The sequence below is a fragment of the Sylvia atricapilla genome, chromosome 1, assembly GCF_009819655.1.
Source record: "Sylvia atricapilla isolate bSylAtr1 chromosome 1, bSylAtr1.pri, whole genome shotgun sequence".
Lineage (NCBI taxonomy): Eukaryota > Metazoa > Chordata > Aves > Passeriformes > Sylviidae > Sylvia > Sylvia atricapilla.
The window spans coordinates 14147233-14291411 of record NC_089140.1 but is presented as its reverse complement, the minus strand read 5'-3'; the positions used below and the strand labels follow the sequence as shown (position 1 = coordinate 14291411).

The following is a 144179-nucleotide window of genomic DNA, read 5'->3' as shown; positions in this document are numbered from 1 at the left end:
TCTGTGTAGTGAGACATATGGGGGACATTGGAAGCATTATCTGGACATGCTGTTGCGATATTTTATTAAAATACATTTTCTAGACTCTATGTTATGCACCTGGAGCCTAATGTATTCATAGTTAATAAATTCTAATGGATATATAAATGTGCAAAGAAAGTAAGGTCAGTGAGAAGGTAGATGTGTCCCATAAATAGCACACTCCAGAATTTTTTATCTGCATGATGACAAATCTCACCCTCCTTTTATTTTCACCCTCCTCACACTAAAATACCCCTCCTGGGAAAAGTAGAAGAGGGATCCAATGAATGTTACTCATGGAAACATCAAGGAGAAATGGAAAGAATAATCTAGTTTTTCACATTGCCATGTGACTTGTCACAGAGAACACTGTCTCACAGAAAAGAAGGAGGTTTTTCAAGCATGGCAAAGGTGGTAGACAGGGACAGACATGTCTCACCAGAACAGCTGAGAAGGTGCTGGCCTTACTGGAAAAATGCTGCCTTTTAATGTTCTGTCACAATTTTATTGCAGATCTCTGTTTTAATCTGTGTCTTACGAAAGGAAATGGTCCTTATCTTTCTTCCCCATCTTGCAGGGTTAGAACTGAGCTGCTGTTACCAGGCAGACACTGGATACTGTGGTTGCAGTCACTGGAGCTATGGGATTTCTCCTGGAGCACCACAGACTGTATGGTTACAAGTCCCTGCAGAGTTCTGTTAGGGAGTATCCATTTGTCTGCAAATGCATGCTGTAAACTGGTAAGTTTGGCTTTAATTAAGAGGAGGAGAGTTTTCCAGAGGCTCGATCTGGGCATCACTTCATTTGGCTTGTGATGCTTCAGAGGGGATGGGATCCTCATCTGCTCTGCTGGCTTTCTCAGCAGCCAAGATTTAGGGTGACTTTGGGTGGCAGAGATGGCTTGTGAGGTAGATAGGGTCTTATGTTTGCAAAGAGGAAGCTACTTTGCCACTTTTCCCCATAATCATAAGAAAGCGAGAAGAAAGATTGGAAGTATGAACTTTGCTGACCCTTAGGTGTGACCAAATCACTTTATGGCCCTGAAAAAATACTTGCCTCCTCTGTGTGTTATGTCATTGCACTGGAGCTGGAACTTTTGCTTTTGGCTCTGGTTGAGTTAATATGATTCTGTCTGGGCTTGCCATCCTTCTAGCTTCTCTTGAGTTTCTAAAAGAACCTCTGTGCTGAGGTGTTTCTCACTGGGCACATACTCCTGAACCCCAGCATGAAACAGGCAGCAGTTAGTGACAGCAGCTACAAACAAAATCTGTGCCAATTCCAATTTTGAAAGTTAAAATATAGTTTTTTTACTACCATTTCTGAGACTCTGCCCCTTTTGTGATCTTTCTAGGGCTACATGAAATGTGGTTAATTAACCTGCCATCACCTTCTTTTCCATGAATCTACAGTCACATTATCTGCGTGGTATGCTGAAGCTTTTCAGTGATGTATGTTCTTCCCTGTGCAGACCTTTTATTTAACCTCTTGGTAAACTACTAAGTTAATTCAGTTTTGCATGAGTTGTTTTGGCTTTTTTAATTTTTTTTTTCCTTGTGTGCTGGTAGTCCTAGTCTTAGTGGTCTTACTATTAGTTTTGAAGCAGAAAAGCCACATTACTGTGAAGTGCCTTGGATGGTCACTCTTTGAGTTTGATTCTTAGCCCTGGTCTGGACTTGTCTATGCTTTTGTGGAAGGAAAGGCTTCTGTGTCTTTGCAGAACATACCTTACAATACCTCACTAATCAACATTTTTTTCTTAGATCTTAGGGATTTTTTTGTCTGTTTTTTTTTACTTTTCAGTGAAAAGGGAAACTACAATAAGAGGAAATTTGCATTTAATAAAGAGGCTATGAAAAATTGAAGCTTGAAAATGTCCTCCTGCTTGAGGGAACCTTAGAATAGTGAAATAAATAGGTAAATTTTAGATAAAATGGAGAAAGATAGCTACTGCTGCAATGCAGTGAAATGGAATTAAGGAGTCTGAGTGATTCTTTCTTGTAAAGGTCAACATCATTGACTGAATTTTTGTGAACCTAATAAATTCTAAGATATGCTATAAATAGGAGCATCTCAAGGGCAATGCTTAAGTCATTCAATTGAAAAATGGGACAAAATAAATAGTAAAATGATAATGAGAAATGGCAAATCAAGTTAAAATGGTACGTTTAGACCTGGCTTTCTTGATAATACAATTTTAAAATGTTACCAAATCAATTCTTATTTAGAATGCATTTTGGAAAGAGATTAATTGACTTTGGATACAAACCAGGTTTCTATACCGGTTTTCAATGAGGCCAACATTATGTGTATTTGATTATGTCTAAAGGCTGTCCAAACAGTGAAAATCTCTATTTACATATGTGCAATTTGCTATGAATTTTAACCTGTAAATTCAACATTTTATAAGAAAACGAAATAATGTATTACCACACTACATTCACTGTAGAATGACAATATTTTATTTTAATTTTCACTGATAAAAGTACAGTTTATTAGAAAGGAGGATAATTAGTAAAAGGCTTGTAATAAATATTGTCAAACTATATTTTTAAATCAAGAATTCAGGAAATTCATATAGTTAATACCTTGTAGGAGATCAAAACAAATTATCATGGTGGTCTGTTCCAGTTTTAAACCATATTCATAGCTTTATAGAAAACGGTCGCCAATTTTATATTCGTGTATAATGTTTATTTTTATTCTGTGAATCAGATTTGAGGCTTGTCTTTTTTCAGGAAGAAGAGTGTCAATTCTCAGCATCCAGAAATGTTCTGTTCCCAGCTCCTGTAAAAGCTCCTGTTGTGAGTTTCATCCTGACTGTAAAAATTTCATTGTCCCAAGATAACGTCATGATTCAGAGATCAAGTTTGTCTTTGATGAAGTCAGGGCTTGATCAAGTAATTATATTATCAGGAGATGAACAGGAGCTGGAGAAGGGATTTAAGCTGGTGGCTGCTCTCTGCCTCAATGCAGATGATGGCAGCTGCCTCCCAGCCTGGCTGGCTCCTTGCTGTGTTCTGCCTCCACTGATGATGCTCCAGCTTCACCAGCCAGCCAGGAACACCCTGCCCTCAGCAGAACACAGGCTTTAACAGGCATCCGTCAGAGGGAGAGTGAAAATTCAAACAAACAGGGGGAGCCTTAGGTCTGTAGGTGTACAAAGCTGCCTCTGATAATAGTTTATATAATATTTAGCCACCTTCCTGAGCTAGTGTTCACCGGTCAGAGTGGTGGAGGACAGCATCCAGATCATTGCTGTAAAAGCTGAACCTACATGTTAAACTGCATCAGAAGAAAAATGGGAAGCTGTGGACATGCTTTCTATTATGTAATCCACTTCCTTGGTTTTGAGATCTTTTTCATTCCCCTGTCCCTCAGACAGATATGTTTTACTTCCAAATTAATGCATTTAGACAACAGCTTCAGCCTTTTTCCACTTGTTTGTCTGCTGGGAGCACACGCTGCAGATCAAGGTAAAGCAATAACAGGAAAGCATCTAAGCTTAGAAGCACAATAACCAGAGGCACTCTCACAGAGCAAGTGGTAAGGTCATGGAGAAGTCACAAGGAGGGCAGGACCTAAAAGAAAAAAAGGACTGAAACAGGATATGTACACAGAAATAATGCTGATAACATCTTTGTCTTGTGTTCAAAGCACTCTGGCCCCTAACAAACAAGAGCAGTGTGACTCGATGGGTAGGAAATAAAGGATGGAAGAGTAGCAGGTGGCTCTGGCCATCTGTAATTCTTGTCTAGCAGAAGTCAGAATGGTGAAGGAGACTTGCTTACTGAGGTAAAAAGGATTCAGGATGCCAGCAGATGTTCAAGGGGCAGCAAAATGCCTGAGAGCACTGGAGGAAACAGCTGAAGCAGCTGTTGGTGTTGCAGGAGCAGAGGACCAGGATGAGCATCTGGCAAGCATCAAGCCAGGAGAGGAGCCATCTCTGCAACAAATTATACCAGTTAAACTGGCTCTTGTTCCCCACACTGAAACCTTTAGTCAAGCAAATATCTTTCATCTAACTTTGTGAGTGAGTTTTACTTTATTTCTGTGTACTGGAGGTCTTATGAGGTCAACTAATAATAATTTGGATTCTTAACCTCTGTAACATGATGTCAAGACAGACTAGGACAGAAAAAAATGTGGAATAAGTTGTTTTAGGTTAACCTTGGTAGATAGCTCAGCCTCACACAGGCCCTGGCTCACTCCTCCACAGCAGCTGGGAGAGGGCAACAGAAGGGCAGCAGTGAGAAAACTCAGACACTGCTACCTCAGCACAACAGAGCCCAGATATATCCAGACTCCAGTGGAGTTTACCTGTTATATACATCTTGTACAGCCCTATCACTAAAAATGTTTTTTTTGCTTTTGAAAACCATTAGGAAAACTTGTGGAATTTTTTTACCTTTAGGGCAATTACAATGAGGTACTCCAAAAGAGAAAATAAATACTCAAACTACTACTTTTCAACTTGTTTTGAAGAACCTAACAGCCAGGCAGAGCTGCGCTCTATAATTATGGTATCCAAGATAGATGAACCTAAATAGTTTTTGTATAGATTTCTGAGAGATCAATATTGCTGCTTCTTTTTTAAGCCTCTCCTGTGACATAGATAGATACATAGGTGGAAAAGTTGTATATTTGGCTGCTGCAGATGTGGGAGAATTTCTGACAGGTTCCCTAAATATACTGAAAGAAACAATTAGAGCTTTCATTACATTCTCTGACATGGAAAAGTTTAAGATGTTACCTATAAATGTAATATACTGGTTTCTTCTATAAAAGTGGACCAGCCTTTGGAGGAAAGAAGGTTCTCTAAGTGTATAGTATTTGGACAACTAAGCTTGTAACTAGTAATTTGAAGGGGTGTTGGTAATGATGGGTGATTTCTTTTCTCTCTCACAAACCCCAGAGACAACAGAAGTGAAGGTCATCATGGCTACTACCAAGACCTGCTTTTGTTTCCCAGTCCTGTTATATATTTTCTTGGGATCTGAATTTCAACAACAAACTAAAATGCAGTTTGAATCCCACTGTTCTTTTTCCTTCATAGGGGGAATACAGAGGACCAGAAAACAATGTCAGGAAACCCTTGCATTTATTTTTAGTGCTGTTCGTTAACGGTTTTCCCTCCTCCGCTCCAGACAAACTCCTGCTGAAGCCGATGACTAAGGATTGCAAAACCTGCCCGTTTCTTGTCCTGTGTTCTGCTCTTGGCTGATCTGAAGGCCTGGCCAAGTTCAACAGTTCAGTGAGGCAAACAGCAACCCCCTCCCCACAAGGGTAATGCACTGCCCACATGAAACTGTGATCGTGATTAAAACAGAAAAGTGGTAGCTGGGAAGAATCTAAATGCACATTTCCTCCTGTCACTGTGTGGTTTTTGCACTTACCAGATGGCAGTTTCGTACTTGCTGTGAATCCTCCTGTGTGCCCTGTGGGCAAAAAAGGCAGTCCTGCCTTTCTCCCTCTCTCTTCATCTCCTTGCTGGCTCCCCTGGGCAGAAAATTTAGCTCCCCAAAAAAGCACAAAGAACTGAAAGAGCAGCTGAGGTCTGGTTGACTGTATGGCTGCACAAGTGGCAATGCCAGTGCCAGCAGCAGGGTGGGAACGTGCACCCAGGGATCCTGGGATGGTAGGACAACCCTTGGCTGGTGGCCATCCAGTCCTCAGGTGCCTTAAACAGTTTGGGATCTATAGTCAGGTAGTTGGTAATGTTTATTACTGGGAGGTCTGTAGGCCCACAGGAATTCAGCGGTAGATGCCAATTAAAGGATCAAAGAGCAAAGATCCAAATGCCAAAATTAGGTGGTGATGTTTGCAACAGAGAATGATTAGAATCATGAGGTGCTGATTTATGCAGCTGGAAGAGAACTTTAGAGAACTAACAGGTATGGGTGAAATAAAAATAATTAAAGTTATATTTAATGAGAGAAGTAGGAAAGCAGGTTAGCACTGTTTGCTCTCTGAGGAAATGAGAAGGAAGATAAATGAAAGTGAATAGAGAAGATAAATAAGAAAAAAAGTCGTTAATGGAGGAAAAATGAAAATCACTAATTTTTTTCCTTTGTCTAATGGTATTATAGGAAAGAAATAAGAAAAAATATAATTGTGACATTAGGGGAATTTCGTATTCCTTGATGATGAACCCATCTCAGCTCCAACAGTATTTGATCATCTGGATAGACATCAGTAGGTAAATCCTCTGTCAAAATTAATCAGTTTTAAGGAAGAAAGATTAAAAAAGCAGTCCTGTAGACATTCATCTGTACTTAAGGTAAAGTTTGTTTTTTCTGGCTGTATAGCACCATATTTCTGCCAGTATGTTGTGGAAAAGCATCTGGCTTATTCTTGCTCACAGAAAAGGACATAACAGTACATTGTATTGTATGGTGAAACTACTGACTTGAGCATCTGTTGCAATTAGGGAGGAATTTATTGATATATTGATATCAATGCCATATGGCTGATAGAGAGTTTCTTGCTCTTAAAGGTCCTGCTATTTGTATATGGCTGGTCAAATATAACCAGCAAGTTCCTCCAATTATGGAATCATTGCAGTCTTCTGTGGACACTGGGAGAGTGAGAGCCCTGAGACAAGGCTGATGGCATGGAGGGAGGCAGTGCCAGAACTGGGGACAGAAAAAAAAAGCTCTTGATTTCCTGACTACAGCATTAACCTAATATATTTCCAGGGGGAAAAAATGACACAAAGAAAACTGTAAGGTTAAAATAGCAAAATCAGTGTACTCTGCTAAATTAAAATTTATTAGCATGAGAAGCCAGTGGGAAAAACGTCAGCAAGGTCCAAGTGCTCAGCTGTTTGCATGTTGTTTCTTGAAGGGGGAGAAAATCCTTCTTTGCAGAGCCACAAAGGTGCCCCAGTAGCTACAGGCACCCTTCTGTAGCTCAACCCTGTGTTCCCAATAACTCCTCATGCCCTGAATCCTTGTCTCAGAGACCATCTGAAGAAGGTATCTTGTTCATCAGAGGAGACCATGAGTTTCAGGCAGTGTCTGGCAATTGCTTGGCCACAGCTATTGATGTGTGCATGTGATTGCTCAGTACGAACTCTTATATCCTGCACCCTGTTTTTTCTGGCGGGCTCAGTACCTGTATTTATCTCTTGGGCACCAGAAGACTCTGCAGCTCAGACTTCTAGCATCACAGGCTGCCAGTTCTGCCTGCCAGCCTGTACAAGGACTTTTTGCTGGTTTATTCCTCAAGTCTCTTTGGAGGTGGCCTCCTCTCACTCTGGTGGCAGAAGTCCTGGGTGCAGACGCCTCTCTCAGCCTGTGTCTGATGTCTCCAGACTTTGGTGCTGCTGGGCAAACAACTTGTGTGTACCTGAAATGTGCTCAGCCACACTGGTCTCTTTGTCCATTAAGGAGCAGTGTGTGTGTGAGGGCAGAGGGTAAATAACATGAACCCATAAAACACTTCCCTTGAGCTCTGAGTATGTATTTACCTGGTGGTTTCCAGTCAGTGAGTTCTCTTGTATCTCTTAGGGAGGACACAGACCACCGCAACATCCTCCTAGCCCTCTTAGCTTCAAAAGAATTTATACTTTGCATGTTCTAAAACACAATTAAAGGTACAATTTGATCTGTCTATGGTCTGTCTAGAATTGCTGCCTGCCACAGAGTATTCTTATTAATGTATAATTAATATTAATTAACATGGATTGCAAAGAACCAGAAAGACTTTAGTGGTGTTTAGGGAATTCTGGAGACACAGAATGCTTGCAAAGAGAAATTTATTATTGTCTTTCCTGATAAAGTGATTTTTCAGGTGTGAACACACATTGTCACACAGAAATATAACTTAATAACAAATATTTTGTTGTGGTTTAACCCCAGCCGGCAACTAAGCACCACACAGTCACTCACACACCTCTGCCCCTGGGTAGGGAGAATTGGAAAAAAAATAAAACTTGTGGGTTGAGACACTAACAGTTTCATAATTGAAACAAAGCAAAACATAATGCTACTAATGATACAAATGAAAACAACAATAATTGTAATGGAAAAGAGGGAGAGAGAGAAATAAAACTTAAATACAACACATAATGCACTGTGTAATTCCTCACCACCCACTGACAAATGTCCAGCCCATCCCTGAGCAGCAACCTGTGGTTCCTGGACAACTCCCTCAAGTTTGTATTCTGAACATGATGTTCTATGGCATGAAACATCTTTGTGGCCAGTTTGTATCAGGTGTCCTGGCTGTGCTCTTTTCCAGGCTTTTTGGACACTTGCTTGCTGGCATTCCATGAAAAACTGAAAAGTCCTGGATTTAGAGTGAGCACCACAAGCAACAACTAAACCATCAATGTGTTATTGACATTATTCTCTACTAAATTCAAAACACAGCACTGTGCCAACTACTAAGAAGAAAACTGACTTCATGCCAACCCTAATGAGGTATGAATATGTACAGATAGGTGTGAACCTTATCAGACATCTTAGTAGAGAACTCTACAGTGTAATTTCCTGTTTAGAAGAGAACTGAGAGGTTTTCAGTCATATATATGAACACAAATACTTTGAATTAAAAGAAATAAATCATTATCATACTAGAATAAAATATTTGTTAATTTCAGACAAAATTTGAAGGAAATATTAAACCATATTAGTACTGTGAGTTGGGATGTGTACAATTACATTATGATAGCACATTGATGGATTTCTATAGTTTTAGCTGAGATCTTAAATTTATATCTCCTCAATTTTAACCATACAGGAGTATTTATTTTTTCTTATAGGTCACAGATGAATTTACATTTCTAGGTTAAATAACCTAACATTTACTGTGTTCAGAAAATAGAGAGAGCTGACAGCTTGTGGATAAGGTGGTTGTCTCTGGGTATAGTTCTACAGCTGCTAAAGGTCCATGATGCTGTTAGTGATAAAGCAAAGACTTCTTGATTTTTAACATACATGAGTTGTAACTACTATGCTGTTATGCATATGGGGCATTTGGTACAAAGCTGAGCCAGTTTGCCTTCAGTAATCAATCATTTGCTGTGAGAGGTTTTATTTCTTGTTTGAAGCTGCTGGTGTAAGTGTTTCTCTGAGACAGGATGCTAGACTCGATAGAAACACAGAAACTGCCAGGTCAGTTCAGCCTGCAAACTTTGCAAAATACAGTAGGGCTATATTTAACCAAGCCTCAACACAGCTCCCATGACTGCATCTACGATACTGTGTGGCAAAATTATGCTTGATTGCAGGTTTTTTTTTGTCATGGTTTAGTTTTTCATCTGCAATAGTAACTTTTTTCCCAGCGTGAGTGATGAACATAGAATAATGTTCACTTCTAAATAGGTTTGTTCAAGTGAGAGAGACAGAGAGAGAGAAAGGTTGTGCTTCATTTGGCTCAACTGAAGTCATCCCATGAGCCCTCAGCAGTTCTCTGCCTTTCTTATGTCTTTTTTCATGTTCCCTCTGGTTCCCATAGAAAGGCAGCAGAAACCAAACCATCTTTTTACTGAGTCTCTGGCTTCCATGCATAGCTCATTCATGATCCTGCTGATGTATTTATTGGCCTTTGGAGATTAAATGAGGCACAGATAGCACATATAGCTTTTGGAGTTGAATTCCTTTATTCTGGCTATGTCTGGACCAGAGTTTAAGTAGTTGAGCTTGCACTAGTTCAACTTATTAATACTGGTATTAAAATCAAAACCTCTAATGTCATTGTGCAGCTTGATTGTTTTGAAGCTCAAGAGGCTTGCTTTTAACTAACATTTTTATTGGTGCTTTTCTGAGCCAGTAGGTGCAAAAGCTTTGACTTTCATTTGGTTTCTTCTCAGCAAAAAGAGCTGAAAGCGTCCCTGTGCAGTGTCCTGAGGCCAGCAGGAGAGCTCCTGGGAGTAATGCCAAATATATGAGGCATGGAAAAAATCATGAATTGAAAATAGTACTAACTAGGCCAATCTAATTAATACCTTCTAAACCCAGGAGTTTACAAAATTAAGGATGTAATTAGGAATAATGCGAGTCCTTTGAAATCCTGGCCTTGAGACACATGGATGTTATGTGGTGTAACTAGAAAACAGGATTGGGATCATTAATAATATTCCTAAAAGAAAAAGCAAGGCAGTGAATGGAAAAGACCACGCTCAGGAGTCTGATTGTTGGCCGTGGAAGTGCTTAATGATCAGGACTCCTGAACTCCTGTTTCTGTGCTCAGTGAGTTGTGCAAATTGAGTGTGGCAGACAGTATGAGACAGTATGAGTCTTGGGCCCCTCTTTTACTGTTTAAGCTATGAACATTCAGCCTAAAAATAATACGTGCCCCGGTTCACAAGGAATCTGTGGGCTTTGTGTTTTTCACCTGGAAGGTGAAATAGGTATTGCTGGTAGGAAGCTGTGGCATTGTTTATAGCTTCACTGTGATTTAATGGAGACAGATTCCTTCTTGAGCTGCAGAGGCTGCTATGAGTGCTTGAATGGCAGTGAATTGAGATTTTCCTTTTGAGGGAGAAAGCCTGTTGGTAAGATAATTCAGAGTGGAAATCACTGATGCAATATTTTCTTTTTGATGTAGCCCGTGCTTGGGTTCAGTTTCCTTGAACTTGCACAGTAATAACCCATGAACAGAAAAGCCCTGTCTTTGACTATCTCTGCTGCAGCATCCTCTGTTTCTAGGATGCGTGGAAAATACAAGAAGATCCAAACAACCATGAGCTTTTTCTCCTCTGTTAAGCATTGTCTTTTCCATATCGGATCGACTCAGTTCAAAGGCCTCCTACCTGCCTGGTCCAAAGGAGAGCTTTGCCATTAACCTTCCTTGTGCAGTTGCTTGGCAACACAAGGTAAAGATCTAAACAAAAGGACAAAGAATAATTATTTAATTCCCAAGACAGCCTGAACAGCTTTGGAGGTAGTTACTGGTAGTAGTCTTTCTGTTGTTTGGCTTATGCTACAAAATTTCGCTCACAAAGCAGTGTGCCACCCTCAGTTATCACTGCTACACTGAAAAAAATTCCTTGTTGCAGACGCACATATGGCTGCAGGAGAGTGTCTCCTGGCTGGGCTCTTGCTGTCGGGGGAGGAGGTGTAAATAGAACAACAGAAAACTGCAGCTTGGTGGCATATGTTCCCCCTCACCTGGGAGCCCAGACGGCAGAGTCCCCCGCTCCTCTGGGCAGAGCAGTACCCCGAGCATGTGTCTGCTGTGACCCTCGTGTCCCCGCTCCTCTCATCTTTAGCCAGGAGGAGACACCGGGGGCCGATTCATGCCCGTCTCCTTGCTGTCCCCAGCGCCGGGTGACATGGCTCATTATGTACCGCGGTGGCAATTGGCACTTCCACTCAGTGCTGGAATGAGATGAGTCCTCGCAAGGCGTGTAATGTATGCGCTATCCGTGCCAAAGTGGAGCCTATCTCTTGTAAAATGGCTTTGATACGTCGATAAATGGAGCTAGCTGACAAAAATTCCTTAACAATGAAGTATCATTTCAAAGCCAATATTTTTTTAGAGTGCTGAAGGTACAAGGAGCCCTAATGACTAACAGAGGATCGTTATGTATGCAGGTGAAAAAGAAAGATGACAAGGATTTTAAATCAATCTATCACATTATGCAGTTACCTGCCAGCAGTGAGTTTTTCACCCCCTTCATTTTCCGCTGCCAAATACCACATATTCAGGCTGGTAAGCAGAACATTTGGGGGCAGAATTTACATTAAAAATGAACCTTTTACATAAATTATGACCTCTTTTGTTTCCCTCCTGACTGATGCACTTTAGCTGTCACATGCCCATTGTAGAGGGACTATTCTTTCCCTGATGCGTGCATGTAATTCTCATTAACATCAAGGCGACTTACAAGTACTCATTTGGGAAAGACAGAACCCAAAGTGCCTCTAAATGCTTATGACAGGGTTGCCCAGATTGCCAGGTCCTGCAAGCAACAATCCAACATGTTCATCTGGCTGAGAGCCTTTCCTCCCCAGTGACTCCCTCAGCCATCCTTCGAAGTCCCGCTGCCCCAACACACATTTCCCCCCAGACACTGACACAATCCCCCTCTGCTTGCCTCAAAACACCCCAACATCTTGAATCCTTCACTGCCTCCTCCAAACCCCCACATCTCCAAACAGCCTGGGCCATCACACCTGGCTGCTGCTGGCCCACCATCTCTGCTGTGTGTCCCTGCTGGTCGCAGCTTGGGGACACTCGGCAGGCAGCCCCAGCAGCAGCAGGCACAGGCAGCAGCAGCACCCCCAGCACCTGCAGTGTGTCACAAGCTGCTCCAGGCGTGTTCTGCAATCTGCTCCTTGCACTTCATGGAGCTTCCTGAGCTGGAGAGAGACAAGCACGTGTGAATCATCCCTCCTGCCTCCAGCAGGCCTCCATGAACAAAGTGGCCTTCTTACCTGCCACACACATCTCCCGTCCTCTAGTTTGACCTGCTGCTCTCCCCAGGTCTGGCACATCTGGTGTAAGAAAATGAGAGCATGGCAGAGGTAATGGTAATCCAAACTGAGTGTGGATCACACACTCTGCATTGTGGGAGGTTACCTCTGAAGCTATTGACACTTGTGGGAGCTATTTACACTTGGAGAAATGCTTTCAGCTTCATGCCCAGCTGACGTGATCCCCATGTTAGGCACCGGCAAGGAATATGGCTGCCTGCAGTTTCTCTTGTTCCCAGATCCTCTTGCAGCCTTAGTACTGCCACAGAAGGTGTAAGACCAAAACCGAGTCTCCTTCAGACTGGTGGGATTGGTAGATGGGGGAGAGGAAAAACTGCACAATTATTCCAAGGGGAAGGGGAAGATGGCTGATGAAAGTTTGATAGGACTTGTGCTTATTGCCTGTTACTTGTCCTAGTTGGTAAAAGAACACTGAGACCTAGGTTCTCATTTGAATAGGGCTGTCATTTCCTCCTCTGTAATACTTCCTTCCATGAGTGTAAAATAAAAACCAGCCCAATTGATAGCTTAAGTGATGCAGGGTAGCTTAGAGAATAAAAACATTTCTATAAAACAAAATGATAAAATAAATAAAAACACTTCTAAAACACTGATTTCTAAGGGCAGTCAGCCCCTATTCCACCTTAGAAGAAGCTAAAGATTAATCACAACAATAAAGTAACTCACAGAATAACAAGGTATCTACATCAGACAGAGAGGAGAGAACAGCCTCATGGAGGAAAATTCCCTGCCAATGGCATTGGCATCATCTTAAAAGTAGAAGTCATGAAAGAGAGAAGTGTGGCAAAACTACAGATATGAATCATGCTTTCATCTTTGGGAAGAAGTTGCTCTGTGCAGAGGAGAGGAGAGTGAGCTGCTCCCTGTTTGAGTGCTGAGGCTGGGGAGATTCTTTCAATCATGGGGATATTGGGCACTTGAGGTTTAGATGAGTTTAGAAAGCACTTTTTAATCTTCAGAATTTGCTCAGTATGAAGTCTTCTGGATCTATCCTAAATTAAAACAACAAAACAAAACATGCCTCTGCTTATCTTATAGTTCTCTATAAAGATGAATCTGGGGATATGTAACTTTGAGTTAGACATTTGCCTCCTGCCAGGTAAGTGAATGAATGTAGTTTCATAATATGTTGCAGTCAAGTTCAACAGGCTTAATAATGCACGTTGTGATATTTAATTATGCAGTCGTTTTCAGTAAGAAATGTAGCTCTCTTTCTCCTCCTCCCCCTTAATATCTCCTTCTTTATCACTAATGTTATTTGGCAAAAATAATTTTTTTAAGCACAGAATGGATGGGCAAACTGAGAGTGGCAAAGTTTCAGAGAGTGAAACTGGCAGGTTCTTGACAGATCATAATTGTATTATGTGGCACAGCTTTCAAGCTGGTAAACATGTGCAATTCTCAGTATTTGCTTTCATGTGGGGAGGGGGTGTAGTCTCACTATTTCACATATGTCACCTCAGGGGAAACAGAGCCATCATACTGGTACAGACCAGGTGTACTGGTGTCTGTGCTGAGACCAGTCTGTTTTTCAGTAGTTCTAAAATTTAACGAATCTCATTGACTCTAAAAGTTCAAGTATCTTTCAAGAATTGCTTCCTATGTCTGAAGGAGGGGCTAAAAGGATGAGCTATAGAAGTTAGATGTGAGAGAGGATCAAGGCTGTATTTTGAGGAGCAATGCGTATTTTGACATTTCAACTCTCGATGAACCACGAAGTCTTGATTCAGGGGTGGATGCAGCCACGTGGCTGCTGCAACACGAGGGGCTAGTCTTTAACCCAGACACGAGAGAACTGTGAGCTCAACTGCCATGTGGAATTGCCCATCTCTACTCACAGAAGGAAATTAGATGGCTGGTTTAGACCTCACTTTGAATGACTAGAGAGGATGAAGATGAATCCAGCTGCTTCAACTCCACACTTGATCTCTATCTTTGGTGTTTTGCACCTGAGTTGAAAGGTTACAATATCAGGTTTTAAAATTTGTTATGTGAAGTGGAAAAAAATGAGACCTCAATTTTGTGTTGCTTTGTTTTCTTTGTTTTCTGACTGATAGCCTGGTGACTGTATTTACCTACAGGATACAGAGCCCTTTCTGCCCCAAGGTAACTGAACTGTGACCTTGGGTTGTAGTGGGTTCCTCTCCACTTCCAGGAAATCTACCTCCTATGGACAATTAGCATGAGAGTTTTAATAGCAGAAGTTTTGCAACTTCCTTGTTACAACCCTGCCTCCAAGAAATCTACTCCTCTGAAAGCCTTTGTATTTAACTAGTTAGGATTTTCAAAGATGAGTAAAATGAAGCTGCAAAATACTGCCCTCTGTCAATCCCATATTTGGGATTTTTGCTTCACCCACTCTCTGACTCTGGGTGGGAAATCTCTGTCCCCTTTTTTTGTGACATTATGAAGTCACTGCACCTTCTATAAACTTGTTCAGTATGATTTTGAAATGATATCTTGGGTTTTGCTGGCAGGACAGATGATGCCTTTTTGAACAAATTTTGGTTTTCTGTGCTGAGCTCCATGTTGTGGAGCTCAGTAACTCAGTAAGAGGTCAGAGTGTGGACACAACTGCCTTCCTCAGACAATTGAGCCTGTAAACAGTGTAATGCTTTAGTTTTAAATAGCTTTGTTACATTCCTTTTATGCAGGAGACTCTTTGTATTCTACGACTGCCTTTATGTGTGCTCAGATGCACAGGGAGAATCACTGCAGCAGTTCAATGGGAGCAGGCAATGGTAATGTCTGGAGCAAGAAGGAAAGAACTATATCCAATTGAATCCAGACAAGTGGACTTGTGCCAAGCTAGAACTCAATTAAAACACTGGGATTAAATCCACTTTTCTAGTAGCACCCTCTTTAATTAAGTGCTGAAGGCGGTAATATGACTAAGCTGTGTATCTTCTTGTTAGAATTTCAGTGGAAAATCTTCATAAAAGAGACAGATGAACCTGTGAGTTGAATAGTTAGAAAAACTGGACAATTTGCCACAGCCAAATGCTCTGTTTTCTGAAAATGCAAAGTGTTGTTGACAGCTGGTTCTATTTCACAAGCTAAAGAAAACAATAGAAACCATTGTCTGTACAGAGATGAAGACATATGTTAGGAAACTGCAGTTACACTCATTGCTTAATGAACTATTTCCTTCACTTATATTTAATTATTCTATCCACGAAGAATCTAGGGTCACACATAAAATATTTAGTATTTTAACTACTCCTCAATAACTCTTTCAATATACTCGAGCTTGTGTTCAAGCAGGTTTCAAAGCAAGCTTTAAAAATATTCTCACAGTGCCAAATCCCTGTTTCAGGGGATCATTTCATCTTGATTGGCTGACAAGGTATGTTTTTATTCACTCCATGGGGGTAGTTTGTTTTAAAGGTCTAAAAATATCCATGATCTTTGGAATATTAATTCTCAGAGCTGAACCTGTGTTGCTCTTCATGGGTTTGGAAAAGAGTGAAGTCTTGGCAGTCAAATGATAATGATTTATTGGAAGGTGGAACTTAAGCTTCTAAGATCTGAACTATGGTGCAAATAGAGTTCAATTACTCTAGAGATGAGATGGAATTTTAAAAGACCAAAGCTGTCACTACCAATGGCCATCAAATAGATTTTACAGTCATATGGTGTTGTTGTGTGTGGAATATTGAAATGATGCCAAACCTTACAGATGTATTTTAAAGTATTCTTGCTGATGCACACGATGGCCACCAGATTCTTAGGTCAAAAATCTTGGATAGATCCTATGTCCATGTTAATCAGCCTCCTCTGTTTTTATCCTTTCCAGTGAAATAAAGAGCAGAAGAGTTTAGAAAACCTGAAAAACTGCTGAATGATTGTGATGTGCTTGCCAATAGCAAAGAGGCCAGCAAGTTCTTGAGACTTTGGCTTGCACTGAATAGTAATTTACAGCAGGAGTTGTGCACTGGAACTGTTTCGGGGAGAGGAGAAGATGAGACTTGTCTTCTAAAGTTTCTTTTCTGTTGAGAGAAATGAGCTCTCACAAACTGTAATTCAGAACTGCTAAATTGGATGTTTAATGAGTTCTGTGAGTTACGTGCCTGAAGAGAACCCATATCTTCTGCAGTTGTGCACCAAACAGCGTGCCTCGGGAGCAGAAATTATTTCAACTGCTTGAGGAATGAGGAGCTACCAACCTTAGAGAATGATGTAAAAAGTGGCTTTGTATATTTGTTAGCATCGGGAGTTGTTTGAAATTTGCTGTCTGGGGGCTTCTTAAATTCTGAATGTATATTACAAACTTACAGATCGTGGTTTTCATACAGTAAAGAAATATACTGCATTGAATGTAAAAATAGATTCAGTGCTAGGAACTATAGCAAAGCTGTTTTGATAAAAGACTGAATTTGTGGTCTGTGCAAACAGTTATAATGATTATTTCATATTTGAAAGCCTGTGTGAGTTGCTGATGACCAGTCTTCTCTGCTTGTCCAATTGGTTAACATTAATTTTGCATTTTCAATTTCTTCTAGAGCCCTTTTTACTATGGCATTTACTACTTCTCTGATAGTAGTTCTCTAAGACACTGACATTGTTTTTCAGCTGGCAGGAGTGAACAGTAGCCCAGAACATTTCTCCAGAAAAGCTCTATCTGACTTTCTGTGCTGTTTTACTTGAGTAAGACCCATCAGACTGGGTCTGGCAGCACCATTGATGTGATATTTTGATTGCTCTGTACTTTCTACAGCTTCAACATTACTCAGCAGATTTGGGGATGTCTGATTACTCTGATTTAAAGGGCTTGGAAATGACTAGACATTTTCCATTTCTCTATCATCTGTGCTTTTTTTTTTTTTTTGCACAGTATCTTCCAGAAATTTGTTAGCATATGCATCTAAGAGATCACAAATGTCTCCTGTACACACTCATATTTGTTTTAGAACATGCACCAACCTGAGACAATAATCATTAAAGAAAACAGTGGTTTTTCGAATGATTGAAGAGAGACTCAGAAAACCTTTATCTTTATTCTGCACAGTGAGATGGAGAAACAGAAACTGTGCTTGGAATTGACTATAGTATGAACCATAGAGATTTTCAAGCATATTAAAAAGTAACATGAAAATAATATGAATGCCTCTGTTTCTTGAATGTAGCAAGCACCAAAACCTCAGAATAAGCTTCTTCAATATTGTGATTTATATGGCATCTACTGGGACTTGTCCAGTTTGCCCACATAAATGCAAAAAGAAAGAAGACATGTCATGGCCCGTTTGTTGGAATGTATATTCAGATAAGAAATATGATTTTTCTTAGTAAGAAATAATCAGAAAAGAATTCAAGCAAACTCAAGGTTTGCTGCAAGCACAATGGTGTCAATAATAATAACAACTGTAATAATTTTTAATAACACTTCTGATGATAGTTTCTGCCACCTCATTTCAGGATTCTGTCAGTTTCATTAATACACTCACTAAGCCTTCTTCTGTATTAAAAGCAGAGTATGATTTTGGGTCATCCTTCATGCTGCCTGTCATGGACATAAGTATGCTTGTTGCTGAGAAAAATACTTAACAAACCATCTAAAGTAATGGTTAGAAATGTGTGTGAAGTTATAAAATAAAGGTGTAAGTTTCAGAAGTTTGAGACTTCCTGGAGAGAATTAAGAGCTGCACTTCTGAAATAGATGCTTTTTATTCACAGAGCCACAAGAGAATAAAACTGTAGGTAGAGCAAATCTCTAAGAAGAAAACCCTCAGCTTTATATGAAGTTAGGTACATAGATCAGAACAAAACCAAAACACAAAAAGAAGTGAGAAAAATGAATAGATGATTGCGGGTAGGTGACTAAAGGTGTGAACTGCAGCACTGTAGGAAACACTATAATTACCTTGTAGAGCCAGAAGCAAATTTAGCAGGCCTATAAAAAACCGGGTTGAATTCTTACTTCTAGGCTCTGAAGTGAAGACATGATTAGACCCAAGGCTACCTAAGTATGAGGGTAGGACAAAGCTTCTTTAAGGCATATCATAAATCTGGAGACAGCAGTGGCTGACACAGTGATGAAGGATCCAGTGTTCTACCTACCTTCAAACTACATTTTTGCATCCACGTGAGCCAGTGAGTTTTGAGACTCCTACTGTAGCCTAAGTGGTGAAATTTTGCTTCTGTTTGCTGACTGGCAGGTGGAAAATGCTTCCAGAGGTCAAAACAAACTGTGGTAAAAATCAGTCAAAGCAGTTAAGATTCTTGTCACTGGTAAAAGCAAAGCAAGCCACACACAACTAATTTGCACATAATTGGAAATGATTAGGAGGGAGTATTTTTCATTTCATTTTATCCATCTAAAATATAGCCCCCTAAATCCAAACTATTTATTTAAACTACTGTACAGACAAGAGAAACTAGGGCTGTAAAAGGAAAATTCAGCCCATCAGGTAGGTGTTTGAAACAGTGAATGTAACTCACACTTTGGAGGTGATTCCCAACATAGCCAGTGATAGACAAGCTGGATGCTACTCCTGAAGACTAACTGGCCACATTTTTCTTAGCATCCCATGCTTTTGATACATTGATCCTAAAATCCAGCAACTGCTCTGGAAAATACAAGAGACAGGACTGGCAATAAAGGTACTTGTCAAAGACTATGGGTTCAGAACCACCTGTGGGCACAGCAGCCACATTACAGCTCCTGTCTGTGAGGTTGGATAGTACATTTTCTGTATCTTTTAATGTTGCTTAGCTTTACAGGACCATGAATTGTAATCCTGTAGGGACTATCACAATATAAATATTAAAACCGAATTATTTATCCCAAAGAATTGTATGCACATAAAATAGTAGAGCAAAATATTTGCCAGACATTAAAGACTTTCTCAAATCTGAGTTAGGAAGTGAACTAAAAGAGCAGAGAGAACAGCCTGAAAATACTTCTGCTTATAGAGAAGCCCTTTGCCTTTCTAAATGCATTACACCATGAGAATCCACTAGCTTGACTAAAACCTTCAGATATTTAATAGCTACACACACCTTTACTCTTAGGCAAACACTCCATTCTAGTGCTCCTAGTGCTCCTTCACTTTCTGATGTAGAACCATGGCTGCATCTCAGCGGATATCTACATACATAGTGTGCTTTCTATATTTAATACAAGAACAATGTGGCACTGGTTAAAATATATATATTCTTAATCAGCAGCAGCTCTGAAGAAAGTTGGTAAACAAGGTTGAAAGCTCTATTACCACTGATGTCTATTACCACTGAAGTGCCTTTAGCAAGTATGTGCCCATATGAAGCCGCAAAGGTTGGGCTTGTGTTGAGCTGTACACTGTATTTGAAAACCCAGAAGAAACAGCAATCTCTATTAAAATTCACAGCCTGTGTGAAATGAGACTTGATTAAAATTATACAAGTTGTTAGCTCTGAATTGGTTCTTCATGTGAAAAGAACAAAACTCACCACACATAACTGTTCAGTACAAAAAAGCAGTGAAATCTTCTCATGCATTTAAAGCAGTGCTTAGCATTGTAATAAAACGCATGGCTCAGTTATAATGTGGGGTCAGTAATGCAAGGAGCAAGAAGTATAGCGTTAAATTAAAGAAAATGAGAGATCTGACTGACTATCAGTGTAGCACTATTACTCATGATGAGAAGTAAAATGAAGTTCATGACCCCATCTACTCTGCCTCTACTCTTTGCTCCTTCGTGTCCTTCATCAGGAGGCACTTCCTCAAGGAGATTCATAAATCCATAGTTTTCTCCAATGAATTGGCAGACACACATTCTAACTCTTCTAACCACCATACTTCTGTAAACAGAGAAAGAAAAGCTGCTACTCTGTGGCAAGTTACTACATCTTCTAGTTGTGAGATGTTTGGTATTTTTCTCTTAAACCATATGGTGACATCCTCAGCATTTTTCAGTCTGTCTATCTAGTGCTGCATGCATTTGCATACAGTGCACAGCACAGAAGAAGCAAATAGTCCTCATATTAAGTTATAATGATTATTATAATGCATATTACCTATTTATTACCCATAGTAATAAGCTGGTAATGGTTTATTTCACTTGGAGAGCAAGCTGATCTTTTCCAGAATGCAGCTACCATTCAAGTTTTCATAAGCAGGACTGCTAACAGGATCTTTGGTAAGACACTTACCCTATCGAGAAATCCATCTTTTGCAATAATGGCTATTAAGAGCCATAAACTAATTGTAGATAATGGCCTCCCATTCAGCAGCAGTAATTCAGCTACTTTATCAAGATATATGGCTTTAAGTTGACCACTTTAAAGCCTCAGTACGCATGAAGAAAAGGGTATAGATTGTGAAAAGACTTGTTAAAAGTAGCAAAGATGATCCTTAGTCACCTGGAGACTACGGCAGTGAAATAAGAGTCCAGATTTCAGCTGAACTTTCAGTGACCTCTTGCAAACAGGATAGTGATGCAAAACAACCATCAAGCCAGGACAGACTCGGTCAGTGGAGCAGCATTAGCTTGAGAGAATGGGAGATCTGGTCCCACATGGGGCTTCCCAAGCTGGTAAATGGGAGCTGGGGTGCTCTGTACCATACAAGAGAGAGCCTGCGGAAATGTGGCCTAATTGGCAACCCTCATCTTTAGAAAAAGAAAGGCTAAAGAAATGCAAAAAGAAGACAATGTGGTGTAGGCCATGAAAAATGCATTTGAAATGCAGGTTATGAGTACAAAGGGGTATCACTTCCTGTGTATAACTGTTTGGAAAACAGGCAAAGGGCTTGGTGAGAAGGCCAGTGATCTTTCTCATGAGGAGTAATGGTACCAACTTCTCCTTGCCTCAGTCTCAGAGCTGTCTGGCTGTGAGGTGAGGGTCTGAAGTGATGCAGGGTCCCCAGGCAGGTTCAAGGGAGTGTTGCTTTATTCCAAAACCCTGGCCTTTTCCAGCAATTACCCAGTTATCAGATACATGGTTTTTGATCATAACAAACATAATTCAGCCAACCACATACACCACGATGTGAACATGGAATGGTTACACAGCTTGTTTTTCTACCTCTAATTCAGCTGAGTCGCTTTCCCATAGCCCTTTTCTGCTTAGCCAAAGTAGCAGGCCTGAGCCATGAATTTACAAGGCCTTCCCTTTGTAAGGTTTTACCTATATCCAACACATGGCAACTGTAGAACACGGGTTAGTCCATGTGAGCTGTAGATGGGACTGAGTTGTAGTTCAGTCAGTTCCTTGTTTTGCCTCCCATCTTCTGAAGACTGATTAAAAGAGAAACTAATAGAACCAAGAACAAGAAGATCCTTTCTGATTTACTCTTAACACTAAGTGTTTGCCTGCTTCCATTTTGTCAGCCATGCTTGGGGTAAAACAAACACTTGCTTACTTTGATATTCCTCTGTTCTCATCACTTTGCAGACTTGTTAGCCCTTTCCAGATGTTACAGGTTAATTTTCAGAAGGTTACAGTGGCTGTCTCCTTACTGCTCCACAGACATCTCAAATACTACCTTCAACCAGTCTGCTGACTTTCCTCTTCACTCCACAAAAACGCATTTTAAAATAAAAAGAAATTTGTATTTATTTACATATTCAATGGATTTTTTCAGTCATGTAAATAGAAGTTGGATAGAGCTGGCTTTCTTTTATGGTGTTTGTTTCGTTTTTCTTGATGACAGATCTATGAGAAACAAAGATTAGCAGGTTAAAAGTAAAGAAAGATGAAACACTGTAGTCTACTTAATAGTAGCAAAAGGCAAAATGAGAGTGACCCACTGACCCACTCTGGTATGCTCACTAGTTATAAAGCTAGTAAGGAAATGTTTAATAAGAATATTGGTATCAATATTTAATTAACACAAAGATGTCAGGCATGATGTTGAAAGCATTGAGGCTCCCTGAAAGGTAGATTATTTATTAAAGATGTAGTGTCTGGGTCTCTGACAGGGAACACACATCCCTGGCAGGGATGGGGAAGACGTGTGAGACATAGTGGGCTCTCCTGTCTTCTGACACATGGCATGTGTGGCATTGGGTGGCTTATTTCATACTATTAATTCCTTAGTAATGCATAGGGAAATGTTACAAAAGCATTTGAGCAGTGAAGGAAGCATACATTGCACTACAGAAAAATATATTAATAGTAGAAAACCACACGAGCCAGTAGTTCAGCCCAGGCAATTTAGTTTGAAACAAGTGGCATAAACCAACATGTTGCAGAGGAAAGGGAATAAAGGTGAAAAGATTTCAAGATGAAAATGATGCATGAAGAATGCCTATCTTACACCCCTGAGATGCTGCCTGGATCTTCAAAGCTACATCCACACCTGTTGCCTCTCTGAGTTTAGTAATCCACCATTTAGGTTCAGCTAACAGATGGGTTGGCACCCCCACTCCCTTCTTCCATGCCTGTGGATTTAAAAAGTGCCTGGTAGATGCCAGAGACATTTTAATATTGAAGATGTATTTTTTTTTTTTTTTAGCATTGTGAGGTTGGGTTTTTTATTCTGTCAGGGAAAAATGAAATAATTGAAATGAAGGGAGTTTCCTGGTAATTCTCTTAGCAGCTCCTGTCACCAGAAGTACTAGTTTCCTCAGGCAAGCCCTTTGTGCTCCAGACTCTCAACATCAAATCCCTCAGTCTTTGTCATGGCAGCACCTGCCAAACCTTCCTTACCTTCTACCTTTGAGAGAAACACCTGACCTCTCTCTCTGCTACCAACAGTGCTCCAGTAAGCCTGCAATTCCTTTTTCAATTAAGACGCACCTCACCCATTATGGAAACACAACTATCTGTAATAAAATATAGTGCATGGTGCACAGTGATGCAGTATGATGACAGGGACATGAATCAAATGTCTGAGAGACGAGTAAAAACAACGTAAATTTAAATAGGAGAATATGATTATTGAAGATGGAATTAGGTTTGGACACATGATAAGACTCCATCCATCTGTGAAAAATGCCAGAAGATTTTTTAATGAGATTTTCGGTTGTAAACTTTGAGACACCATCAGTCCTGAAGTGATAAGATTAGAGCTTGATTGTGTGTAGCTATGAGAATGGAAATGTATATAGAGAACTGACCTACTGTGGAAAAGCAATTAGGGACTACAAGGGGACTAATCAGCAAATAAAACAGCTATACAACATATCCCATGGAAAAAAGAAAATCAGACATACTCTGTTATAATTTAACAGACACTTGTAGATAAAATTGTGGTTATGGGTGACTTGAGGCATAAAATGATATAAAATAGGAAATTAAAGCTTTAATAAATTAATGTTGCTTGAACCAATATACTGTTAGGCATAACGTATAGCAAAGGACAGGACAATTAAGGAATGGGAAGGGAATTACTTCTGGGATGTAATGTCCAGATGCTACAATCTGAAAATCCAACCCAGCTTTGACATTTGACTCTGGTGAAGCAGCTTAGAAGAACTGACTTGGGAATGGACTAATTGTACACATGAAAAGACTTACAAGGGTCAAAATTATGGCTGTATTAGCTTGCACCTGTCAGATCTTCAAATGCCTCATAAAAGGTAGGTTCTGAGGCTGGAGGAGCTTCATCTCCACTGGGAGTGGCAGCTTTGCTGCAGAGGGCAGGTTGGCACAGGTGGGCACTGCTGTCATTTCCATGCTGCTCATGGGCCTCACCCAATGTTACACCAGCAGTGCTGCCCCCACCCTCCGTCTGCATCTGCCTTTTGCTGTGCAATTGTACTTTATGTCCTGCTAAAAGGAAAGGAAATGGGACTGGCTACGTGGCTGCTGGATCTGGGATGGTGCATTTGATTGGAGAAATAATTAAAGGGTTTGCCTTCACTACCTGCCAAAGACCTCTCTTAGACCATGATCCTCATAGCTGTGCACTTCTGGCACTATTTGTCTGTAGCTGACCCATCTGTTATTTCCATCTGCTCTTCTTTTTCTTCAAGTTTACAAGTTATGTTCTGAAAAGTAATTCAGATCCCATTGCACCATTTTTGTTCTTGCTTTATGCAGCCTATTTAGTGTGTAAAATTGAAGGTTTAGTGCTAAGCACTTGTTAGCTTCTAGGCAAATTAATTTTCCCTGAATGAAAGAAAGAGATTTGTCTTAACTTTAAATAATATTCTCTTTCCTGAACTCCATCCTCAACAGATTCACTTTATAGATTTCCCTTTTTTCACTGATCAATTCCATTGCCATTTATTTTCCCTTGAAGAGCCCTGTGGCTGGTTATCACAGAAGCAAACAGAGTGCAGTGAAGTACACCTCTAAGGAATCTGGGTATAGTGGTTCTATGGACAGCAACTTTCACAACCACCTTTTGGGAGCAATCCCTACTCTGAGCAGGGATTTTGGAGTTCCATCTTACATTTTAACCAGGTACACATAGTGCTGCTCTCTTGAGGGGACAACATTCAATACATTCTTTTCAAGTGTTAACAGTGATCAAGTATATGGTAATAAGTACAGTATTTTTCCCATAAGTAGTAAAGTAGCTGAAGTAAAATGTTTATACTCCACCTAATGACATACTGACAGTCTGTGCTTTGTTCATGTGTGCAATGTAAAGAAAAGACTTAATGTGCAGAGTGCTGAGTATTAAAAGGTTAGTATTGCATGAAACAGGAAATGTTAAATCTAAAGCTTCTGATCTGGATGCAAGCATCATCAAGGTCTCTCTGCATATGACCATGTGTTCCACAGGTGAGTTTGGCACCCAGCTGATGCCAAACCACGCCCAAGAGGCTACCCTGGCTGCATTTGCTCCCATCATCAGCATGTGCTCTGCCTTGGGAAATTTGTCCATGGCTAAGTAAGTCCTGGTGACTCCCCTGGAAATTTGCAGGGAGCTTATTGATGCAAACCTTACCACCAGGGAACAGAGACTTAGTGGAGTAACATGTCAAAAATGGGCAGTGTTGGCAGTAAATCTCACCCCAGCCCAAGGGGGGTGTAACACCTGCACAGAGTGTTACCTTGGGCAGGCCATGGCAAGGGGCAGTGGTGGCAAATTTGTCCTCTTAAATCCCAGCTGTTTGGCTAAAAAGCAGCTTGTGGGAGTGTATTCCAGCAAGGAGAGAGAATGGGTGAGGCAAAGGTGAATGTCTCTATCCTAAACAATGAACAAGCCCACCAAGGTGTCTGATGGAGCTGCCTACTAACAAATATAATTGTGACTGAAACACTGTGCTTGTTGCAAGACGCTAAATAAACCCATCCATTTAATAATACCAATCCATTTTTAGTATAATAAAATACATCAGCTATGGGATATTTTATGAAAATGTTTAATTCAACTGTTTCTTTGGAATGTAGTAGTCATAGTTTGGAAATTTAAGTTACAGTTCAGTTCTATGTGGTTTTTTTATGCTACTCAGTGTCTGAGAATACAAATGTCATTTAAAGTTAAGGCTTCGCTGTTCATTTTGAAACAACAATTTACAAGTGTCATATTGTCATAGAAAATAAAAATTTCTGTAAAAAAAATTTGCACAAAGTTTTATGATGGTACAAAACATGAAGCAATAATATACCAGTAAAATGAAATCATTTTACTACAGAAGATTTTTATAGTTTTTCAATAAAGAAAAAAATATGTTATTTTACACTTTAAAAATTATGAAACAATCTAAAACAATATAAACTGAACATTTTGTAACACTGCCTTTACAAATTAATAACTTTATAAACATATAATTTTTTTAAATATATTTATCAGTGCAAGATACTTTTCAATGTAAAGTTGCAGTATCATTTTTCCTTTATTGAAGGGCAACTTTAATTCTATTACCTTCAGAGAAATCAAATCTTCAGTGCCAGATCCTCATTATCATAGTAATGTCTGAAGACCACAAAGGAGATAAATTCTTTTTTGTGTTCACTATTCTCAGTATGTTAAAAGAAGGAAAAAACCCACCAACTACCAGCTTTTCTGTTGAAATAGATAAAGACCCAGAGCTGGTCCAGAATCTATTGAAATCAGTGGGAATATTTCAAAAGGTTTTGGGCTTGGGCTCCCCAATGGGATTTTCTCTTCAAGGCGATATAAGCATGTAACTCTTAGTCAAGTTAGTGGACTAGAAGTTTTTCAGCTAAGGAGAATAGACCCTTAATTCCTGACTCACACAGTGGTGGTGTGCTGAAAATAGTTTTGAAAAATTCTTTTCTTCTTTGGGTTAATTAACTAGCTGGTGCAATGCCATTATGGTCAAATTACAGTGTTAGGAACCAATGAAAATTCTACCTCTGACAAAGTGAGTCTGTCGCTTTGGACATCTCATGGACTAAATTTTAGGCAAAACTTTCAGGCCTTAGGTGCACTGTCTCATCTTTTGGAGGACCCAAGGTTGAGAGGCTGGGGAGGTAGCTCTTCCATCAATCTAAGGTTTGATGACCTGAAGTGGGTGTTTGGGTTTTCCTGATAGTCATTGCCTTTAGGACCCCTCTGAAGTGGCAACTGTCCATGCCTTTTTTTTTTCTATCGGGTCTTCCTTTAAAACATTTTCAACTTCAAACCTCATTTTCACCCACTGTCTCCCTCCTTTTTCTTCAATTTCTAGTTTATTAGTGGATTTTCTACATATTTTTCTATTTTATAGCTCATAAGGGTGAAATTATACACTTCAAGACATTTGGTGTATAAATAGGGGTGGACTCTGTTGCTCCAAGTAATTCAAGGCTGAATTAGCCCTTCTTTAATCCTAATCCTGTACAGGATATTTCATTGCTCTTCTATGAAAGCAATTTTGGAAAAGACTAACTCAGAAAGTCCCAATCGCTTCCCTGACTCTACTCAGGAAATTCAACAGGGGAAAAGATGAACCCAGCACTTGGTAGGATGTTCCTTTCCCCATGTTTGCACTGGTTTTCTCTGCTGGTTGGTGGACACCCAGGGGAAGGTTGAAGCTGCCCCCCAGTTATGGCTGTGCTGTGTGCAGGTCACTGCAGAAACCCAGGGGCTCCCCTTGCACCTGCAGGAGGGGAGTGATCCCTCTTCTCCCTCACTGCCTTGTATGGACCCCTGTGGGAAACATGCTGTCGTTTCTTTTTACCCTGTTGGACCAGCTGCATAAGCTGTTGAATATTATTTGACCAATAGTATTTGCCCTAAAATATTAAAAAAAAAATAATTGCCACATCATTGTCAAGCACATTTTTTTGACAGCTTAGAGTACTCAGTTTACTGCATTGGTCACTGCCCGCTCTTGTGGTCAAATAGAAACCTCCTGGTATGAAATTCCAATTGGATATAACATGATGGTAAGAACATACCCTACATATATTGTGGGATTTTGTTCTGCCCTCAGTACCCACTTGTAAGCCCAATTAGCATTGATTAGCATGAAAATACATGGTTACTGAGAGAACAGAACTCTGAGTTCAGGTAGGGGCAAAAGGAGGAAAGTTTCTCATTTTAAAGGCAATCTTTCCTGTAAGGGAAGCATTTTCCCCAGTGTAATTAACAGGCAAGCTGTTCAAGATAAAAGACATGTTTCATGACATCAGGAAAAAAGATACTGTCACTTTATGCTGTTAAGAAGAAACCCAAAGTTCGACTTTGGAGGATAAAGTTAAGAATTTTCCCTTATTTTTTAACACAAACTCTAATAAAATCCTTTGCCATTACCAGCAAGTTAAAGCTGAAGTTTTCTTTCCTTGGCAATGGCAAATGCTTATGCAACCTACTCAGAGAGACAAAGAGAGAGAGAAAGAGAAGAGAAAGGGAGAGAGATTTTACATTTGAAAATACATTCTATATGAAAGAACAATAAAAGGGGATATTGCAGCTTTATACAAAAGAGTCAAGAGACATGAAGTTGAAATACAGAAAGCAGAATAATCAAGCCAGGTTGTCAAATCTGATTAGCCCTTGCCTTGGCTGAGGCTGTTTTCTTACACTAAAATATACTTTTCTTTTAGTCAGTGAGCCATCAGAATATGATTAAAGACAAGGGCGTAACTGCAGAGAAGCTGTAGTTAATGTTAACACAATGAGAAGCAGTACAAACAAAAAGGCACTTGAGAGGACATACACTAGCCAGTGCCAAGGACTTTTTTGTTTAGTTTTTAGGCAGTACACTTGGTTACCAGTTGTGTCTGATGATGGCACATACTCTTTTATGGAGTTCACAAGCACAAAATTTAGTACAACACTGAAAAACATCAATAAAATTTGACTGTATTGCTTCGTAAACAGAGCTGACACGCTATACCGGTACTGATGCAGCAGTACTTTCAAAAACATCCTAACCCTTCTTTGCCTATGCACAACACGAGCAATTATACACAAATACAGGTGCAGAAGTCCACTAAATTGCTGTTACTCCAATATTTTCTGGGCACTGAGCTACAGACAGCATGTCCATCCAAAGGACCCCACTGAATACATTTTGTGACAGCATCTTGGATTTTGCACAGTAAAAACAAAATTATCCATTAACAGAAAACAAAAAGAGAGGGAGAGAAAGAAAGACAAAATGAACTATAAGTCAATCATACTTGGTCTCAACACCAGCATTCGATTATTTCAAATAAAACCAACAGAAAAAGCAGACTGTACATGATTCAGGTTGTTAACACAGATTGTTGTCCATGTTCATCGGTTACACACTCATTGAAGCTCCTGAGAAAAGCTTGGCTCAGTGTCATCAATGCACTTTTCAGCCTGTACAGTAAAAGATCAACAGTTCCCCAGCACGACCGAGCTATGTCCTTCCATCCCGATTCTCTGACTTCTCCAGTTGCTTTACACCTTCATGCTTCCGAGTATGAATTCTGTGTGTTTAGTTTATCTTTTTTCAGTTTTACACCATCGACCAGTTCAAAGTTATAATTCTCCAGTGCAGACAAGTTCCTCTCCGACATCCCGTTGTGCCAACAAGCACAGTACAGAACAACTCCACAGATGGCTCCTAAAAGCACCCCGAGTGCACTCATGGCTATGATGGTAATGAGGATTGGGTCTAGGGTCTTCAGGACATTGCCTGGCTTCCTGGAGATGTTGTCATCATAGTCGTCACCTCTACGGTATGGAGGTGTAAACCCTGAAATTGAATAAAGAATGGCAATATTTTCAGAACTGATCCCAGTTAGAACTTTGTTTGATGAATTGGAAATTTTGAGAAGACCATCAGTTTTTTTAACAGAAGTTTTTTACATGATTTTAAAACTTAGCTTCTTCAAGGTGGTCATAAATAGCTGAAACTGTAATGTGGCCCAAACAGCTGTGGATTTTTTTCCAGACTCTTCTCCAATCTTTAAATCTGCTGTCTGTTAGTAGAGCTCTGGTTCTGCCTTGGATTATGAGTGGATAATGAGGCCTTTTGATTGTATTTTGCCATGTTGCAGTATATAGCTCAAAAATGTTAATCAAATCCTACTCAGCTCAGTGTAAGAGGTTAGAGCCTTAGACATTGGTTGGGAATATACAGCCATTTTATTTCTACTTCAACGGCTTTAGGATTGGATCTTTAAGTGCAAATAGTGACAGAATTGACACAGAAGGCACTCTTCCCTCTTGTGTAAAATATTCACTGGGTATCATAATCTTTTCCCTCAACTTTTTTAGTTTATGAAAATGATCCAAAGGCAGCAAACCCTGTAATTGTTGCTGGAAAAGCCAAAAAGTCTTTTTGGACAAACTCACTCTCTTTCACTGAAATCAATTATAGCAATCCTGTTGACTGTAACAGAAAAAAATTAAGCTCATTGTCTGAAGAATGCAAGTATATTTTATTATTGGAACAATATGATTATTATGATCCATTTAATGATCCATTTACTGTTATCATCATTGGAAATGATAATGCTTTGCTAGACTGGTCATAGAATGGCATTTTCAGCCAGGTCTGTAATACATTTAACCTGAAGAGTTTTGAGCCTAATTACTGAGGCACAGTGCGAGTCATAAACTGTAAGATACAATGATAGTGCTTTCTTCAGCAGTGGACAAGCCTTCTAGATAACAAAATATTGAGGGGCTATAATGGGCTTGCATATATACGAATATAATGTAACAAATTTGGTATATGAAATTTGAGATAGGTACAAATAATAAAAAGTACATAAGCCCATATGACATGGAAGAATAAAACTACTACAATCTTCAAATAAATGTGAGTCTTCTTATCATCTCATCCAGAAAATCAAAACACCTTAATACAATACGCAGTTAGAGGACAAAGCTATAAATAAATAAATAGAATGCAAAAATTCACATTAAAATACACATTAAAATTCATTCCCTTTTAAAAAATTACACAATTTTTACCTGTTTGATTACTTTCTGGGTCTTCTTCTTCATCTATTTCATTCTCCACATCAGTTGATTCTAATGAAGCAAAAGAATTGACATTGATTATTAGGGTTACAAACACTGATTGACTATCATGCTGGCAATAATGGTATAGCAGATTTTCCTGTGTCAGAGCATCATTATGGCGGCTTGACAGAGCTGTTCATTATAATGGGCTTTGAAAATTAATGGAGAAAAAAAAGAAACATTAAAAAACTCCTCTCCGCCCAGTCTTGGCACAGTTTTAGTTATCAGCAGGGGTTTTCCATACCTGGGAAAAAGAAATCAGTGTGATGAATTAGCATCTCATTCACGGTATTTAAAATTTTGGAGCCCAATTCCATAACACTTCATCAGCATACGCATAGTTAATCACTAGAATAGTTTCATTGACTGCACCGAGACCACTTGTGTTTGGATTTCAGACTGAGCTTTTGGGTTTAGCTCCCTCAGGCAGAATCTTCGTTCAACACTTGGTTTGAACAACCAAAACATGGAGTTAGGAAAGAAGTTGTTTTCCTTTCTCATGCTGGAGGCAATTAAATACAGTCACTGTGGTCTCAGCACCTCTCTTGGCACTGGGAACACTGCAGGAGAACTAAGTAACGCGTCCTGCCTCCCTTCCCTGCCAACTGCCACTCCGGTGGCATTTGATGAACCCCAGGGGCAGGACCATGTGGTAAAAAGAGATTGTACAGTTTCCTCATCCTGCAGGGAAATTACCATGTAGCTGAAGACTGTCATGTTACCCTCAAAAGGATGTTAGCTACAAAAGGTGAGGAACACCCTCTATTATGGCCCTTAGTTGTATTGTTAACTTGCACAGAATAAATTTATCTTCTTAATGCTAAGAGTTCTCATTTCTATTCTCTCTTTTATATAAAAGTAATTGCTTCATCTCTGCTATGAAGGACAGTGTTCTGTTGCTTCTGTTTATCTGGGGCTGCTGCTGCCAAATTACGTGCAGTATGCAATGTGCATGTGATCAGCAGTGACTGGAATAACTCGAGACCAGCCAGGAATAAAAGGGCTCAAAGAGCATCTCAGGAATAGCCTGGCTCAGATATGGGAAAGGCCATGTCCTAACATTGCTTTGTGTCCCACATGACTGGGAGCTGATGACTACAGCAAATGAACCACAGCAAACTCAGAAGGACAGGACAGCAGAGGACAGAGCAGGGGCCTTTTCACCTTATCTGCTTATCCTCTAAGGGCTTGGTACGGCCCTTTAAAAATTTAAGAAGTCTTCGTAGAAAGCGATCTAAAAAGGGCAAAGAAATAAAATTGGATTTTGTGCATTAGTTAAAACAGGATCCTGCAAGAGGAAAAGCAGAGAAATTTAAAGATGGCAGCAATATAAAATACAGGGAGAGATGTGAGAATGTGAGTATGCTGTAACCCATGTCAGTAGGATGCCAATTCTGATCCAAACTGCTGCCATACCAGGGTGACACCAGTGGCACTTACTATGAATAAAGCTATGGGCTGAATCAGGATATTTTCAGTGGAAACATAGCTAATAATTATCCATCCCTTTCTTACAGTTAAAACAAGCAATCAAAACAAAATAAACCATGTTTTAGATGAGAATTCTCTATGTTCTTGCTTGTCACACTTACTTCGGCAATCCTCTTGTGCTATGTGATTGTCAATTTTAATATCATCCACAGCGATTCCTCCAGTTCCTTTTCCAATTTCTCCCTCAATAACCACCTGGAAAAACAAGATAGTGTTCACATTGTTTTCACGTTAGCACACAACTGCAGCAGTCAGGCTTTCTTAATTAGTTGGTAACACACATCTTCACTTGCCATGATGTCACATTTGTGCTTCAATTGTGGCTTGAAAATCTGCATTGCCTGCCTTTATGAACTTGTGCAGGCAAATGTAAATTATGTACTGTCACGACTTTATGAAAGACTTTTACATCAGCAAAACTGTGGCCAAGAGGCGGTTTTGTGACTGATGATAAATAATTTATAAAGCATTTATTTGGCCTCTGATAAGAAAGTGCTAGTATCACAGTAATTTGAGATACCATGAAATATTTCACTATTATTAGTCACAGCAAGTGTACCTCATCTGTAGGTGTAATATTGTCTACATAAATCCCTCAGTGACATCTTTTGCTGTGGTGTAAAAAGCACGGCCAGCAGAGTGTTGCTGGCTTTGGCTGTGGCAGTTCAGTGAGCAGCAGCCAAGCTCACCTGGTAGTGTTTCACAGACTTGTGAAGAAGAACACGTCCTTCCTTCCAGTAGTTTGCCTGGTGCCCACTCAGGGTCCACAGCACCTGGTCGTACTCATCCGGCTTTTGGTAGCGCAGTTTGATCTTCAGGGTGCCGACGTGGGCGCCGGCCATGTGGTACCAGAAGGTCATGCAGTGGGCAGAGTTCTGTGAGTAAATCACGGGGCTCAGCAGCCGTGCCACTTTGCCTTTCTGGGTTTCGTCAGCTTGTGAGTAAATGAAGTTGCCATCTCCTACTGTGACAGAAGGACTGCGTTAGGAATAGCCACCAGCTTTAATTTTCTTTGTTAACATAAAAATTCCTGACCACTCCCTGATCTTTTGCTTTCTTTCCATGCTGATGGGTGAAGCATCACAAACAAGAGAGTCAGAGGGCATTGTTTTGGGAGCTCTAGGAAAGCTGAAATGTTTTAAGAAGCTGATCAGAGGGCTGGAGTACTTCTCCTGTGAGGACAGCCTGAGAGTTGGGGTTATTCAGCCTGGAGAAGAGAAGGCACTGGGGAAACCTTATTGCAGCCTTTCAGCCACTGAAGGGGACTTCTAACAAAGAAGAGGACAAACTTTTTTAATAGGACCCATAGTGACAGCCTAAAGAGTAACTGTTTTAAATCAAAAGAGAGTAGATTCAGACTAGATATAAGGAAGAAATTTGGTGGGTCATGAATCGTTGACACAAGTTGTCCAGAATCGTTGACACCCCATCTCCAGAAACATTCAAGGTCAGGTTTGAAGATGATTTTGGTCACTGCAGAGAGGTTGGACTAGATGATTTTTAAAGGTCCTGTCCAGCTCAAACAATTCTCTTATTCTTCACTGTCTTCTGGCCATCTTCTGCTGTTCACTGTGATGTTTTGTGCCAAGACTGAAGCCTAACCACACAGAACACACAAGGCGCTTGCTTTTGCTAAAGGAAGGAGGCACAAGCATATTTGGTGAAACAGCACTATGTCAGTGTGCACCTCCTGAAAACAGCCAGCCCTGGTTTAGCAGGCTAAGGAGAAATCCCTGGGGCCTACTCCATTTTAATTGTGCAAAGAGGTATTAAAAAAATATCTCTGTTTGAAGTAATCTGTGCTCAAGGGGCAAGATTAGAATGAGAAGAATGCTGAAGGGTGAAATGGCTTTGAACAGCCATGATCAGAGATCAGGAACTGAGATTTAAAGAATGTTCCCAAATAGAGGCTGAGTATCATCACAGATGGGTGTCAGAGTTATGCCCTTGATTTTTGTAACAACATATTAAGCTCTATATATTTGTGAACCCCTTCCTGAAAGAGTAAGATTATAGCAGGTACTTTCCCAAGGGCATAATGGATTTATACATATTGAAGTCTGAACACCTAATACCCTTGACTTGGAAACTTCCTTTCTTAATCATGCTAGGAGAGAAGCATGTGGAAGTGTGATTAGTTTGGTAGCAGAAAATTGCTAAATAAGATACTGACTATAGAGAAGTGCTTCTGAATTACATCAGCCACACATCCATTCCAGTTAGCTTTTGAACAGTGTCTTTGCAGAGTCCTGGTGGGAAAACACAAAGTTCATCCCGGTGTGTGTAAGAATAGATCGCATGTGCAATGCACTCACACAAAAGGATGTAATCAGCATTTATTGACATCATCCTATTGAAAGTGGGAAGGATAAAAGTAATAGTAAGAAATATTACTTCTCAAGTATTGCTGCAATAAGTATACATATCACTGTTTATACCAACACTTAAAAAATAAAGAGAGGCAAAAGAAAATGTTTTGGAAGGGTGGTGTTTTACCAGCACTGGTCTTCGTCCATACATAACATCCTTGAATTTCGTGTGAAATAGGGTATAATTGAGATTTGCTGGATTGCAGTGGTAAAGTCCTGCACCAGTGAAGACAAGAAGATGAGCATTGCTACTCTGGTTATCATAAGAAGGACAGAGTAGTAAGATGGGAACCAGGAATGAAGAGGAGTGGGTTAAACCCAGTGGCTGGACCTAATAAATAAGAAACTAATTTATTTCTTCTAACATGAGACAAGGGTGTTTTCTTTTGTTTGGACCTTTCTGTGAGCAGTAGAGGTGTCCTGCCCAATATGCATGTTGAAGAATTTTATAGGAAAAGACGATGTTAAACTAAAAAAAAATTAGGCTTTTTTTTTTTTTTCTGTCTTTCTGCAGTAATATCTTGTCCAGCTTCTTAAGCAGGAGTTCTTATGTCTATATGTTCTTTCCAACTTTGCTTCTGTGCAGAGCAGCATGACATGTGCAAATCTCATCAAAGAAGGGTAACAGAGAAATCCAGAGGGAGGAAAAAAGGAAAATAATCACAGCATTAGGATGGCTGTCTGGGTTGGAAGACCTCACACAGGTCAGATTTCATCACAAGATATATAATTTGAAGTGACATCCAGTGTATCCTGACATCTTCAAGCAATTGCTGTTGAAGATTACTTCTGTGTATTTTTTTCAGCTTTACACATGCATCTGAGAGAAAGACATGCCTGGGAGCTGCTCACTGGTTCTCCCAGTTCATAGGGTGGCCTCGTTGTGCAGCTGAGGGTTTGTTTGGGACATCAGTGTCATTCAGACTGCTCATGTTCTGTGTTCACAACCACCCCACTCACTCTGTGCCTGCTGACAGGCAAATTGCGAACCTGGCAGGTGAAGGTGCTCTTAGAGTTCAAGGAAAATTTTGGAAAATGTTGAAAGTGCAGTAGAAGAAAAAGGGAAAAGGGGCTGCTTGTAAGATTTACTAAAGCTCCAGATCATGGAACAAATAAGTTTTCTGTACTAGCAGGGCCCAGTGGAAACAACAAAATCTCATTTGAAGAATATAATTTCTTCATCTCCTCATTGAAGACAGGTTTTCTCTCTATAATCCTTGATGGGAAAGTGCAGATAGCTCTCATTTTCAGAATATTATTGCAGTGCCAGGTCAGGAACTCTGTCTTCATTGTCTTAATTAGAGCTTTACTTATGCATGCCTTTTAGATTTTGTCAGTCTCTGGCTAACATAGCTTTTAACCTCCTTTCAATGTCAGATCCTACTGAGCCATTTCACTTTACTCTACATCAATTTTTCCACCATTACAGCCTTCACTTCAGCTAACTGCATTTAGTTAATTTGATGCCATTTATTTGTACAATGCCATTTACAGTCAAAGTATTACAAGTTTTTTTTCCCCTGAAACTACTGTACTTGTCTTAAGATTCAATTGAAAGTGTCTCAGAATTTAAAAAGTCCAATTTTGTCTAATTTCCTTGTCATTCTCATTAAGCAAAGGGTAGCAGAAGTGGGAAGGGGGATTCATCTCAACCCATTTGATTAATCTGCACGTATGCAAGCAAGAACACTAAAGTGAGAGGCTGTGCAGGTCACACACTGTCCTCCCTTCTCCACTAGCCTGCAGCAAATTTATTGCCTAATTATGCTGAGCTATGAGTTAGTTACTACACAACAAACCAATCAATTCCCCAGGGTGATATTTCTTGAAAAACTGTTTGTGAGTAGAGGATGGCTATAATCTCCAACTCCTGCTGGAAAGGAGAGGGGTGTGATAACGCACCCATCTGGGAAATTTCACTTACACACAATACTTTTCTGTGGTGGGTAGTCCCTGTAACTACAAACAGGAATAATGTAAGGTCATTAACTGACTGACTGTATTAGTTGGTCAGTGATAGTGGCAAAATATTTGGTCATTCAGATATTTTTCTACCCCAGGTGCTGATTACCCAGAGGCAGGTCAGGGGAAGGGAATATCTTCAGTTCCTGACAAGAAGCAATCTTTATTCCCCAAAAAGATAGACAATTACAGTCACTTGTGATTATCTATAATGGATTAGGTTTACTAGAGAACCATCTTTGTGACTTTATGTATTTTAGGTATAATTCACTCTCCTGTGATTTTTGGAAGACACTGGTATTAAACAAAACAATCTCATCCTGTGCAAAACAGCTACATCATGAACTCATGATTACCTGTGTGGTCTTGAATGGGCCCAGTTTTGCTGGTCAGGATTGCCCACCTTAAATCCACCTGGTTATCATGCTCCCAGTCACACAAAGTCTTTTGGGATCCCCAGCCAAAGCCACAGTTGTATATTGGCTGCTCTGCAAGGGAAGATGGAAAAGGGGGGATGAAATGTGACTATTAATTGCATAATTCAGATTTTGTACTTCAAAACAAATGCACACATTTGACCATTAACAGAACCATTCCTTCCTGAAACTCTGAGAAGCCACAGCAAGAAATGCCCGCCTGGGAAACAGATAAAAAATCATTATTTTTTGTAAAAGATGTCGTTGCTTCTTGTCTTTTTGTGACCCATATGATGGGATTTTTTTTTCCTGTGGTTAGATTAATTCTTCTGATTTGCCCACATTATCTGATAACCACATTGCAGCATATAAGACTCATAAAGAAAGCTCTGGCTTACTTATCAGATGTATTTTCTGGTTGTCAGTATCTCTTTGCACCGTAATGGTGCCACAATTTGCGACTCATAACGAGATTTGGACAAAAGTAAGAACAACCAGAAACATTAATGGAATGTCCTTGGCAGGACATTCTGGTGAAGCCTATAGTTCTTGGCTTCAATAAGGAACTTTTTTCGGCATCTTCCAGACAGTTAAGTGGGCCCACAAGATGGCAGCATTGAAATGGACAAATTGAGAGGGAAAAGGGACAAATGTGGCTGATTGCCAAATAAACTCAAAATAAGCTTCAAAACAAGCTCTGCATAAAATAAGGGAAGTCTGGTATTATGGTCAGGATGAGATCATATCTTGTTTTCAGCTTCTTTTCAATTCTGCCCAAAGGTTTAATACATAGTAGCTTATTTTCTTCAATAGAACTTGGAATGTCAATGGAAAGATTATAGAAAGATAGCATAAAAAATCCTTTGCATTTCTTATTTTCAGAAGCAGTTTGAAATCTTTTGAGCATTTGGTTCCTACCCCATTGGCATGAACTTTTATCTCACCTTGGGCAGTGACAACTCCCAGTAGAGTAATACCCTACCAACAGCAATGTGACCAAATCTTGGAGTATTTTCTCAGGCACGACTCATGCCTTATTAAAGGAATAACTTCGGTTTACTTTAATGAGATGCTTTGTGCAAGTATGAACTAAGAACAAAGGACTCTATGCCTCCATCAATATCGGCTCTGGGGGAAGAATTGTGTTTCTTGCCCATTATTAATAAAAAAAGCCAGGAAAGATAATGCAACCCTTAGAATGTGCTTGTTTATTGTGGGAAAATAATGAGAAATATGGGAAGTGTGTTGAGACCTGCAGTTGGCCAGACTTTTCAGGTGGAGCTCTTCCAGTCTGAAGAGGCAAAGACCTCCTCCACGTACTGAGCTGCCAGGGAAGACTGGTAAGGCTTTTGAACTCACAAGCCAAATTTTAATGGAAAGTAAACTATAATAATAATTTTAACACAAAACCTCAGGTGAGTAGGTTGAGACAGAGCGGATATAAAAAGGGTTCATCTATCATTCTCTCCTTGCCTGCTGTGTCCTTGTTTGGCAGGACCTTGCTCCCAGACACAGTTTTTTTCTCAACTCACTGGATTCCTGCATCATGGCCACTGTGCCCTCTCCCCTCTGGCCCCCAGAAAATTTCACTCTGTCAGCAGAGACATCTGAGCCTACGGCAGCTCCTGCCCCTCTGCTCCGCCTGTCAGTGCCTCTGCTGTGCCGTGGTGTCTCTCTGCACTGAGCCCTCATTCTTCACTCCTTTCTTTCATCCTCCCCACCCCGTCTGCCTCCCCCCTCTCTCCTGCTGGCCTCCAGAGGGGTCTACTCCACATTGTCACGAATGCAGCATCCTAGTTGGGAACAAATGAATTCAACAGATAATGTCTGGCACAGGAATTCAATGTGGAGGAAAGATGTTTCCTGGAGCACCCTAGCCCTTTCTAGGAAAAAAGCAGATTGTGGTGAATAATCTCTCTTTGGGCTCAAAATGTTGAAGAAGCAGAACTCAATCTATGCACATGCAAGTGCAGAAAGGCAATCCATTATGTCTCTTTCTTCAGTATACGAGGTATTTTTTTCTAGACAATGGGGCCATGATCAAAGACATCTTGCCCAAAAGGGGACATCTGAAAATCAAGGGGGTTTTTAAAAGAAACAGAGTGACATTGCAATGAATTAAAGAGTTTTAAGATTGTGAAAAATAGCCTTTCATTGTCGAGGAGGCCTAGGGAGAGCTATATTGCATAGCTTTGACATCAGAGCCATGAGACAGAACTTTAGAAAAGGTTTTAGAAAACGTAGAACAAAATTAATCTTATTAATCCTGAAGAAGGATTATATCATGCAAAGTAGTGATAGCCTGTGTAGTATTCAAACCACAATAAAGGAGAACAGTGGTAGATAGATCACATCCATCTGAAGATACCCCACGGCATAAATGAGCACGTAGCACAAAGACATTGACAGGACTGATATTGTCCAACTCTGAATAAAAATAAATAGCAGAATACATAGGAGAAGTATGTAAATGAGTATGAATCCAGAGACTCAGAACAGAACAATATTCTGGTTTCTCCATTTCACAGCCTAAGTAATGTTAGATATCCATTGAAGCCCAATGTGGATCAAAGGAAAAAAATTCTCATATGATGTGAGTGATTCTACTTGCCTCCTAGAATGCTGCAAAGATCGAACACAATTCAAAGAGAACTGAACACTGACATGGATAAGGAAAACATCCAGAATTTAATTGTTAATTCTAAAGTGCAGGAAGTGACAAAAGCCTTTTACTTCATGCTCTGATGACAGTTCTGAACACTGGGATCAGACGGAGAGTTTCAAAACAGAGCTGAATTTCACAGCTCCATCTAATAAATACTTTCTTACACTTTCATTTGAAATATATAGTCCAGGAAATTGGCAAAGAGCCTAAGTCTGATATGCTTTGGCCATGCCTGTGTTCCTTGGCTTCAGACTCAGAGACAGCATGGTATAGCATAAAAATGAACTTGTTGTCCATGCAGAAGTAGAATCCACTGAAACTGAGGAGAATTTGACCAGTAACCTGCACACAGTTAGTTGTTTCTTGCTAGGTTCCTATTGTTTTCTCAAAAGTTATTGTTTTACTATATTCCTTAGACAACCACAGCAATGGGACTGAAGGTCAAAGGCAAGGCATTTCAGAGTGCTCTTATTTTATGGGCTTCTTAAACATGCCATCTCTTATTGCCTATTCTTATGTCTCTTCCAGTGCTTCTCCCAGGGATCCATAAAAAAGGAAAAATAGGCCTGCTAGCCAATTAATAATGGACACTTGTAGCATCAGGATAGGCTTATTGTGGTTCAGTATGGACAATGGATCTGCCCCAGAAAAGACAGACTAGTTCAGCCCTTCTATTAAAGGTCCCAGGGGGCTGATACAGTAGCTCACAGCAAGCTACAGGCAATGTGTCCTCTTCTTTGTCCTTGAACTATTGCTTGGCAGCTCTGGTGGAAGGAAGGAAACAAGGGACGAGTAGCAATTGTTGGGCTCCCTCTGCAGTGCTGGCGCATTCCCATGCTAGGATAATTCTCCTGCCAACAGGTGATTGATCCCTGAGTTTGTGTGTATTGAGAGCACAACCCCCCCCCCCAGCTATTACGTAATCAAATAGCAGCAGCTCAGATGAGAATCTGAGAGGGAGGTGTGACGAAATCCCATATGCCTTTTTCAAAATGTAGGGTACGTGATACTGAATTAAAACAGATCTATCTTCTCAAAGAATAACCAACAGCTGTACTTTTTGACCACATCTTGCTCACAGCTGGGGCCATTACTGCACATGAAGAAAGTAATTTGAAAATCTAGTTGAGTGAGTTTCTTTGCAAGTCCATTAATCTTTCGTGGCCCACAGACTGACATATTTTTATAACTCCTCCAACAAGAGGCAAGAAGAAGCATGATGGCATTAAAGATGATATGAAAGTGCTCTCTAAGATGCTCTTGCCAGAGGGTAGATCAACATTAAAATAGGAAATTACAGACAGAATTTGAACCACTTCAAAGTAGTATATTTGGTCTGATTTGTGTTTGCATTTCGCCTTTTTACACCATTTATGCTGGCAGCACAGAATTACCTGAAATGATAGTGAAGGATAATTTAACAGCCTTAATATCCCTTTTCTGATACAAAGTTGCTCCAAAAGCATAAATGAGAATCAGACCTATTCTACCTTTAAATAATTTCTTAGCAGAGATTTTAACTTCAGGATTTTTTTGGTTATATTTTTCTGAAATAGCTATTACATGTGTGAAAAACAAGGTACTTCTCCGAACAGTCTGCTCTACAAAGGACTCAGATTACACACTGAGAGCACGCAATGTAAATGAACAGCTTGCTCTGTATGTAAATAGCTAAGAGACAAGCATTTCAAATAGTCCTTTAGAATTGAAAAAGATGTGTTCAAAAAGACTAGATGTTAGAAAGTCTTAGGGCTGAGGACTGAGGTATTTATCTTGACAGACAGATTTGTAAAAGCCATCTTTTTAAGTTTGAGGAGGAAAGCAGATCCTCTCTTTAAAAAAAAAAAAAGAAAAACCCCAAACCTTTAAACACTTCTAGCAGTTTGAAATCAGGATTGTTTTTTATTTTCTTTCAATTCGGTCCCCTTGAAATGAACTGTAAAAGGCTCCTTGATGGAACAGCCTGTTTATACACGCAGGCTTTCCAGCTATTTGCTCTTAACTGTTTCCATAGTGTATGAAAGCTGGTTGGAATAGGATAATCTCAGGCTTTGACACACACAAGCATGTTAGTCTGGGATAACAAGATTAAGGATATTTGCGGGCTGGAATGCAGGCAGTGGGACGGCAGTACGTGGTGCTGGCACCGACTGCAGAGTGCCTGTGCCATGGCAGGCGCTGCTGGGAGGGCTGGTCCAGCTCTGCCCACAGTCACCGTGGCACAAGCTGCTGGGGCACCACTGGCACCATGCAGCTCATGCAGGATCGCCCTCTGGATCTGCAAAACTGCAACTCATCTGGAGTAGCTCCTCGGCTTGGAGCTCATCATTTACCTCATGGCACATTAACACCTTAAGGTAAACCAGGCCTTGAAGGCAATTAAGGCCAAAGCTGAAGGCTCAGGCCTCGATGTGTTAAATTCCTGCCTTGTTCAGCTTGAGGAGAGCTGAAAGAGTGCACTTATGCTCAGCGGGCAGGGCCCCCGGCAGCCCTGGAACCTCAAGGGCACTTTAACCCGCGTTATTTGCGGCTGAGGGAGCGGACTCGCTCCCGGCTGCACGGCCCTGCTCCCTGTGCCTCGCTGGGTCCCCTCAGCAGAGGAAAACGTCTCTACCACCCCCATGCCAGGAGGGCTTTCCCCGTGCTGAGGGAAATGTCTGTCTGCCCCTTTTTGGGAGTTTTTTTGGCTGGTTTTCAGTGAGGGATTATGAGGCAGCTGGAAACCTTTAAGTCTTAAACTGGAAATTCTGGAAACCTTATTCTTATTTATTAGCGTCTGGCTGATCTCTATCTATGATCTTTGTAATGTGCTGCCATGTGGGAGCCTGGAGTTTGGGATGTGAACTCGTCCCTTATTCCCCGGAAGGAAATGGTTCCTACCAGCACAATGCAGGGAAGTAACATTGGCATGCTCTGAACAGAGCCTCAGAAACTCTTTTAATAGAGAAAAAAACTTGGCACATCACGGAGTAAGCAAAGGTGGTGCAGGAGGGAAGTAAGGAGAGAAAATGAGGATATCTTAATCTCCGGTAGTAACAGTCAATCTGTTACTGGGGAGTCCCGCCCAAGCCAAGGGGATTAAACACAACCTGCCAAGCAGCTGGCACTGCTCAGGAGGGAGTGAAACTGCACCTCACAGAGGCACTTCCTAAATATGCAATTTATTTAAATGCAAGAAGATAGTTTAAAAAACTGCAACAAATCCCTAATCTCATCAAAACAGAAGCCTAACAGATCATTTCAGACATAAAGATTAAAATGCTTTGCTCTAAAATCCACTGCACAGAATAATTTCTTCCTCTGCATCCCCAGCCCCTTTGCAAACTGTGAGATCAGCAGCAGCCTCCCAGCCCTTCAGCAGCGCTGCCTGAAGAGGAGGGTGGGGAGGTGTCCCGAGAGGAGGGACTGGCTCGCTGCTGCATTTCCCATCGCACTGGTGCTCCATGATCCGCCTCTGCTCATAAAGCAGAGCAGAGGTAAAAATAGTGTTATGCTGACTTAGCCAGTTGGGTGACCCTGGAGACAAATTTTGAGGAGAGTAAAAGCATTGGCCTCTGCAATATCTGAATGCAGGGGCTGAGAGTGGGAACAACGTCTGAGCTAAGTCAGCTCTATCTCTTAATCAGATCAACACCATCAGTGTCCTTTAGGAAATTTTTTGCATTATTAGTCCCTTTCTTTCACTTGAAGCAAGAGTGGATTGTGTCACATGGTTGAGGAAACAATGATAAACACTTACCCACCCTGTTAATAAATCACTTGCAAGACTGAGCCTGACTGTGCTTTAATGGAGGAAAAGGGAGTAACTGAAAACTGACCTCTTCACTGCTCCACAATTATTGATGCAAAGGATTTTTTACCAGTGCTTATGGTTCTTGGAGTTTGGGTTTTCTGCCCAAATCCATCCTCTCCCCCACTCCCAGTAAATTGTACAGGATATTAAAGAATGGTATGAAAGCTGAGGAAGCAGAAAACTGAGGAATTTAAAAGCTGCTAGCCATTGTATTAAGTAACAAGGACCTGCTGCCAGTGACAACTTGGTTTTCCCTGTTCAAGCTCATGGTAGCAGTTTATGTAACCCCATTTCAAGAAAACTTGCTAGAAAACAATATTGTAAAATTGCCAGCTCCCTGGTGGAGAAAACTGGCCAACTTTACTTGTCTTAGTTTTGTAAAACCATGGATATAAATAGTGAGTAGGCCTGTGTGGCTGTTTTTGTTTTCCTGGAGTTTGCAAACACACTTTGTGTCACTGACATGCCACATTGAAACAGTGCACTGTGTGATTAAGTTAGTTTAATTTTGTCAGCACTTGGCATTTGCTGATGCAGAAGGAAATCTTGTTCTCTGCTGTATCTACATGTGGATGAAAGGAATAAAATATTTACTGTACAGAGCTAAGAGACCAGATGCTTCTTTACTTCAGAGAGTTTAAGGAATGGTAAGTCAGGAAGTACTGCAATTCATTATTTTGTCTCTGGCATGAAATTTGGGTATGGAATTTATTGTGGTTTTAATAAGAATTTTTTTTTTACCTGGTTGTAATGTATTGTCAATTACTGTTGGCTTTTCTGTGTTCAGCACTGTGGTCCCACCTGGAAAAGAAATTATGCGTATCATGATACATGTGACACAACAAAGGACACAGCAGTCATTAGGAATAACCTATATATAAACCTGAAATATTACTGCCTTTATTAGACATGTAGGTAACTGAGTATGCAATCTTAAGCGTGAAAATACAACATATTAAAGTCTGGTTTCCTTTATCAAAAAAGAGCGCAAGAACTCTTCATTAAATAAAGCTGTATATCTTTGCAGTCCTTGAAAACACCAACTAAATCACCCTCAACATGTCCCTGTGACCGTCCTTGGATTATAGACACTGATAAGCTCACACAGGAAAAGAGCAACTGGTCTTTATGGCACCTCCTAAGTCACTATTTTGTTCATTTACCCATGACCTGTTGTTTCTCATATTAGGGATGTGAGGTAAAACTGAGGCTTCCCTGTATATTGTTTCATAGCTGTGCTATGAGACTGGCTCACAGGAGAGGGGCATGGAAATTGCCAGACTTTAGGATATAGTCTAAGGTAGATTTCACTACTGTCTCAAGATGAAGGAAGAATTAAGGACTTCCCCTCTGTCCTTTTCTTCATGCAGATAAACAAGAGGTGAGTGGGGTCACGGCACTCTCCTAGGCTTACTAATTGATATTTTTAAAATACTTGACTTTTTAAAGCAAGCCTAATATTCATAAGGAAACAAAAAGGAAATTAGTACAATTATAAATGCACGGTGGGGTGCTGATTACCAGTCAATGGCTCCTCTTTTCTTTTCTCCAGCAAGCAAGTGCTTAAAGCATTATAGAAAGGATGACTATGATGACTTCCAATGAGAATGAATGCCCACGCTGTACCAGCTTTATGTTTGTGAGAATGATCTGATGGGAAATGCTATAAACCACACAAATAGAGTAGCTCTGTATGGGGTCCAAATAGAGCAGGAAGGAATTTGGCCTACAGCACAATTACAGTTAATTGCAAGGGAGGCTTCACTGTGGCACTCACATATGTGCAAGTGCTGGTAGGGAAGCGACTCCACAGTCGCACGCGGTGCGTGCACTGGGAACGGGTAAGAGAGGGTAAGGCACTCATGAAATCCCCTCTGCACTGCCCTCCTATCCTTAATGGGCCACAATACTTACACACTTGCCTTCTATGCATTTTGGAGGAGGAAAAGGATGTTTACAATTAATTCATTGGTAAAATCAGTTCTGTGCCTTTTACTGCTGTAAGTAACACCATCTGTACAATGCAGCATTTCTCCAATGTCCAGAACAACTGTGCATGCACTGCCTAGGGTTTCTAGGTGTTGTAATAATAAATTATACTTAAGTGTCTGTTGTAGGAGGGCAATGCAGTAATTTTCAATATTAATACTGAAAAACATTCAGTTCCCTAGAAGAGATGGTGCTCAGGAAGGCTGGTGGCTGTTGCCTTGTCTTGGAGATTATAAATTGCCCCCTAAGCACAACCTGCAGAAACTGCCAGAAGGTTTTTCTTCTGCTCAATAAACGTTCCCTAAGGGACATGTGGGATGAAGGTCTGAGCTCCTTGAAGTGTGGAGGCTATGAACATGGAAGGTGCTTGCAAAGATCTGTCTGCTTTCCCTGACAGAGCCTTTTCTCTGTGTAATATGTCTCTACCTACTGGGTTTTGCAAGACAATGTAGGGCTCTGCAGGAAGCCCTAGTGTTTCCTGACCTGCCTCTTTCTTTTCTGAATAATGAATAAATAAATGACATTGTTTAGCAACACTGAAAGCTTTCTGAGCTACCTTAACACGATACAGACTATTTTATCAGACTCCCTTCACGGCTGTTTTCAAAAAGAATAAGGTTCATCTGGGACACTGATTTGAAAAGCAGTGACAGTGACCATGCACTGTCTTTTCCGCTCAAGAATTACGGGAAACATTGGCAAAGCTCAGAAAGGGTTTGATATTGAAATTCCACTTTCATTTGTATCTGCTGCCTGATGTTCTACTTGGCTCATTCCAACAAGCCAATATCTTACCTAAGCTCACCCAATGTCCTCTTGGACAGCTATTGCCAGATTTTAGTGCTATTTTATGTCATGGATATAAGAAGCAATAAACATTTATTAGACAAGCACATCAGGGAGCAGTGATGAAATAACTTGTGTCGCTGCATCTAAAAACAAGCTCAATTACTGCAGATGTATAGATCTAATCAAACAGACACGGAGATCTGTGGAACAAGTGACCTCCAAGAAGAGATCAAAAACATAGAGGTGCAGTGTCAGCTGTCTTAGAAGGACTAATGATTCTGTGCAGAAGTGTGAGGATCTGAAACCTAGCAAGCTTCCCCTGTTTCAGATGCAGTCTATGTTGCATCTCCCACTCCTATTTTTCTGTTGGTGATGGCAGCCTGGAGAACATCAGCCCCTCTGTGGTTGTAATGGAGTATAGGCAGGGAAGCTCATGGAAATATTTCTGACAGTTTGAGTATGTGGCAGTATGCTCTGATGAAACAAATCTGTTTTGTTTTTATCTGGGAGAGGTTTGGAGAGATTTGAGTCCTATGCTAAGTTTTAGGAAGCCTGTATGTAAACCAAGCAATATTTCAAATTCTTCAATCTCAGACAATAAATCTCAAGAGTATTGTCCAGCTTTTTTTCTTAGTAAGTGAAAGTTTGATTAGAAGATTTGATTAGACAGAATTGCTGCTCAAAAAATTGCCCTCTCTTCCATCTAGTCACTATTATTTTCTTCAAAAATTACATAGCTGAAGAAACAATCAAAAGTATTGTCATATGTAAAAGGCAGATGCCCATGTTTTGACAGCACTGACGATACAAACTGCATACTAATGTCCATTAATACCGAGTGGTTAAATTATCACAAACATTAAGCTGGTGATGGATATGAGCTACAGTGAAGCTGCAATGGAATGAGGATGGTTTCTGCACCTGTCAGTTGGTAGTCATCACCTGTGCCACTGTGACAATTTGCCTGGTCATCATCACACTCATCCACAGGCTTGCCTTCAGCAACGGTAGGGACAGCAGTCGGAGCTGAAACAAAATCCAGTTGTTCAGTTAAAACATGTGCTGGAGAACCAGAATGCAGTTGGAAGTAACATCCTGATGAGCACCATGTGCTGTGTCTCAGGATTGAAGCAACTCTACTTTTCAGGTTGTTTAGTACTTCTCTGGAATGGGGAGCATCTGTTCTGCCTCCTGCACTGAGCTCAAGGGCTGAGCAGAGCTGGGCAGCAAAGCCCCAGACTGTCTATTCACTGGCTGATAAGTGCTTGTTTTTCCTATCAAGGAATAGTGAGAGCCTGGCAAGACAGAATGAGAGTCCTGGAGGGTTGTGTGTGGGGTAGACCCATAATATTATTGCTCTCTGAAGTCCCAGTAAGTGAGCCTGTGCAGAGGAGCAGGAGGGGTGCACGATCAAGGCGGTAATTCTTTAGCATCCAATGCATTGTTGAAGAAACCTCTCTGCAGAGCACATGTAAGAGAGGAAATGTCTGAGGATGGTTCTGGTAACAGCAGCAGGAAGGCAGCGTGATGTGGAATCACTTTGTGCTCAGTGAGGACACATGGAAGGTGTTTTTTTGTCTTTTTTTTTTGTTGTTGTTGAAGTTATAAATAAATAAGACAGCAGTGATATCAGTCATCCCTCCTGGCCACCTGCCTGCTTCTCATTGGTGATGACTTTCTGGTAGCTGCTTCCTAACCAGTAAAAGTCTGAACTTTGTTACTACATTAAAAAGCTTTAGATTTGTGTAAGATGCCAGAAAACACATAGGCAAGTATCTGCAAAGCACACTACATCTGGAAAACTAAAACACAGAGACTTGGTGCTACGTTTATGTTTCATGCCGCACGTATAGTTCCTTGGCTTAAGATAAGCACTCCTGGAATGTGATCCAGGCTTTCGTCTCTTCTCACTTACTGTTATTTTCATTAGCGAACTTTTTCACTCATTATAGGCCATGTGATAATGTATGTCTTTTGCAGATTCTTCTTTTCCCTTCTACTGCCCTCAGTGTCCACTGGCCACAGGAGATGACAAACACCGGCTGCTTGGCTTGACAATGTCAGGAGAGGTGGTAGTTTTTGAAGCAGCTATATTATGGGATAAAACATGCCTCTTTAGGACCCTGACCTATGCTTTACAGCTTCAATCTATCCCTAGTTAAAGAAACAGTTCTGTACCTATTATGAATTATGCAGAACATTTGTTACCCACATTGCTACAAAAACCCCTCTGGGGGATCCCGCTAGCTTTCTACATCCAGTTAAGTTTCTTATCTTGATCTTTGTGTCCCTGTATAGCCTTAAGCTTGCCTACATCTCTGCCATCATTTCATATATGCCCCCCTGGGATGCTTCAAGCACACAAAACTTGCCCTTGATCATTACTGCTGGAGAGCTGATTTCCACTCCTTTCTGTGCCAGCCTCCATGCTTCTTTTCTCATCTCAACTCTTTTCTTGCTCAGTAAATCTCAAGTGACTTCATTCAACTCCCTCCTTAAGATGCAATTATACAACATTAAGCATTATTGTGCTTCTCCCACAGGCAAATGGGAATTGACCTCACCTGTACATGGGTGACCTACAGGAGAGGATACACCAGAAGTATACCATAGCAGAAAGAAAAATGTGAAAAATGCGTCCCAGCGGAAAAAAGAATTGTACTTGCTGTTTCAGTTTGCCTAAAAGCAAAGACTCCTCCATCTCACTGGACAATATATTCTTGTGAGGTGGTCCACAGACTCATTCTGGATGTCTGGATGGCTACAGGGGCCCTGTGACTGAAGGGCTTTGCCCACAGGTTGTGAGTTTACATAAGGCAGGTGCTGGGTTTTCTTTTTTTCTGAGCAAGTAGCACAATAGTCTGCAGGAACTAAGTATTCCCACAGGAAATGAGGACTTCCTGCAGGAACTAAGAAGTATTTCCAACCTCCCCACTTTCCGGGCCAAGTAAAATCATACTTATTCAATCACTAAACTAAAAAAAAACAACACAGAACTCATCAGTTCTCACAGCAAATGCCTCCCACACTTCCCTCTTGGGAGAGAAATGGTGAGAAAGAAATGGAGGTAGAGCAGTTGTTTCCATTCATCTTGGGAGCCTGTTCAGCTGCTTCTAGAAGAGGTGTCATATGAAACCCCAAATAATATGGTTTGTTATTCTGTGTATTTTTAAGCTGTGTGGTGTATAAGCCTCACCACTGTACCAGCATGCACCAGACAAATTTGTTAAATCCACATAGTGTTATCTTTAGTTATCTATGAACTTAAATAATTATGTTTATATAACAAAAATCAAAGTGGACTTCATGTCACAGTCCAAGGACAAATGTCTAAACTTTGCTTTTCCTGGTCTTTCATCTCCTACATACTCTTGCAAAATTAAAGCTTAGTAAAGAACAAAGAGGCCCCCTTTACTCCCCAAAAGTAGCACCACAGACACTGTCCAGTCAAGTGATCTTTGCCCACCATAGTTTGTGGTGTGAGTTTCAGGTCCTTTGAAGGATAGGGGGACATAATTACTATATTTAGTGCAAAGCTCCCTCTGCATTCTCGGAAAACATCTCCTCCAGGGTTGTATCATGGTAACATAAAATTTAAGTTCCTGTCTTTATTCTCTCCTAATAGCTCTATGATTCTCCAAAGTATAATCATAAGGCTGCTTAAGGGAATGGAAAACCATGTGGAGAATATCACTGTGATTCAACAAAGGAACGGGAAAAAGAATAATAATTGTGCCTTGGGCACATTCAAATGTTGCAGAGAGGAACTGAATAGGCCAAGAATCAGCACTAATGGCAGTCATGGAAGCGAGAGTCCAATGCGCTGCCTGTGCAGACACAGCAGTCTCCAGCAGCAGACCAAGTAGAGAATGTATTTATGAAAATAATAAAGTGCATTCATTTCTAGCAGAGCAATTACCTTCAAGTTCACAGCCCAGCAGCTCCATTCTCAGCCCCAGTCCCCCGTGTGTGGCTCTCTCAGGGTAGACGCGTATGAATCGTGTCGATACCGGTTCAAAAGTCCGCAGCTCAGGCGTGTCATAGTTGGTATTGCCTTCAAAAGTCTGCAAAGCATGACAAATGCTACTTGTTAAAAAAAAAAGAAAAGAAAAGAAAAGTCTACTTTCCACACTCATCTTTTTTTCTTCATTCTCCTGCTTTTGAATTAGGTGAGCAGTAGGCCATAGTCTAACGGCTTAATAAGTGTCAGGCATTCCTATCCTAAATGAGAATGGAAAATACATTGTTAAAGCTTCTCAGAAAAGTAATGCATTTCATTTTTCATAAACTCGGTATCAACCAATCCATCAGGGTCATAACAAGAGCTGAGTGTTTAATGAGACATGTTTTTAAATGACGCTCTGATCTGAGGTTTAACTGGGTGACATTTCCAACACTTCTCAGGGAAAAAAAATGGCTGAGGTGAAGATCCTGTCACCTTTTAAGTGGTTACAATAATAATCCAACTGTTCAAGAGAAAATTTCAATCTGATTTCCCCCAGTGACAGAGCTTCACAAGTTGTAGCTATTTCAAAAGGCATAAATTAAACTTCAGGAGCAGTAGCTGCAAGAGTTCTTCCACTGAGCCTGCTATTGAAGAAGAATTAGAAGAAAGAGAAGAAAGCTGATTCCTGGCAAAACTGCAATATAATCCAACAGGCAAGGCAGGTCAGCAAATGTACATTTCATACAAAAAAAATCTCTTCTTTGAATTGCACTTTGGGTTCTTCAGACATAATACAATTCTCAATGGCATTTGTTTGATACCTTCAGTTTCTCCTTTTCAGTAATCTTTCGCATATAGAACACAGTATAATTTGTACTTTTAGCCACACCTCAAGTGCTTCCATGTAGATGATCAATTCTTAGAAGGAATCAACTGAACAAAGAAACAGTCCTTGGCATGAAAGCATTTTAGCCCAAAATAGGCAAACCCAGTTTTTTTTACCCTATTTTATAGCAAAAAATGTCCTCAGAATATCATGTACAGAAGTCTCTAAAGTACAAAATATGAAAATTTATGTAACAATGAAGTAAAAGTTTTTTCACATTTTCCATGAATTAGTGCAATTGCAAGACTCTAAGAATCCTCTTGGAACTGCAGTTCAAATTAAAGATTAGAATTGCTATCATAAGACACTTTTAAGATATAGCTGTGAAACCAGAAGCATTCTTCAGGAAGAAAGTACCAGATACCCCTCACTTTGGATGAGAACAAAACCCAACCTGCAATGAACTCTATTCATCTGGGGCAGAGAAAACAGAGGCTATGGGAAAAGCTGGCTGAATTCCTAAGGCAGAAAACCAGCACAGCTAAACCAAATTGCTTCTTGTATTTTCAGTGCAGTTCTAAAACCCTTCTTTTTTTTTTTTTTACTGTACACTTCTCCATTCTGATCACAATCCTTCTGGCCAATGGCTACAGAGTGCCAGTAGTAAAAGCCAGCTGTGATGGGAGACTGTGAATAACTAAACTGAAAAAATAATGTCAACATCAATGCTGCTTCTCCTACTTCCTACGGAAATTGCACCTCCAAGGTGGCTTCAAGGGGCACTGGTTGACCCAGTGTACTGCCAAGTGCTTGGAAGACAGTTGTCACAAATTCATGTGTAGAAGGCCTGTCAGATCTAATTGACATGGAATTACATATTATTATATTTGAATAACAATATAGTGCAAATGATCAGAAAAGCTACCTACTATAAGAAAAAGAATGAATGCCATTTTATGTATAAAAGTAGACAGACACATGTATCTGAGGAATCCTTGCTCCCTTTTTTAATAGTAGTCTTAATAGCAACATATAATAATGAAAACTGATTTATAAAAGACATCACTATGGAGTACTGACACATAGACATTAGGATTCAATAGGCATCTAGAATTACATTGAATCATTGTCCTTTGTAGAGCAGAGCTGCCTGTGATTCAATTTTGACTGTTCATTTAAAACACATACTGATACTCTTTGTGGGAGAGGAGAGAGGAGTGTACAGCAAAACTTCACTTTGTGAGTGTCCTTTATACAAGCTATGTCACAAATTGCTTTACTCCAGTACAAAGATAAAGATATAATAAATAATAGTTAAACAAAAGAGGAGCTAAGATGGTGAGCAGAAAGAAATCTGCCTAACATATTTTAAAATCAAAATAAACATTGCTGAAAAATTTTAAAAGGAAGTTGCAAATGGAAGGATGTTCTGAAGTTTCTTGCACCAGAAATTATGAGAGGAACTGCAAAAACAACAGCAAAAAACTCCTGCAAAACAACTCATCCCATCCCATAAAAAGTGGAAGGAGGAAAGAAGTATGAAAGAGAAAGATGACTTTATGGAGTAAGCTTGGGTAAGCAGCCCATGGACAAGAAATACAAATTGGATCTTGAAATGGAGTTCTGCATGGTTATTTGATGATTTGTGATTTTCACTCCTTTGAGTTCTTGAGCTAAATTACAGGAGGAAACATTTTGCACACTCAAAAATAGCTGAAATTGGGTCAGCCAAAGAGGAAAGAGTTATGGTAGTCCTTGTGAAAGCAGCTGCAGGCATGAATGACAAGATCATGTTAAGAAACAAGGTGATGTTTCACCCTTTGGACATATTCTGTTGTTATGTTTAGCCTGTCATTGCTCTTTCTTCTCTGAAATGCAGTTGTTTGTTTATTGAAAGTCCTGACTTTAACCAAGTGAAACGATGTGTTTCATTTCATATAGCAGGGCTGTTTCTAATCCACGTTCCTGCTGTGACTCATTATAGCATCCTGTCCCATCCAGCTTGACTTACAGTTAAAAACACTACATTCCAGTATTAACATTTTAAATTCCTCAGGCTCCAAAATCATAGGATTTATCCTATTCTCTTTAAAGAAGACTTGTGCTTTGGAATAAAGTTTATTAAACATATTGAATTTTAAGGAAGGACTATAATTATGCCACAAGAGACTTGAATTCCAGCCCTCTCTGTTCCATTAATCTTGAAAGTTAATTTCTGGTGGTGATGAAAGCTGAGGATGGGCTCAGTGCATTAGTTAGCACACTAGTTTTCTTGTCAAACTGCTAACTTCTGACAATGATGGCAAGTGCCTGTATTAGAAAACAGAAAGCCATGCAGCAGACGGCGCGCTGCTTCGAAAGCATATGGCATTATTTTTTTCCCTCGTTGAGCCACAGTGTAGAAGTACATGTCAAAACAACATCTATTTTAGAAAGAAAACGGTAAGATCCCATTGTTGATTTACACTCCCTTCACACTTTATGATGAAGTCAAAACTCATGGTAACAAGAGAAAGGAGATGACTGCAAAGGCTGAATCCGTTTAGTTTTAATCCCCCAAACAAATGATGAAAAGTGAGAAAATGCAGACATATTCAGTGAGATTAAAACAGGAGAGAATGAAGTCCAATATTTACCAAATGTGCCTGGAAAAGCTACATCCATGGGCCCACTCAGCATTTCCTTTAAGGAAACACAGGTTCCTCCAATGGATGAGTCTATACAGCAAAACAGCTTTTACATCTAATTCTCAAACTAACACAGATGAGATATGGAGCAACTCCCATCTGCCAAGCACCACAATGATTTGCCTTTTGAGGGCACATTTTGATATATGATTCCCTGGTCATCTCAGTACTACAGCACCAATTTGTGAGCAGGGCTGCATGCCTACTCATTTCCTCAAGGAACAGGGTAAGAGGACTAAGAAAGAGTAGTCCCTTTCGAGGCAAAAATGAACTTTGTGAGCAGTGATAGCAAAATGGGATGGAGAACTTCATCGGGATTTGGTGTAAATAAGCAAAATCCCCAGTGCAATTTAGGTCTTGAAATGCATACATCCAAAGACAAATCAAAACAGATACATTCCCAGAAACTCTTCTGGGACTCAATCATTTTCTTTTCCTTGGAATCTTACCCAGCAATTAATTAGGCCCTCCTCTGGAAATGTTTTCCCAGGCAACTTCCAAGATGCTCCCTTGTGACAGTACAACAGTACTTCTCACTTGGGATGGAATAACATGACAAAAACTTCATCACTTCCTTTTGGAGGGACTTGGATCAGATCATTACATAGAGTCTGTGAAACTCTCAAAGCAATCTACAGGCAGTTGAGAAATACAACAGGTACCCCACTGAGCTGAGTAACACCATTCTCATTCTATAGCTCTGACAGAGAAGAAGCAAAAGAAAAGTAATTCAAATAAATTTGTCTCAAATAAATTTGTTCAGTCGGGTTTAGAGTCTGGATTTTTAGAGTATACTTTTAAATCCCATTGCATGGGAATTTGCAGTAAATTTTGGGCCACAGAGGACCAAGGTTGGCAGGAGTCAAGCCTGAACTAGCTGTTGAATAAGCAAAACTTGCTGCCAGAGAGGCAAATGTCCTAAGGCCAGCTCACACCCTCAGGCATGGGACAGCTCCCACAGCATTCCTTCAGGGCTGCTGCCCTTGGAGCCCTCCTACTTGGCTTCACCCCAGCGGTGTGCCTTTTCTAAGGTCAGATAGAGACGTGTAGAAATGTAATGCCAACTTCTTTTTTTTTTTTTAACTCTTCTTTAGTGCACAGTTTTTGCCCTTACCTTTATCTTTTTCTTGCTGGAATCCATGATCATTTTCCAATCTGATCCATTGTTGCTATAGCCAATTTTGAATTTTTTCATGAACACTTTGTTCTCCCGGTGCTTGCCTCCTTGGACAATTATGCCCCTGACTATTTTTTCCTCACCGAGGTCTATTTGAAGCCATTCATTTGTGTATGGATGAGTGGTTGGTGGCAGTGCCCAGCCTGAACGGCTCGTTATCAGGCGAGCGTTTTCTGGGATCCAGTTTCGATCCACTTGAGTAGATGCAGTAATCTGAGAGTCAGGAATAAGGCCAGACACCATACCCAGCATCCCAGAACAAGGATAATCTACAGAGAAAAAAACCCCAAATAAATTAAATAGTTATTCTGAACAAGTGCCAAACCAGAAACAGGACATGTCAGTCAATTCAACTATCATAACTAATTACTTATTTATTTCTCATATTCAAAATAATCTATTTGGTTTGTATATAATTTTCATTTGCTCAAACCTCCACATCCTAGTTTTAGCAGGAAGTACCAAAATACCACAAGTATTTTTGGCTTGGTGGGAACCAAAGAGATCAGAAAATTCTATTCTATTCTTGTTTTCTATTCTCCTTGCTAAGGCAAAGAGTACAGGGCCATCTGAATTTGTGAATATTTCCTCAGAGAAAACTCCTCAAACCAGCCAAAACCTGGTTGCAAATTTTGGTGACATTGGAAATGGAAATCTTCATATATTAAAATATAATTTATTGTTGAGATTTTCCTAATGCATTTCTTTCATCTCTCAGACTTTTTTAGGTGACACAAAAGCTAAATAGTTTCTTCTTTCATGATCCAAGAGAAAAATAAATTAAAAGTACCTGCTTACAATGAATGAAGAATTGTAATGCAGAATGTAACAGTAGTTCTGATTATTTACATCTAATCTGAAAAGATTTCATATGAATGACTTGGAATTCTCTAATAAAGTAATCAGTAATCTTATTTTCCTGCTGTATGGAAACCAGTTATAAGAAACATTTTCAAGACTAGAGAAACACCTTAAGAGAAAAAAAAAATCCCTAGAACTATGAAAAATTAGTGGCTTTGAACTGTATTAAGTGCTAAAAAATGTGCTAGAAAAATTAGCTTTCTAAAGTCGAATAAATCATTAACATTTTCTTTCAACTGTAAGTTGTATTTTTACTTTACAGATAAAGGCACTTCCACTGTATAGAAATGATAGAAAACCTAAAACAGTAAAAAAGTTATTTCTGAAAAATTTTTGACAGGTAACTCTGTGATGCAAAGGAATTACAATACTGATCATGACTGGGAACTTGAGTACAAACACCATTACTTGCACTGGCTTCAGATCTAAGTGTTTGTACCTTGCAATCCTTTTAAACCTAGTCATGTATGTTTGTTCCTTGAGAAATTTGCTGAGAACTACTTATGAATAGCAGAAATAAGAGAGAGGGACTGGAGAGTTAGGAAGGAAAAATAAGATGAGAATTTGCAAAATATCTGTGTATCTCAGCAATTTTGCATGAAGCTGTAAAGTGACTGCAATAAAAGTAATTAAAACTGAAATATAGTGTGAGAAAAATATTCAGATAACACTGAATGTTTGGGTTGTGGTGTTTTATTGTCTTTTTTGTAACATTTCTACATTCAGATTGTGGTGAAAATCATGATCATGAATTTTACTCGTAAAAATAAGTCCCACAGCATAGGCACAATGCATTCCCCTGATATTATAATCTTTTCCAAGACCTACCTGTTATCTTGCAGCCATACACTTCAAATCTCAGTGAAACTCCATTCTCCCAAGACATAGGTCTAATTCGCACAAACCGCGTTAAAACTGGTTTGGCAAAAGGTCTGTAAACAACATCAGTGGGATTGCTATTCCCTTGAAACACCTTTGTGTGGAAAGAAAAAGTATATATTTGTTAGGCTTTCTCTTAAATGGTGTTTACAGTTCTGTGTTTTACAGATAGTTATGATATGAGGTCTAACCAGGGTTAGTTGTGGGGGCTGAGACAAAAGACTTGCGTGGGAAACCATTTCATTTATCTCCTAACACAATTTTTGCAGACAGGTTTGCTTTCCTTGGGGAGGAAAACTGAAAATGTAAGGTGTTCAATGATACTTAAAAAGTTGTTCCTAATGCCCAGATCTATATGAAGGAATGACAAACACTGGACTTTGTCACCCAACAACTTCTGTGTCCTGGAAGAATCCCCCAATGCCCCACTAGAGCAGTTTTATTTCTTGTACACTCTTATAATGATGCAGAAAGCTACAGAATCTCAGGCTCAGTTTAAAGATTTAGATTTCAATTAGACCATGTGAAAATCCTATATGGAGTTATGATAAAAACATATATTACTTTCTGACCTTGAGCTCATGATTTTTTAAGATTTATTGTGCAAACCTTGCTTTGTTAACCTCCTGTTTTCAAATCCTTTTCAACTAGTTCTCAGGATTTCTTTCTCCTTGCATATTGAGATTGAAGTCTATTTAAAATCTGTATAGCAGGTTCCAAGATTTTCCCTGCATCTCCCAAGGCTGGCAGTCAAATTAGATGAACAATGAGACTTCCACCAGAAGCTCATGATTGTGCTGTGCTTTCATGTTGAGGATCCTGCAGGCACACTCCTTCCTAGCCCAGCCGAAACCTTGCTATGTTCCAGTCCAAAGAAGGTGATTCAGCTTCCTGCTTCTTCCTCACATAGAGGGGACCAATTTCCTGTTGTTTTCCATGGATGCAGACCCTTCTCCTTTTATGGGAGATTCTCCCATTTCTTACACACACTGTCCTACTTTCCTGTTTGTTCCTTACAGTAGCTGCATTAATTTGGAGTGGAGGGCAACGGCACACAGCTGTCAACTCATAAGGCTCAGTTACATCTCAAGTAATTTAGGATAAGAGTTTCATATCTAGTAAGAGATTTTTAATGGAACTGCATTTCTTTCCAGCAATTTTTTTTTTCCTGTGAAGACCTGCTGTAGTTTTCTCAAAGGTTGCATCTGACAGGAAGGGGAGTCTTTTCTCAAAAGTACACAGATTCTTATGTAGTTAGTTCAACACTGGTGTATGACTGACTTGAGACTTGCAGCTGCAAACTTTTGATTTGAACTAAAATATCTGGGAGGGAGACTGGGAGACTTTGTCTTGATCAACAAAAAAATACTGCCATTTTAGAAAACTGATTTTTTAAATTAACCCTTTATACAAGTGATACAGGTTTAGGAAATATTCTCACTAGTTAAAGACTGCATGTGCAAGAGAATCTCATGTAAAACACACTCTTGGAGAGTTTACAAATTGAAGCTGGTAATGAAAATCAGGCATGGTCTGATTTTGAAAGAAGCATTTGTTCAGATTACAGAATCCAGAGCCAGAAAACCCTGTGTCTCATTCCAGCCACTGTGCTGTCCCCTCTTATGACTTTGGGCAAGTCAATTATTGTATCTTTATATACATCACTGTACAGTGTCCACATTGTGTCATTTGGCTTTCAGAACTTCCAGTAAAACCAGGATAATACCTGTCAGAGAGAAGTTTTAAGTATTCCTTTTTAATTGTTTTCCAAAGTACTTCCAAAAAGCAAGATGCATTTGTTAAACACTGGTACCATGTTGATTAGATAAATGTAGTGGACTTGGCAGAGCACTTACAGATGAGTCAGGGACAAACCAGTAACCAAATATTTAGAGCTAGATAGCGTTACACTGATAGAGTTTGATATTGCACAGCTCTTCTATGCCTTTACAGAAGGGTCACAAAAAAGCTATTTTGAAGGGAGGTACCACAAAACTTTTCCAATTGCATCAGTCCCTGGCAGCCTCTGGGGATGCTGCTCGCAGGCACATCCTGAGCGAGGTGGGAAGGGAGGCACAGCCTCACTGGGGCTATTCATGTGAGAGCTCGAGCAGAACTGACTTCTCAGTAATGAGCTTTATGCTCACGGTAGCAGATAATGACAATTTTTCTTATGAGTATCTAAAGCTGTTTCATTGGGAGGTCACAGAGAGCAAATCTGCTGATAAATGGAAAGGTGATAAAAATCTATAAGGATGGAAAGATGTGCCTAATCATCTGTCTGTATGACCCTCATCACTGAGATACTTGGAAGTCTAACAAACCACTAATCACTTGCTAGCCTTGCACAGGGAGCTGAGGCACTGACACATTACATATCCAGAGCTTCACCGCAGAAATGGACAGACACATCTTTTGAAAAGTTCTGCACAATATTTTTCTCAAGGTCACATAGAAAATCTCTGAGAAACAGCAAAACAGCAGAACAGTCCAGGAAAAAGACACAAAATTACTCAAATTATGGTGAGCTCAATAGATAGGGCATCACCGTACACCATTTTCAGCTGCTCTAGGTTTTGCATAGACAATTTCTGTGGCCCATTACTACTGAGACTTAAGCTGGCTCGTAGATTTGGGAAATATTTAGTGCTGATCAACCTGACTAAACCTTATTTTTAAACCCTTTTTTAAAGCAGATGACAGCAACTAAACAGTTCAACAGAGCATTATATCAGCTGAAGAGAGACAAAAAAGGAGAAAAAAATACTTACAACAGGCTTGTTTCCCTCTTTCAATGTAATCCAGTCCTCTCCGTTTGAGCTGACATCTACACGGTATGTTTTCAGATAATATTCTTTCTTTGTTTCTTTTGAGATGGCTCCTTGGGTCCCAATTCCAGAAACAAAGCGGAGAAGGCCCAGGTCTACCTGTGGTAGAGAATAATTTGGAATGTGAGGACAACCAGTTTAGAGCATAACAACATCGCAGCAATTGCACCTTCTCTACCTCACCCCGTTTTACAAAAATAATAAGGATTTTATATAAAGCAATCTGCAAAATATTGTTGACAATAACATAGACATGTATGTACTCCTCTTTTGTAAACAGAGTCATCACAGAAGATGGGAAAATTCACGTGATTAGCCAGGAATGTTATTCACACGCCAGAGAATTCTCTTTCTTCTGTGAGGGACGAACCAGAGACACCATCAGGGCAAGTGGGAACCACCAGACTGCAGAGGAGTTACTACAGCAATTCTTCAAGGAGCAGTCTGCTGAACAACCTTACTTAATACTTTCATTAAGCACTTTGCATAGATGCTAATGAAATTCCCTAAGGACACTAAGCTGCAAGGTGTTGCCAACACAGAGGAGACTCATGCAGTGAGAACTGAGTGACCCTGAGGACTGCGGCAGTAGAAACGGGATGAAATTTACTAGGATAATGTCAAAGTTGTGCACTTAGGGTATGATAACAAGAATTCTGCTAAAACCCAGAAGATCATCACTTGCAAATAGAAAAGAAGAAAAGAATCCCAATGTATATTAGTTAGTCACAAGATAATTACAAATCACTTTCTGATTTTGTTGGGAAAAAGCAAACTATTTGCTAGTACTGTATGATGTATTTGAGGAAAACAGAAAGAAGAAAGTGCAGAAATTCCGTTACAACTGTCAAATGCCATGAACTTCTACCATTACAAAACAATGTCATTTTGAACTCACTGGAGAAATGTACATGAATGTGTGTTAGAGGTCATCTCTCTTCTTCACTCTTCTCTCTCTCCTTCTCTCATGGAAGTACATTGTCCATTACAAATGGACAAGTGATTTACATTCATCTTGCTCTCCCCCATTATTTATTTTTCATCCAGGTCTTTTCCTTATCTAGGTCATCATGTGGCGTCAAAAAAGTATCAGCGTATTTGGGAGAATGACGTGGAGTGCAAGAATACAGCTACTCAAGTAGCTGGATACTCAGTTCTGCTGGCAAAAGAAACCCTTATCCCAGTACACAAGTCCAGCTGCCAAAGAGCTGATGCTCAAATGCACAAAACTTCCCCACAGTCAGGTTGGTGACTACAGTTTTGAAACCTCTACCATTTCCTGCCAGCCTCTTTTTAGCCATAACAACAAACCAATTTAAATCAAGTTCTTCACCTTCTTTCTCTGCAGCTAGAACCTTCTCTTTGTTTCCTAAAGCAGGTAATTTAATTTCAGTATAAAATGACACTATTCACAAAATAATAATCAGTATAATTTATTCCTCTAACTTCAGTTGTCCAGAGTTTAGTAGGATAATAACAGGTTGAATTAACCCTTCTCAAGTGAATGGCCCTATGAATGTCCCAGGCTTTTTCACTATTTCTGAAGTATGTAGGATGCAAAATGTATGTGTCCTGTGTCCTACAGGCATCTTTTTTTCCTGGATGTATGTCATATATCCAAAGGCACTGGAGCAGTTAAATCAACATGCTCTGCATTCTCTCTCAAAAGGCTGAAGGAAGTACTATTGAGGACAGAGTGTCTGCTCTCAGTGCCCATGTCATATGCAAGGCATTTTGGAGTCCTCCAGCACAAGAATAGCTGCCTTGTGTGTGACAGAACTGTCTTTCAGGGCAAAGCCTCTGCCCTAGTTTGTAAGGTTCAAGTCTATATGTAACATTTTAGCCCTTGTCTTTAGGGGTGAAATACTGTAACATTTTGGTTTTGTGTGATTAAAAAAAAAAAAAAAAAAAAAAGATTCGGTCTTTAAAAAAAAAATAAAATCCCAGCACCACCTCACAAAAACAATCAAGTGATTTAAAGTAACTGGAGAGTCTCAGATGTTAGATTGTTGCAATCTGAAAGTTAATGGGGGAATCTGGGCATCATTGCTCTGAGCAATCTCAGCTTAACTTCAAATGCTCTCCAAGCTGTACTCCGCTGATTGTAAAGTGTGCTGCACTGAGTTATGTCCAATACCACATTCACTTCCAGGCTGAAGTGCACTTGAAAATCTGGAAGTCTGAGGGAGCGCAGAGCTAAGTTATTTAAATGATCTGCTTCTCTTACAATTTGAAACAGCTCTTCAGTTTTGAAATGATTAGGGTCCCAAGCCTGTACCATTCCAACTGATTTGAAATTATTCTAGTAGAGGCTTTTTAATATACAGTAAGTACTTCATTGTGAATAAAGTCAAGCAATGGCCTACTACAAGAGTTCTAGGTATTTGAAGCCAAGTTAAAATTTAACATTGGTAGCTTAGGAGATTTGATTATTTGATAACTGACTTAACAATTGCTTCCAATCACTGACCATTCAGGCCTCAGGCTTGTCTTGTCAGAAAACTTCAGCCCCCCAAATTTTGCTCTATCCCAAATTCTAGGATTCAATACACCTTAATGCCAGGGTACTGAATATCCTACAGCATCCATCTTACTGCCCAGGATTAAGTCCCAAACACACAGCAGATACAGACATGTACTTTCATGCCTAAAACCTGGAAGAACTCTCTCACTGGGAGAGAGGGAGACTCTGAGAGGGCTTCTGATTTCTTGCCTATAAGTAAGGAAGGAAAGGCCACCTCATTAGCACTTCTGGATCCAGTAACTGAGAAGGACATTACTGGTGATAGGAGAGCCCTTTGTTAGGGAGCACATCTCTTCACATAGATCTGCTCTCTCTCCAGGTCAGCAAATGCTTATGTGCTCTTGAAAACTGGAACTATGTCAACAGTAGCCCTCTCCTGGAGTGCCTGGAGTCTGACAGCTCGAGTGTTCAGCACAGTTTTAAACCCCTGTGACCCCAGACCTGCGGCATGCCAGGGGCTGTTTGCTCACAAGCTGATAGAGGAAAGAAGAATAACATTTCTCCATGGGTGTTTTGTGAGAAAGAAGCAGTGCAAACAAGAAAGGTGAGATCAAACAACAGAGACACAGAATGGTCTCTTGGAATTTTTAGTTCTGTCTCAGGGAAAAGGACCAGGAGAGAGGTAGGCATTTACTTCCCTTTGACAGTTCTTTGCAGTGGTGTCCGGAGGGGAACTGCTCCTCTCCAGGTGCATGCAAACAGAATTGCAACACTGTGCACCCCTCTGTGGTGCCTAAGTATGTTTGCAAATTAAGCTCTAAATGTAGCAATCTTCTCTAAGTAAGGTGATAGAAATGAATTATGTAGAAGAATACCTTGGAAACTACACGACACAATTTAATGGGCCGTTAAGCTCCCCCGAATTAATCTCTTTGTGATGCATTTTGGTTTTGTTCCAATGTTTTTCGAAACTTTGCTTTCTATAAAATGCAAAAAGTTGTCCATAAAACAAAGATTCTAAATGTCACTGGGACTGTTCAACTTCATACCAGTTGCTGGTAACAACTGGAACCTGAAGGTAACAAAGTGTAGCTGTGATAAGACACAGCTCTTCTCTAGTTTTCCCAGAGTGATCAGGGCACAGGGTAATAGCTCTGGAACAGCTGTGTCACCACATAGGAATTCTTTTGCATCTTGAAGGCTTATGTTTATAGAGTGTACCTCTCTGCATAAGTTCCAGTCAACACAGTATATGTCCTCTCCAAAGAAGTCTCCAAGTGTTAACGTGACCAGAGGTAACCCATTTCTCTCACATGCAGGCTACTCCAGCTATGATTGTAATATAAGTCTTTAATAACTAGCTGTTTGTTTTGGCCTTCTTGGTCCTTTTCGTTTCAAGAACTTGTGTTTCATGTTAGAGTGACTGTGAAGAGATGTGGTGTTGAAATACGGTACTTTTGAAGATGAACATCAAATGCATTTCCCTGCAATTATTTGACATTTAACGTTCTGCACATATGATAAACAAACATCTGGTATTTATTTTAGAAAATGCAAGCGATTTATTGCAAGCCTTATGGCTGTGATCTGAGATAGGCAGCTGTCTCCAAACCTGAAATCTTCACATTTTATTTCCATGACCAAAGTTTTAGCTTTGACTAATGGCAGCATGTTTCAAGTTCTTTTTCTTGTTCAAATTTTTACTTTCATTCAGATTAAGAAGCATATCTCTCTTGGAAAATGATGCCTAAGGGCCTTATCCAAAAACACAGCCTTTGATAGTTGACTGTGCTGCAATGTGAAGATCTTTATTTGAAAGTGCAAGTCTGGGAGCAAACTTGTCTATAGGAATGTGTCCCTAACTTACAAAAAATGAGGAGCATCTCAAGTCTGTATTTTTTTTCCAAGAGCGAAATGTTAATTTTTTTTTTTTTTCAAAAAAGCCTTACTTGTTCCTATTTCTAAAATGAATTCATTTCCTACAGAAGCATATTGCAAGCACTAGCTGTTTCTACATATGAATTACTTCCTCTCTATTTATTCTGCAATATCTCCTAGCATCCAGGAGAAATATTCTTATAGCTGTATTACTGTCTCCAAAAAATGCAGGTGGGTGACACATTTTTAAGACAAAGATATGCAACGGGTGGCACATGTATTTTATTTGAGACCAGTTAAGGAGAAGGAAAAAAAATAACATTTAGCTCTGCACCATGCATCACGTAGCAAATCTGAGAAAACTGCTGGATAAAGAACGACACGGCTTGAAATTAATATTGCTGCTTCCTGTCGTCATACATAACTAGGCTGCAGTATGGAAGACCTTATCTTCAGAATGAAAATCTGCCTTGTTAAATAAAATACAGCCATTGAGGGAGCTGTAGCAAGGGAGCAGTTTTGCCAGCTTTTAACACTCCTACTGTAGGTCTGTTCAACAGCCTGAGAAAATAAAGCACTGAGTGCTGGAGTTTGATTAACAACAGGAAGCTTTTTGTTGTGGGCATCTCTTGTGGCTTGAAAAGCTGTACAATCCATCACTTGACACAACATACCAAAGCAAATATTTTTAGAGAACCGTGTCATTTCCCCAGATAGCATACAATGCTTGGAGTCAGATTAACTGTTGTGAAGCTTCACTGTTCTGTCAAACATTTAATTAGGCAGGAGTTGATCTATTTTGTTAACACTGCTGTTGATTTGGCCAATCATGCTTTCTCAGAGGTATATACAACTATGACTTAATTCCTTAATTTCTTAGATTGTAATGCTAACTAAAAATGCTACTGAGACAGGCTCCAGTAGAAATTCTGAAAATAGTCTAATTAATTTGGTTGGAATATTACTACCAAAAGTCTTCATTCTTGAAATGAGTAGTCATTGCAAGAGCACAACTACTTGATTAATGACAGGTTGTAAATATTTATCCTGGATTTAACTGAAAATAGTTAAGCCTGTAAACTACCTCAAAGCTTGGTGTAAAACTCTCAGTGATACTTGTGGTAGCTCCATAAAGTGGGGAGAAAATATTGCTGCTATTAAGATCTCTCCTGAGTCACTGAAGTCTTTCTCATTGACCTTGACAGCAACATCCTGAAAGCCCCAAAAGGGAAAGCAGCTAATCACATGCTCAACTTATAGTCTGTGCCTAACAACTGTCCCCAGTCAGCATGTTTTACTAAACTGATGCTTATGTGACTTGGCAAAAATGGGGAAGAAGCATGGAAGAAGAGATGAGCAAACATTCAAGCCAAAGACATAGGAATTCTTGGCAGCAAAAGAGAAATGAACCTTTCTTCTGCAGTTGAAATATATATTCCTCACAGTCTTCACCTTCTGCTCAAATCCTTTTCTGCTGTAGAAAAAACAGTAAGTGTAAAGATTCCCCAACTGAAAACAAAGAATAGAGTCAAAAGATGCTATCAAGTTGAGCTACTGATGCTGGGGTCATAAGATTGAGTACAGTAACTTTTCTTAGAAGCAGATCAGGCAGTTTCTTTAGGAGAAAATTTAGAATAATGGTGGAAAAGTATCACTAATAAACATAAGAGAACCTCAGTCTTCATTATGAGGCTGGTTCAAGAAGGAAAAGATGCAGAAAGCATAAGAAAAATGAACTCCAGAAACAATAAGGAAAGAAGAAAAGGGAAGAAAAGAATAAAAGAAAAAGCTTCTATGTCTCTGACAAAGAAAAGATAATGCTTGTGTGGGCTGTGTTGCATCTGGATTCATGGCACATTCTCCCACTCTTATGTTAATTTTTTTTTGCATAAATCAGAAGCAACTAATTAAAAAAGAAATATTTAATTCTGACATGTTCTTTGAACTGGTGTTCCATCTGGTTCTGTTTGAATAGTAAAATCTGCTGTAGTCATAAAAATTGGCAAGCAGCACTCTGGTAAAGAGAAACAAAAGAGACTCAGTACAGCAGGTTAATACACTAGCATTTTAACTGGAGACATTTCCAGAATTCAGCAAACCAAATCGCTCCAGTATGGAAACTATAAAGATCAAATGTGAAAGAGAAACGCTGCAAGGGGGCCGGGAGGGGCAGTGCCACAGGCACAGGAGCCCCGTGTCACCCTGGGGCTGTAAGTCCTTGTGGAGCTGGCTCACAGGGCAGGGCAGGGCAGGGCACTGCTGCCCCAGATGTGGCTGCCAGGGTGAGACACATCCAGGGCACACCAGGGACAGGGAACGATCCCCCTGCTACTCATTTGCAAGCTCCATCTCACACATTCATGTGGGGCTTTGATGCAATGCCATCGTTATTCAGAAGACTCAGAAAATACCTTTTTCCTAATTTATTTTTCTTACTTGAACACTATTTAAAACCTGAACACCAAGATACAATAAACTCTGATAACAAAGGGAGGAAAATGTAATCGTATTGGGTTTTCTATAGACTCTGGGATCTAAGCAATCAGCATCTTATGCCATTCAAATCCTCTCTGTAGCAATGGAGAGAAAGGCTGATTAACTCCCAGTGCTTTAGAAAAAGATTGTTTTACATCTTGCAGGAACATATCTTGCTGTGAAATATTACTTCTTTAAAATGAAAACCTTTGCTTCAGCACTACATTAACTTGCAAATGGATAACCTAAGACATGTACAATGACTTGGTCAAAAAAAAGGAGGAATGTGAATGGCCCCTTTCTCCAGCTAAGATACTTAGGAACCCTTGCTGAGCAATAAATGAGTCAGGAACGTAATACTTTTAATTAACGTTTTCTGAATACTTATTTGTAATTTACATTTAATTTTAAACCTGAACTTAATCCTCTGATCTGGAATGAAGACAACTATTTAGTGCAGTTTGAATGTGACCTTCCCTGGTTTGTGTTAGAAACTATAGAAAAGGGAAACTCTATAGCAATACTTGCAGAACCACTCTTTTGTGAGAGAGGGACATAATTGTAGGACTTTCTTTCCCCTAAGTGTACTGAGCAAGTAATGCACAAATGGGAAACAAGTAATCCAAAGCTTCTCTCTCAGACTTCTTCACATGCGAACAACCAGACTTTGGGTGGAAAAAACTGAATTTTGCCTATTAAGCTCTTTTGGGTTTTTGTGCCAGCTGCTATCCTACCAAAATCAGGGGCACAGGCAGAAGAGCTTGATTTATAAATGTGGTTTTTTGAGTATAAGTACAATACTACATGTGTAAACATACAGTAATAACTTCTTCCTGTTTCACAGCATACTTATGCTAATGGTAGGGAGCTGCTAAGCAAGGGATGATATACTGTGCAAAATTAAACTGCTCCTGTCTCAGACAGCACACCTTGATGGCATAGATAGATCTGACTGTGCAATCATTGTGTTCAGCACCAGTTCCACTGAAATAACTGGAATTTACTACACTCAGATATTTTTGAGTGTTCAGGCTTCGGATTTTCTATAAAAAATCACAGTGAAATGAGGGAAAAGTGACAGTGTCTGTGATATAAGACTTTTTAAGCCTAATTTCACTGGAATAGGCATACAACCTGTGTCACATGGAAATACATGTATTTTCTTTTGATCAGCTTTCTCATCTTGGAAAATCGGCACAGTCTCTTTAAATCAGTCATTCATACACAGGAGTCTGCATTCATTTATTCTCTGTTAAATGAAACTGTCAGTTTTGTTGCACCAAAATTCGATTTTCTATTTCATACACATTGTATATGATGATTTTAATTTACTGCTGGGTCACCAAGCAAGTCACTGCTTTTTTAAAATATGAGTTTTTTCTACTGTCTAGAAAAATGTCAGGTAGCTACAGTTAGACAATGTGGTGAGAGTGCTGTAAATGTATGGTGAAAAATGAGAGACAGACTGCACATGCAAAGATTTCACTTTTTCTGGTATGTCCCTCACAGCCTCGAGGAAATGAACACATATAGGTTAAATACTTCTGAGGCTGTGATTTGGAGGACTCACTGCTTAGAGTGGTGCTCTTATCCTGTGCTGGAGGAGGAAGTGGGACAGCAGAGATGGCACTGGTCACTGACTACTAAGATAACTTCCCCTAAGTGCTGAAGCAAACCAGGGAGACTGGCTGGCCCCAGCTCTCTCCTTCCCTCAGCAAAGCACGCTCAAAATTCAGACAGGAGGACTTTATTTCCAGGATTTCTTTGGCCAGAAAATGGTGCCTGGTTTTCATACCCTCACTCTACCTATCTAGAAGTTAATCTATCTGCAGTTAGGTATAGAGAAAAGCTATTGATTTTAAGTGCTGTGGCTTTTAAAAATAAACACAGGATGTATTTTCTTAGTTAAGCATGTCATGAAAGGGGGGACCCTTACTATGAACAGATAGTTTTTAAGGCCTGATAAGAACATTTAAAAATTATACTGTGCTATGTTAACCCTTCAGACCCATAATAGTATTTGCACTGGAGAAGAACCTGCCTCCTGTGTCTGCTACGGCTTAAAGCCACTTTAGTCCTTAGTACAATAATCTGTAGCCTAAACACAACCAGTTAAAACACACCCTGGTTTGATATGGGATAGGACAGATTGATCCTTTCATCATCTTCAAGAGGATCAACACCAGAAATGAGTTTAGCCTGAAGTGTTCAATGCAGAATGCTGCAATGAAGAGAAGAGAAAGACCAGACTACACAAGTAGAGCTGCTTGGTGAAGTTATATGTAAACAGTATTTCCCTGATGAGAAGCCAGTTGTGCCTGGAAACAGAGGAACTGAATCTCAGCTTAATGTCTGGTCAACTGTATTTTCTCTGCTAGCAGCTTTTGTTTACCAGTCAGCTTTGGAGGTTATCCTGGTGCCTTTTTAAAGACTTTTTTTGAAACCTTAAATGAAAACATTAGAGGCAAAGACAAAATGAAAGTAAGTGAAGTAAGTGTTTCCTTTTGGAAAGATACCTTTTTTTTTTTTTTTTTTTTCTGTGGAGGGAAGAAGACAAATTGCTTTCTCAAGGGTAGGTATTTACCACTTGGAAGAAATCTCATTTATCCTTCCACTCTACCTATTTTGCTACTGCTGTGAAAATGTCAACTAATGGGCAGATCGGAACTGAACTGGGACAGAAAAGCAGGATGACACAGGGACAGGGGAGGTAAATAATAGCTCAGCAACAGAAAATCTGGAGCATGGATGTTGAGACGGGGAAGGGCCCATAGGACTCATGAACTCTACAGCTTCATACTACTGTGCAGGTGTGGAAAGAGTGAATAAAAATGCATAATTGTCTCTGCAAAGCACTGAGCAGCACAGCCCTCATCTCCAGCCCAGGGTCAGCCCCGTGAGAACAGAGACCTTTAGCTCAGTAATAACTCTGCTTATTATAACACACCTCAGCTGTGCACTCCTACCCAAGGCTCTGTCTCCAGCCGCTGCCCTCAGTCACTTAACTTCTAGCCTTGAGCTTTACCTCACCCTCAGGCTGACACCTGCCTAGTCTCATAGATTAATTTATTTCTGCCAGACTCAGAAAAATCTCCCTCTGAGATAGCTTCCTTCACATCTGCAGAAGGTCCTGGTTGTGGTGTTGCTTAAGATGTTGCTTGGTACTGGGTGAGCAAGGCTGCTTCAGCCCCCACAGGGTCTGCAAACCATTCAGGAGAAAGCTCCCCTACCCAGCAGAGTAGGGGATCACAAACCACAGATTCTTGGTGTGATGACAGGTTAAAACCCAGCAAACTACAAAAAACGTTTTGAGTCAAGCCAAACAGGTGAGCCTGGTGAATGGAAAAACTAAAAACAAAACGAAACGAAACAAAACAAAACAAACAAAAAAAGGAGAAAAGAATCACTTTGTACAGAATAAGTAGATTTAATTTCTGTGAAATAAAGAAAAAGATGTGATTTAAAAAAACACACACAAAAACAAAGTGAAACGTGCCTGTGGTGGCTAGTTTAAAACTAGTTTTAGTTTTGATTTAAAGATTTTAATTTCTTTGCCTTCTGGAACCAACTAGTGAAATTGAGAAAAATTTACAAAATTATTTTAGTAGTTGCTGAATCAGTGCTTTTGGGTGGACACATTTGAATTCGCGATCTCAGCTCTAAAGGGCCATCTGTCTTGCAGCCATTGAGGGGATGTAGGGCTGGACTGGGAAGTGGATGCATAGGTAATTACAGAGCTACATACAAACTACTCACATCTCTGCATAATGGATCCCCTGAAAAAACTGCAACTATTATAATGATTAGGCTGGCAGTGGAGGCTCGGAGGGGCTCTGCTTCTGCTGCTCCTCCATATGCTGCACTCAGGATTGCTTGAAGCCACACAGGACTCCCCTCTGTATTAGGCCTGATGTTGAAACATGTCAGAGGGAGGTAGAGAGGATTTTCTTCTAAACTGCATTTTGCACCTGCACTTCTGGAGCAATAAGGCTGCCAATGGTTTTGCACAGTTCTCTGAGCATCTCTTCAGCCTCCCCAGAGTGATAAATCTATGGCTGGGAACTTTCTGGTACTAAAATAGCTCTTAAAGCACTTTGAATAATCAAAAAACCTTCATACTTTGTAGGGCCCTTTTATTTCTCCCTCTCGCTCTAGTCTAATTTCAGTACTTGCCTTTGTGAAACTCTACCATTTATTCCCATGTCACAGTAAATAAAGGTATGAATGTATCCTGCTGGGTCAATTAACCCCGGTTCTGCGCTGTGTCACAGTCTGTGCTGGCTGTGATTTCCAGAAAGGAATATTCTTTTGTCATTCTTTGCCCATGTGCAAAGCATGTTAAGACCGCTAAGATAACTGTAACACTCTTCCACACAAAGCTAACTCTGCTTTTTGTGATTTCTGGAGTGCAGTTATGAAGTGTAAAATGACATGAACCAAATTCATGACTTGTAATCTAAAGTGGTAGAGAAGACAAAGGACTGACAGTTTTTGCGCTTTAATGTCAGTGTGCTCCCTAATGATGGGCAAGCCCCACCACAAAGCCTTGAACTCCAGCTCTCAGGCAGTCCTTCAAAGGCCAGGAGAACTGGGAGGCTGACAGTTCCTATTTTTTGTGTTATTCTATGCTGCATTATGCTGCACTTCACTTCTGAACCAAAACTCCAAAAGAAACAGAAATAATAAAAATAACAGCCATTGTTGGCTAGCACATCCATGAGTTTTTATGTGCAATATTTAGATAAGGTTGCTGGGTAAAGTCAGCCTTAACAGCTGCCTGATGTAAGAATAAACCTGTTAATGAAAGAAATGTACTGTGCAGCAGCAAATATAAATACTGACTATGTTTTTAAGTGAATACCTGATAAGAAAATCAGCTATGACACAGATGAAAGGTCGAGACACCAAATGATGAACTGCAATTATTTTCAGAAGTGATATGGAAATAAATCAGTATTAATCTATATACCAGTTCACATCAGTGATGTATGCTCCTGGGTTTCACTTACAAAGGAGCAAATAATGAAGAATGTAGGTTAAAAACTAAAGGAATGAAGACAAATGTGGAAGGCAAATTCCATCTCTGAGTTCCCTCTCATTTCTGGTGAAGTAGTGTATACAGACAAATGCTTTAAATCAATGGGAGTGTATTTTCATTGCACAGCAGAGTTAGTGTTAAATAAACAACTGATATTTCAATCAGTGGAGGCAAGGGGGATCTCCCAGGTTGTTTTTTCAGGAGAACTTTTGTTACCTCTCTGGCCTTTCTCCAGACTCTTGAATGCTGCAAGATAGAGAGGGAGAATTTTGCAAACCAGATCAGCTGACATTCCTGAGGCTGACTGGTCTAGAGGTCTCGAATTACTGCAGGGGTTATAGGTGCCAAAGGGACGGGTGGGCAGTGAGATAGAGACTGGCAGAGGCCAGAGGGAGCAGAGCAGACCAGTGCTCCCTGTGCCAAGCCCTGAGTCGGCAAGTTTACACGTGGTATCAGGTCTGTCCTGCTGAAAAACCCAGCAGTATAAATTTGGACTGGATTAGCTGGGTTTATGTCCTATTAGCCAGAACACACAGTAGGGAGTTCTTCTTAATGTATGGCCCTATGACAGCTGCAGAATGACAGATAATGCTGAACCCAGAGCATCATGTCTACTTATGTTAAACCCCTGTTAACCTTTCTGAACAAATTCGAACTGGTAAAGTGTGTTTATACCAGACCAGTGCTTTTTGGTTTATGGCTGCAAAGTTTTGATCTGATACTAGGATTCTTAAAGCTGGATTTATGGTTTTGTCCTACCCTAGACATAATGTGAACTGAACATTGCATGTTATTAACAAACACAGTTTGGTCTCTGGGCAAGCTGGAGGTCTCACTCACTGTTACAGGATGAGAGAAAAATTGTGCCACCCAGAAACTGTCATCCAGCTTGGTGGGAGCACAAAGATTTGTGTTATATCATTAGAAGAAAAATTTTGATAGAAAACATATAGATCCTGCAGTAAAAGTACCCAGAAGGTGTTGCTCCTTGTGGGTTTGAAAACCCACCCCACGATGAGGATGGATGGCAGCAGAGGTTCCCAGTGACCCTGGTAATAGGCAATCAGTCTCCCCTCAAAGCCACACACATGGGTTTCAAGTGTCTTTAGCTGACCACACTTCTCCCTGTGGGTGCTCCTCTGGAGCTCCCCCTGCCCCAGCTCTGGGGCTGCTGGCCACAACCCATCGGGGCATCCCTGAGCCAGAAGGTCTTGCCATGCACAACAGCCCCTGGCTCCTGCTCAAAGGACTGAGAAATAGGATGCAAGAAGACCCTTAAATATAAAGATTTTGCCTGTTATTTTTCAGATAAGTGTAAATGTAGCTGCTTTCTCAAACGTGAACATTAAATCTACTCTGTAAAAACACAATTACTGCTGCCATAGCAGGCGTCAGTTGTCCCCTTTGAAGGAATGCCTTGAAAACGCAATCATAAAATCCTTGTGCATTATGGATTTCATTAACATTGTACTCCCCTAGGATTCCCAATTGCACAATAACAGGAGTTCTTTAAATTTTAAATACCACAGACAGGAACAATTTCACTAAAACCAGATGTGAAATCCTTGCATGGGCTTTCTTACTGGTTCTAAGTACTGAAACTGGCTGGTAATTGATACCTATTAACATGTTTGTTGTTCAGATTACAGAAATGGAAACACTATACTATTTTTCCTGTGAAAGGATACGTTAATGAGGGACAATGACTTACATTGCAATGGCAGTTCTCTGCTCTTGATTAAATTAAAGAGCTGGTTTTATTTTTTATTTTAAATTATGCTGTTTCAAACTGAAGGGCAGTCAAGTGTGTGAAACATAAGTGCAATAAACAAGTAGGCTGAGCTTAAGGTTGAGATGCTAATAACATCCCATATAACAATAAACTACCTTCACGCATATTTTTGGCAGCCCTTGCTCCCTCATGCATATCTTTATTCCATTCATATTGGAAAATTCACAGACTTATAAATGTGTTTTTAAAGAAGAAATTCAATCTAGAGTGAATCTGTTTCTGATTAAAGAGTCACTCCAAAGCTCATGTTAGTTGAGCAATTTTCAAAGTGTGTTTGAGGGTGAAAATAAAATGGAGAAAGTACTATGCAGACTTACAGAGTGACTGTACTATGGTTATTTTGAATCTAAGCTTTGACACTGATTTTCAAACAACTAAGGAAAGGAAGGGAAAGGCACCTTTCCCTCAACAGAACCTTGTAACCAGGTGGCACTCAGACTGAGGAGTTCATACTTGTCAGCCACAAAGGAGCAATCTAGTCTTTTCACAAAAGAATAGGTTTCAGGTCCACAGAAGGAACTCATGCAAATCCATTACTAATAGCAAGCCAACACTATTTTCCTAATTTTTTTTTGTTGAAATGGTCCAAAAGACTTCAACAGCTCAAAGGAGACAACAATATCTTGTGCCCTCTAGACGTCCTCTATAGATACCGATCTCCTTTGGCTGATACTCAGTGAGGTTTTCTATTTCTTTTGTCTTAACAAAAACATTAACCTTGAAGGAAGAGGCAAAAGGAAAGGAAAGGAGAACTATAATATTTTCCCTATACAAAAATCCCCCAACACACTGAGGAAACTAATATTTGGAGCTGAATTTTCAAGCTGTTCTGCCCATGCACGACTGTACATAGCTCATATATATGCCCTAGTTGCATATGCACATTAGCAGCTCAGAGGCAGATATCACTATTTAACCAGCTGCAGTGTTTGTGCAGGTATGAAAACCTGTAATTATGAAAAAATTAATGATTAACTGATACACACAAAACTTTTGTCTCTCAGACAAAGGCATATAGGTGGACATTTTCACTTTGAAAGTTCTAAGTTCAGCATTGCTGTATCCTTCAGCTTTGTTTTTTTGCTGTTGAATATCTTCTAGAGTTCTGCACTGTGCAGCAAAAATCCATTTATGCTGCACTGCACAAAAGCAAATACTTCATATAAATGACTAGTTTACAATAGCATGCACAACAAAGCAGAACAAAGTGACCTCAGTCCTTCACATACAAGTGCCTTCCTCCTTTTTATAAAATATTACAATTTTTTTTCTGTGGGTAATTTCAGAGTACTTTATCAGTTACATGTCCTTGGCTGTTTGTCTGTAAGCTCTTATGGAGATGAACATCTGTTCCCAGGGATATTTGTACAGAGGAAACATGGGAATTCAATATTTTATCCAGACACAGATTCACAACATGCAGTTACTGCCAGTGGCATCAAGACTTTGGAGAAGATGGAGATTCATATGCACGAGGACCCTCTTATTGAGATTTCTGGTGGTCTGAAGCCCTTAGCACTGATCTCAAGATTGACAATTAACAGGAAAGCATTTACAACACAGTTGGAAGTTTGAATTATCAACGTCAGTATAGAATTAAACCAAAATAAAATAAACGTAATCAGCGCCAAATAAGAATTACCTGAGTCAAATATGAGTTAAGGTGTTGGACCTTGTGAAAGGAGATGATGTACTGAATCTCTGAACTAGCTCAGTTCCTTCTGCTACACAGGCTGAGTGATAGAAACTACTTAGCAGTTCCTCTGCAGCATGTGTAAAGCATCTCTACTCAATGCAATGAATTTTCAAGCAAGAATTTGTAGGCTCGGTCCTGCCAGAAGGACACAGCTACAGCCTAATTGCTCTGTGATGAAGTCTGCCTTGGGGATGCTGGTCCCTCCACATGGGCCCTGGGCAGCCCAGGATGTGTCCAAAGAACTGCTCAGGGAAATGGTTTGTGCTGCTTTTTCCAGACCAGGAGCTGGGTGAAATAGATGGGAGCCATGGCATGAGCAGCACAGCATGCAAGTAACCACCAGCTTCTGGGCAGATGTGGCAACTGGAGGCAGCAAAAAGCTGCTAAAATTTATGCTCAGTGGCTGTTTCAGCCCCTGAGCACCCTGGTTTATGGAAGGAGGAAAAGGAGGCTGAGAAATTAATGTGCAGGAGGCCTGAGGTACCCTGAACTGTTTTAAGCATAAAACCTGGAGTAGTTTGAATTCTGTAATGTGTCCATTATTAAAGAAGTTTATGGTCAAAAGAAGTTCTTTGAAACTTTTTCTCAGAAAGATCTAGTTCTAAGTGAAAGGATTAAGATGTATATATATAGGTAACATATAGGTACATAGTTATCATAACTTAATAATGTTAATAAGCACACAGAACACATGAATGAGATTTGACCAGCTCTCTTGTTTTGATTATCTGGTCATAAATGTGCAAGTGACAGCAGAAAAGAAGGAAACAAAGGAAAAGTGGCGGTCCTTCAACCAGATGCAACATATGGAATTTGATTCTGATGCATTCCACCCTTTTTCCATGTGCATTCCATGGATTGCAAGTGGCAATGATTAATAACAAGTCTTGCACTTAGATAAGGTTGAGGAGATTTTAATGTTTATTCCTAAGTAATGAAAAAGGATCAACATGTTGGGTTTTTTTGTTTGTTTGTTTGTTGTTTTTTTTGTTTTGTTTTTTTTTGGTCACTCTGAAGTCTGATTAGGTCCATAGTACATGATTGCCAAGAGCTCAGGATGCATAGGGGCCCCCAAGCAGGACACCTGAGAGTCCCATTGTGTGCCAGGGATCCCTTTTCTAACTTCTACTCAGCATGTTTTTGAGCTTTCTTGCAGACATCAAACCTCACAGGAAACATCCGTGTGAACATTTGTATGAAAGGCTAATAAGGCATTGTTTTTATATGTCAGTTAGTAATTTCCTATAGAAAATAACAGAAGTAGGAGGAAGGTTTCAAATCTACGAACAAGTTTTCAATATTAGTAATATAGATATAATATGCTTAAGCATTTCTCTTAGCTTTTGCCAACAGAAATAGAATCTAGGTTTCAGGCAAGTAGCATAAGTCATCTTAAAATTGAGGAAAAGCAGTGTTTTTTCATGTAATTATATTAATACTTGCCTGCTAGTATATATTTTTTTGTACATAGTAATTGATATGAATAATCTGAACATGTGCAGGAGTCATGCACCATTCAGCTATGGACCTGATAATATATAACAAACACCAAGCCCAAAGAGACTGATTGAACTCAAAGAACCTCTTCATGGTAGTAAATGTCTGCAGGATTTCTCCTGTGCTAACAGAGCAAAGCTGAGGCAGCCCATCTTGGTAATGAATGTTGTGTTTAAGGATGTGGAAGAATAGCCACCAGACAGAGACCATTGAACTCATTCTGTGAGCAACACATTCTAGAAGGGACATAGGTCTTCTGAGGTGAAATCTGAGTGCATGAAAACACCACATTGTATTAATGCTTAACTGTAATCAGCTAGAGACATAGCACATACTCAGTTTACTGGGACATTCCACTTTAAGTGCATGTTAAACTAATATTGACTTTTCCACTAAACCAAAATCTCTGTTATTTGTGCCCAGAAGACTGCAAAAACAATAGATGTGGGAAGTAGAAGAATTAATCTTCCTGACCTTTTCTTTTCCTATGCCTTTGGGAATAAGTCTTTATTTTTTTCTGTCTAATGGGGAATATGAGCTATTCACTTGCAGTGATTCTTAAATTATGTAGAAGTACTTTAGTGTGTTATTTTTTCTTTCTTTATTTTGCATTCTCCACATTCAATAAACTCCACAGAGTATTATTAATAATATCTTGAAAATGTTATCTTTTTACCTGTATCCATTCTCTGACAGAATCTTCCCCTGGGGTCCATCCATTCTCAGGGTAATTTAGCCGGGACCTCTCTGAAGACCACATAGCACTGTACTGGGAGGAGACAGTGATTTGATCAGAGTGAATTTCTCCTGACTCCATACCTAGTGGTTCCATGCACTGGAAATCTGAGGAAAAATAAATTACCATCATTATTATGGTCAGCTTTTTGATTTAGACTTTGAATAATAAGAACATTTCCCTGGTTTGAATATGAATATCTAAAGAATTTATTTTTATGTGACTTTGAATGCTTAAGCAACTTCTAGTGAGGCAGTGTTTGGCTTATTGGTGTCATTCTTAATGCTGCCATTTGAGTTGCCATGGCAATTCCTGCAATAATAATGCTATACAAATATTTTTAGCCCAGTATTGTGGCCATTTCAGTATAGGACAATAGAAGTGTCTATCCTAGGCTAGCACAGACACTCCTGTGGATTCATAACATAGAACAATGTATCTTTACCTCAAAATTATGCCCAAACTCAGAAAAGACAAATTAGACAGATTATGAAATAATTTGATTTTAAAACTATTTACTTCAGTACAAAAAATATAAAATGCTTAAAAAATATCATTAAAATTGTAGCCATTCTCTTTGGACTCTGGACAATGGAATTAAACAGATCAACAAAATTTGAATTCAGGCCACAAAATTATTGACCTAAGGAAATTACCACCTCTTCTGTAATGGGGTGTACTGTGAATGAGTTGATCTTCTCCATTCAATCTCTTTTTGTTGACACAAAAAGTACCTAGCTAATTTAGAATCAATTGACTTCTTAATCGCTATAGTGAGTTCAAAGGTTAATAGGGCAGAATGACTCAATTCTTCTCTCAGTCTTCAAAAATAAAGGCTCCAACCTCCACTAAGGCAAGAGAAACCACTAGCTTTAGACAGCTCCTCAAACCCAGGTGCTCCTGGGTCTTCACGTCAGAAGTTTACCAACCCCAGTACAAGGGCAGGAGAAAAAACCCCATGTGCCTATGCTTCTATTTAAGGACTTCACATTATAGAAGTATAATTCATTCCTTTATTAGAATTTAAGGTAAAATAACTGTGTGAAATGGAGTCAGATATATGTTGGATATATGCTCCATTTTATTGCACCTTCTCTGGACCTGATATTTCTCTAATAAGGGTGGGTGCTGAGCTTAAATTTTCAACAACCATGAGTTGGAGAAATGAGCTTTAAATAAACAAAGTTTTGGATTTTCAATGAAAATTAAAGTATTGTAAAAAAAAAAAAAAAAAAAAAAAAAAAGCTTAAATCTTTTATCAGGGATCCAAAAATTTACATTCAGATATGTTATCAGGGTATCTTTTAGGAACTGTAGTTGTGGCTTCCCATAACTGTATTATCCCAGCAATTCCTGTGGAATAGGACCCTGTTCTGTGCTGCTTCAGTGTATCAGGTGGTGAAATACTGAAGCTAAACTACATTAGGGTTAGACTGAAAGGAAAGGAACTTCTACTTGAAATCTGAAGGAGAGCCATAAGTCACTGCGAAGAATACAAAACCTGATAGATGGGAATAATATCAAAACACCTAAAAAATGTCTCGTTTTATCTAGACATGTTGGCTTTCCCTGTAGTCTACTGAGAGGGACAAGTAACTCCTGGGGACATCTTATATGTCTGAGATAAGTAGACTGGGCCATCCTCTGGAGGTGACCAGACAACACAGAGTAAGGGTGGCTGAAATTAAACGACAGAATTCGCTTCTCTGTCTAAGTCTGCAGCATATAAAATGCTTCCTCTTGCCATCCAAAAGGGTTTTCATGCACACTAACTTCTGTTGTCCCGTGTTTAAGAGCTGAAGGCATCTTGGCATAGCAGATATGATTAATTCTGACTTCAGTGTGATGGTGCATCTACAGCCTAGGGAAGGTGACGGTGGAGGAGGTGGACATGGGGACACAAGTTGCTTGTGCTAGTTATGAAGAGATAGGATCAGCACCTACATAAAGAGAAACCAAACTAGCTGAATGTAAAATGCTGCCATCCACAGAGGCTGTGTGTCCCCCATCCCCTCTTCCTGCCTATGTGTGTGTAAGAAAGCTGTTAGAAAGGCAGGGAGTCAAGATGGTGAGTTACAGTTAAATTTTCAGTTTACTAATTTTTCTTTTGTCCTTTTTTTGATTAAACAAGTACATCAAATCTGTGTGAATTTGCTCAAAACTCAGTAAGACACAGAAAGGAGAGGGAGTTTGATATAAAGTGTGTGTTTTATCATTGAGGAAAGCAATGAAATCTGCAAGGACATGGTGTAACACAACATGTTATTTTCCTGTTTCCCTCACTTCATTTCATTCTCTGTCCAAAGGGTAAGCATGAAAATGAGTCAACTGTGAAAAAAGTATGAGACAGAGAACAAAGCTTAGATAGCTTATGAAATGGTTTAACAAGAGCACATATATTATATGGGTCCTTTTGTTAAAGAAATCGATCATCAAAGCTTATTCCATGTAATAAAAGAAGGCTCTGGATAGTGCATTCATTGTTCATGTTTCATTATTTTAATGCAAGTGTTCAATTGCTCTGCATTCCTGTGTTTCCTTGGTCAGCACAGTTTTTCACAATAATTATCCCAACTTCCTGGCAATAGAGTGGAATAAAACTGTAAGGAGAATTCTGCTTCTTGCACTTCTTTTCAAAGGGAAGTTGTTTGGAAAAAAAATAAATAAAGCAAAACAGAACCAATCTTTCTCCACCATCTTATTTATTTAACGTTTCTTTAAAGCTTTAGGCAACACCTGGTGTGCAAGAAGACATAACAGAGAGTATTTTCCAAGAAGCTCTGTGGGATAGATAAATACTGACCTTCTGAGACACTGCTCTGTGATACACTGTAGTTGGCAGAGAAGCCCTCCTTTGCTATTGCACTGTCGGTGTAAAAGACCATGGATAGAATCCCTGTGGAAGACCGGACACGTCCTGGGTTGTTTTGCCCACAATAACGCCCGATGTGTGGGCCAACTGCAAAGAAACAACATACAATAGTAAACTGCCAGTGCTGCTACAACAATAGGTGCCACTACAATATCCTCCCAAAGACAGTCCCTCAGCAGGAAATGGGGAACCTCTGTAACAATTCAAAATAACAATGCCATCAATAATTTAGAGATGAACAATAAATTCCTACCCTAGCAATTGTACTTCTAAAATGCTCCAGATAGCACTCCATGAACCTCTGAAAAGGTACAAAACCAGGATTTAAAAAAGTGTCCTTCAAAGTGTGCAGACAGGGCAGTGATGCACAAAATTACACATACAAAGCACCAAAAGTATTTTCCAAAGTGTGATTGAAGCACCAATTTATGACAAGAGCAACTTGTCATAAGTGGCCTGATTTGCCAACCCAGTACACAAGATGCTGCTTTGAGGAGTTCAAGCAGTGCTCTCCAGGTTTTATGCTCTATACTGCAGATGACCCATTAACTTAATCTCAAACTTTGAAAAACATTTTTGACTCATATTTAGGCTATGACCAATGACTCTTCATCCTCCTTTATTTAGGTTTACAGATCCTGATAGTTCTTTTGCCCAGTATGGTCAATATTAAAGAATATTGTAAAAGAATTTGAGAGTGAAATCTTAATCCTTTCAAAAGAGCAAGAATTTCTTAAGTATATCTCCATGTCACAGAATACACACACATACACAGTGACATGATCTCTCTTCATGTTAATACTGCATAAATCAGATTTTGGTATTTTTCAGCATTTCCTGTGCAGTGAGATAATCTTTTTCCTTAATTAGGCTACTCAATTCACAACCAACATATGTGGCCTTCCAGCACTTGAGCATTCCCTACAGATAGGTCCCTAGGCTGTGGAATGGTGGTACATCTGTGCTTACAAACAATAAGAAAAGATAATGCTAAAACCCACCCATGGAGTCAATCATGAAAACAATCATGAGGCGTCATTCTAATGCTTACACCACTGGCTTTCCAGGCTTAAATTAACACCTTGTCATTTCTCTAGGAAGTCCATTACAGTTTCAGTTTGAAATATAAAATGTTTAGATATCCTAATTATTCACAGTTCAAAGAAAACCTACAGCTAACATAATTTTCCAGTCATTTATTGGCATTTTCCAACAAGTAAAACAGTTCCAGCTTGGAATAACTTTATTATGTAAGCTACACATTTCTGTAAGGCCTTAGAGTTGCCAGAAAGAGGGAGCTCAGATGTTACAGCTCTTGCTGCCAGCATGTGCTTTTCTATCCATATTCTGGCCACAGTTAGTCTTCAGTTGCCTTGGCAATCCCATGGCATTTGAAATACCTGCCAATTCAGACTTTTCCCACTAAGGTTGTTCCATGCAGCATTGATAGAATGAAACATCCTATAGAGGTTATAAGTGGAGCCCTTCCTCATCCTAGAAATCATTAAAGCTTCATGGTTTTATTTTTCGGAGACAGAAATTTGTTTTAGACTGTTACCATTAGCAGGTTTTTAAAAACACAAAATAATGTCCCCACGTTCCAGTTGCTGCAGGTTTTTGCTTTTGTGTCTGTTTTTGTTTTTTGTTTTCTTTTGCATTTTCTGTGTGCAAACAGCTCTGATCCTGCTCTTTCTCAGAATGGCTTTCAAGGTTATAGCTGCTGATGGTGGTCTAAACTGCAAGAAACAAGGAGGATAAGGCCACCAAGTTATGGTACTCTGAGCCTCCCGCCTCCCATTTCCTGTAGGGAAGCCTCTTTGAAACGATGAACACAAGAGAACTTTGTTTTAAAGCAGACAGGCTTTAAGATTCCCCATGACTCACTGGTTTATAATTTTTAAGACATATTTAGTGATTATGCATTTGAGACTTCAACAGATTGGCCCTGCCATCACAGTACTATTCTCTTTTCTAGCTATGTGGCAGCAAGTGCCAAAAATGTGCGGAATATGACACGAAGAGGTATTGAATTTTTTTTGCACAACATGTAAACCTTATCCTCCTGAGCTAATATAATAACTGGATGAAATAGAGATTCTTCTTCTTCCATAAATAGCTAACACAAAGTTTCCCCTTCTATTTTTTTTTCCATTCAAGTATTGAAAATTTTTGAATGATAGCAAATTATCAAATATTTTGCGTGTTGCCACATCAAATAAATTCTGTGCAGGAAACCCATATGAGGAGCCATTCAGGGGGTGAGACTTCTGGCTCTTTAGGTAGACTATGCCATTAGGGTTTTTTACCATCTTCCTGACAATTCCTTAGGAAATGAGATGGGATTTCATAATAGACTGTGTAGAGTTCCAGATGGGAATTTTAGAGCAGAAGGTGCTGAAAAGTCATTAGGCCAGCCTCTAACTGTGGACCATCATGTTGCTATGACAGCATCCCCTAGGAAGAGCTGCTCCAAATGTGAGTTACTTGGATTATGTCCTCACTCAGGGATGCTTCTACACTACCTGCAGAACAAAGGCATTTCAGTGAGCCAGCTACCTCAACTGATTGCCAATGGTGTAGGAATTTTTGAGACCTTGGCTCCTCTTTCCACTGGCACAGTATTATACAGTGGAAAACTGAGTAACTTTCAGTAACTTAAAAGATTGAGGAATGACTAAGAAACCTATTTTTGCCTGCATTTCCCAAAATGCAGAATCTAATTCTATAGCTTGAATAAATCAGTGATTACTCTTAATAAGTATTTTTGAAGGTTTACAGATCAGAGTGCAGAATATATAGAAAGTGGCTGATGGTTCAACACTAAACAGAAACCTTATCCTTCCTGATTCTTCTTTTCTTTACTATTGTTTGCCCTTCTGCACAAAGAATACTGACATGAGGAAATTCTGAGACTTACTGAAATAGACTTTTATCCATCTAGTTGAAATGTTAGCTTTTGGAATTAGGTTAAGAACCCCCCTGAAAAAACCAGAAGCAAGGAAAAAAGGTATATCAGACCTCTTAAAAAAAAAAAAAAAGTTATGCTAATTAGCCACGTATTTAATTTTAAAGCTTTTTTTTAAGTATGCAGGTATGTTGTGGACAGTATTTTCCCATCACTATGATTTTTATTGAAGAAATATTTGTGCACAATTTAGGACGCTGAAGAAGAAACGACTGAAAAATTAATTCCATCCTCACATTCACGTAGTCCACTACACTGAGCTTGTGTATGCTCTTAGATCTTAATGGCTTCTCACAAGAGTGTAGAAAGCCACCACAACAGGAGAAACACACTTAGATTAATAGCAACCTTCATTTGCACTGATGTTAATGACTGCAGTAAAGCATTCTGTTTTGCTCTGTAATTCAGTGGAAGCTCTTGTGGTATTGACTGAAGCAGCAATGCTTAGGCTGTGGTTGTCAAACCATACATAAACTTCTTTAAATTACGTTTGAGCCCTAGTAGACAGCCTATAGAGTTTCAAAGAGAGCTGCATGATGAATATGTGCAATTCATCACTAAAGCTACTCCTCATTTTGAGTGGGCTATTTTTCTTCAAAGTCATCAATGGAGTGTTCTCAGCAGACGCTGGCTGAGATATATCTGTGCCTTGGGCAAAGATATTTTTGGTATCTAGTTTATTCATGTAAAATCATATCTTTCTATTCTGAGTTCTACTCACACTCCTGCTCTAAATCCACCTGTTATCTCTTTCAAACCATGGTCCCTTTTCTGTACAATATTTGCAACAAGCACCTGTAGTTCTCAGATTTCAACAGGATTTTTTTCAGGAAACAAAATGCCAGGTTTGAGGCATTCCTGAATGCCTACCATTCCTCTCTTGAAACAGCAAAACACTTACACTACTGTTTAACTTCAGTCCTGTAAGTGTCCTTGGTGAATTCCTTTTGAAGTTAATCTAACTTCAAAGATAAGCACGTATTTTGTAGAATCAAGTAGCAAATACTCAGCACTTGCCAGCTTCAATCCACTGAAAGGACAGACAGGTAGGCTGAGGACTCCATGATTGTGACAGAGCATTTCAGGATTAACGTCTTTCTGAATGACTGTTACAGTTGCTGTCAAATTCTCTAACAGAAAATTGTTTTCCATCAGTGAAATGGAAATTACGTAGAAGTAAAATGTAAATGGAATCTTACTGACTTTGACATATCCTTTTAAACATCATTGTGAAAATTTATTTAAAAGAATATTTCTTTTCTTTATTTTTTGCTTTTTTGGGGGGAAGAAAAAAATATCACAACTGTATAAAACAGCAAAATTATTTCCTGCTGATCTCCAGTGACTGTAGCTTATCAAGTTGTATAATGAAAACATTTTCCACTTATGTTGGGTTTTATCTGCTCTAACTTAGGCATCTGAAGTTTACATCTGACTTAGGGATTCACAGCTTCTAGTACAGTCAATGAGACAAGAAACTCCAGAGGTCCTTTAACTGTGCCCTAAGGTAGATGTTGAGACAGGTCAGAGTGGGATGCTGTTTCCTGCTGGGAACAGAGGGACTCGCTGTGCCTGGCTCAAATCCTGATGCCTGTTTCCCAGAGATGCATGTTCAGAGGGCTGCCCATCTAATTCTGCTCTGGTTGAGACCACAATTAGTTTCCAAAAAGCTGTTCTCTCTCTCCTATTACAATACCGCCATCCTCCCAGAAAACCATGGCTGTGTTGCTGTGGAGCAGGGGATGTGAACCAAAGGATGTATATTTTTCCACGTATTTAAAAAATCCTTCTGTCACATTTATGTCAATGCAATAGCAACTGGGCATGTGAGCAGCAATGCATGTCAACAAAGCAAAATAACTTCTTTTTCTGTGGATATGTCACTAAAAAGAGCAGGCCAGGGAACACCCTCTGGACCTGCAGCCAGTAGCCAGGGACTGCTCCTGGGACCAGACTGAGAGTGTGACACAGCTTGCCCCTATGGGGCTCTTCCCTCTGAAACTGGCTGGTCATGTCCAGCTTGCCTGCTGAGAATGATCCCTGGCTTTCCATGTCCTCCAAATCATGCTTAGGAATTTCTTGGGAAAGTGCAAATTGATGTGTGATAAAACTGTGTAAGGGAGTACACCAGCAATTTTAAAATGCACACAACCATGCCCAAGTTTCAGTTAACAGTGTAGAATATTTTTGCACACACTAAAGGGAAATGGACAAATGGCTCAAAGACTCACCCTGGGTGAGTCTCCCTTCATCAAAGGGAACCATACTGTCCAATTTACCACTGTGTTGAAATTTACTATTTCCATGTGGATGCAAATGAGATTTTTTTCATTAGATTCTCTCTATATATTCTCCTGTATCCAGACATTCTCTATCTTCAGTTCCTGACCAGGTTATACCAGTGCCAGCTCTGCTCTTCAGTTGAAATAGTTGAATCTCTCCCCTCCAGAGATTCATCCTCTGATGCATTTATAGAAGAGCAATCAAATTCCATCTTTCTTTGTGGTGTTAAATTAAACAAGAGAGACTGACTGCTGGCTGAGGATCATCCTACATTTTCCTACAACTGCTGCAATCTTCAACAGTTTGTATCTAAGAAAACATTCTCCAGCCTACATATTCTGTTGAATATTTACAAGTAAACATGCAAGTACCCTTAGTGGATGTCAGGATCATTTTGAGTGTAGAGAGTTTGTGAGACAGTTTGTGGAAGGCTGATAATGCCTGTTGATAATTGGTCTTCAGTATGGCTCAGCCACTTTCTTGAACCAAGAAATTACTGCTTTGAAACCCTCTACACTGACAATAATGCATTTCTTTTTGGTTATATTACATGTAAATTGATTTACTGGATTATCTTTTCAAGTATCAGTTTAAATGCAAGCTCTACAGGACAGATTTGGTCTATATACAAATAAACCTATTATTAAATGTTCCAGACATCATTATTGTACTGTTAAAATATTGTTTTCCTAATTGAGGCATTAAATACTAAGTAGTCTTTTAGCTACTGTTATGGGTCTTTCTTCACTCTTTATTGAAATGGATTGAAAAAAGCCATGAAAAACCCATTAAACATAAAATAAAAAAGTGCAAATATATGTTAAAAGACACATATTTCCTGCAGCATCAATGGAAGCTTTAAGCAAAATTAAATCAGGGATTTATTTAGGAAAACAGGCAAGTTTTAATGTGTTATTAAAATATATTCCTTAAGTTATATATTTTCATTTAGATCAAATATTAATGTAGGATTAGCAGTTTGCAGAAACTGCCACTGCTGTTCATAAAACAAACAAAAACTCTCTATTTATATGGGTTATCACGAACGGAAAACTGAAATAGTTGTAATTAGTGCCCAACACAAGCAACATAAATCTTCAGTCACTGAATTTTGCTACAAATTAAAAATTAAGAAGAAAAATGATAGCTTCAAGATGTTTCTCTTTATTAGCTTATGCCAAACATAGAAACAGTGAAAAAGGCGTCACTAATAATCAGCTTTTTACATGGCTATTTCCACAGCTCATATAGGCATTTGGGCACTCTAAAGGTTGCGCATTCAGCTTGAACTGAAGCTCCTCCTTTTAGGCTGGAGCTGCAGCCTTTGGCTCTGAGTCCTTGGAGAACTGATACTGCCCTGCCAGGTGGAGATTTAAACCTTAGAGACCCAAGATTGCACATGAAAAACAGAGAAAACATACAGCTATTTTATTTGTCAGACTCAGTGTAAAACAGGGATATGGGTTGGGCAGAAGGTGAAATGAGGGCTCTCTGCTCTATAGGGTTAGCTAATATCCAGCTATGCACTTAGTGAATGTGCATAAGGTCAACTGTGGTCAACAACTAAGTGGAAAATTACTGAGATGGCAGAGATGTTCCAGAAGGGTACCCAACACACCCACCCTGACACATGAGGCCATCTAATCAGAGATTATAAATTAACAAATTAAGATAAAACCTTTGGATTTGCTTAAACTGCTGGAAAAGAGAGCACTATAATGGAGGAACCCTGCAGTGCCCAGTCACTGAAGCCACCTGAATGAATAACTCAGTGACTGTTTACTGACCTGGGTAATTGTTTAGTCACTATGATTTCAACTGCATGGACACCACATTTTCTCTGGCAAAGAAATTCTCTGCTTTGTCAGCTGTCTGTAATGCAGTTCCTCTGCAAGTCAGAGGGTCAGTACCCAATGTCCAGTTTCTGCAATTTGTTGGAAATGTCTGGACTATACTTACGGGTTAGCTGTGAAAATTTGGGGACTCATTATAAGGCTTCACATTTAATTTATTTTAGTGTAGGAGGTTTATCACTTATTACCACTGAACACAGAGGTTTCTGCTAAGCCAACTGTTAAAAGTGAGCATATTTCATTAAAAAAATCATTCATACTATAATATGCTTTACTGAATGAATTTACAGAGCATTTTCTCCATTTCTTTTTAATTCAACTCACTTCACATAAATCAAGCAAGGATCTCTCTAGCATGACAGTTTAAAAAATGGGAATATGCTTTCTGCAGGCCACTACATAGTAATGGTTATGCATATTAAAGTCCATTTTTCTCTTACCATCAGGGAATCCATCCCAGATTTCCAATCGGTCATAGCGACAGAATGCTCCCCCTGGAGTATTTGAATCAGGTTCTAGCTCAAAGCTTTCAAATTCCAGTATAATCTCTGACATCTTTGGTGCAAAGATAATATAAGTGCATTCAAGGCTATTGGGATATTTTTCAGGGAATCCAGGGGACTTTATCACTCCACTTGAAGAAGTAAAGTTTCTGGAACATTCAGGTCCTGTAGGAGAAGGAGAAAAATCAACTGGGTTAACACTGTGCTACTAAGCAAAGCAGTTAGCTGGAAAACAAATTAGGTTGTATTGTCTCTCCAGCAGCAAAGGTGGCTTTTCAATGAAACACCTCATTTTAATCGCTGCATTAATCATTCAGCCAGCTTGTTCCTATTATTGATAGTCAGTCATTTAAAGCCCAATTCGCATATACTGTCTGATCTTCAATTTTCAATTTGTATGGAACAATATGAAAACTTGTACCAGCTCTAGAAAAAATTATGACAAATACAAAGTCATGTGGGAACAATGAAAGTGTAAGCTGCAGAAATCTCGACAGAGCCCTAGAGAAATAATTATAGCCCCTTCAAGCTCAAATCTTTAAATCTTATGGCTGACAGGCTTTTATTGGTGAAATAGAATTTTTTACAAAAGCGAGTGAGTGAATTCAGTAGAGGGAGTACTGGTTTCAGATTCCTGGAGCACTGACTCAGTAACTCTGCCAGATGTGACCTATGCCTCCTTGACAAACTAAATGTGAAAGGTAATTCGTACATGTACTGAGGGTGAGTGACTCATTCTGAGTGGTGTTGACACAGGTGCACCAGTAAAATGTTGCTGTTAGTGTGGCAATGATAAACTGCGTGATTACAGGCAGTGTTGCTAGAAGTCACCTAATGTCAATGTTGACACACCAGCTTTCCCTGATGTTCCCACCATGGCATAATGGGATGCTCCAAACAGTGCTCTTGGTGGAGCAAGAAAGTGGTAGTAAAGATGTAAGGGTATAAAAGGCCAGGTCACTGAATTTGCCTTTGTGAATACAGCGGACAAACTGGAATCCATCTCTTGTTGACAGATCTCATTTCTCCTTTATTTAGGTCCCTCAGGAATCCTCCCTGTGGATCCCACACCTGCAGGTGTGCTCAGAAGTCAGCTGCAGGCACTGCCCACACATCTTCCCACAAGGTCGGCACAGGTACCCTCCTCTGCCTTTTGACACTCCAATTTTTATGGGGTGATTTACAGGACTTGGGGCATTGGTGGATATCAGCTGGCCTAGGGAGTTTGAGTAGGATGACTCAGATGAAGGTCCTCAGATATGGAGTAGAGAAAGGACACAGCACAGCAGGTCTGTGCTGGGGTATGATGTGTGTGAGGCCCCAGTCTGGATGAGGATGCCCAGCATCCTTAAGAGACTGTAGTCAGGAGCCTTAGAGGATTTCTAAGATGCCTAACACAGATCATTGAAGGAAAACAGTCTGGCTTGTTGCATATATGAATACTCGTATTTCACTATAGAAAATGTTTTCATTGTGAATGCGCCAAACATATTACCCCCCACAGATCTGGCCACCTCCCAGCTAAATTCAGCAAGCAAGAGAGAGGTCTGAATGAATTTACTCAGTTCAGGTATTTTTGCCCTTCAACAGACACTGAGAGGAAATTCTTGAACTATCACATCAATATTCAGAACACTTCATGGCATATTTTGGAAGATGTGGATATTGATGCTCATGTAACCTGACCCATTCCAATTTGGGAAATTACATTTTGCCTGTAATTAAATCACCCCTTTACACATAAGTTGAATATTCCTCTTCTCTCCCTGTCATTCCCTTGTCTCCTTGTCACGTAGGGGAGGGTTATATTCTGGTTGTTGCTCCTCACTCCCACCAGTAGCTGCTGTTTCAGAATAAAATAGCTTTGCTATGCCATTCATAGTATGAAGTGCTCTGTACTCCTCTTGGAATCCAATAAAAGATGCAATATAAAATGTAAGCCAGGATCATTATTGCTTTATTAAATACAGCCAGATCCTGGCTCTGAGTGTGCGCAATCGTCAGGCTCCTTACGCTCACACATGGTATCCTGCTGCCAGCTTGCTTTATTTTAAACACGTTCAAGTCAATCTGGTGCAAGAAACAGAAACTGTTTTCAGGGGAAAACCGTCTCACTAAAATGCCCTCCAAAGATTTTTGACCCTTTATTGACACTGTGAAGCAGCTGCAGGACTTATATCAATACTGAGGCTACGAGGAACTCCATGGGCTAATATGCATGGAAAACTGGCAGAAAAGGTTCCAGCAGAGATACCAAAAGTAGATACTTCTGAGGTGGAGAAATACATGTGTACATGTGCATGAAACAAAGGAAGATACATGAACTGAATGAAAGACAGAGAGGAGGCAACAGAGAGAGCAAAGAAAAAGAGATGACATTGGGGATAATTTAATCTGCTATCTGTGGGTGTCACTGAGCCAAAAATTCATTTGCCTTCTTGCTTGACACTTTCTTTTCTTTCAGTTTACACCATAAATTTAGTTGACTAAAGTTAGGAATGTTGAACGTGAACTGTGCAGATCCTTTTCTAGTGAATACGTCACTCAGCCACCTTAAAATAGGATGTCTGCGCAAGCCAAAATGATGAACATTCATGTGGGCTAAGTGTTGGGCAAAATGTGGTTCATGTTTAATCCTGACTACAACTTCTTCAGTGTCTCTCTAGCCACGGAGCTGAATGGCAAGTAAAGAGCGATGGGCAAAAGTATACTGTGTGCTGGAATGAAGCTCAGCCTTCAGTGAGCACCGCAGGACCTTGGGCTTGGGATCATTCTTCCCATACCTGGGAAATGATGAGGAAGTTGTGAATATGCTAAACCAGACATACTTGTCTGGTGTAAGCAGCTGAGCTTCACCAGTGCGAAAGGGTGAACTGCTTTATTTGGCACAGACATTAAAATGCAAAACTGTTATAGTGTATACACATTTTTTCAGAAGTTAAATAGGGCTGTGTTTCTGCAGCAATGATAATTTATATCCTTTGTGTACCATGGCATTTTCTATCACTGCATGGTGATAACTGTTCTGCCTTACTATACAGTTTATGTGGAATGAACTGGAGTTAAAGTTGCTCTGGGAGCTATAATTTTGAGTTTCCTGACTTCCGTGTGTGTAAAATCACATTCATAATGCCATCTTAACATGGTAAATGTGTATCTTTGAGACATGTAAATGACCACACAAGGAAATAAACACAATGTTACTGTCAGAGTTCTGAGCTGTCATTACACTGTTAGGAAATAAATAAAACCTTTTTCTTGAAAGGGTTCAGTTACTAAAAAAGATTGTTTCACAGATCATTCTTTCACTACATCTTGTGTTTCAGCCTTGCTCTTTATGAAACATGGTACTGCATACATAAGCACTGAGAAATGTCAGAACACATTTTCAAGAGTTTGGGCTCCTAAGGACATCAAAATAAATAGAGATATTTTTTCAGGAAAGCTTGGTGTCATTTGGATGCTGAATTCTTTTAAAAAATGTGACCCTGAAGGTCAACAAAAGAATTTCTGGGAGTCAAGAGTGGATTTACAGACAGGGAAGATGGTGAACAAGAGGTCTGTGGCCCCAATTAGCACTGTGCAGAGCAGCAATAGCAATAGAAAAGCGACTTCACTACTGCGCTTCTCCTCATTAGCAGTACAGCTGCCATCAAGAGTGTGTGCTGAACACAGCTAAAAATTTAGCTCTGGTTTAGGTGCATAAAAGGGACTTGGACTGGTTCTGAAAATGGGGCACTGACTGGGAGTGGTGTGCATTGGAAATTGGAAATTTTGAGCTGCTTTTGTGAATATGACCCTAAACATTGATGTCAAAGTCAATTTTTTCTTTAAAATTAATATTATTGTCTTTTTTATATATGACGAGTTTTGGTCCTGTGTTCTCCAGGAATGGAATATATGAATTATTAATCTTCATCCAGCTATAGGGAAGATGTATGCCAAAAAAGTGACCTTACAGCCCTTTTAGCTATTGACTTGGGAAGAGTGTTATAAAAGAGGGAGTGTCTCTAGGTCTGGTTAATCCTGCACTCTCAGTTCTCTGAGCTTTCTCTGTGCCCCATAAAGCTAATTGTGCTCACTGGCAGTAACTCCTGGCACGAGCATCCAGCAGGTCATGCCTGTGATCAGTGTGAGCTGCCTCTCTCCTTTACCTCCCAAACATGATTTGTGAAAGCAGCATCAACATCATCTGCTGCCCATGTGTACTCGTGTCCTTCCCGAGCCCACAGGCATCTCTTGGGAGCACAGAGCAAAACATTAACCAAAATAAGCCAGGGACTCTGAAGGTTGCAGTGCTGCTGAGGCAGTAACACTGTAAATCATACAGTAATTATTATTTTAAAAAAAGGAAAGCAATAAAGCTAATGGTTTTAAGATGGTTGAAACAAACAGCTGACGAAAACTACCATATTTCATGCAGAGGAGTCAACCCCCAGACACAGCTGACCCACTGGATTCATGATGATTTACACTCACTAAACATACACCCCACCTTGGAATGACAAGGGTAGTAAGATTTTCTCTTTCAAGCATTTTCATGCATTTCCCCCACTCCAAAGAATTATGGCAAACTTTCTGATGCAAGTAAAAAATCACAGGTTATGAACTATGTAACAATGAATTGTTTCTCACCTCTTTTGAAAACTTCATAACGAATAGAAAATCCTGCTCCATGCGTCTCATAGTCGGAAACAAATTTAATAAAAAGATATGGTCCTGAAGACACTAAAGGAGGGGGAGCAATTTTTCCACAGTACTTTCCCCATAAGCGTCCTTCAGCATTATCTCCATCAATCACTTCAACATAATCATACCTGGTAGATAAATGGAAGGAAGAAACTTTTAACTTCCAGGAAAGAAGGAGACCTAATTAATTTAGAAACCATAACACAACATAGATAATCAAGAAAAATGCTAGCTTGCTTGGAAAATGCATTATGCTGAAAGATGTAAGCAAAATGAAATAATTAAAATGGACTACATTATGTCTGTAGACATCATCTGGCAACATGGAACTATTAGGAAGAATGGTGTCCATTATGCTTGCAGACAATGTCAGCTAAAGTAACCAATTAACAAAAAAAAGAAAAAGGAAATCTCACGAGCACAATTCTGTATTATTAAATTGTGTTCCTTTGTCTGTGTAGTGTTGTTATCAATACATAATGCATAGCATTCTTTTCAAACTGTGAAGTTCTGTTATGAATTCAAAAATGTCTTTTTGGCTGTAGCTCTTTATGAACAATACTTTGATTTCCATATGCTGTCCTCCACACATATGTCCACAGAATAATAAATAAATCCCTAAACATTTGATTTTGTTCAAAACTACATCATGTTGCAGATCAGTGGTAGAAAAGTCTGCTATTTTCCTTATTATCTGGACAAACAGTTAGGAGCACATCACAAAATCCACAAGTCAGTCACAGCACTTGTTTTTTCTCAGACAAAAATTGTTTCAATACGAATCACCTTCATTTAAGTATTTGAATCAAGAAGTTCACATTCCAATATTCATATTTGTACAGCATGTGATTACTAGACAGACTGGGCTAAAACTTCTGTGATTATTTGCATCAAACCTAAGACTGTATAAGGAAAAGCATGTAAATACCAGATAATGATTGGTAGTAAAAGTTTGCCTGTGAGCAACACATTAGGGCTCCTGAGCCCTGTCACCAGAGAGGCCAATGTGTAATGTCTGGTCTGACAGATTCGGTGTTCAAGGGCTGAGGAGAGCGAGCCCAGCAGGCTGGTGGTGCTGAACCAGCCCAGGCAATACAAACGAGAATGAAAGTCATGGGAGGGAGAAGCTGCAGGTGCAGAGACAGGTCTGTTCTTAAGTTTTATTATCAGATGATTTCACTTGACCCCAGACAGGAAGGAGGATCAGACCCAATCTGTAGAATCAGTTTAATCTTCTCCTAGAAGGTGGTGGCATTTGGAGCTTGGGTTGTGTCCTGTGACTCTTTCAGACAGCAGCAAAAGGCTTTCACCTGCCCCTGCGTCTCTGTGTCTCAGCCAACTCTGCCCTTTCATTTAACAAGTTGCTGTTAGCCAGACAATCTCATTTACTTTTCATTATCTTACTACAACTGACATTAAAATGTTGCCATTAATTTGTTTAGACCTTTATATTCTACTGTTATGCTCACTGAAATGTTCCAAGCATATTAATATACAAGGAAGAGCTAAAATTGACAGGACAATAAAGTGTGTCTGGCATTTTTAAAGAGATCAAAGGAAAAAAATGTCTTCATGATGACCAATGTCATTTTTAACAACTCTGCTCCAAACCATCCAGGGCACATTACTTATGTTTACATGAAGTCCTGTGAGACAGCTGCAAAGATGATATCACTAGTTAAAGTGGACAGCTTAAGGCTCCTTAAATTAAAAATGACATTACCTCATCAGTTAAAACTGTGTGCCAGCTTTGGTGTATATCAAATAGAAAATAAAGCTGACACTGATGGAACTGTAAGCATTAACATATGTGAAATATTGTGTTAACTGCATTTCTTCTTATGTATTTGATTTTTCTAGTAGCAATTGCTCAGCTCACTAGCTTAACTGTCCCAGTGCAGATTGGTGGAAATACAAAGTGGAAACATGCATTTCTGAGATGATTTTACAGACACTTAAATAGCCTGTAGTTTTTAAAATTAGGCTTCTGTTCTTTCTATAATGTCTTTATCATACATGCATAGCAGGATTTGAAAGTCAGGAGAAGAGTTGTAAAGAGACCTCAGAATTTTGGGAATTTTGGGGGTTTTGTCTGGTTTATTTTTAATTTTCCCTTCTCAGAAATATCCTTAAGATTTTCAGCTTTTAGATTCTCTGCAAAACCTATTGAAAGTACTCAGGGATACATGCTACTAGTTTTTAGATTTTAGGAAAAAAATGTACATTGAGAATTTTTAACAAGACATCTTTTCTCCAAATAAACTGCTTGTTAAAAAGCAAGAACAACCACATAAACCCACAGCATCTGAGTGACAGGCTTAGCTCCATTTACCCCATGGTGACATAATTTCACCAGCTTCCCAGGCACCATTCCTTGCTCAAGCTTCAACAGTAGACAAATTTTCAAATGGTATGAAAAAAATTAACTAAAAATGCTAAGCAAATGTTACACTATTTTTTTTCCTTACTACATAAAGAAGATAAAAAATTCAAAAGGGTTGGTTTCTTTATTCTGCTACGCCTTAAAAATAAACAATATTTTATAGTCTTGCTAGGTCTTCCATCTACAGCCAAAAAATAACTAACCTGTAAGTACCAATTTTGCTATTATATGAAGTAAATTAGGCAAAAAAAACCCCATTCAAATTAAACTCTATCACTCTCCTCGTTTTCCTCCTTTATAGCGATGGCCTGCCTACACTTTCCATTGTCCCTTGTAGTGACAGAATCATAATTTATAGTGCTCTTCCTGGCTGCTGTGCAGTTGTAAATGACACAATTTGGTTACTAAAAGGCTTTCTTCTAATGGATTTTTGCAAGCTATAGGTCACGCAGCCCCATGGAAGACTGGAGGGTTTTTCAATTTTTTTATTTCGTTTTGAAAAATTACTGACAGAGAAGTTTAGCTGTGAGACAATGGATAAGAAGTACAATTTGCAAAGAGGAAGCTTTAGAGATCAGCCCCACACCCTTCATATTCTAACAATCATGGTTTTCAATTGGCAGGTAACAAATGCATTTGGATCCTCCTGCGCTGGTGGCAACATATGATATCTGGGCTGCAGTTAATGAGCACCTATATTTTTTTTTCTCAGAGAAATAAAATTACTCTGGATTTTACTAGCTTATACTTGGAAACCAACATCCTGCTGTCATCTTTGCACTTTTCAAAATCCTACCAGAGACCATAGCATATCACAAACAACTGGTCTTGTAAATAGGAGAAAGTACAGTCACAACTTGGAAATGGAGTTGCTGCCAAGGAAGCTCAGAAAGCATCTTGCATGTCCCTCTGGACTTGGTAGCAGTTCTTTTCCATAAGTTTGTCAGAAGATGCTGTGCCAGGGATACAGTTGGCACACTGGCATCCCTGAGAGAAGACTGAATGTGTCACCTCCGCAGCACCCAGACAGACTTGGCACACAGCCCAGAATACTGAGTTTGCAAATTTGGATTTCCCATTTGGCAATTCTTCACTCAGTTACTGCTGTCAATGGTGTGGCAAATATTTCTTGTAATTTTACAGTCCTTTAGGGCTTATGGCAGAGAGATGTAAATATAAACATGGTGCTAACCACGGAGTGCAGTTTCGGGTGAAAGACTAGAGCATGAGTTCAGATGTAAAAATAGGAGATGCCTGCCCAGAAGAGAGGACAGTCAGTGAATATGTTCATAGAGCTGCTTTGCCATGGTACAAAAAGCATTTCCTTTTGGCTTGCCTGGGTCTTTCTAGATATCCCACTTCTGTTTGCACCCTCTCTAGTGTGCAAGGCCAGTCCACGGCTGTTGGGTGGGAGGCTGATGAACAGCAGTGCAAGAGTTCACCCACACTTCCTGCACCTCCCAGCAGGTACCTGAACAAACCATTACTATTTGGTTCTAATTTTATGGTTTACTAAAGGAGTTTAGTAAAATCTCTCCATGTCGGAGGGAAATTCCCAGTGGAAGAATGAGAGAATCTAGAATTCCTCTAATTCTTTAAGGAATTGCAAAAAACTTGGTTTTTTGGAAAGTGAAAGTTATGGTTTTGAGTAAAAGCCAAACAATATCTATAAAATGAGCCCTTGGCAATGAAAAACATAAACTGCAGAATTCAAATTTTGGTGAATTTTCTAATACCACTTTCTAGTAAGTGATAACAGTGCTTACACTGGGGTTCAGTTCTGAACATGCCAGAGACCCTTGAAATGCACCATTGCATGTTGTACTGCAGAAGGTGAGGTGCAAGTGCTGGAAAGCCCTGCCTGCTGCTGAAGCCAGCCATTCTGCCAGGCTACACTCTGCCTCTACACATTTGCCTATTACCAGGGCAGTGAAAATATGCCTTTTCCCTTAAAAAAATTCCTTCTCAAGAAATAGGCAGAACTTATCTGAAATCTTAATATCTGCCATTTAATCATATGAAACAATCAGTTAAGTATATACAACTATAATTTACATCCAAGTATACCATATTTTTCTGCACCCTACTCTGATCTATATGGTTGTTATGAATACTGTGGCTATTCACTAGTTAGGATGAAAAATTTTTCCAAGTCTCTCTTTATCACTCTGATTCCACATCCAACCAAGCTGCTGAATTTCTCCCTGACATGAATTATCCACCCTGGTCAGACTATCTTTGGTTTTGAAAAATTTCTTCTTAGTACGTATCTTTCTTTTGCCTTTATTTTATAAGGTTTTTTTTATTATTCTTCACAAGTCTCCACTTTAGTTGAACAGAAGGCATCACAAGAAGAAATCTAAATAAAGAGCTTCAAGTTGTTCTGCACTGCGGCTTTGTGCCCCATTAGTTACTGAGGGTCAGAGGTGTGGGATTTACTGCAGTGCTGGTGGCACAAAGCAATCTGTATCCCAGAGCTAAAAGCTTAAAAGCTGCAGGCACTTGAGGGACACCAACCTTAATCCCAGTTTATTAGCAGCAAGAAAAAGAAGTACATGCTATTAAAAATAAAGAATTAGGCACAGCCCTAAATGGGCTGATTTTCTGCTGTAACCTTAGCTTAATCTCTTGCATTTCTCCTAATCTGAGCCTCCTCTGTGCAGCCTGTCCAGTCTCCAGGGCCTCCTGTAAGGTAACCCATCCCATGGACATTGGGGGACTGACCCACCCTTTGAAGACACAGCAGCCTTCCCTGTAGCTGGGACTGTCAGTGCAGGTGTCTACACCAAGGGGATATAATTCCTCACACATGGGCCTAACAATACACCTTGGTGGAGGTGAAAACTGATCCTCAGAGGATCCTGGGTGACTGCTGTTCCTCAACAAGTCTAAGCAGGGCACAAGTACTCCCTGATCACTGGGTGGCATGGGAACTTCAGGTTTTTTTACCTTTCTAAGCCCCTTCTCAGTGTGCTTACTGGCATAGGATCCTTCAGGGTGTGGTCCTACATGGCTGTTCTTGTCACACACTGCAGTCTCCTCAGTGGAGAGGCCCTTCTCCATCTCTCCATCTTTACAAGTCACCTGTTGGTATAGGCTTCTTTCCTTCCTTCCCTCCCTCCCTCCCTCCTTCCCCCATACCCCCGTTCTCCCTTTTCCCCTTGAGTCTATTAAAACACTCAACAGACCATTTCTCCGAGGATGGACAGGCACACAGTTGAATTAGGATGAGTCCAGTGCCAGCTCCATGAGAAGGATAGGTGGGAGTCAGTGCCAATGGCAGGAGGCTTTTAAACTGGTTTTGTTTATACTGGATTCATGGTGCAGATGCAGCTCCCCGAGGGAGACAACACATCATCTAAATCCCAGAGTTCTCTAAAGTGCTGGATATTTAAATGCACAATATGCAATCAATTAATGATCTGTAATTTATTGTCAGGTTGGGGGTCCTTTGTTTTCACTGGTCTTTTGTGAGCTGGTGTTTTTATGCTATTCACCCAGGGCCAAAATTCACTGGAGTTATTCATACAAAGGTCTTGTCAACCTAAGAGATTTCTGGGAAGAAGGCCATTGGGATTTGGCCACTGTTCAGTAATTTAGTAATGCCATTAACTGACGGTGGGTCTCCATTAAGAATGAACTACTGAAGGTCTATTTTAGTACAAGACAATGCAGTATTGAAAAAGAGAAAAGATGTAACAAAGACATCAATGAAGATCTACAGTTACTCACTGCAACAGTTTAATTCCAGCTACTGTTAGCAACAGTCTGGTTATTACACTGGTTTCTGGAATAATTGAATGCACTGGGATTTGCGCTTTCGTTTAAAATTAAGCTCTTAATTCTCTGCTGAACAAAGGAACCTGAAATGCAACATACCTTAACCAATAACATTTCAAAACCCAGAAGTAACAAAAACAATCATTACTATTTTAAAATCTGAGTATCCCTCATCTTATCACATGCTCCTTGTATTTTGGCTCATGCTTTTTGAGTACCTGAGACTGGCAGAACCGAAGATCTGAATCAAACAAGCAAGACTGTATCTGCACTTTTATCTATACAGCTCCACTGAGGACAATAGCCAGATCTTTAGCTGCTGCAAATGAGATTAGGGCCCTTTATACCAATGGATCTAAGTCGGTTTACACTGACATATGGCTAAAAAGGCTGCAAGTGGTGACAGAATATTTTACCTTGTGTTTACTTAGTTCTATTCTATTAATACCAAATAAAATCTGGAAAATTCTTCAACAGAAATGAGAACACCAGGATTCACTTTTGGAATGTATGTAACATTGTCGTGCCGAAAATGAAGAAGAACCAGAGGTTATGGACCAGGTTTTGACATTTTAGCATTACAATGTCCTAGGGGAAGTAAAAGCAAAATTCATCTGCTAAGGCCTTCAGCACATCTATCTGCAAAAAGCATTTCACCTATGAAAAGATTTGATCTTCAAGTTACAGTAAATTCCACTGATTTCATTGCTTGCCGCATAGTATAATAAATTATAATATAATGATCCCAGTATATAAAAATGAAAACCTCTTCTAGGAAGAAACATTCAATTTTAAACCTCTTCAGTGAGAAACTTCAGTTCATAACTTTCTGGCATAGAAAAATGCTATCTTTTCGTGTAAAAGGTTTCTGTCTGTCAAATAAGACAAATTTACAAATGCTTGACTTCCACTTTAAGTGGGGGAAAAAGGAACACTTAGCAGTTTAAAGACTTCAGAGAGGAAGGAGCTTTCTAGTGTCAAACTGGTGAAGTTTAGTATTTATAGGAATTTCACATGCCTCTAATTACTCTAAACTCAGTTCCCAAGTAAAATATGCCATCTGGAAGATATTAGAGTCATTTACAACTTGTTCACTTCCCTATTTCACTGCAAAATCTTACCTCTTGCCAACTTTCCAGTGTTCTTCACAAAATGAAATGCAGTCTAATTTTTACTGGTTATTTAGTATTTACTTCATCTATGCTGAGACAGCTAAGGGTTTTAGAAACTGGGAAAAAAGTTACATTTTTTAAAAACTAACTTTCTTCTTACTCACTGTACCTCAGGCTTTTCATGTGCATGTTCCAGGTGTGAAGGTTATGCATTGGCTTAGTTTAGTATTCTGCCACTAATTTGACATGGTTAGATTTGGAAAGATATCCTAGGTGATAAGAGAGAGAAGAGGGATGACACAAAGAGCCATCATGCATAAGAATTGGCTCTTGTAAGAAAAAAAAAAAAAAAAAAAAAAAAAATCCAAAAACTCAACTGTATGGTTTTGTTTTTGTTTCTATGACCTCCCAAGAGACACCCATCAATCAAAAAACTTCTTGTTAGTAGACCAACTTCATCCAAGTATGCCAATCTGTTTAAAAGTGAAGCTTTGTGACATTCCTCTGAGGTAAAGTTGTCATTCTCATTTTACATATGTGGAGATGGGAGAGAGAGACTGAGCGCCAGCAGTCTTACAGAAATTTTGCAAACAGCAAGGAACAAAGCTGAGATAGCTAGATCCTGTGTTTTAAACATAAGAGCCCAGTCTAGCTTCTCCTGAAATAATGGAAAGATTCCTAGTGGCTTCTGTGGGTTTTAAAAAAAGTTTCTTAGCAGAGGCTTGAAAACTGGAAGTTTTCCTAAGCTATAGAATGACTGGAAGAAGGGACTGCAAAGTCTCACACAGAATCATGAATATATTTCTGTAGGAGAACTAGACTAAATAACTTGCATACAGAGACTTATGCATATACACACACTCACACTCACTGTACACCTCTATATCCATCAAACATTATTTTCATGTGTGTAGCAAGTTTAATGATTTGTGGTTGGATTAGTGTTCTGTGCATGTACTGCTGAATTCACTAAAAAGCCTGCCTAATTGGTAAGTTATAGAAGCCTTGGGTTTGCTTCCTCGAATGCCTAAAGAACAGAGAAAGAGCTGTATCAAATGGAGATCAGGATCAGTTTGTGATTTCTTTTTCTTTCCATGAAAGAAGAAAAGAAATGCTTTAAAGTTATGGCAACCTTACAGCACTCCATTTGGGAGTTTTGAACCGCTGATTAATTTGTAATTATCCTTTGGGGATCTATGTGGTATATTAATCACAACCTTAGGAACTCAATTTTTAAAAGTATAAGGAAGATGTTGTTTTTCACAGAAACTGTGAAAGTTCAGAACATAAAATAAGTTCCACACTTTGGAAACTCAGATATTTGTCCCTTGTGGGCTGTCTACAACCTCCCTGACCAATACCTATAATTAATGAAACTAAAAGAGGCTAAAGGAGAAAGGAAATTACAGACATACATATCAGCTTTGGATCAGAAGTTATGGCAACTTTCTTCCACAGCAACCATGTCCTGAAGCTCTGTAAATACAGTTAAATGATGGGCATTTTCATTTATTTCCAGTTAGGAACTATATAAGGGAATATTAAGGATGCAGTGTTAGGCACTTGGAGCTCAATATTTCTCAGTGTTGTTCCCTTTGTTGTGATTTCTGCATTACATTCCCTGTGGGCAGACCTTGGGCCAAGTGAAAAACCCACTGTGGGATTAGTGTCTTCACATACTTAGTCTGTAGTGATATAAATAACTGTGTGGGTCTTCCTTGCCTGAAAGTGTGACACATGTAAATGATTGGACTGATTTTTTTGCTGAGACTTTATCTCAAACCTGTATATAGCCACACGATTAGGCATATTGTACAAACAAGTGGAGTTATTGGAAAATGTCCAGCTTTGCTTCTGAAACTTTTGGCTTGTCAGTGTTTCATCATGTGCATGTATTAGAGCTTTACCCACGGATTTTTACTGGGGAAAGGGGGTCAGACTCTTTCGAGCTATAACCAAGGAAAAAGAGTTTGAGCTACATGAAGCAGATTCAAACTTTCAACTCTTTTCTGTATTGAAAACAGAGTCCTTAAGTGTGTGAGATACGTGGCATTATTAGGTAAATATTCTCATAATGCTGAGAAGACCTTTGGCAGACTACTGTAACATCTAGACGAAAACCATCTCCTTGTTTCTGTCTTATTATACAAACTTGGAAAGGCAAAGTGTCTGGCCATAACATCTAGGAGTGCTCTCTGGCACAGGAGGCACACAAAGCTGAATAAGAAACATTTGTAGTTCAGAGATCAACCCACTTACAACGTCTGCATGTTTCCTGGCGAGCCGTTATCTCAGCACAGAATCATTTGGTTGTGTACATTGCCACTTTAACAAACAACCCTTAAGCACATAATACTTAGGGTTGGCAACTTTAAAGGAGCCCTGGCTTTGTGAAATCTGAATGACATTTCCTAAGAGCAGTGCAAGGAACATTTACTCAAGGATGGTGCTTTCAAATTCCAGACTTCTGATCTGAGTAAGTGTGGTTGAAGAGGTGCCTGAAAAAGTCACATGGCTTGTCTTCTGTTTTGCAACTGTGTATGCACGTATGTGTGTATGTTTCTGTGTGTATATTTTTATATTCTTTGTACAAGAGAAGACCTGAATCATTTCAGATGTTTCTTCCCAAAGTTCGTTCTCAGCCAGAGAAGCAGCCTGGGAAACTCAGCCTGGAAGACGTTCATTTCAAAACCACTAAAGCAGATGAGAACAGAGAAGCGGAGTGTCTGTGTAGATTTAGACTATAGTAATTGCTATCAACGCTGTTCTGTTAATTTATTGTCTAATTCAGTGGAGATATTATAAATAAAACTCCTGTTGGTAACTTATGCATGTCCTTATAGGTGTAGTTTGATTTTGCATGCATCAGTGCGTTAATCCGACATGAGTGCAGACCTCTCCCTGAGAATCTGCTCTTGAAATCTGCATTAGGAAATTCAATATTACCATCAGAATTATAATTTTCACATAAAGTACATGATTACTTAATGTTTATAGCAAACAGATCACTATTTAAACTGTTTCAGAGTTACTGTACTTTGTTTTTCTAATAGAGCTCACCGTTAAACTGTACAAATTTGAAATGTCATTATATAAAAGTTTGTCCCATTAAGCAACTTTATTGCCATTTTATTGTGTGTATCCTAGAACTGAAAAGTATATGTAACTTAAATAAATGTATTTATTTTACAATAAAATATACCTTAGATGCTTAAAGCTGCTAAGCCTGAATTTAGTTCATTTGTATCCTCTATCACAGAGAATGTCACAGTTTTTATGTGTTTTGTGACCTTATGATTTATATGGGTCTTGAGGAATAACTGTGTGTTTAGAAAGGAGGAAAACAGTGGCCAATAAACATTCCCAGTAGCCAAAAAACAGGAACAGCTTGTTAGCTGAGGTCAGCCATATGACCCAGTGCCCAGTGAAACTGCATTGTTATAGCTGGAATGTGGGACAAACCAGCCATGCAAAAAAAAAAAAAAAAAAAAAAAAAGACCACCCCACCCCAGTGATCCACCTCTCATAAAAATGTCTTTCTTAGAAAGAGAGGCATGTGATAATGACTTACAGGAAGGAAAATGTGCACAGCAGATCAGCATCATCTCTGGTACAGATTTATAGTTTAGTGGCATTGTATCTGAGGTGCATTGCCCTACACTAATTTAAAATGGAAAACTAAGTGGAAAACCTACCAGAACTCACAAGCGTTTGCTAAAAATTTTTGCATAGTTTTCTGCTGGTACTTAATACTATGGAAAGCAAGCAGGGTAATGGACACACACACAACACAAACACATACACAGCTCATGGGCTTCAGTAATTGGGACCATACTGAAAACATGCGTGCCGGCTCAAATCCCCAGCAGGAGCTGCACAAATGTCAAGGAAGTATTCATTAAATGGGACCAAGTTTGTCTTCTTTCCACTTCCTTTTCCTCCCTCATCAGTGCAACTTCTTGAGATATATTCTCTATTAAATCTGTTGAGCATTTGGATCTATACTCAGTGAACACTTAAATCTATTTTGGTAGGGTTGAGATGACCCCTGACTTTGAAATCAGGGTAGTAGAAAACCTAAGTCAGGAGTAGCACACTCACAAAGAAATTGCTGAAGTCAGAAGTAATGTTCTCCTAGAACCACTCTCCCATTCTTGTACAGGCTGCTTCAACAGCTGTAATCAAGAAAAAGACACTCATCAGGAAAGAGCTGTTACTGCATCCAAGAAAGTATGGTCGATATGTTTTCTGCATTTCATGGGTCATGCTTCTGCCTTTGCTTTCTGCTTATAGAAATGGACAGGGTGACATGGAGCTATAATAATATATTGCCTGACAGATCAAGGGGATCTGCAAATAACTCAGTGAATTGCAAACAAAAATGGCGTTGCATCTTCTTTCCTTTTGTAATCCATAAGGGAGTGGTGTTCTAAGTCTTCTTTAAATAATTACAATAAATAAGCCTTGAAAGGCAATAAACCATTATACAGCTGATGAAAACACTTAACTCTGCAATTAAATGAATAAAATCCTGTTTTGAGGGCTTTTGTTTAGTTTACATTTTCAGCAGGTACCTATAAATGTTTTTACTTTTGTCTACTTAGTGGTGATAAGCACTACACCCAAGAGCAACCCGTGTAAGGCTCTGTGGTATTAAGCATTGATTCTTTCCTCTCCTTCACCCTTGGCAAGCAGCACACTAACTCAGACAGACAAGCCGTGAAATGTGTTTGGGCCGGATCCTCTTGTACGTGCAGAGAATCTGCGCGAGATAACGCCAGGCTTTCCTTTATGGTTTAATAATGCAAAAGACAGGCTTTCACACACTAGGGAGAACAAGGTTTGTTTGCCTTATGCATTCTTAAAGGTATAAATTGCCCAAAACAGTAGTAGGAAGTCTGGGAAGGAAATGAGATAATACACCATCCCTTTCCTCACTTTGAGCCTCCTGAGCAGGCTCACAGAGATGTCTGACTTGCACAGAGGGACTTGGGGACTCCTTTTGGCAGCACAGCCTCCATCCTTCTGTTGCAAACACTCCCTGTGCTGCATCTGAGGCAGTGCAGACCACAGCGTGCTGAGCTGCAGGGCACACAGTGCCCCTCTGGAGCTGTCCTCCCTGGCCAGCAGTCCTGCCAGACACTGGCACCTCGCAGGGTAGCAATGCAAGAGAAACCTGTGGGTTTGCTCTCTCAGCACCCAAATAATCAATGTCACACCCAGTTCTGAGCCAGGTGGCAAATGCATCCTGTTCAGCCCCTACTCTGGATAAAACTGTTGGTACCTGGCATGGGAAGGTCTGTAGCTGGAAAAGTCTCAACCTTTCTGTCAAACCACTCATTTTTTATCTCAGACTGAAACATTATTTTAATGATTTTCAAATACAGACCTTTCCTGTCTGAACTGCTCATGGGTTTCATGCTGCTGAACCTGGGTGTCCCTGCTAGTCACCCCCTTTAAATTTTTACAGTGTAACATAACCTCATTTTGTTACACTGTAAACATTTCCAAGATACAGGATCCTGTTTTTTTTTTTATTATGGGGGAAATGGTAATAACCCCCTCTCTTTCCTGAAACATGCAGAAAACCCCTTCAACAAATTAAATGTATGCATTCCTCATTAGCTTTAACCTGGATTTGGTCTCATGGGCACTGTAAAGCCAATCCCTCTTTCTCTCTGAACAAAGGGACATCAGGAGGCTTACAGACCATTGGAGAGGCACAATCCTGCCTGACTTGCAGTATCAACATGTTGTGATGAACAGATTCCTGAAACAGCTCCACCGAATTGAATTTTCACATATTTGGCATATAACATCCCGTTTTTCAGCTTTTCCTCAATTACTGGACATTTCTCCTCAGACACCACAAAGTGTCCTCTGTCCTTACAGGATTGCTGCATAGCTAATATAGGAACCACCCCAGCCAGACAACTTTGGGAAAAATTCCAAACCTTTGTCTCTTCCCCCTGTAAAAATTCCACATGGGAATTCACAAAAATCAGAACTAGCAGATAGATAATTGACAAACTGATGAAGGATTACCTCTTTTTTCCCCACAGGGATAAGGATCATGGAAACATGTCTCATGCCAGCAACAAAAGGATATGTCAGCTGGAAAGAACCTGAGTAAGGTTTCTACACAGCACTGTGCTCTGGGAAAATCACAGTATTGCTTGTTAATGGTGTTGCTCAGAGCAGTGATAAAGTCTACCAAAAATTGCAATCCTTGCATTTGGAGATGTGATTACAACACATGTCTGAACTGTTTTTATTTAACTGGCTGAGGTATTTGTAATGTCATAGACTCTGCTCAGTGCTGAATGCTCCCACCAGGAACAATAAATCCTGTGCCACCACAGCCTTGCCACTAACTGGGTAAGAATCTGGCACCACTGTGGATGCTGCAGTCACATCTTTGACTGCAGTGCAGATGCAAATACCCAACTTGTGTCAGGTGGGAAGCTGGGAGTCATCCTGCTTTCATCAGAGCCACTGTCTGGGAAGGCAGGAGCATTGGAAAGGAATTGGGCTGCCCAGGGGTTGCCTGTTCAGCCAGCTGTATGCTTTCTGGTTTGCTACAGCTCTGTTCTGTTCACACAGTAGTTAGCAGGGCCATATGGCTGTGAGATGAGAGACACAGTTGAGATTTTAAGCTGCAAATGTGAGTCTAGATGACCCTCAGTGTGATGGGGCTTGGTTAGGTCATTTGGGGAGATGGGAGCTGATGGGAGAAAGTGGGCAGACACTGGACTGGAAGGCTGAAAGCAAGCTCTTTACATCTGCCATAGCTATTCAGTGAAGCCAAGCATCAGCTAACTTCCCTGTGCCACAGCTTTCTGGATTGGAAAATCAGATATTGATATTTTCCTGAAAGAGTTTGAAGGTAGAGGATGAGCTGAGATGGCCACAGTACTAGTGTCAGTGTCATTAATTTTCTGATTCAATACATCTCTTGTAAATAGATATATTTAGTTGACAGCTCTTCATTCTTGCTTCTAACACTTTTTAGCTGTGATTTCAAATTTTTACCCTTGAAGACAGACAATAAGAAGAACAAAGAGACCTAAATGACTATGTATTTTATGTGAGTCGGAATTCAAAAACATCAATAAATGAAATACAGTGTTTTGCTACTCTTGCCACTACATCAAACTGTCTTCTATTAAGCCCATTATAACAAGCAACAACATTTCTTTATGACCCAGAAATAATCACTGATGTAGCCTTGCCTAGATGTGCAGGGATTTAGCCAATTAATACTCAGAAGTATTAATAAGCCCTCTGCATAAATCCCTAGGTGTGGAAGAGGCAACAGTGTATCCCTAAGCTCCTTACGGCAGGCACTTACAAGGAGCCTGAAAAACAAAGGATTTAGGGCACAGTCTGTTTCAGCAGAAAATGATTGTTTGACATCTGAGGGATCAGGAGTTACTTTCAGTTGCCCTGGGTGACCTGTGGCTTTGCAGAACTGGTTATCTGAGGGATGTGCTCTGGTGCATCATGGTAGGGTGCCCCAGCAGGTTATCCACTCTTGTTTCACTCTTGACTAAACACATTGGGCAAGTGGATTCAAAGGATTTCTGCTTTGAAGAGGAGTATTTCCAGTACCTGAGCTCAGGTGTGAGAGGCTGGCCAGCTTTCCCCCAGACTATCTAAATAAATGATGATGGTGATTAAACTGCTGTCAGTAACACAGAGTAGGAAAAAAGGAGATGTGCTACCTTCTTCATATTCCTGGCAGGATTTTCTATTTGAATCTCATCTTACTATGCTTTTTTACTCTTTGATAATCAGCATACAATCGAGTAATTTTGCTGTGAGGTGGAGTCTACTTACATAAAGTTATTGCAGAAAAACCTCTTGTTGCATAAAAGCCTTAGCTGAATTGTGTACAGGATAGATTGCATACACACCATGAAGTTGTCAAAACGTTGTGATTTGATTAATGAGGCTGTTAATTTTCAGATTTGTCTCCCATACAGATCTCGAGCCTCTTCAGTCATATCAAGACTTGTGAGGTTAAGGATATTCCCTGCCAGCCTTAGCATAAGTCTGTCATGTTACAAATGACTCTCCCTTCATTTGCCATGGAGGAATTGTCTTAGATACCTGGGACAACATGAGAGGATGAGAGCACATTAGCAAACACTTTGCTATGGCAAGGCATTCTGAATGTGAAATGCCTATAACCCAGTATGACCAGCACCCTTTACACCCAGAAGCTTGCTCATCTTCAACGTGCTTCTTGTCTCCTGATGCTTTTTATCCTTAGGGATGCAAGTCCTGCTCAGTTCAATTTCGCAGTCTCCTGCCCATCTGCATTTAGCCAACATAATTGTGAGAAGAAAATCAGGGATTTGCTATAAGTTAAGTGAACACCGTTTCATATGAATTGAATCCTAAAAATAGCCTGTTCTATTTTCCTAAATCTGCAATATTTGTGTTATTCTTTAAAGAATCCCAAAGGCATTAACGTAACACAGAACAGCGCTGAGATCTTTTTTCCCCTTGTTTCAGCTCATCCTTCATACAGACAGACACATAGACACGCAAATCCCTTATTCGGAGGCATCCCTTATTAGGAGGCATCCGTTATTAGGAGGCTTTTAAGTGTGATTGTTAGTCATGTGTATATTGATGACCTTCTATTTGTATTTCTTTCATTTTAAGCACATAAGTCTTGACTGATTGGTGCTTTTTTAAATCAGTACTATCCACTACTCATACGATTTAGAAACATGAATTACTCACTAAGCTGGAGAATTTTAATATTCAGTCAGTCTCATATTCAGGCCATATGCTCTACCATACAAAATCTGAGATAAAAATGACAGCAGCAAGAATTTATATGAACATGACTTATTTTAAGAATTAGACTGTGCAGCCCTGCTTTTGCTGACGTCAGTGAGACTATTCATGCACAAGGATTTAGCAGCATAGAGGTTACACACAGAGCTTGGGAAAAAGGTTTTAATGTTCCGCAGTATGACATCAGGTTGGAACTGTATCTGTCTTTCTGCAATAAAGCCAATCCAAATAACAAGAAAAAAATCTCTGCTTATATGGTTTTAACAATTTCAATTGTTGAAAACTCAAAAAAGCCTTTTAGCATATGGATATGAATTAGAAATGCACAATCCTTAAAGTTGAATCACTTAACAGAATTACAGATAAGCCCTTCTGCATTCCCCAAGTGCTTATCAGCTTCACCTAAGGCAGGTTTCTGGGTTATTTTTCATGAAATAAGTTTTATTTCAGTCAATACTGGTTAAGAACCTGTTAAAAATCCTCCAGTTTCTGCATGACTCAAATACCTTTGAATATTACACTGTTGTACAAATATGCATTTTCAAACGGTGTCCAAAGTGATGCTGAAGAGCAGAAATACAATTTCTACATGCAATTGCACCAGCCTGTCAAAATCAGCATAAAGGGAGAGAAGAAAACAGGCTATGTGATATGTTTTGCTATTGTCAAGCCCAAGAGGGCATCTCACCTAATAATTTAAATGAGATCCTGTTGCCTGACATTTTTAAAGCCTTTTGATCTCTTTCTTCTGGTTCCCTGCATTGTGGCTCTGTAGGGTGCAGTAGACAGAAAGCTATGGATTAAACACCATGTTGCCTATGCCCCCCTTCACTTTGCCAAAACCCCTCTTAGTGGTCAAAATGAATGTTTGCTTTTATGAAACACTACTCTGCTGGAGATGGTGGAGAACAACCTTTACTAAAGGTTTTTAGATACAGGCCAATCTGTAAAACTGCCAAGTTCAGATTTTCTCTTATTATCAAGGCAGCAATTCTTAGGCCCTCTGTTAAGAAGATTTCACAATTTTGTTGGCACAAATTAGGGATTGAGATTAATCTGATTTTGAAAATCAACTTAATACTGACTGGATCCCCAAAATCATGTAAAGGCTTTTGTTTTGCAATTTGCTGCACTTGGATATAATGTTAGGAAATGACAAATTTTATCTTTCCAGAACAAAGACAGAAAGAAAGATACCTTATTATCACTGGTTCAGTCAGAGCAGATAAGCCTGAACAATTTGAAGACAAAAAACTTAGCAGAATGTTTAGAACTTGAGCCATGCTTCTAACTTATGCATTTCTCACTGAATGCAATGTCAACACAATCATTAACTTTGATAGAGGAAGGCATTGCTTAAGAAGTTAGACATATTAAATTATATCAAGAATTTTGTGAAAAAAAATTAAATAGGCATGAGAAATCATAGAGATTGGGAGCAGACCTTTCTCCTGTTGTAACCCAATTAGTCTAAAGAACTATATGAAGCATTACTACAGACCCTTATATTTCCAGTGGGTCAGCTTTAGTGTAGGAGACTGTAAACTGCTTTGTGGCAAACAGCTCAAAGCATTTGCATTCAATTTACATTTAGAATATGTAACACAAGCTGAGAAGAGGTTGTAAAAGTCCTTTCAGAAAGCTCCATTTTATCTGTACATAAGCATTAGCTGCAAGCATGTCTGTGAGATCCGTCGGCTCCTTTGGTTTGGCAGAAGCCTCTGGGGGAGCCGGGTGCCACTCCCCCTTCACAGGGAAATGCTTATTAATTATTCTTCCAACCAGCACTGATAGAAAAGTGTCACTTCCAGCTTTGACTGTCTCCCCTGACAGCCTGCTACTTTGTTTAAGTGATCTCACAGTTACAACATTTTTCATAATATTTAACCTAAATTTTCCTTGCTGCAGATTAATCCTACTCCTTCTCTTATCAACGACAATAACTTCACGGCTTGCAGACAGCGTTTCTAACATGAAACAGGGATCTAAGCAAGTGCTCTTTCTTAGAGTACGTGATGTCAAACTGACCTTTGACTCTCACACTTTAAATACATCTCTTGGCATCCTGTGCAGAAGAAAACAGACACCACTTGTTTCCTAACAATTTTACAACTGGCTTGGGCTAATTAATCAGTCTCCAGCACACATAGCTCTGTGCTTACCTGGCTGGAGGAAGTGCAGATCACAGGAGCAAAGTGAAGTTTCTCAGATCTGTTGTTCTCCAGGTACTTCATTAATTACCAAATAGACAAAGGGAAATCTCCTCATGGCTGCTTCTTCCTTTCTGCTACTGTGCAGCAATCCCATTACCCATTTGACTATTTCATTATATGCAAAAATAGATTTTGGTTCCACGGCCTATTTCGATTCCCGGCGTAGTTTAGCCAAAGCCAGTGAAATTCCAGTAGGAACAATTTGGCCCACTGTCTTTAAGCATTTAACCATCTGCACAAAAAACCACAAAAGAGACGCCCAAACCAAAACCACTCATTTACATAATAAGGATGTGAACCTAGTACAGCCATGTGAAACTATCATTTTTCACATGTGCTTGTGAATCTTTTCCCAGGCTTTTGCAGAGGGAGGGGCAATCTGAGGGTTAGGATATATGAAGTGAAGAGAAATGTGTGGGTGGGGAAAACCAAGAGTTTTAATTTTTTCCCTTTTATTCTTTAAGAAGTATGCAGCAATTACTCCTCTATTCTAAAGAAATGGTAAAAATGCCCAGAGGTTATAGAATGATGCTTTTCCTTAATGTTTGTACAAATATAAATACTCATCTAAGATAAATACAGAAGTAAGTAGAATACACCCACCTCTACAATTACAAAATCACTTTCCCATGGGTAAATCTCATTGTATCCCCATCTGTTAGAACTTGGATTGTGCCATGAACCATTATGGCTTATATCCCTTAATTATTTTGTATCATATGAAATGTAATTGTGGACATTCCATGTCTTCATTGCAAATCCTAATTTTCTTTTGTAAAGCTACCTATATACTTGGCCTAGTTCTGTGTTGTGGAAATGAATTCCCAGGGTTAATTAGGTATAACAGAGTAAGCTCCAGTCCCGATCCCACAGTCTCTACGTAAATTAAATTCCCACAGAGAGAACAGAACGTTTTCCAGAGGAGAAAGAGAAGGAAAGAAAAAAAAAAAGGGAAAACCACACCTGACACTCTGCCCTGTGTCTGAGATCAGGAGCCCCAAGAGAGACATGCAACAGCTGTCCTGGGCAGAGGACCATGACAGACACCTTATCCAGTAGGGAACCCAAAAAATCTGCCCTCTGCAACCACACTCTCCTCTCTGGCATCTAGGCAAACTCTTCAGACTTTGGTAGCAGAGGGCATGGCAGCACAAAGGTGCTGCTATCATGAAGGGAAAATACATTACTGAGTGGAGAATCTCAGCTCTTAAAGAGCAATTTCAAATCTGCAATTGGAGAATATGCTCAAGTCCCACAGAGCTCCTCTGCTTGTAGGATGTGCATCCCGTCCTGTCCCACCACTCCAGCTCCACCAAAGTTGAAAACTGACACAGCTCTATTAGGTTAAGTGGAGGCAGTCTAACCTGCTGAGGTCTAGCTCAAGGCAAGCCCTCCTAGTGCACCTATAAACATGTAACAGTAGTATATTTAATAGCTGTTTTTATACCTTGCAGCTGAATTGTGGAGTTTCTTGAGTGAAGAACATGGAAGAACTGTGGTGGTTTGACAAAACTCACATAAGATCATAAACTGCAAACCTCCCTGTGTATCCTATGAAACACCAGATATTTTGCTTCTGAAGCAGGTATGCCAGACTCCTAAAGAGCAAAGGGAATCTGTACTCTTGGATTGTATTCCTAAAAGAAATAGTGCTTGTGATACTACCAGGTAGCTGACGAAAATAAGAATTTTGTGATTTTGACTTGAAGGCATAGATTTTATTTTTCTAAGAACTTTCTTTCATGACTTTGAACTAATGCCTGTTTTAAAGCTGTGCCTGTTCCAACATCCTTTGCCCCCTTGGTCAAAAAACAGATTTATTATGGCAGACATGAAAACATCACAAATGTATTTTCGTGATAGTTCAGCAGAAAGTCTCAGATCTTCATATCCAGAAGACTGATATAAAAAAGAAGATAGACAGCCTCTGTTTGCATTATGGAGCTCTCCTGACAGAAAAGAGGTAATGGATTTCTTACACATAATTTCTTACTGGATATTAGATATCCTCTAATAGACTCACAATAAACTACAGCAGATGTTTGAAAATCACATAATTTGCAATTGATTATACACATATATCACAAATCAAACATTATACAAATAATAGTTGCTCTGTAATCATATTGCTTTTGTGAATGAGATATTCAACTATTCAAGTATTGGTTGAATTTTTATAACTGGTCTTCTACAACGTCCAGGTTTTGACTTTAATATAGCTAATGTTCTTCCTAGTGGGTTGTACAGTGCTGTATTTTGAATTAAATATAAAATTTATATTGATAATAGTGATTTCTTTCAGCTGTTGATGAGCAGTGTTTATGCTAAGTCTAAGACTTTTCAGCTTCTCCTATCACCTGACAAGGGAGTAGGCTGGGGGTACAAGACCTGGGAAGAGACACAGCTGGGACAGCTGACCCCAGCTGGCCAAAAGCGTATTCCAGACCATACAGTGTCATGCTCAGTTTATAAACTAGAGTGAAAGTTGGCCAGGGGATGCAGGCACTTGGCTGGGCATTGGTCAGCCATTGGTGATCAACTGCATTGTGCATAACTTGTTTTGTACATTATTATTACTATTACTGTTGCTGTTATTACTATTATTTTCCTTTCCACTTCTGTCCCATTAAACTTTCTTTAGCTCAACACATAAATTGTACTTTTCCCCCCCTCATTCTCTCCCCCATCCCACTGGGTGAGGGCAGACCAAATGAGCAGCTGTGTGTTGTTTAGCTACTTGCCAGTTAAACCAAGACATACAGGAAATATAACTTTGAGGTACTTGATACCTCCCAGCTACAGTGACTTCTAGGATACACAAAAAAAAGATGACGTGTGACTTCCCTGTTTGCAAGCATGCTTTTTACCTGCAAAATGAAACAATCAGATGAGAGTAGCTGCGTGTGCATAATTTCACATGCAATTTGTTACTAAGCATGAGATCTATTCAGTTATATAGACAAGATGCAGTAAGAAAAGGAGAAGATATTCTATCTTGCTGTCAGGTAAGGAGGAAAGAAAGGCAGTGTTAGGGCTTGGCCTCCAGGCATGAATCAGCTGGAGCAGAGGTGGGAACCCAACACCAAGATCTGAGTGTCAGGCTGGAAGGGTTGGAAATAAATTTACCTCCAGTGGTTGAAAGCTGGAAATGGAAAGAAGGGTTTATTCTGAAGATTTTGAAAAGAAGAATAGATGCATCATGATCATTTCAGTATTATTCAGCCACTTTGACATAATCTTTGTCTCCTTGGTTTATTCCTGACTGCTTTCACATGAACTGAGAAGTGTTGAAAATATACAGACATTTCCACACAAAAGAGCACAAATACATCATTTGAATGTGAAAGAGGTGCTAAACAGTGCTCTCATTTAAATGATGTGTAAAGCCAAGAGACACACAGTCTAAGATATATGAGAACAAGGCACAAACCCATCTCTACCATGTTTAAAAGCACATTTGTATAACTACTTCATGCTGAGATTACATTCAGCATCTTTCCCTAGGTCTGGAGTTGCTGAGACAGACAGAACATAGCTGACCTTTGGAGTGGGATTTTAGCAAAATAAATAAACTGGATGGATAAGCATAAAAGTTACAAACCTCTTTAAAACTCCACATGTGAACATCTTGTAAATAGTCCATAAATATCACCTGATGGGTAAGATTTGCACAAGCTGCCACAGAATTCACCAATAATATCTCCTCATCAAAAACATTGAACCATCTTGTAATGGCAATTTATTCTATAGCTTTCCTGTTTCCATGTGCCTATAATTCTAAAACATATTATTAGCAGCTTTGGTCTGGAAGCAGCACCGTCCCACAGCCTGGGACCAAGAGCACTGACACTGACTGAAACGCTGGTAAGGCTGAGGCAGCCGTGGTGACACCAGCAGAGTGTTTGTCCTCCTCCCTTTGGAGGTAACTTTGCTGATATTATAGGTGACAATTTTAACAAGCATAGTGATTGTAAAACTGAGCTCTTAGTTTTTCTTCCAGACTTCAACTTCCTGAGGAGGAAGTTACCATTGATCTAATTATTACTGAAACAAATGAAGTTTTTTCCATTTGCAAGCCAGAGCTGGACCAAGCTCAATACTGCAACTTTTTGTGACTATCTCTACTAGGACTGATTTTTGGAAATAAAAAAAAACCAAACCACTGACTGCTTTACAGGCAAATATCTTATTGAGGTAAGTTTTGAAGTAGATTTACTTTTCAGTCACAGATCTATGAAAAATGTTTGAAGAGCTTACTCTTTTTTACACATGAAACTTCTGAAGTGTAAAAATTATGCTTTTTTATTTTAATAATTTGGATTTAAATATTCACTCATTCGTTGACTTTTATCCCAGGAGTGAATTTTTATGGCTGATATTTAAGTCCTTGAAAATAGGGTCTTATAACAGAATCTCCAATGTGGTTTAAACTCCTGTGCAGCAGTCCTGGCTGGCTCTGCTTTAGGTAGCACTCCTTTTAATCTGCTGTTTGAATATACAGCTGAAGAAATACTCTGGATTTTAGTGGGCAGAACAGTTATAGATCCTAAATTACTTGACATGAGAAATGGAATTAAGAACAGTACATATGGTTTAATAGCTTTATCATTATGAACAGGCACAAAGGCTGACATTTGAAAGTCATTATCCTCTTGCACAAGCTGGTACAATTTTACTTTTAATCAAGAATTTCTGCTTCTTTTGTAACTTCCTGTCTTTCCAAGTTCCTGTGATATACAGTTCCCATTTTGGCCTCATCCTGTTTTTCCCTGCTTCTTGTATGTTAAGGAGTCTTGCTCTGCTGTAGGCTAGCATTTTTCAAATACAGCAGCATACAATAAACAGGAAAGATTCCCTTAGAGACACTGTTTTTTTTAGCTGATCAAAAGGCCATTCTGACATCCGCTTCTTGCTCAATAAAAATATTATTTAAGGAAAAAGAGAAACAACCCCAGATTAACATTGTGTCCCTAACCAGACTAAAGCCTCAGTAAAAGAAATTGCTGGCGTCATTACTGCTTAACCTATTGGTGTTCAAGTCCACCCTATTTTAGTTACATAAGGTAGAGACAACAAATCAGACTGTAAGTGAAAACGCAGTGTCCTTTATTTTTCCTGAATTTTAAACAGAACCACTTACTAAAGTTTAGCAAAACATCACAAACTGCCCTGACAATATGCCAGGAGCCCATGAACTACATCCAGTTTGCATGTTAAAAAATCTGTGGGAGTTTTGAAGCAACAGGAACTTCAGGATTTGGGCTTCATAAATTGGTCTAAGACAGTCATTGCTCTGACCCTGATTAAAAAAGGGTTCTGAGCTCATGCCCAAATGGATGCACATGAACAGTCTTCTGAACAGAAGCATTTCATAGTGCTTCATCATCCATGTGGTGTGGTCTGTAGTGATTACAAATCCTAGCGTGCAGTGCTCCATCTTAATGGCAACAGTCTTGTTCATGTGTTAAATCAGGAATATTTTGGGCCTTAATTCAAGCACATTACTAAGCATGTGCTTAATTGAAAGTTGGCTAGATTACATTAAGCAGGATTCAAGCATATGTTAAACAGGACTAAGTGTGTGCTGAGAGAAGAATGAGGAAGTCTAAGTGAATTAATGACATTTGTTGTACTAGGCAGCCTGTGTTGTGTGCCCTTATAGTCCAGTATTTTTCTTTCCATTCCCTTCCACTTCAGGGATGTTGCTCATATCACTGTGTCCTACCAAGTTATCTTTGCTACAGAAGATCTCTAACTGTAGACCACTGTGCTCCTGCAGTGCCTGTGCTCTGCAGGAGGGACTGAAGGCTGCAGACCACCGAGCACAGCTCTGTCAGTCTGTCCCACCGAGCACAGCTCTGTCTGTCCCACCGAGCACAGCTCTGTGTCTGTCCAACCGAGCACAGCTCTGTCAGTCTGTCCCACCGAGCACAGCTCTGTCAGTCTGTCCCACCGAGTACAGCTCTGTCAGTCTGTCCCACCGAGCACAGCTCTGTGTCTGTCCAACCGAGCACAGCTCTGTCAGTCTGTCCCACCGAGCACAGCTCTGTCAGTCTGTCCCACCGAGCACAGCTCTGTGTCTGTCCCACCGAGCACAGCTCTGTCAGTCTGTCCCACCGAGCACAGCTCTGTGTCTGTCCAACCGAGCACAGCTCTGTCAGTCTGTCCCACCGAGCGCAGCTCTGTCAGTCTGTCCCACCGAGCACAGCTCAGTCAGTCTGTCCCACTGAGCACAGCTCTGTGTCTGTCCCACTGAGACTCCCACAGGCTTTGAGCCAAGCCATGGGTGCTGCAGGTAACACTGCCTAAGCAAACACAATCTGGCACTTTGACTACATCAACATGTGATACATTGCAACACAATTGTTTCAGTTTTTGAAGAAAAATTTACTTTTATAAGGGCAGAACATAAAGGTCTCCTGTTCGTTTTCCATTTTAATTTTCACTTGTAAACTAATTATGCTGCTTGTTGTGCATTAAGCCTGTGACACACCAACAAAAAAATTCAAAACAGTAGCAAGACTTTTCTACCTCATTGACATGGGCAATACTGTACCAACTTTGGCAATCAGCTCTGTGTCTGCCATGACAGAAATGAATTCCTATCTAAGTCTGCCAGCTTTCCTGTCCACTGAGGGCAGCCATTTCTGAGGATTTTGGGTGGAATTTATTTCACCTTATAATAGTTGTCTCAAACCCAGGGAGATACTCTGAGCTGGTTATCCCTTGGTAGTCTGGGGAGAGAGATAAAGGCACCTGGAAAGAATGATTTATCCTGGTGATCAGTCTTAAGGTAGGATTTATTTTTGCTCCATAAGCCACAGAAAAAACCCACATACCCAGATTAGAGAACACACTTTTTTTTTTTTTTTTTTTTTTTTTTGAGTTGAATAAGGTGAAAGTATGTGGTTTTTGATGCTTTTTCACAATTTTTTCATGGTTATTTTCAAATGACACTTGCTTATCATTCCTGCTTATGCCTTGCGCTTCCATCTATGCAGCAACTCTGCAGCAAAATACCCTTTGTTTATTTCTATCCATGTGCAAACATTGTTTTCTGCTACATGTTCCCTTTACAATGAAATGAACACTGGGCAGCACTCCTTTTGCCAGGAAAAAGCCTCTTTGGCAGATTACTGTTTCTCAGCTGTTTAAAAGGGCATAATTCAGAGCAGTTTTGAATTGCCAGATGAAAAGAAAAAGTTGCAAAGGAACATCCGATAGGATAGTTTCAGACATTAGCAGCAGTCTTCTGAAATCTAAATTGGAAATGCAGTTATAAGTGTGAATGAGAAAGGTGTAACATTGGGGAAAGACAGGAAATTTAGCATATGAGTTTGGCTTATGGCCCTAATTTTCATGTGTGCATCAAACAGTTACTAGACACCTGTACTTGGGATTGAAACTTGGCTGGTGTTGCATCCACGTGGTGTAAAATGTCATAATAGGACTTTGATCTAATGATATGACCTCATCTTGCAGGAAGGACAACTCTGATCCTGACACTCCAGGTCTGGGTGAGCTAGCAATTTTTGTGGATGAACGTGCAGCAAGAGCGGAGAGTTCAAAAGTGAGGGTAGCTGCTCTCGTGGACAGAGCCAACAAAGGCAGGCGCTTGGCAAATACAACCAATTCCTGCCTCCCTTATCTTTGACATGCTGCCACAGCTCTCCAAACACCTTTCAAAGGAAACGTGCTGCAGTTGGGCCAAAGCAGCACTGTGTGCTTCCACTGGCTTGGACTCACTAGGGTGCTGAAGTGGTTGTGCACGTAAGCAGGGAGGATGTCAGGCATTCCCAGAGGAGCACGTATTTAGCAGGCATCAAAGGAAGCTGAAACCCAGGAGCTGGCCCACAAACCACGTGTTCCTGCTGTTTGTGGCCTGCAAAATGCAGTGAAGCACTCACGGACAACCGAGGTACAGATGTGGGAACTCTGGTACATGAGAACAACTCCAGAATCAATCTAGAGGCTACAGGAATGTTTAAAATCTGGCTTATTGCAAATTGGCTGTTGTTTGGCCGTTGCGTGTGATCAAAATGGGTCATCCTTGCCAAAGAAGGCAAATACAATTCTGTCAAATAGCATCTAAGTGCTTCCTTTGCTAAGTGGAAACAATTGCTTCTCCTCACTTTGCAGACTCCTCTTGGTATTTCCTCAGGTGGCACTGACACAGATAACAGATCAAGCATGCCAATGCTGCTAATATTAAAGAAATAATTAAAACAAAATGCAAGAGTATTGTTTTTTGTTTCTCACAGCAAAATTTCAACTTCTTCTATGAAGAAATATGCAGTAATATTACCATCTGTGTCGCTCTATTCAGGCTCTATCCACATTGCAGATAGAAGAGTGTTCCTGTGCTGAAACACTGTATCATTATTAGCAATTACCAATGTAGCTGCATTATTAGCAATGGGATGTCCACAGCCAGTCTGCATCCTCTGTGCTGCTCTTATTTATTTTGGAGAAACAACGAACATAAAATGTCTCTACAGGACGCTGACATGGTGTGTCCAAAGGCAGATGTCTCTTGCAATCTTGGGGGTGGACAGGGAGGAGGTGTCTGAGGGAACTGCTCAGGCACTGAAAGATACTTTCATCAGTGTTTCCTTTGGAAAAGGCTGCTCAAAAAAATGCTAGGGGAAAGGTGGGAGGGAGGCAAAGAGGAGAGGGAAGGAGAGAGTCAAAAAAGCCAAAGATGAAAAGTATTTTTTTTACTGTAGTCAGCTCAGAAGCTTTTTTGACAGATAATTGCTAATTATTTGAGAGAGATGGGCATTTTTCTGCAGGTAACTGTCTCTCATGCCTTAAAACCCTGTAGAGCTACTCTGGAATAGCCTTTAACACCTACTTTAAAAAAATCCTGAAGACCAGCAGACAGCAAATGGTCTATTTAACACCTGGGAAAAGCAGATACACTGCAAGAAAATATTAATCTCCTTTCAAAACCAGATGATTCGGGAACATATTTTTAGAGTGCCTTTTAACTTAGACACCAATCCAGTGTTCTGGTTACTGGGTCAGGGTGCTTAATGGCTGCGTCAGACACGGGACGATGCACGAGTGAAGTCCCCGGCTCAATGGCGAGGGAATGAGATCTGCTCTAACGTCTGAGTGCACAGTTGTGACTGCGTCTCTTCAGAATTTGCCAAGAATGCACATTAAAAGAAGCTGCAGGGTAAAAAATTACAGCTGCCTGACAGACAGGCAGCAGCCTCATTTTGCACAACTCGTCTGTACTCTGCTGAAATAAAAACAACAGCCTGATTCATAACTTCTAAATTATCCATACAAGAAAAGTGGATTTTCCCCTGCTATAATGAGAATATAGGAGCCTCCTTCCTCAGCACCATGCTGGGGCAATGGTCCACAATCTTCCCCCTCACTGCAGCTGGTCCAGACCATTCACACTACAGCAGGCTATAACAACTAATTTACTAAAAGCTTTTCCATTGACTGTCCTTGATACAATCCTTAAGAGAAATCCTGGTTTTGATCCTTTTCTCCAGATCTCAGTCTTGGTTCCAGATACTTTTGGAGGCTTTGCCATGCTGGCTGCAGTCACAACTGCATGCTCTTGCCATGGGTGGAGGTACACTGGTGATTCCTCAGTACAGGGTGGAAATTGTCAGACAGCTGCAGCCCTGATGATCTTTGAGAAAAACTCGCCTCCACCTGGACCAAAGCTGGCTATTTTGGTCCTAAGTCCTGGCTGCCCTGAGGCTTAACACTGAGATGTCCCATTTTCATGGTCTGTCTTTTAAAAAGTCTTTTCTGGGCTTAGCTGAGGGGACGCCCATGACCTGGCAGGGCCCTGCAAGCGTTGTGTAGGGACATGCTTGTGGCCCCACTCCTCAGCCCTCTCCCTAGGGAAGGCTAAACCCACGTGATACTTCCATCTATTTTAAAAAAGAAAAACAGGAGAGAATCTTCTGTTCATTAAAAGCATATGATCTAAAATTTTAAAATTAATAAGCAGAGCGAGTGACAAACTAGTATTGACTTAAGCAGAAAGGCTAGGATAGTCAGTCAAATAAAGGTTCTGAAACACCACAGCTAGACCTTCTTTGTTTTTATGGAAACAAACATTTGGTTTACATAGATTGCTTCATTTTATGTTTTGCATTAAATAAAATGCAATTTCTTTGATTAGGTAGTTTGATGAGGTGACCTCCTAGTCCCTTCCAATCCAAATGTTCCGAGGATAGGGTGAAACAAATCTAATACAACTCAGTAAAATTTTATTTTCATATAAGAATAAAAAAAATCAAATTGAAACTGACATTTCATCATTTTATCATCAAAATTCGAATGAAATGCATGACAAAATTTAAATTGAATTGAATTCTTCCCCTTTGCTTTATGGGGGAAGAAAACTGGACAGTTGGAATTTAAAACTTTCCAGAGTCAGACAATGGACTTTGCCAGGTTTATACAGTACATGTTTACATTAAAACTTCCTAATGTGATTTAAACCAGTTTTTCCCATGATAAAGATATTTTCTATAAAAGTCTTCAACTATTAGCCATTGTTACAACTGTATTGCATTTTTCAGTGCAGTTCCCCCCCACCCTCCCCAGTCAAAACCAGCCACTCATCTAAATAACACTTCCTCTGATGCTGAGATGGAACTCATCTGGAAAATTCTTGTACTACTTTCCTGCCAAGAGCTATCTAAGATTATACCTTACTAAAAAAGCATTTTCTCTTTGGGTTCCTTAGTGGAAATAAAGCAAAAAAGGTGTTCCTTGGGATACAATAAATAAGCACGTGCCTGGGTAGATGTGCGTAGATGTGAGATTTCCCCAGCACAGAAACATACAATTGAGGTTACGGCAGTGACAGTTCCATTATAAACCCATTTTCACACGTTTGGAGCTTTCTGAGCTGTATTATTTTGTCACCAAGGTTTACATTTGGCCCCTAGCTCATAGGTGATATTTTTTTTTGAGGTTTCAAAAAGTCTAATAATCCATTTTTGAGTTACCAGAGGGTAAAGAAATGCTTTTCCCACCTCTTAGATTCTTGTAGCCCTGTTATGGCATTGATTTTTGCACAGAAGTCTCTGCAGAGTTTAATAGCAATCAGCAGCCTGATGTGCCTTAATGACTTCCTCTGTATGTTCAAAAAATGGCTAAACTTGACAAGTTGAAACCTTCCAAGGGGCCAGTGCTCACTGAGTAATAGCTTCCAGGCCAGTTTGGGATTATTGTAAAGTAATAACAGAATAAAGACATTAAGATTTCCTTGAGTTTATAAAAACGTTTCAAAAAATAGCTTTGTCTTCAGAACAGCCCCTGAGTTTAGAACTATGCATCCACTTCTCAGCTTGTGCACATCAGATTGGACCCACTACAGTTATTGTAACTGCAGCAGGGAAGGATCTAAAACATTAGGGAAATACAAAGTAGTTTGCCACAGCTTCATTTACTTCACTAGAAACATGCTGACAAAAAAATCGTATAGTTAAGTGCAGGATGGGCCCCTTAATGTCAGTGATAGCTACTTTGCACCATATTTTTGTGTAATATCTGAATGAGAACAGCCCCCTGCAAACATAAGCCTGCACAACACATAAAATAATGTAGCATAAGCAAGTTTCTTCTGTGTCAGTCCACTTCATTTATCTAAAGCAGGACTGGCAGAGGACAGCTGCGGCACAGGGAAAGGATCCTGAAGCAGCCAGTGTGATCTTTGTACCAACCACGCCAGCAATTTGCAGATCAGGTTCTTCCTGAGCCAAAAGTCATGTCCTGGTATTTAATGGCCTTCAATCAAATTTTTTCTCATTGGTGTAATCTGGGTTTGAAGCCAAGCAAATAGGTAGCCACCATAACAATTCAACTCCTAATGCTATTTCATGTGTTCTCAGAGAAAAGGACAGAAAACTCAGAGGTATTTTTTTTTCTGGGATGAATTTTTATTTCTGCAAATTTTAGTCATAGAGTGAGGGGCAAAGAAACATAGTCAGGCAGTGAAATCAATATAAATTAACTTCCATTTCCTTTTGGTTCTATTTTTCTTCTATAAATCTTCTCTTCAGTGAGAGTTTCAGGGCTATGACTGAGAACAGAAACAGCATTAGGAAGCTGTGACTTTAGGAAGAATCTAACATTACCAGCTCTCATTAATTTAGCATGAGTAGCATGAAATTTGGTTGCATATTTTAAAGCATCAGCTGATGATGATATCATGGTATTGCCAAACTTGTCATTTATGGCAGAGGAAAGCACCCAAAATATACTTGATAAAAAATGAAACAGGAACCAGTAGTAATATTTGAGATACAAGGATTTTTATAAAGTTTCATAATTTTTTGAGGCCTGACTTATGATGCCCAAAATTTGGAATAGACAAAATTGAAAAAGGAAACTGCTGTTTTCTACTGAGGAGAGTCTGAATTTTCACATCAACTGTAGACAGGAGATAGGGAAGGACAAGGCATCAGGTGGAACATACAAATCATAAGCCAGTCTAAAACGTTCTGAAAGGAGGCTAAGAAACAAGGCAGATGACCCAGCACAGTACCTCGTGCATTATGTGTACTCTAACAAGAGAAAATGGTTGTGGGGAGTTTTTAGGCTTTGTTTATGGTTGGTTGTTTTTTTATTTCATTATTGTTCTAGCAGTACGAATGCCTTTGAATAGTGTGCACTGAAAGGAAAATAATGTCCAAACTGAGAAAAATCTACAAGAGACACTGGTACCACTAAACTGCTCTTCAAAAAAGGTTTTCTGGGGCCTAAAATAATTTTTTTTCAGTCCAAGCAAAACTCGGGAGAAATCTTGTTATTGGCTTGGAGAAGTCAGAATTTCACTCTATGTGCAAGAATGAGGAAAGCTCCCCCCACAGCAGACAGAACAGGTCCAAAATCTTTTGTGTCATCTGCTTCCACCCAATAACAGCTTTATAGAAGTAAGTTAAGAATGAATAACTTAACAGCTGCCCAAGGCGGCTCTAAAGCGCTGCTTTCCCCTGCTGCACATGAGAAGACAGCCATTAGTGCTGCTGCTGCGAGGTTCACTGCTCCTTGGGGGACTCTGCATTTGCAGAATGGCCTGGTTTTGTACTGGCAATATGCACACATCTGAAATTGCTTGCATTTGGATGCTGTTTGCTGCACAGTTTTGACTTAGTGCCATGTCTGTTATAGATTCTCCTCATCACGAGTAATGTGTCTCTTGTGAGCATGAGCCCTATTCTTTATTTCTGTTTGGATAACACTTCTCTCAGAACGTCAGAAGATTGCCACATGCATTTTCACATAGCAGTGTATTGTTTAAAAAAATTAACAGCTAGAAGATGAAAAACACGAAACAATGGCAAATTACTACTACACTGCTCTAAATTTCCACCAGCAGTCTCTAAGGGTTTTGCAAACACTAATAAGCACATCCTCAGATATTTGAAAACCAAAGAAATATTATGCTCTCTGAGGAAACAGAGGCACAAAGATGATGATTGACTGTCACAGATCAAGCATTAGGAGAGAGTTAGCACTATAAAGAGTCACATATCCACAGCACCCAATCCTGCACATTTCTTTAGAGATGTTAGAGATATACACATACAGAATTACTTTGGTCTTTATTTCATCTGCTTTTAAGAAGCTACTACCCATTCTGCCTAAGTATTAAAGTGCAATCCTGATGAATGGCAAAACTTTAACTGACTTTACTCTGAGTTAACATTTGTTCAGCTACAATACTGACCTTTCTTCTGAGAATTTCTAGGGAGCTGTGGAAGTGTAGAGTCAGCTCCTCACTCAGCTGATATAAATCACTGGGGTTCTACTAAGTTCAGTAGAATGATCTTTAAAGAAATTAGGAATACAGTCCATGAAAAGCAACTTTCTTTCTTTACATATTTAAATCAAAATTATCTGGTATCTCTCAGATAAAAAGGGCTGAAGCTGGGATGTTGAAAAGAAGGCTTTACTTTCTTTTCTATGCTGAGCATATGGAGACATGCTACCTAGTGATCAGGTATTTATTTTCAGAGTACTCAGAGTTTGATTTCAGAGCCTCAGATGAGCTGCGGCTACACCTATGAGCATGTTTTTACTTTGTAATTTCAGGTATGGGGGAGGAATAACTAAGAAACTTGCATGTCATATAGAAGATCACAGGGTAAGAGTGTGCATATGGATAATTTCCATGGAGTAAGCGAGGTGCTTGAAGGTCACACCGCAGTAATTTATGTAGCTGCCTAGTAACACAAGTTCAAAAAAAACCTTCCTGGAAAGCATAAGTTACAGCAGGCAGAGGAACTGCTTAGTTTAGACACTTTGGCTAAGCTTTTGTTTGAAGACTAAAAGCTGGGAGAAAATGGATGTGTCAGGAAGTATGCACATCTACGTCTATCTTGCAATTTGCAACTCGCAATCAGTAAGGCAATCCAATTAACTTTTGCTGACAAACTTAGCTAATACAGGATCCCAAATCCTATATTAGCATTGGTGACTGGTTATGTCACAAGAAGTAGGTCTATACATTGTTTTTACAGGCTTCATCACTTTAGAAACCTTTATAGATAGATAGTACAGTCTTTGCTGCAAATCAATGACACTAGCAAGGTTTATTCTGCAAAAGTATTGACATTAGACATCTTTATACTAGAATATACGTATCCCCCAGTGCATGCTGATTTTAACTATACACAGACAAAATGCTAATTTAAATCATTAAATTGATGCTAAAAGACCGGGCATTGGTGCATGAAGACCAGGCTTAGGAGACAAAGATTAAAATTCCACGGAGTACACGGTACAGTTAGCAAACAAAAGTGTAAAAATGTGCAAAGTAAAAATGCAATAGCCAGTAGAAGGAGTCTAACTGGCAAATGTGAGGCTGGTGCTTGGAGGTAAGTTTTAAGTTTAGTTTGGGGGAGAGCTATTTGTGCGGGAAAGGATGAACAGCACTGGTTTCTTGAATAATGACTTACTATAATGAGAAGAATGAGAAGCAATTTGGGCACTATTAGCTACACTGTTCAACAGTAATAAGGAGCTTGAAAATTATGTCAGAGAAATGAGATAAAGATGACTATTATACTGTTGGAAGGCCATCATCTAGTGTAGCTGTGGAGAATAAATGAAAATGGAAACCAGTAAGGAACATAATAAGACACATTTATGGTATTTTGGGTTTGAGCTATTAGCAGGTGCAGCTTTACTGCCATCAGTGGAGTTGTCTTCACTTGCTTCACAGCTCAATGTAGTCCTGTATTTATTTTATATATGTACATTTTATAGTCTATATGCTATAAGAAAACACTGGAAAACTTTTCAAATGCATTAGACTATTAGACTATGTGGAGTGGTTAAAATGTGTACCTGACTTAACTGCTTGCCATCTGGAACACAAGGAGATGAACCTAAACTGGCTGCTGTAATGCATGTAAAGAAGTTTTGGATTTAGGCACAGATATGAATATACAAATAGATAAAGTTTACAGAACTGTGACACAAAGTCCCAGGGGTTTTCTGGGAATGTCAAAAACCACTCAGCAATCAGAACATATGTCTTCCATGTTAATATATCTTATGCCTCTGTCTCCAAAACAGATTATGGAGATGACTTTGAAACATAAAAAAAAAAAAAAAAAAAAAAAAAAAAGAGTTTTTATTTAAGAGCTACCTTTGCATATTTTTCTAGACTTAGCTAAAGCTACTCAAATGAAGCGACAGCCTAGGATTTCCTCTAAGAAGGGCTTTTAGCATGAGGGATGTAAGCCTCTCATTTTGCATCTGGCAAAGTGGTGTGATCAGTATGGAAATAGGCAGTGTAGCCTGCATTTCTACATGGTGATCAAGCTAAACCTTTTCTAAATTGCTGATCTGCTTTCCTTGTTACAGATGAATACATCAGAAGAAAGTCAGTAGAAGTTGTCTGGCTTAATGACAGATTGGCACAAGAAAGCAAACTTTCATTCTTACTCATGCACTTAGGAACTTGTCTCAAATATTCACTAGAAAGAGGTAAAAGCTGGAAAAGAACTAATAACCTGTTTATGGTGATCTATGAAGTATGAGGCTGAATCTTCTACTGTACTATAAATTACTCTGCAAACATCTGAAAACCTCTGTTATAAAAAGCAATTATTAATTTGTGTAGTGCCAGAAACGTATGTCGTACTCATTAGCCCTGCTCAAGTAAGTCTGTTGTTTTAATTGACTTCAGTGTGACTGTTTATGTGAATGAGCAAAACTTCGGCTTTGAGGGAGCATTTCTCAAAGCTCGAGGCAGAATAATCACTCTGCTGTGAACAGACCTCTAGTTTCCTCTGTTATCAACTTTCAATTTAATAAGGAGTATTGAAAAAAAAAGAAAAAAGAAAAAAAAAGAAAAGAAAAAAAAAAAAGAGAGAAAAGCACTACCAATATATTTTTTTCACAGAGTGGCATGGCCCTAGCACAAGGCTGGGATGTGAGCTCAGTCCTGCCCCACCTGCAGTGTGGTGCTCCAATCCCACCCCCCCACCACAGCTCTGATGGGCTGTGTCTTTATGTGGGGGCAACCCAGAGCACAAATGTGGAATGGGGCCCCAGTGCTGGGAGTGTGGGAAGGATCAACCCAGGCTCTCACAGGCTGAGTGAGGCTCAGCCCGTCTGTATTTAGGGGAACCATGGGATGTGTGGCCACTGCAACTCCATGTCAATGTGGAAGGCAGCAGACAACTGCCCAGTTTCCCCTGAACAACAGCTGGTTATTGTGCTTCTGGGATATGCATAGTTTCTTCTGAAAGAAATCATCACATTAAATGGGTGTCTCTTCCACATATGGAGATATTTTCTCAGTGGTGCTTTTGAGCCATTTAAATTCTTCATTTTATAGCATTACATAAAATACTTGCAATGATATTAACCTGCAAGATGAGTCTAAATACGCACAATCTGATCATGCTTAAATAAATAAGTTCTCACCGTTCATAACCAGTTCTGCGGATCACAGAGTTTCACAGTACCTTATGCATGAGAAATAATTAGAAATTTGATTTCTGAGGTTACACTTTTAAAAATCTTTGATATTGCCCATGAAAATCAATTTCCTCTATGGAAGTTTAGGACTTGCGAAGGGGGTTATTCTCACATTTTTGTGAATTCCTACAGAAAAGCAAATGACCTATGCTCCCAAAAAGTTGGCAGGTGACTTATTAAACTTCTCTCAAATCTCCTTCAGGAAGTTCATTAAAAGTCTATTTGGAAATGGCCAGGTGCTTGCTTCCCACAGGGCAAGAGGGAAATCTGTCACCCTGTTTAAAAAATTGTTTGGTTACTGGGGATAAAGAAATAATCATTATACCAAGCTGTGTGGTTTTATGATGGAAAACTGTGGCTTGGTGAGAAAAGTACCAAGGTCAATGCAATGAAAAACCCACAGTGAACTCAGACATGATTTCTGAAGTCAGTGGTGGACAGAGGCCAGGAGAACAGTCTTTCCTGTGGTTCGCTTGAAAACAATTTTTAAGATTACGGATAAAAATAACTCTCTAGCTTGAGAGAGTTATTAGCTTGAAAAAAATATCATTAGAAAAGATTTTTAAAATGTTTTATGAGGATTGCTAAGGCTGACAAAATTACCTTGTTTGACACTGGATCCTGTCCTAAAATACTATGGCCAAGTCAACTAAGAGGAGAATAGTAGGGCTAAGCCTTTTTCATTCTTTATTCTGCCAAACCACTGCCTCTTGCAATCAGGATTGATTACAAACACCCAATTAAGAGGCATTTGGAACATGATCTGAACACTAATCCTGTCCCTTTTTCTCTTTATACCTAATTATCAGCCTTAAGATGGGTATTAGCACTTTAATTAGTAGATTTACTTTAGGAACTTCTACATAAACTAAGAAATCTATAACATAGACATAAATATGTGTATATATGCACAGCCCTAAAGAGGTGCACATAACATATACCAAGCAATTCAATGTGATATATAAGCCTAGACATATACATGTGAGTGCATGTATATGTAGTTTTCAGACATAATTTCATTCTTTGGAAATACTACAAAAGAAAATAATTTCATTTGGTTTTGCATTAGCTGTAAAAAGATCTCTATATCATAATTATCAAATTATGGTTCAATGCTACAGCTTGCAATAAACTATAATTAAGAAACTAAGAAACTAACAGAAACACATAGGTTTTTGTTTCAATTAGATTAGCACAGGAGAGGAGGGTGGAGAGAAGAGCAGTGTGGGGTTGACCGAAAACGTATTGAGTGTTTCATGGAGCTAATTCCAGCCATTCTGGGTTTCAATTTAGAAAGGACTTAGACCTTTGTTCTGAATTTGTTTATCTCTGTCCGCAGAAAGGATGAAGGATTAGGCTTAAGGGAATCCATATTTGACCCTCAATTTTTTCCTGTCTGAAGGGCATCTGGTTGTAGAACATCTAGACAGAATTCTTCCCACAGTTAAGTGTTCAGAGTAATAGAAACATCCATATATGACTGGTTTTATAGTTTTAATGTGCTACTGTACAGAGACCCAAGTCAAGATTTTACTGTGACAGGGGATGCTCCCATATACAGAGTGCAACACTGGGTTCTGGATCCTCCCCCTCAGCCTTGAACACAGGCCAGCACAGACTCTCTAACTATGACCAGGCATCTTGGTCATGGATTTCCTAAGACCTTTTCCAGAAAAAACTCAAACTCAAACCACTACTCTAAAAAAACCAAGTTGTTAAATAGTTTGACAATAGAGACTTTCCACAAGAGTTAACTGCTTGGATAAAAACCAAAGGAATTGTTTCATTACACTGTATAATCAGAAGAACAATGTAATTTCCAACTTCTTTTAACTCTCATTTAGTCTCTATGATAAAATAACAGCATCTTTATCTTCAGATACTTGCATCTGTGTGTGCAAATACATGCAGAACCTTGAGGCAAAGAAAACATTATATGTAATTTCATAAGGCAAAATCTTTAAGTTAAGCAAAAATTTTTGGGGTACAAGAGTTTTCTGCTTCCCTAATCCTGTACAGGGTCTGGAATGACTCCTTTCCTTGACAGGAACCTTTCCTGCAGCCTTGTAGAGGGTATGAAACAGCAGTGGTCTCCAGAAGGGCTGTCTGGGTCTAGCTGAGTGCTCCCTGAGAAAGCCTTTCACGTGCCTTATATAAAGCAGAGAAATGCCCTCAAAGCACACCCAGAAACATGAGATACCACATGGCCCCCAAATCTACTGCAACAACTCATCTCAAACTAAGCCAAAACCATTTGTTTCTTGTTTTAGGAATAAAGGACGGCTTCCTTCATCCCTTTAGTACTTCCAATTAATCTCTTGGTAACCCCAAACAGCTCTTGAAGGACAGATTTTTGAGGGAGATAAAAAGGATAAGATGCCACCTCTTCAGTCCAGGTGTGGCCTTCTCAGTGTGCTGGTGCCCACATCCCACTCTGGGTCTGACAGAGATGTCCAGGTCACTGCCCACCTCTGCCCAGGTGTGCAGCCCACGGTGGGGTGACTCCACACGTGTGGACTGGGTGGATTAGTGAATCCTGCTCAGAGCAAGCAGGGGAGTGTGGGCATCCATCCAGCTGCCCTCAGCAGTGAGCAGGAGGCATTCCCATGTCTCCTGGATACCTCATCCTGCTGAAATCCACTAAAAGGCCAGCACTGATGCTTAGCTGATAGGGCCAAGCCAGTCAAGCCATATTTCTATTGGAAAGTTCAGAGGCCTTGGTTCCTTCAGAGCTCTCTGCTCAGTGGTGGGCAAACACAACCCCTGCCTTCCAGGGCCCTGAACTCTGCTCCTGTGCTGCTCTGCTGCTCACCCTGCCTCGTCAGCTGCAGGCTCTCTCTGCCTGCCGAGCCCCACGGTGTCTGGGCAGAGGGAACTGGGAAGCTCTGACTGACATTTGCTATCCAAACAACTGATGCAGTCATCAACCACCCTCCAGGGCCTGTGCTGAACCCCAGTCATCAAGAATGATGGGACACAGCTCTGTGGGAGCGGAGGGCACAGGTCCCACTGCTTCCATGCGCAGTGGGGCTGCACCAGACCCGGAATGCTCAAGGACATCTGCCTGAGATGTCCTTGGGCAGTCTGTGGGAGCAGCTCAGGGCTGTCCAGGCTCCAGGTGCTCCTGAGGCAGTCAGGAAGCAGCTGCTGTGTGCAGCTGATGGCAGAACCCTTCTGACAGGCTCAATGGGCAGCCCAGCAGGATTGTTCATGGGTGGTTCTGCAGGTGGGCAGCAAGGACACGGGCACTCTTAATCCCATGGGGTCAACCCAAAGGGCTGGAACTGCCCCTGCACAAAAGGAACAAATGTGAGGCACCAGGCTGCACAAAGCAGACCTCTCTGCCTGGAAGAATAGGAACCAGGATTTAGACAAAAGCAAATGAAAGCTTAAACTATGCAGAAACTAAAGAAAGGCTGAGCCATGACTTCGCTTGCTCCTGTTTATTTTAACAGCCTGAGTTTGTTATACCTGCAGATTTGTAGCATAAATCCATTGACATTATTTAGAAATAAAATGGATGAATGAATTTCTAACATCATTAAGGTCTATGGGAGTTATATGGAGCTATACTTTCACTCTGTAGGTCTGAATACCTATGCTTTTTTTCCTTACCCAAGGATCTGGGGGAGCCATTTTCTTCTATATAAACAAACATAGATATTTTTTGCTCTGTATTCTATAACTGACTGCAATTTCTATACAGCTCCACTCTCATCCATGTTACTAATCCCTAGCAAATGCAATATGAAGAGTAATTATCTATGACATCTCTCCTAAAACTTGAATATTTCCAAAATGGGCAATTTTTCCATTTTGAGAGATTTGACAGCACTGTTGTATATAATCCACAAGTGTTAAGCAAGAATGATATTTATTTTCTACATCTATAAATGTTGGCCATTAAAATAATAGTGCTGTGTGGCATATCTATGAAAAGCTTGTAAAACAATATAGTCAAGTCTGGCAACAAAGTTAATAATTTGTCAGTAAGGAAACCACTGTTGGGCTTTCTCTACCAAACCCTCCACCTTTCTTAAGCCCTTTTCTTCTGAAGCTTCACATTCATTTTCTTAATGTTTTTAACCTAGTGTCTGTGAAATTTTTATTGCTCCCTAGATAATGACATCTGATCTGAATGTAACCACACACCTCTTTGCTCAGCAACATTTGTCACAAACCATTATAAATTATCATGCTGATAGTGTGCATTGCTGGGAAACCGGAAAAGTTCCATAAATTCAAAGTACTGTATCAGTGACATTCTTGTTTATTATCTAGGTATAAAGTTTTACTAGATTCAAGATGGCTACATTTACACAGTAGGATACTTCAGCAACACGAGACTTGTACAGCTTGCACTAAGTGCTGAAAAGCATTTACCACATGCAACAAATAGTGGAGCATTTTAACTAATATGTGGCCATATGTTTTGTCTCTTCTATTCATTTTAACTGTGTTCCTGACTCCAAGAATGCATGCTTATTATTGGGACTAGCTTGAGAAAAGGCAAAATGGCAAACAAAAACTACTTTTCTCTTAAAGTGCAACCATAATTTCTGTTTTGTGGCCTCCGGAAGAGGAGCCATAAAATTCATTAGAGTTAAAAGTTAAAAAGAAACTGTGAATTTTTTCATTATATATGTTCCTTGATAACAATCTGTGGTCAATATGTTTGTGTACTTCCTGTTAAAACCCAGTAGTAGTTCATAATGCTGGTACAGTAGTCCTGTCTAGAAGATTCTTTATTAGATGAATCTAGCTTGCGTGAACATATTTTTAATTATTTGCGTATCTTTACCCTTCCAAACTGTGAAAGTTGAGTCCTTTGGAATGCCTCCAGAGAAAAAGGAATTTTCACCATGTTTACTTGAAATTTAGAACAACTCAAATGGTTCTGATTGTCAGAAAAACATACATATATGAATTTTATTAGTAGTCATTTGAGAAATACTTATTCATTAAAGCATAGCATAATAAGTAGGTAAATCAAGGGCATATTCCTGAATTAATTCCAAATCCTAATATACAAAGAGACTAACTGGGAACAGCTTCAGTAATAGCTAATGCTTAAATGTGCTGCTTTTGATTCTCCTCAGAGAATCAACCTTTCAGCAGTTTTACATTTCAATACACCTAGCCCTCTATATAGAGCAATATTTTTAAAGTTAGTTAAAGCCTCTTGATTTTCTTGTTGGCACTATGGATCAAGAAGGTAACTTTTTCAAAGTCAAAATGTTCCTCCTTCCTGGGCTCAGGGGGTCCCTGTTATTAAAGTTGTTTTCAATGCTAATGAAGGTCCAAGTTGCAATGAACAGCATTATAAAGAGGATTTTGGGAGCTAGGCCAGCAAGCTAATCTTCTCTAGTCTACTCTAATTGTATGGGACATTTTTTGTTCCCAGACATGAATTCCCTTATCTCTCATTTTCTATCTGCCTTTCATATTTAAGTGGTTATTAATTTCCAGTGCTAAACCTTTCAATAAACTAGAGTGTAACCTAAATTACACATTTCTAGACTGCAGACTAAATTTATAATAAGCTAAGCATATTACAAAAACAAAATGTACTTAGCTGGAAAACAAAAAAATCTTGTGATACATTTATTTCATTAATCGCCCGTTGCATTCAATATTCAGTACAAGGAATGTGAATTTTGTAAGTAGATGCTGAAATTTCAGACCACGGAGATTGTTGACAAATTCCTGTTGCTGAAATAATTGTTCTCGTCCTAAGGCTTTGGGTTTTTTTTTGCACAAATACAATTCCTCTCAAGTTAAAAGAGCAATTTTCAATATAAATGAAGTAGCAGCTGAGTAATTTAGCATAGCCTAGAAAATTAGCTTTTCAGCACAGACAAAATAATGGTAAAGTCATCACCATCATACACTGCAAAGACAATGCAAACAACCCTGTTGAGAGACTTCCTTCCACCCACTACCATCTCATTACTGCTTTGGGCTCCATTTCAGGGACAGAAATAATGCAGCAGGGAGAGTGGACAATGAACACTGAGAAGGAAGCAACAGAGGGAGGGAGTCAATCCTTTCCCTGGACCCAGTTCAGCTCAGTCTAGCACTGTTTAGCACAACACTGTGCCACAAAGATTACTTGTTCTTCAAATAATTGTCTGCTGTACACCACTTTACTGCTGCCAAGGACCATGTTGGTTTTACAGAGCTGGAAAAACATGCATTCTAGCAAGGGAGAAAAAAAGGATTTGACACTGAAATATGCTTGATTTAATCTTCTAATTTCTCTCTAAGAGCCAAAGAGTGACAAATATTTTAAAGCATTAGCAGTGTTCTGCAGAATGAAAGCAAAACAGGTATCAAGAAGACACAGAGAAGCAAACCATTGCCTGAGTACAAGACATTAAAAATTAAAGAATGGGAAGTCAGCATGTGAACATATGGTGTGAATACGAGCTGTAGCTCCAACACCACAGTAAAACCTCATTTTTGCAAAGTTTAGTTTTATGAGCACAGGGTTTTCCTGCATTATCACTCAACTATGGCACTGAAATGCTGATCTATAAGTGATTATAAAATACCACAAAAAAGCAACTAAGGAGCACAATGCATCATTAAAAACTACATTTAAAGAGAAAACAATAATTGTGATCTAAGTAATCAATTTACTAAATCATCGGACACAGACATGCATGGTAAAAAATTAAGTGCATGAATACAATTGCTCTCTTTCCATAAGTCCAACACTCTCATCTCATGGTCTATCACAACCACTCCTGATAAATTGAGAATCATTTTATGGGACCAAATCCTGTACGCTCCCATGAAATACCAAACACCACTGGCTATTGAGTTTAATCTTTCTGACATGCAGAGAAAACCTTGACTGGTAGCATTAACAAACAGCGACTCTCTTGCAGTTATCAATAGGAGATTAAAAATTACGATACACAAGAAATATTTAAATAACTATGATACTCCAGAAATATTTAAATAATGAATAACTAAAATATTTTCTTCATGCAACAAACAGGCTGAATTCAGAGGGCATGTTGGAGAGAGGAATGATCTGACCATATGTTGCCTTGTGCAAGCTGTGAGATTTACGGATTTGGGGAAAAGTGGAGAACAGCTTCTGGGAGGTTCCAATTCTCCTTCTCACTTTTGGAACTTGTGGTCAAAGGGAATGTGAGGACAGAGGCCAAAGGGAGCCTCAGCTCCCTCCTTCCTCCTCTCAGGACACTACAAGAGAGCAGGAGTAGGGGAAAGAAAAGCTCCTGGCTATAAATCAGCAGCAAAGGGAGAAAGAAGGAGATATGACTATCAGTCTCCAGCCCCTTGAAGGGAGGGGTAAATGCCAGACTAACTCGGCGTTAAGAAGATTTGGCAATTTATAAATGGCCCATCTCTCCCATGGGCTATTTATAGTCGTGGGGGTACAAAAGTTAAAGGAACTCCTTTTTCAAACTCATACTCCAACAAGAGACTCACAAAAGCCCAGCAAACCGAGCCTCGCCACAACCGCACCGCCACCGCAGCGCATCGGGCGGCCGCAGCCCGGACGCGGCTTTCAGACCTCAGAGAGCCGCAAAGACATTTTCAGCGAGCACACACACACACAGACATCCCCACACGGACACACAGACACCCCCGCACAAGGAGACACACGGACACACACACGGCCGGCAGGTGTCGCCGTGGCGCTCCGCAGAGCGGGGCGCGCTCACTCACTTGCAGTCGCGGTCCTCCAGGTCGAAGTGCGGGTTGAAGTTGATCATGATGCGCTGGTAGGGCTCCGGAGCCTGGATCAGCCACTCGCACTTCTGGCTCGGGTGGTAGGACTGCGGGTAGCCGGGAGACGTCAGGTACCCGGGGCTTAAAATTTTGATCGTGTCGCCACACTTGTCTGCGGGGGAAGCAAACACATGGGTTGGTCTCATTGTCCCCGGCAAGTATCCGAGCGGCAGCGGACCCGGCAGACTGCCGTGAGAATGCTGAGGGGCCGCAGCCTCCTTCAGGCTAACTTAGCATCCTTCTGCTTTTCAAGGCATCTGTACTACTTTCTACCGGAGGGAAGAGGACTCGCTCTCCGTCCCCCATTCCTTAAATCCGGTGGCTGGACAGGGAGCAGGTAGCAGAAGGCACCCCACTTCTAAACAGTATCCCTTTAAAAAGCCGCTCCAACGGTGCCCCTTACAGTGTTAAGACCTTGCACCCTCATAACAGCGTTAATGTTGGCTAAGAAGAGTTCCTGGGACACAATTAACTCCAAAAACAATACTCTTCTTAAGTACGAAGTTTTGAGACAAGCTGGGAGGAGATGTTAAGGGATGGCATTTGACCCCCCGCCCAGCTATAGGATAAGTCTGGTCTGTGTCACTGACCACTGGGATTGTATTGGTGGATCCAAGCTCATTCACAGGAGACTCTGTCTTTGTTTTATCAGTCCATAAATCTAGGCAGGTTGAAACTATCTGTGCTCTTCAAACCCAGGGTAGAAGAGAACAAAGTAGCTCTAGTGAAGCAGAAATCATCCGCTATTTACTCTTTCAAGGAAGTTTGTTCATGCTTGGAGACTGCATCAAAGTAATGGAGCAGAACAACCTCCCTTCCTCTTCCTTCATTCCTTCCTCCCCTAAACAACAACAAAGATTTATTTCTAATAGCAAAATAGTTGCAAAAGTTTCTAGAATCACAAAGGGTGACTGTGAAAGGTATGCTGCATCTCGCTCCTTTGGTCAACATAATCAGGAATGCATTTTAAGGTTTATAGGAAAAATAAAAAGAGACAAAAAAATTCCAATCTACACAGTCACTCAGTTCACTGTCCAGTGCAGGTTTGTGTTGTCACTTTTTTTACTACTATGGATTTCTTTCTGTGGACCTTCAGGTAGGAAAAACTTTCTCCAAGTGTTGGATGTTTAATTTTGAGCAATAAAACATGACAATAAACCATGGACAGGAAGAATGTCCCCACTAAAGTGAGACTATATATCACTACATCTCAATAATGGTATATACAGGCTGCAGTGCTCTATCTCATACATTCCCCGTGAAAGCAAAATGGCAATTCTTGCTCTCAGCATGAATTTATAAATATACAGGATTTTATTGTAGGAAAAACAGGTCAAATGGAAATGAATGAGGAAGCGCACATCAAAAATGCATAAAGCAACACTCTTTATAGAAATTATTTGCCATAAATTAGGAGGGAAGGGGTTGATAGGTACTCAGATGTATGGTCAAGCCCCCCAGATACTAAGCACATTGCTGGGAAAGGCTATATTATTATATATCCACTGTGCCTTTGCAAAACGGGCTGTTTTCCTCTGACCAGAACAAAAGGCATTGCTGCTCAAAGCTCAAAAGCTGTCACTGGTGATCTTGCTAATCCGCTGTCTGGGGCTCTCAGGGAATCTTGCCTTTTCCTCCCTGTGTAAGCACACTCGGAAAGTGATCTTGTCTCATTAAGCCCACTCCAGCCCTGCAAACAACATGGCAGAGTCTAGCATCTGTTAAATGCCTGAAATAAAGCAGTGCTGCTTCTAGTCACTTGACAGAGTCACTTCAGAGGATGCTGAGGTGGACTCACTACACCACCAGCACTCCTTAATCTGCGACTTCTGGGAAAGTGACAGTGTATTAAGATAATGCGGTCTGCTAGACTCCTTGGCTCTGTGCAATCTCTCTCACACTTGATTAGGAAGAGCAGTTTCTAATGACTTTGGACCATTAGTTCCAAATAAGGTTAATGAATTAATTTAGTGGATGCTAATACAGCATGTAGGTGAAGGTGGCATTAGTAGGTCTGGTAGGTTCTACAGGAGGTTAATGGCCTTGGTGACTCCAGCAGGACCACCTCATTTAACCACTCCTGGTGGAGGCTTCTGCCCAGCAACTCACTCTCCTCCCCTTTTTTTAACAGGGAGAAATGATCATCAAGAGCACGGGGGTGGCCCCCTTCTGTCCCTCAGAAGTAGAGGGTGGCAGTATGGGTCTATGTGGGAGGCAGCTGCCCACACCCTGAGCTGGGCTGGGGGGATGAGCAGAGTGCACCTCTTGGAGCATCCCCACACCTCTAGCACCTTTGATCCTGTCCCACAGCACTGGAGGAGGAAGCTCATCCTGTTTAAACTAAGCAGCCTCCTCAAAACATATTGGGAAAGAGATTAACTTCCATCATAAAACAGGAGATTTTAATACTCTTGCTTGACACTCCGCTTGCGGTCCCTTATTAAAACAATATACCAGTGTAAGCAGAGGACGCCCTCTTCTTTTAATTGCTTTGATTGAAAACCCAGTCAGGCAAAAGTAAATATTAGATAATTAGTTAATAATAATTGCTCAGGATTTGTCAGGAAAGGAAGACTCACATGAGCTGTTTCATGTGCAAGAGCTGAACGTTAAGCAGTCCCACAATTAGACCATCTTTAAAAATGCATCGTGCAGTGAAATATTCACAGTGCCCTGGCATTGTTCGGGGAAGGAGGAGCACGCTGCTTTTAATTAGTTGTGTTTTCAAGGGCTGCCTGACAGTAAACTACCCACACCACTCATTTGTTATGGGATTTCTCCTCTTGGAAGGAAGTCTCGAGCCTTCACAGAGGAGCTCAGCTCCCCTCTTGGCACGATTTAAGTTGCACGTAAACTGCAGACTTGGGCAGGGGGTACTCTAGAGAGTTCTTTCTGTGAAGACTATTCGCAGGTACACACACAGCTAGTAGGAGGCACGATCTAAAATTTTACGCTTTGGAAAACAGAAAGGGCGGGTGGGGAAGAGAGCCTCCCCTTTAAAGTGTTCATTATCTTTCAGATATCGAAGGAGAGACGTTTAATTGCCTATGGGACGGGACATTACTAAGATAATTGGCTGTCTTGATCTAGGGAGAATGAGCAGCCTGCTTTATACAACAGCCCGAAAGAGCAGAACATTAAGTCGGAAGGCAATGCCAGGGCGGGCGATCCTCAGGCGAGGACTGCGCCGCATCCCTCCTCCGGCAGAAAGTTCCCCCCAGCCGGATTCATGCCGCTGCCGATCCCACGGCCCGCTGGGCCCCACCGCCCGCCCCCCGGAGCCCGGCCCCGCAGCTGCCCACGCCGAGACACGACGTCCCCCGTGACACTCACCGCTCCGCAGAGCCCTGCCGAGGGTGAAGGTGAGGGCTGCACAGTGCAGGAGAAGTCCCCAATCCATTTTCGCTTCCGACAGCAGGGAAAGGAGGAAAAAAAAAATAAAAAATGCCCTCCACGCACAACTCTTCCTTAAATTCTCCAGGCGGAATGAGGAGCAGAAAGCACGGTCCGCAGGGGCAGTCTCGGGGGCAGAAGGAAGCTGGCTTCTCTCTGTGCCTCAAGCCGCCCGCATCCTGTCATTTAGCTCCGGCTCCCTCTCCCTTTCCCCACACTTGTTCCTTCTCCAGGCGCCGCTGCCCCTGCCATTCCCAGCGAGACTAGAAAGCCAAATGAAAACGAGGGGGAAAAAAATAACAAAAACAAAACCCAACAAACACACAAACAAGACAGACAAAAAATACTGGCGGCTGCCGGCACTTCGGGAGCGCTCTGCTGGGCGAGGGTGCTCTGCGGAGAGGAGATAAGGAAGGGAAAGCGGCCGTGAGCGGGGACCAGCCGGGCGCCGGAGTTTGGCAAACTGCGTCCCCCCTGCCTGCCCCGCTCTCCGGCGGCCGCGGCTCCCGCGGGGCCGGAGCCCTGGAGCGGCGGTGCCCGGCCGTGCCCCGCACTCACCTGCCCCGGCGGGAGGCGAGCGAGCGAGCCGCTGCCGCCGCAGGGACTCCCGGCCGGCCGGGGAAGTGGGAAGCGCCCGGGCGGCTCCCGCTCGCAGCCTGAGGAAGAGGAGCGCAACTCAGCGGCAATAAGAGAGGCCGAGGAGCTGCCGTCTCCCAAGCCCCAGTCCCCTCCCCCTCCCCGCCCTCCTCCTTCTCCCCCCTCCTCCTCCTCCTCCTCAGCCCCCCAAGACATCGGCAGCGCGGAAGAACGAACAAACAAACACGGCAAGCCCCAGCTCTGGCACTCAGCCGAGGCGGGGACTGGCGAGGGGGAACGCGAGGGGCAGAGGGGGGCGGGAGGCGGCGGCCCCCGCCGCGGCAGGTAGAGCCGATGCGGGCGGCGGCACCACCTGCGCCCGCCGCCCCGCGGGCTCCTGCCCGGCCCTGCCGTGTCCTGCCGTGTCCTGCCGTGTCCTGCCGCGTCCTGCCCGCCCGCACCCGTCGCCCCGGCCGCACACGCAGACACGCACACACACACACACGCATCCGTGCCCACCTCCCGGCTCGCTCGCCTCGGATACCCCGCGGGAACCCTGCCCCATCCCTTGCCGGGCCTTCCCCTCTGTCACCTTTCCCTCCTCCACCATCCTCCCCTCCTCCCCAACACTCGCTTTTTGTTTCGTGCGAGAGTGCGAGTCCATCGGAGTCCCTATCGAGGGACACCACCAGAGTCCCGGTGGGACACCACCGTCCCTTCTTGTCCTAGGAGAGGCTGGCTGTGCTGATGTGGGGTGAGCTGCCAGGAGCTCAGAGTACCCCCAGGTGTCAGGCTCATCTGGCCACTGCGTATCTGCATCTCGCGGGGAGGCCTCCCTGTATCACCTCCCTTACGACCCTCTTCCCACCTCCCTTCTCAGCCACTCTTGCTGTCATTCCCGTTTCTCTCAGCTGCTGTTGCAGCTTTGCCCTCTTCTGTCTGTCTCTTATGAAGCTTCTCGAGGGGCTGAGGAGCTGCTGGGGTCCCCCAGGGCCGGCTCTCCTCCCGAAGGAGGCTGTGCAGCATGAAATCCCCACTGGGGAGTGTGTGTCTCCTCCTGAGCATTCTCCCCACCACCCACCACTGGCACCAGAGGACTGGAACAAGGCGGGGACGTATCAGGCTCTGAATGCTGCTGCTTTCGCTGCACGGTCTGGTGCTCACCAGCTATGGGCCCTGTCTCTTCCTTGCCCTATTGCCCTGCTTTACAGGCTGTCCCTGCACCTGGGATGTGATCACCTTGCTGAACCCGACTGCTTCTTTTATGTGGAGTTCTTTGCACACCCTCTATATGTGAAGGCAATCCAGTCGCTGGGGTAGGGGTTACAGGAAGAGCTCCAAGGCTGAAAGCTGAAACACGGTGTTAAGTGGTCCCCAAAGATGGGTCTGTGCTAGGAAAATGACCTGCAGCCAGGGGTGGATGTCAGCCACTCTCATCTCCCAGGGCAGTTTGAAAACAATTTGTTACTGGTGCACAGTCAAGGCAAACTCTGTTAACGCTTCCTCAGGAAAAAGGCCTGATAGAAGACCTGCTCCATAAGGAGTTTTTCTGAAGGATGCAGTGGGAAAAGAGATGAGCTTTACTGAGGACAAGGTCATTCTCCAAGTGTAGCCATGGCAATAAACTCCTGTTCCACTCTGAACATACAGCCATGTTTGAAATAGTTTTCAAACATAGTTGTCAGTCTTCAACCACGCAGGTTAACTACAAACGTGTTACATCTGTGTACAAAAACCATACACAAATACAGTCTCTTCCATCTCTTTGTCTCTAGCCGTGAGTCTGAGATTTTTACTCTCACTCTCCCTTGCTGCCCTTTTGAAGCCCTGAATTTAAGGTCAGCTGAAGTCCAGAGATTAAGTCTGTAGGAAATCTGTCTGCTGGCTTCATACTGCACACTCTCTCACCATTACTTTCTGAGTTTTTTCAAGGCATTCCCTTTCTCTCCTGTGATTACTGTTCTCTAATATTGTGCACTAAAATGCAGTTTGATCCTGTCATATTTTCTGTACACTTAATTCTTTCCTTTGTCGGCTTCTGCCCCTGCCCTTGCCCGTGCCCCTGCTCCTGCCCATGCCTGTGTCTGCAGTCAGGCTGGAAACCAGGCAGGCTGGAACTAGTCAGATTGAGTTATTGGGTTCAGTCTCATTTCCCCGTCTTTAGGCAGTCTCTGGATCATAATTTGCAATACTTATGCATTTTCCTGATTGATTGGGATGTATATTTTATGGGTAGCACATTAAGCCCCCCCTCCCTTTTTTTTTTTTTTCTTTTAGAGACATTCCCAGAACACGGGGGAAGGGGAAAGTTAACAGTGCTTTCTGATTATTAAAACTCATTCTGCTGGACAGTCCTTGAAATAAATAGGTCCTGACCTGATCATAGTTTGACTGTTTGAGCAACAATACAGCTTTTAAAACAAAGTAAATCTATTTATGAAAACAGAAATTACCTGCTGATGGTTGCTTACTAAGGGTTTGCAGAAATATATACATACATGCTTGTTTTGAAACCTGTTTCAGAAACCAATATTAATTCTCTAAATGACAGATACCCAGAAAGTATGTACATAAAAAAAAACACTTAGTGCATGACACTGATTTGGGATTAGCATTGCCTGTCAGGTGATTTCTAGGAATCTGCAGAAAGGCAATAATCATTGCCAGCTGTATGCTGTAAAGATGCTCCAAACTAACCAACCAACCAATCAACCAGCCATTGTGTTTCATCCATTTTTTCCTATCTGATTAATAAGTTGCTTTTTGCAGATGGAGACATGCGTTTTTAGTAGCTAGTGTATTTCAAAGAAATTCCTTTCTCTGGAAGAAAACACTTAAATGCAGACAGAATATGTACGTTAGGGAAGGTGGTACAGTGTGATAAATCATAAGATAATAATGCTTTTATCACTTGAGCCTAGCCTGTATTCACTAATCCATACACCAACGTTCATTTCAACATGTTTATGTCTCAAATATCAGTGCTTTCTCACAGAGAGACAGCTGAACAGGAATGGCCTCTGTTGGGTCTAATATGGCCCATGGAAGAGGATTTCTGCCCTTCCTTGGCACTGTGTGTGTATTTTGGATTCCACAATGGGAATTTATTTGTTTGTTTGTTTGTTTGTTTTTGCTGTTGAAGTCTCAAGGCCTAGCAAATATACCAAAGTCTGGTACATTAGTGTCCTTTCTTATAATAACATGAATGACACTAGTCTAATTTTTCTACCCATCTTTTTCTCTTTAGTTGATGGATAAAAGCACAGTTTTCTTCTATATATGAATTGCCCTAGAATGGTGAGTGAAGACGTTCTATCCTTGGTTTACGTGTATTTACCTGAAAATGTTTAATCTTTAATAATCTTGAATATAAACTGGCACTAAATGAAACATTCAGAAGTCTCTTTTTATAATCCACTTCTCACATTTTAGTCACGGAATTTTAGGTCCTCATCCTGCAACTGCTTACACATTTGTTCAGCTCTCCATTTTCACATCAGTAATGGGATTTTATGGCAAGGATGAGTTAGTGTTACAAAGACTGAATCTGAATCCAGTGTATGTAAAAGTTAATGGAGTGGCTAGCTTTGGGGTTTGGGTTCAGGCCCATCTTTGCTTCATAATTTGACTTTGTGTATATAATGCTTTTTTGAAGATTGTCTGCACTTCTGTCATAAACCTGTTACTCAAGAAGTTTATAATTCAGCCATAAAACAATATTTGCCTTGGGCTAAATCATGTAATATAAAACTTAAAATTCCAAAGGAAAAAAAGCCCATTTTTCCCATTTTAACAATAGCAGAACAGAGTAACTTTGATGTTTATTCCTTTATGTACTCACATAGCACATTTAATTAAAAACTAAGTTTGGCAAGTGATTAATCGATGGCTGAAGACACCTTTATTTGGTATTATTTTGAAAAAGAAACACAACAAATTAAACTCATCCATAATATTAAAAGCCTGAAAATAGAGACTTCCTCTGAGTATTAAGAGCAGATTATAAATATATTTGCTTTATGACTAGTGTCTACTAATATCTTCATATACAGTCAGGTGCTCATTTATATCCTTTTCTCTAATGTTTTCAGGGTTTTTTCCCACTTATCTTCCCCAATAATCTCTCCAAAACTAGGCTTCTGTGTCATCTCCTCTTCTGTTGTTTTGGCCATATGATTCACTACTTGGCTTCCTGTTGCTTACTGTACTGAACCAAAGCTATTTACCCTTATCTTTAAGATCAGACATACATTTTACCTTGTCTATATCTCTCCTCTCTCAACCCTTTTATCTCCTACATCTTTTATCCTCCTACTCAGTCTCTCACACCCAATGCTTTTTTAGCCTGTCCTCTCACGTTACACCTCTTTTCCACACACAGCCACATACATCTAAATGGTCCTTCTTCTTTTACTGCACATCTTACCCTTCTCCAAAGAACCACTACAAATACATTTATTTTCAAAAACTGTGCCACCTGATTTATACATTATTTAAATTTACATATGGCCATGTGTTGCAATAGACACTCATATCCTAGACTCCATTGGTTAGAGATCAGATTCCTTCACTTTTACATCATCTCCACACTAACTACATTATTAGGGTCAGATTCATTTTAGAAATATCTTACCAAACTCTTTGGAATCACAACTGTGCCATGACATAAATGCTTTATCAATGTCCATCATCCTGTCTAAACACATTCCTCTCTAAAAAATTAGCACAGCCCCAGGCTTTATTAGCTGATTATATGATCATCAGAAGTCCAATGTTTTCATTCGTGTCAAAGGCAAATTATCTCACATATCATTGTACTCCCATTTTCAATTTGACAACAAGCTCATCAGGTCTCTCCACAGCCTAATTCCTCTATTGCTTGCATTGCTCTAGCTGCCAAAATCTAAACATGGTCACTATGTTCATCCAAATTGTCCCACTCCTCTTTTTTTTTTTTTTTTTTTTTTTTTTTTTTTTTTATTTCTTCAGTAATATTTGTATATTCTC

At 40.2% G+C, this 144179-nt stretch overlaps 1 protein-coding gene across 2 annotated transcripts; it reads right to left on the bottom strand.

Moving 5' to 3' along the window:
- Positions 1-25686: 25686 nt before the first annotated feature.
- Positions 25687-139281, bottom strand: NRP1 (neuropilin 1). 2 transcript variants are annotated; one of them, XM_066315150.1, is made up of 18 exons: positions 139155-139281; positions 138537-138989; positions 135141-135315; positions 92101-92282; positions 87403-87630; positions 79793-79948; positions 76930-77096; positions 59357-59512; positions 56535-56679; positions 54783-55114; positions 50129-50273; positions 47131-47235; positions 44173-44232; positions 36914-37045; positions 32916-33187; positions 32328-32421; positions 30685-30744; positions 25687-29458 (listed from the first exon to the last, which is right to left on the bottom strand). In XM_066315150.1, exons 2-18 carry the CDS (start codon positions 138601-138603, stop codon positions 29169-29171), a joined length of 2766 nt encoding a protein of 921 aa, XP_066171247.1. In that variant the 5' UTR covers positions 138604-138989; positions 139155-139281; the 3' UTR covers positions 25687-29168. The 2 variants fall into 2 exon arrangements, with proteins under 2 accessions (XP_066171247.1, XP_066171254.1); XM_066315157.1 differs by having other exon boundaries at positions 47152-47235.
- Between the last annotated feature and the right edge of the window lie 4898 nt (positions 139282-144179).

Bases quoted from the DNA above. Each gene is read 5' to 3' on its own strand.
- NRP1 (XM_066315150.1), bottom strand. From the start codon at position 138,603: ATGGATTGGGGACTTCTCCTGCACTGTGCAGCCCTCACCTTCACCCTC. The intron at 44,233-47,130 runs GTGCAGAAACCA...TTTCTTTTCCAG, and splicing joins TGATGACTACCAACTGACAG to GTGGGACCACAGTGCTGAAC. The intron at 33,188-36,913 runs GTAATCATGAGT...CTGTCACAGTAG, and splicing joins GCCCATTCAAGACCACACAG to GAGATGGCAACTTCATTTAC.